Below are 144,179 nucleotides of genomic sequence, written 5' to 3'. Positions count from 1 at the left end.
TCACTGCCCAAACAATAGCGAGGAACTCCAGCTTGAAGGAACTGTAGTTTTCTGGATTCCTTTCTGTGGGCCGAAGCTTCCTACTGGCGTACGCTATCACCTTCTCTCTGCCTCCCTGCACCTGGGACAACACGGCTCCCAGGCCCACGTTGCTGGCGTCTGTATACAGTACAAACGGCTGGCTGTAGTCAGGGTAGGCCAGAATTTCTTCTCCCGTGAGAGCCCCTTTCAGCTGGACAAAGGATGTTTCTAGTTGGCTGCTCCATTCAAAGGGAGGGCTCTGCTTCTTAGCCTGCTTTGGCTGGCCCACCAGGAGATCTTGAAGGGGCGCTGCTATCTTGGTGAAACCATCAATGAACCTTCGGTAGTAGCCCACCAGCCCAAGGAACTGCCGCACCTCCTTTACCGTGGTGGGTCTTGGCCAGTCCTTGATTACGGTGACTTTCTCCGGATCAGGTGCCACACCTTCTGCGCTGACCACATGACCCAGGTACTGTACCTTTGGCTTCAAGAGGTGACATTTGGACGGCTTGATCTTCAGGCCATATTTTGACAAAGACTCAAACACTTCTGCTAAGTGCTTCAGGTGGTCTTCATAAGTCTTGGAGTAGACTATGACGTCATCCAGGTACAACAGCACGGTTTCGAAGTTGTGGTGGCCCAAGCAGCATTCCATCAACCGTTGGAATGTCCCTGGGGCGTTGCAGAGCCCGAATGGCATACAGTTGAACTCGCAGAGGCCCATTGGCGTCGTGAATGCAGTCTTCTCCTTGTCCGCCTCTGCCACGGGAACCTGCCAATACCCACTGGTGAGATCCAAGGTGGAGAAATAGTTAGCTGACTTTAAGGCTGTTAGTGACTCCTCTATTCTGGGTAGTGGATAAGCATCTTTATGTGTAATGCGGTTAATTTGCCTGTAATCTACACACATTCTCATTGTACCATCTTTTTTCTTTACGAGCACTAGTGGAGCTGCCCAGGGGCTACAACTATCTCTGATAACCCCAGCCTCCTTCATTTCCCGTAGCATTTCTTTGGCACGCTGATACTGTGCGGGGGGTACAGGGCGGTATCTCTCTTTAACGGGAGGATGATCACCCGTGGGGATTTGATGTTTAACCCCTTTCACCTGCCCAAAATCTAGGGGGTGTTTGCTGAAGACCCGCTCGTACTCCTGTACCACCCGGTAAACCCCATGCTTTTGGTGTGAGGGGGTGGAGTCGGTGCCCACATGTAAGTTTTGGCACCAGTCTTCCAGCTGCCCCTTGGAGCCATTGTCTTCCGCCTGGTCGGACGGGATCAAGGGTTCCACTGCTTTGATGGTGTTGTTGCTGACAGTGTACAGTTTTGCTACAGTGGCGTACCGGGGCAATTTGGCTTCCTCCTCCCCACAATTCAGGACACGGATGGGCACTCTCCCCTTGCGGACGTCTGCTACCCCTCTGGCTATCAGGACTCCAGGCCTGCTGTCTGAATACACCGGTTCTACCAAGGCATGGTAATCCTGACCCTTGAGGCCTATTGCTGCCCGACACCATATCAACATTTCACTTCTTGGGGGTATTGCAATGGGGAGGGGGTCACTTACCCTCACACTGCCAATTTCTCCTCCGGCCAGCTCTACCTGCTGCCTCCTCATCAGGGCTCTGATCTCCCTCTGTAGGGCACGCTGCTGCCCGGAGCTGGCAGTTTCAGACGCCTGTTGCAACAAAATTATCACTTCGGCAACACAATTTTCTATCACATTTGTACCAATGGTTACCAATGGGTCAGATTCTTTGCGATCAATATCTACAATTATCATCCCCTGACACGGCAATTCTACCCGCCCCACTTTAATGGTTACTTCTTTGTACCCAATTTGAGGTAAGGGCTGACCATTACTGGCCACAATTGTTAAATCATCATCTGGGCCATGGTCAATGTCTGAATCAGCCCAATATCTTTTGTACAGTTTGTAGGGGATGGTTGTTACCTGGGACCCCGTATCCAGGAGGGCATTCAAAGGGATCCCATCCAGCACAATAGGAAGGACCGGTCGTCCTCCCACATACTTGCTGCGGCTGGGTGTTGAGCCGGGCTTCCTTACACCTGGGGGTCGGCTCCTGGCCCCAGGCTCGGCCCATTTAAAGGACAGTATCGTGCAATGTGGCCCGCCTGGCTGCAGCGGCGGCAGATCGGTTGTCCCGTTGAATCATACCGGTCTGTGTCTCTGCCTCGGGTCGGCGGAACCCTCCTCTGTCGCATCCATGGGACGTCATCTGGGCTGGAGGCCAACTCGATACTTGCAGGCGATGGGGTCACTTGTAGAGACTGCACGGTCTTGGCAAGGGCAGCCACAGTCTTGGTCAGCTCCTGGACCTGCTGTCTGAGCTCTGCAGTGGGATCCTTATCCAGGGACTGCGCCTCAGCCCCTGCAGTGGCTCGTGTTGCAGGCACCACCCCGGGGTACGTGATAGCAAGAGGCCGGAGGGGTACTGGGTCATTCGGTGTAGATTCTCTCAGTACCCGGATGGCCTGGTCCTTAAACTTTGCAAAGTCCAGAGCAGGGTTCTGCAGGACCATGATACGCAGCTGGGTCCTGTGGGCATCTGACAGGAGCCCCTCTATGAACTGCTCGGTTAGGAGTTTGTGTTCCTCACGTACACTCTCTGGGTCCACTTGTTTAACCGCTTTCAGGGCCTCCTGCAGGTTTAAGGCATAGTCCCTTATGCTGTCTGTGGCCCGCTGCTTGCACCCAAAGAATCTCATCTTTATCTCTGCTGCGGTGCGGGTGTCAAAAGTACTCTTTAGCTTGGCTAGTATCTGGGTTACTGTCCCTTTATCTGTATCAGGCCAGGACTTCACTTCACGCTGGGCTGCGCCGGCTAGCTGTCCCATTAATATGCCCACCTTCTGGCTCTCAGTCAGCGGATACACCCGGAACAAGCTGTGCAGGCTTTCTCTGAAGTCGCTCAAGGTATGGGACTCCCCGGAGTACTGCGGCAGCCATTCTGCTCCCGGTATGTACGGCATGGTGATCGGCATTACCGGCGCTACAGCGGGGGCTGGGGCGACGGCGACAGGGATCGCTTCGGCTGGTGCTGCGGCGTCTCGGGCTATGGCAGCCACCTGCCCTCCCTCTGCGTCGGACATCTTCCTCCCCCTTAGTGAACCTTACCAGGCTCCGTTCACTTTTCAAATTTCCTTCTGGGTCGCGCGGGGTTAACAGCGCTCTGCTCTGATGGCGCGCTCCCTTCGCGCTCTTTGTCAGGCACGCCCCCCTTCTTCCTGCGCTCAGTGAGGCTAATGGCGGCGGCAGTTTTCAAACAGTGAAACACGCAGTAATACAGTCTTTAAAGCGCAATTCTTCAGGCGCACAGTACCCGGTGTGACCGGGCACGAAATCCTGTTCGTGACGCCAAAAGTTGACTCGCCCACCCCAGGGCTATGGGACACCCGGTGCCGGGCCGGACTAGTCCGGTGGTAGTCAGTGGTGGCTGGGCCCGGCTCCGTGGCCCTGGTGGGTGTCAGTTGAATATGTGGCTGATGAGTTAGAGTTAATGTTCGTGACGCCACCTGTGGTATGCGGCTATTAAGCCGCCGCTGTTATGGGAGAACTCCGGGGTGATGTTATGACAGCTATGATGGTACTGCTCCCCACAGGTGGAGCGATGCCCCGGGATACCGTTGATGCCCGTGAAAGTCTATGGTGTTGTGTGGCTAACACGGTGCAGGGCCGACAGGCGAGGAAAGAACCAGGCACAAACAACAGTCTCTTTACCTTTTCCTCTTTTACTCTGGGAACAGTCCAGTCCTGGGAGACCGTTACAGGTGGTGATGGGGATCCGGTCGGCCTGGAAGTACTTGGGATGATCTTTCTGGCCAGCTGAGTATGAGGCCTACTCCTGTACTTTGCTTTGTGATGATAGGACCCTGCTTCTCTGAATCCAGCAATGGCCCTCTTTGCTGCTGGGACCGATGGCACGTCCCTTCTTTCTGTAGGTGGCTGCGCAGACCCTCTCTCTGGTGCTTCTCCGCTGGAGTCCACACCGGGCCCTGATGCTGCAGCTGTACCTTGGATCTTTCTGGGCCAGGGGCTTGCAGCTCTCCTGCCCTTCGGACTCGGCTACCAGGGACGGATTTTATACCCTGGCAACCACAGACTCCGATGTCTGAGTCTCTCTGCTGCCTCTCAGCTATTCCTGCTTCTCTGGGCCAAGCTGCTCCAGCTCTAGGCCCCAGATTCACAGGACAGCTCACTCTGCGTCTGTTCACTTTCACTACTCCCTTCAGACTCACTCCACTTCCTCCCTCTGGTCAGGTAGAGGAAGGCTCCCTGGAATTCCAGGTTCAGAGCTCCCCCTGCTGGCCGGAGGGAGAACTGTGTTGGGTGTTAAACCTGCTGGCCAATGGATCTCCCAATTACCTCCAGGCTCAGCATTAACCCTTTGGGAGGGCAATGCTGTTGTGGCGACCAGGTCCTAGGGCGCCACACAAGCTTCCATTTTGAGAGAGAGGTTTCTGGAAAAGAAATATCCCTTGGCCACAATTAAGAGAGCTTATCGGGCTAATAAGGATCTTAGACAGACTGATCTGATTAGGAATATAGGTTCCCTGCAAAAAAGGGATGACCAGTACAATGACAGATTTAATGCAAATTTTCTCACTACTTTTAGTTGTGATGGTGAGTTGATTAGGAGGATCCTAAAGAAACACTGGTCCGTATTACTTAATGATCCCTATCTTAAAGAAGTATTGCCTTTACACCCAGGGATTACGTTCCGCAGAGCTTCTAATCTGAGGAATCAATTGGCCCCCAGTAGACTTAAAAATCAGTTCTGTCCAGTTATTAACAACAAGAATATAGGAGCTTATAGATGTTGTACTAAGAATTGTATGTGTTGCAGCAATATTCAGCATGGAAGGGTTTTTTTTGGCCCTACCCCGGACGACACAGACTGTATGATAAAGGGGCGCCTCACCTGCCAGTCTGACTTTGTTATTTATTTAATCGAATGTGATTGTGGAAAACGCTATATAGGGAGGACGATACAATCATTACACAATCGTATAAACTCCCACAGACACAATATTAAGGTGGGTTTTATGCTCCATGGTCTGTCACGGCACACTACCCTAGTACATGGGAAGAAAATAAGACTCAAAGTGACCCCCATTGAACAAATACCTCCACACGTTCCTGACAGATTAAGGGTACTGAATAAAAAAGAGACATTCTGGATATATAGACTTAACACTCTCAAACCTCGGGGGCTCAATGAGATTACAGATTTGTTTCATTGATTGGGGTGTATTAGGTTTTTAGAATTATATGTTTTTTATAGTAAATAATAATTCCCCCCCCCCTTTTTTATGGTATATATATCTTTTATGATATATTTATATATATATATATATATATTGTTTTTATATTCTCTTATATATTCCCCATCGGGTTTTAGGCATTTATGATTGACAATGCATAGGCTATTTTTTACTTCTAATATATATACATTTTTTATTTTCTATGTCCTCGTATTTATATTTTTATGACCTGTGTCATTGAATACTTTTCTATATATGTATGGTTTTAGTCCTCGTGGACGGTATGGGTATGTTTATTTTAAGTTCTGGCCCCTTGGACTAGCGGTGTCGTCCGCGGTCGGGTCCAGCATAGTAGCTGCAAACACTCAATTTTTTCGAGCCTATTGGTTCTTGCCCACCAATACAGTCTTAATGTGGGACTTCATGGTTTGTTAGTATATATATAATTTTTGCTTTTCACTTTATTCCACACCTTTCTTAGCCGTACGTGGGCTTCTATATAATAGCACCAACACTGGGTTCTTGATTTGGAAGGGGCGCATGCGCTCTGGGTTTTTTTCCCACGGTTCTGAACTTCTTTGACCTGCCAGCTTCTTGGCGCAGGCGCAGTGCCATTTTTTCCCACGCTACTGAACTTTTGTGAACTGCAGTCAGTAGGGGAATATCTGCAGTGTTTTCACTTATCACTCCCTCTGCTGCTATCATAGTATACATGCACCGGCTTTTCTCACTGCCCTTCAAGGGTTATCTTAGCCCCGTCCACATATTTTTACCCGCTGATAGCAGCTTCTCACTTGGTCTATAATAAATTTCTCACACATGCCGCGGTGGCTACAATGGATCTCTGTGGTGACTTTAATGCTCTGCTTTTTGCTAAGGTGAGGGGGTTCTAGCCCCTAGATTCATGAGTGGTGAGGACCATCAATAAATTTAGCACACATTTATTTGATTTATACATCGTATTTTTGTTTTATTTGGTTTATACCTGGGGATTTTTTGCTCGATCTCTTAATACATTTTTTGTACATGTATTCTGGATCTGCAAGTGTTTGCAGATGTTTTAATCATTTGTTCACATGTTTTTTGTCAGTAGATATGATTCATGCTTCTCATATGTTTTTGCACACAGTGTTCATTAATTTGTATATGCAAATGTTTATATGATGTCATGGTTTTAATGCAACGTGTTCTTCCCGCTCGTTTTTTTCATGAGGGACGGTCCTTATGACGTCAATGGGGCTATTTAATGTATGTCAGTAGACACCATTTTAGATTTGATGTCTCTTGGTTCTTCACGGTCCTGAGGAAGGGAGCGGAGCTCCTGAAACGCGTAGACCTATGCCAATAAAGATACGTTAATCTTACGGTTCCAGAAGTGATCTGTGGCGCGGCATTATCACCTATCTCTATTATTCTCTGTTATCTGCCATCGGGTGGCTGCAGCCTGGATCAATACATTACATGCGATTAAAGGGGTTGTGACTTGCACAACTCCATCTGGTGAGTATTCACTCCCCCTTCCTCACCCCATATTATTGGGGTAATACCCTATTTGCGCTTCTTTTTCCACAGCTTTGTACAGTGGTTTATTGGATCTGGCTGGACCTGATTCCTTTATCGGTGGATTTAGCTGCAAGGGGTGATTTCCTTCAGGACATGGACTATTTTAATAATCGGCTCTCATCGAGGGAGAAACTTATTCTACAAACTGTAGGTACTCCTGATATTCAGGACTTTGACTATGATTTACCTAATATCTACTCGGAGGAGGACACCAGCACCATGAAAAAACTTTTCTTACGGTTGGAAGATCTGTTGAAAGAGGAACTACGATTTGGGCTTGATGCCCGGTTCCTACAGATCTATATGGAAGAAAAACTTTGCCCTAGAGGTCTTAGGATCAAGCATGATTCTCCTTTCCCTGCAGATCCCATTTTCTCTAGTGAATGGAATGACATTTTATCCAGATGCATGCAGGGGTTGTTGCAATGTTTATATAAAAAACGGAACACTATTGCTACGATTGCTTCCAATAATATTACTGAACTTTATAAGGAACTGAACAAGTTTGATCTACACCCAGAATTTAAAATCCTGAACTCAGACGTTAATACGAAATTAATCCAGTTGGAGCAGGATATGATTTTTCGTAAATCAAAGAAACTCCAAAGGGATAGATCGGATATGATCCCTAATAAGATTCTGGAGCCAGTTGTTACTGATCCGCCCAGAAACCCTCGCAATCAGCGACCTAGATCTCGTGGTAGTTACAGGAGTTTTGTGAACACTAAGTTTCACAAAAAGCACATTGGCCCCTCATTAAGAGGTGATGATACGAGGGATCCTCCCAAGGATACTCCTACTATCCAGCCACAGGTGATCTCTCCATCCCTACCCCCATCTGCGGTGAACACTACAGATGAGGTGTTTAGTGAAATCCCAGCTCCGTCTACGGCTTGTCTGATGGAGATTGTGCCCAGTGAACAGATCCCTCTACCTCTGGTCTCCAAGAAACCCTCATTGGATTTTGAGGAAACCAGGAAGCAATTAGAGGCTCTGAAATCTCAGATTGAGAGGATACGCAAAAATAGAGATTCTCAGTTGACACTTGAAACATACGACACTCCCACTACCACTAATGATCTTCCTGATGATGATTTTATCGATCTCATGGGTATTTCAGTACATGAGGAATACATACCTCTTCCTGGTTCATCAGATTCTGAGGAACCTAATGATTTCGTACCCCCTTTGGCCACACCTACGGTTTTTTCTAATTTAGGGACGATCACTATTGACAATACCCTTGAGAATAATTCCTGTGTTCCTTTTTTGCCCCTGGCAAGGAATGTCCAGGTACCCATAACGAATTTCCTCACCCCCAGGGGGGGGAAAAGAAAAAGCGCTAAAGGGGTAATAGAGCTGGACAACAGCTCAAACAAAAAAGGGAAAAGAAGCATTTAGATACTGAGGATACCAGTGGCATTTTTAATCTATCCAGCTACACCCTCTCTAAGAACGAGATCAGGCTATTGAAGAAGGGGCTCTCGTTTTGCCCAGCAAAATCCTCTAATGATTTCGAGTTATTCCTTGATTTTCAGAAATTTGTTAGAAAATTGACTCTTACCAGACATTTTCAAGTAAACAAATTTATCCCTGCCAATATAGATGTAGCATCGGATAATTTCTTTCATACAGAGTATAAATTAAAATCTAACTTTTACCCTACACATAGCACTGGACACCATGTGCGGACCTTCAGTGACTTAGTCCTGGAGGATTTCAAGCTGCTTATTAAAAATAAAAATACAAATCCACTCAGGAATAATATGACTAGGGAAGGGAAAGAGGCACTCCTTTCCCTAAAGAATAATTGTAACCTCATAATTCGCAGTGCTGATAAAGGCGGGGGGATCGTAATACAAGATAGAGACAGCTATATTAAGGAAGCAATGAGAATGCTTTCCAACACTGTACACTATAAAATTGTTGATATTAATGAGTACCATAACTCCATCACAGAATACCATACACTTATTAAAATGGCATCAGATAACGGGATTCTCAACAAAAATGAGTACAAATTTCTGGAAAGAAAGAATCCTACGATGGCATTTTATTATCACCTCCCGAAAATTCACAAATGTTTATCCAACCCCCCAGGCAGACCCATTATTTCGGGAATAGGATCCCTTACGGAGAATTTATCAGCATATGTCGATTATACGATGAGGTTACATGTTACCAATCTAAGGAGTTACCTCAGGGACTCCCCCCACCTCATAGAGATCCTGAAAGATGTTGTTTGGAAAGATTCTTTCCTTTTTATCACTTTAGATATCGCATCATTATACACCAATATCTCACATCGTTTAGGATTGGAATGCTTTAAGCAATTTTTAGAGATTGATGAACGTCTGCCATCAATGCAGAAGGATTTTCTATTTGACAGTATGTCGTTTATTTTAGAAAACAACTTCTTTACTTTCCAAGATCTTATATACCGCCAGTGTTGTGGAGTAGCGATGGGCTCTAAAGCTGCACCCACCTTTGCAAATCTGGTGATGGGGCTTTTTGAGTTGCATTATATATATTCTTCAAAATTCTACAAGCATGTGATCATCTACAAAAGATACATAGATGATCTATTCATCATTTGGGATGACGTGGATAATAATTATTCACTGTTTTTGGAGGATATAGGAAATAATTCCTGGGGCTTGAATTTTTCACCCACGGTAGATCGTAATTCTATTGATTTTCTTGACTTGTCCATTACGCATAATAATGATGCCATCTTCACCAAGACTTTTTTAAAAAAAGTTGATAGCAATGGTTATATCAATTTTACTAGCAATCACTATGAGAAATGGCTACGGAATATACCCTATAATCAGTATCAAAGGATTAGAAGAAATTGCACTTTGGATAAGGATTTTAAGAGTCAAGCTTCCATTTTGAGAGAGAGGTTTCTGGAAAAGAAATATCCCTTGGCCACAATTAAGAGAGCTTATCGGGCTAATAAGGATCTTAGACAGACTGATCTGATTAGGAATATAGGTTCCCTGCAAAAAAGGGATGACCAGTACAATGACAGATTTAATGCAAATTTTCTCACTACTTTTAGTTGTGATGGTGAGTTGATTAGGAGGATCCTAAAGAAACACTGGTCCGTATTACTTAATGATCCCTATCTTAAAGAAGTATTGCCTTTACACCCAGGGATTACGTTCCGCAGAGCTTCTAATCTGAGGAATCAATTGGCCCCCAGTAGACTTAAAAATCAGTTCTGTCCAGTTATTAACAACAAGAATATAGGAGCTTATAGATGTTGTACTAAGAATTGTATGTGTTGCAGCAATATTCAGCATGGAAGGGTTTTTTTTGGCCCTACCCCGGACGACACAGACTGTATGATAAAGGGGCGCCTCACCTGCCAGTCTGACTTTGTTATTTATTTAATCGAATGTGATTGTGGAAAACGCTATATAGGGAGGACGATACAATCATTACACAATCGTATAAACTCCCACAGACACAATATTAAGGTGGGTTTTATGCTCCATGGTCTGTCACGGCACACTACCCTAGTACATGGGAAGAAAATAAGACTCAAAGTGACCCCCATTGAACAAATACCTCCACACGTTCCTGACAGATTAAGGGTACTGAATAAAAAAGAGACATTCTGGATATATAGACTTAACACTCTCAAACCTCGGGGGCTCAATGAGATTACAGATTTGTTTCATTGATTGGGGTGTATTAGGTTTTTAGAATTATATGTTTTTTATAGTAAATAATAATTTCCCCCCCCCCCCTTTTTTATGGTATATATATTTTTTATGATATATTTATATATATATATATATATATTGTTTTTATATTCTCTTATATATTCCCCATCGGGTTTTAGGCATTTATGATTGACAATGCATAGGCTATTTTTTACTTCTAATATATATACATTTTTTATTTTCTATGTCCTCGTATTTATATTTTTATGACCTGTGTCATTGAATACTTTTCTATATATGTATGGTTTTAGTCCTCGTGGACGGTATGGGTATGTTTATTTTAAGTTCTGGCCCCTTGGACTAGCGGTGTCGTCCGCGGTCGGGTCCAGCATAGTAGCCGCAAACACTCAATTTTTTTGAGCCTATTGGTTCTTGCCCACCAATACAGTCTTAATGTGGGACTTCATGGTTTGTTAGTATATATATAATTTTTGCTTTTCACTTTATTCCACACCCTTCTTAGCCATACGTGGGCTTCTATATAATAGCACCAACACTGGGTTCTTGATTTGGAAGGGGCGCATGCGCTCTGGGTTTTTTTCCCACGGTTCTGAACTTCTTTGACCTGCCAGCTTCTTGGCGCAGGCGCAGTGCCATTTTTTCCCACGCTACTGAACTTTTGTGAACTGCAGTCAGTAGGGGAATATCTGCAGTGTTTTCACTTATCACTCCCTCTGCTGCTATCATAGTATACATGCACCGGCTTTTCTCACTGCCCTTCAAGGGTTATCTTAGCCCCGTCCACATATTTTTACCCGCTGATAGCAGCTTCTCACTTGGTCTATAATAAATTTCTCTCACATGCCGCGGTGGCTACAATGGATCTCTGTGGTGACTTTAATGCTCTGCTTTTTGCTAAGGTGAGGGGGTTCTAGCCCCTAGATTCATGAGTGGTGAGGACCATCAATAAATTTAGCACACATTTATTTGATTTATACATCGTATTTTTGTTTTATTTGGTTTATACCTGGGGATTTTTTGCTCGATCTCTTAATACATTTTTTGTACATGTATTCTGGATCTGCAAGTGTTTGCAGATGTTTTAATCATTTGTTCACATGTTTTTTGTCAGTAGATATGATTCATGCTTCTCATATGTTTTTGCACACAGTGTTCATTAATTTGTATATGCAAATGTTTATATGATGTCATGGTTTTAATGCAACGTGTTCTTCCCGCTCGTTTTTTTCATGAGGGACGGTCCTTATGACGTCAATGGGGCTATTTAATGTATGTCAGTAGACACCATTTTAGATTTGATGTCTCTTGGTTCTTCACGGTCCTGAGGAAGGGAGCGGAGCTCCTGAAACGCGTAGACCTATGCCAATAAAGATACGTTAATCTTACGGTTCCAGAAGTGATCTGTGGCGCGGCATTATCACCTATCTCTATTATTCTCTGTTATCTGCCATCGGGTGGCTGCAGCCTGGATCAATACATTACATGCGATTAAAGGGGTTGTGACTTGCACAACTCCATCTGGTGAGTATTCACTCCCCCTTCCTCACCCCATATTATTGGGGTAATACCCTATTTGCGCTTCTTTTTCCACAGCTTTGTACAGTGGTTTATTGGATCTGGCTGGACCTGATTCCTTTATCGGTGGATTTAGCTGCAAGGGGTGATTTCCTTCAGGACATGGACTATTTTAATAATCGGCTCTCATCGAGGGAGAAACTTATTCTACAAACTGTAGGTACTCCTGATATTCAGGACTTTGACTATGATTTACCTAATATCTACTCGGAGGAGGACACCAGCACCATGAAAAAACTTTTCTTACGGTTGGAAGATCTGTTGAAAGAGGAACTACGATTTGGGCTTGATGCCCGGTTCCTACAGATCTATATGGAAGAAAAACTTTGCCCTAGAGGTCTTAGGATCAAGCATAATTCTCCTTTCCCTGCAGATCCCATTTTCTCTAGTGAATGGAATGACATTTTATCCAGATGCATGCAGGGGTTGTTGCAATGTTTATATAAAAAACGGAACACTATTGCTACGATTGCTTCCAATAATATTACTGAACTTTATAAGGAACTGAACAAGTTTGATCTACACCCAGAATTTAAAATCCTGAACTCAGACGTTAATACGAAATTAATCCAGTTGGAGCAGGATATGATTTTTCGTAAATCAAAGAAACTCCAAAGGGATAGATCGGATATGATCCCTAATAAGATTCTGGAGCCAGTTGTTACTGATCCGCCCAGAAACCCTCGCAATCAGCGACCTAGATCTCGTGGTAGTTACAGGAGTTTTGTGAACACTAAGTTTCACAAAAAGCACATTGGCCCCTCATTAAGAGGTGATGATACGAGGGATCCTCCCAAGGATACTCCTACTATCCAGCCACAGGTGATCTCTCCATCCCTACCCCCATCTGCGGTGAACACTACAGATGAGGTGTTTAGTGAAATCCCAGCTCCGTCTACGGCTTGTCTGATGGAGATTGTGCCCAGTGAACAGATCCCTCTACCTCTGGTCTCCAAGAAACCCTCATTGGATTTTGAGGAAACCAGGAAGCAATTAGAGGCTCTGAAATCTCAGATTGAGAGGATACGCAAAAATAGAGATTCTCAGTTGACACTTGAAACATACGACACTCCCACTACCACTAATGATCTTCCTGATGATGATTTTATCGATCTCATGGGTATTTCAGTACATGAGGAATACATACCTCTTCCTGGTTCATCAGATTCTGAGGAACCTAATGATTTCGTACCCCCTTTGGCCACACCTACGTTTTTTTCTAATTTAGGGACGATCACTATTGACAATACCCTTGAGAATAATTCCTGTGTTCCTTTTTTGCCCCTGGCAAGGAATGTCCAGGTACCCATAACGAATTTCCTCACCCCCAGGGGGGGGAAAAGAAAAAGCGCTAAAGGGGTAATAGAGCTGGACAACAGCTCAAACAAAAAAGGGAAAAGAAGCATTTAGATACTGAGGATACCAGTGGCATTTTTAATCTATCCAGCTACACCCTCTCAAAGAACGAGATCAGGCTATTGAAGAAGGGGCTCTCGTTTTGCCCAGCAAAATCCTCTAATGATTTCGAGTTATTCCTTGATTTTCAGAAATTTGTTAGAAAATTGACTCTTACCAGACATTTTCAAGTAAACAAATTTATCCCTGCCAATATAGATGTAGCATCGGATAATTTCTTTCATACAGAGTATAAATTAAAATCTAACTTTTACCCTACACATAGCACTGGACACCATGTGCGGACCTTCAGTGACTTAGTCCTGGAGGATTTCAAGCTGCTTATTAAAAATAAAAATACAAATCCACTCAGGAATAATATGACTAGGGAAGGGAAAGAGGCACTCCTTTCCCTAAAGAATAATTGTAACCTCATAATTCGCAGTGCTGATAAAGGCGGGGGGATCGTAATACAAGATAGAGACAGCTATATTAAGGAAGCAATGAGAATGCTTTCCAACACTGTACACTATAAAATTGTTGATATTAATGAGTACCATAACTCCATCACAGAATACCATACACTTATTAAAATGGCATCAGATAACGGGATTCTCAACAAAAATGAGTACAAATTTCTGGAAAGAAAGAATCCTACGATGGCATTTTATTATCACCTCCCGAAAATTCACAAATGTTTATCCAACCCCCCAGGCAGACCCATTATTTCGGGAATAGGATCCCTTACGGAGAATTTATCAGCATATGTCGATTATACGATGAGGTTACATGTTACCAATCTAAGGAGTTACCTCAGGGACTCCCCCCACCTCATAGAGATCCTGAAAGATGTTGTTTGGAAAGATTCTTTCCTTTTTATCACTTTAGATATCGCATCATTATACACCAATATCTCACATCGTTTAGGATTGGAATGCTTTAAGCAATTTTTAGAGATTGATGAACGTCTGCCATCAATGCAGAAGGATTTTCTATTTGACAGTATGTCGTTTATTTTAGAAAACAACTTCTTTACTTTCCAAGATCTTATATACCGCCAGTGTTGTGGAGTAGCGATGGGCTCTAAAGCTGCACCCACCTTTGCAAATCTGGTGATGGGGCTTTTTGAGTTGCATTATATATATTCTTCAAAATTCTACAAGCATGTGATCATCTACAAAAGATACATAGATGATCTATTCATCATTTGGGATGACGTGGATAATAATTATTCACTGTTTTTGGAGGATATAGGAAATAATTCCTGGGGCTTGAATTTTTCACCCACGGTAGATCGTAATTCTATTGATTTTCTTGACTTGTCCATTACGCATAATAATGATGCCATCTTCACCAAGACTTTTTTAAAAAAAGTTGATAGCAATGGTTATATCAATTTTACTAGCAATCACTATGAGAAATGGCTACGGAATATACCCTATAATCAGTATCAAAGGATTAGAAGAAATTGCACTTTGGATAAGGATTTTAAGAGTCAAGCTTCCATTTTGAGAGAGAGGTTTCTGGAAAAGAAATATCCCTTGGCCACAATTAAGAGAGCTTATCGGGCTAATAAGGATCTTAAACAGACTGATCTGATTAGGAATATAGGTTCCCTGCAAAAAAGGGATGACCAGTACAATGACAGATTTAATGCAAATTTTCTCACTACTTTTAGTTGTGATGGTGAGTTGATTAGGAGGATCCTAAAGAAACACTGGTCCGTATTACTTAATGATCCCTATCTTAAAGAAGTATTGCCTTTACACCCAGGGATTACGTTCCGCAGAGCTTCTAATCTGAGGAATCAATTGGCCCCCAGTAGACTTAAAAATCAGTTCTGTCCAGTTATTAACAACAAGAATATAGGAGCTTATAGATGTTGTACTAAGAATTGTATGTGTTGCAGCAATATTCAGCATGGAAGGGTTTTTTTTGGCCCTACCCCGGACGACACAGACTGTATGATAAAGGGGCGCCTCACCTGCCAGTCTGACTTTGTTATTTATTTAATCGAATGTGATTGTGGAAAACGCTATATAGGGAGGACGATACAATCATTACACAATCGTATAAACTCCCACAGACACAATATTAAGGTGGGTTTTATGCTCCATGGTCTGTCACGGCACACTACCCTAGTACATGGGAAGAAAATAAGACTCAAAGTGACCCCCATTGAACAAATACCTCCACACGTTCCTGACAGATTAAGGGTACTGAATAAAAAAGAGACATTCTGGATATATAGACTTAACACTCTCAAACCTCGGGGGCTCAATGAGATTACAGATTTGTTTCATTGATTGGGGTGTATTAGGTTTTTAGAATTATATGTTTTTTTATAGTAAATAATAATTTTCCCCCCCTTTCCCCCCCCCTTTTTTATGGTATATATATTTTTTATGATATATTTATATATATATATATATATTGTTTTTATATTCTCTTATATATTCCCCATCGGGTTTTAGGCATTTATGATTGACAATGCATAGGCTATTTTTTACTTCTAATATATATACATTTTTTATTTTCTATGTCCTCGTATTTATATTTTTATGACCTGTGTCATTGAATACTTTTCTATATATGTATGGTTTTAGTCCTCGTGGACGGTATGGGTATGTTTATTTTAAGTTCTGGCCCCCTGGACTAGCGGTGTCGTCCGCGGTCGGGTCCAGCATAGTAGCCGCAAACACTCAATTTTTTCGAGCCTATTGGTTCTTGCCCACCAATACAGTCTTAATGTGGGACTTCATGGTTTGTTAGTATATATATAATTTTTGCTTTTCACTTTATTCCACACCCTTCTTAGCCGTACGTGGGCTTCTATATAATAGCACCAACACTGGGTTCTTGATTTGGAAGGGGCGCATGCGCTCTGGGTTTTTTTCCCACGGTTCTGAACTTCTTTGACCTGCCAGCTTCTTGGCGCAGGCGCAGTGCCATTTTTTCCCACGCTACTGAACTTTTGTGAACTGCAGTCAGTAGGGGAATATCTGCAGTGTTTTCACTTATCACTCCCTCTGCTGCTATCATAGTATACATGCACCGGCTTTTCTCACTGCCCTTCAAGGGTTATCTTAGCCCCGTCCACATATTTTTACCCGCTGATAGCAGCTTCTCACTTGGTCTATAATAAATTTCTCACACATGCCGCGGTGGCTACAATGGATCTCTGTGGTGACTTTAATGCTCTGCTTTTTGCTACGGTGAGGGGGTTCTAGCCCCTAGATTCATGAGTGGTGAGGACCATCAATAAATTTAGCACACATTTATTTGATTTATACATCGTATTTTTGTTTTATTTGGTTTATACCTGGGGATTTTTTGCTCGATCTCTTAATACATTTTTTGTACATGTATTCTGGATCTGCAAGTGTTTGCAGATGTTTTAATCATTTGTTCACATGTTTTTTGTCAGTAGATATGATTCATGCTTCTCATATGTTTTTGCACACAGTGTTCATTAATTTGTATATGCAAATGTTTATATGATGTCATGGTTTTAATGCAACGTGTTCTTCCCGCTCGTTTTTTTCATGAGGGACGGTCCTTATGACGTCAATGGGGCTATTTAATGTATGTCAGTAGACACCATTTTAGATTTGATGTCTCTTGGTTCTTCACTGTCCTGAGGAAGGGAGCGGAGCTCCTGAAACGCGTAGACCTATGCCAATAAAGATACGTTAATCTTACGGTTCCAGAAGTGATCTGTGGCGCGGCATTATCACCTATCTCTATTATTCTCTGTAATAAATTGCTCAATAGCACAGATGAACCATCAGAGCACGCTAGGGTTGTAAATCCAAAAGTTAGGAAAGAAAAATTAAAAGAGGTAGTTGATGGAGGATTGGTAAATTTACTTACCAAAGAAAAATTTACATTCTTTGACCGATTTAATATAAAAACAGATTTCCTAAGACAAAATCCAAACACCTGGCCTCAAAATAATGACTTCCAAGAAGGATTGAAAATTGTCAAAACATTAAAAGTAGTTAATGATATGGCTGAGCGTGGTGTTAAATTAATAACCGACTTTAACGACCTTCTGACAAAAGATGAAGAACAAAAGCAATATGTCCTGCAAGTTGTAAGCAAATGCCGAGCATTATATTCTGACGTTTCAATAACTACTTTAACAAAAGCTCTTGAATAGATTAGATAACTATGTAAAATTATCAACTCATGTAGGTACTACGTCTGTATCTTTTCTGTCTGTTTTGTATGTATTATATATCTCATTTTTATATTTTAAAATAAAAAATGTCATGAGACTTATCAGTATTACTTGTTTTTTTGTTATCTTTCTACTTTAAACTCAAAAATATACAAAAAAAACCCCAAAATGTATCACTTAATAACAAAATATATGAAGTATGCTCCTAGTGGTACCAGGTCACGTTCTTGGGGCTAAAAGCTGTTGTAACTCAGTTTGACTTAAAATAACAATTATGTATAACATATAAATTTTGAAGAACAACATTAGCTTTCTTTTGAGATATTAAGCATGTTTTTATTATTTACCGTTCTGGAGTAATGGCTCCATATGTCAGCTTTTTGGCCAAAAATTTGGATTTTTTTCAAACTTTGAGTGACGAGCGGCACGGGTTAACGTCGTTTGATCGAGCTCAAATTTTGGCTATCTCAATATCTGGAAAGGGGAATTGTTTTGAGGGGTCCAGACGGACAAAATTCCGACATCGATTTTTTGCGGTCACCCAGTGGGTACGCACGCTAGCGATCTCGCTAGGAGATCACAGCGTGTAAAGCGGCCTTAAGTCCACTGGGAGTCTTCCAGTCTTCCAGGTCTGGCCCTCATCAGGTAAGTGGGGGTGCACTTGGGGGATCCCACGGGGATGTTATTGTAGATGTCAACAACATCTGGCAGTTTTTCAGGCCCATGGTTCCGCTCCTCAAGTGGAAGAGTCTTCAGCAGGTTGATCACCAAGTGGTTCATCTTCTCGCACATCCCATTCGTCTGCGCATGGTAGGGTGTAGTGGGTATCTCTTTGCACCCGTACAGACTGCAGAATTCCTGGAAGATCTCAGCCTCAAACGCCGGACCTTGATCGGTGAGAACTCGATCAGGATACCCATGCGGCCTGCAGAAGTGCGTTTGGAATGCCTTCGCCGCTGTGCTGGCAGTTAAATCTTTAACAGGTACCACCACCAGGAATCGGGAGTAGTGGTCCACCATCATGAGTGCATAAAGGGCCATTTACACGCTGCGACATTGCTAACGATATATCGTCGGGGTCACGTCGTTAGTGGCTGCGAGGAAAATCCTGGGATATGAAGAGGAATTATGATTTCCAGTCATAATCGCTCTCATCACTCCATGGCAGTGCCCCCTCCCTTCTTGTTCTCAGATGTCCAACATCTGGGAAGGTGTCACATCCTAGCAACACATCCCATGGCCATCTCCTGTGATATGGAGATTAGATGAGCTGGGAACAGTGGACACAGGATGACTCCCTGCCGTGACCCTGTAGTAGGGGCTGCTATCTACTTAGCAAGCTTGGAAGTACCCAGACAGAATGACTCCAGTAAAATATGGTTAATATCTCATGAGCCATATTTCCGATAAATATGGCAACCATAAAAATGGTGTTTCCGCATGCGGACGATGCTGGCACACCCTTTTTATGGGAGTTCGACCTGGGGAAATACCCCAGGCGTGATATCAGCCAATGGGGAACTAATAGACAAGTCATGAGTCCTCTCGTTCTGCATCTAAATTCATAACTGTCACAATGAGAGCATTGGCGTCTGCCTACGATGTTCCCAGGCCAAGTTATGGCCCATATCCCCTGTTGTGGATATTATCCATAACTCCAGCCACGGGTGGAGCAGTGCTCCCTCTGAGGTCACAAAGGTAGGAGGGGACCTGGATTTGCCCAGGTTGATAACCCCAATTTGGCCATTTTCCAGTGTTCTTTTGCTCGGGAGTCTGGTCAGGGAAGACCTGTGAGGGAGATCCTGGAAACCTGGTCCACGGTGCCCCCCTGTGGCCAGACGCACAAGGTAACTGCTGGAACTGTGTATGCCTGTTTGCAAACCATGCTTTAATTGTAACTGTACTCTGACCTATGCACTGTATATATTCTGTAGAACCCGTAATGTATATATTGTAGTTCTAGTGTGGCTTAGGCCGATTAAATTATATAATTAATCTTGGGCTGTTCTGTTATCTCGATCTTGAATTCCACGTCTGTGTGTTCGGCTAATAGTTACCGTGAATCGGTTGGTGGCAGCGAGTGTGTGCCAAGGATCATTGTGGGGCGGCCAGTGAGAGGCGAGGAGGTTCTTATATATTCCGTCCGCGGAGGTCGGAGGAATATATACCCTACTCTCACCGGGAACCCTTCAATCATCGGCACAGGAGAATAGCGGCCTCCTTGCTTATTTTCGGGCAATTCCATAATTGGCCTGACTATAAGAGGGGCGCTAGAGAGCGCGTCACGTGCTCTGTCTGTCGGTCGGGAGGTATAAAGGAGGGGTGACTCCTGCTTGTTACCCCCCGATCGTGACATTGGTGGCCAGCACGGGGGAGTTCTGAGTGACCCCCCGGTGGTTCGTGACAGTGACGCACATCAGGCGCCGTTAGCGACATCGCAGCATGTGACACCAAGGAGCGACGTTCAACGTTCGCAAAAACGTCAAAAATCGTGGATCGTTGAAACGTCGCTCCTTTACCAAATATCGTTGGTGGGGCTTGCCGCTGGTTGTTTCTCGTTTCTGCGGCATCACACATCGCTATGTGTGACACCGCAGGAGCGACGAACATCTCCTTACCTGCCGTTCACCGGCAATGAGGAAGGAAGGAGGTGGGCAGCATGTTCCGGCCGCTCATCTCCTCCCCTCCTCTGCTATTGGGCGGCCGCTTAGTGACACCGCAGTAACATCACTATGACGCCGAACGCACCTCCCCCTTGAAGGAGGGATTGTTCGGTGTCTCCAGCGACGTCGCTGAAAAGGTATGTGTGTGTGACGCTGCCATAGCGATAATGTTCGCTACTGCAGCGATCACCAAATGTCGCACGAACAACGGGGGCGGGTGCTATCGCTCGCAACACCACTAGCAATCGCTATCGATGTCGCAGTATGTAAAGCACCCTTAAGTGCAACCACTTCTGCTTGGGGCTAGCTTGACGTGATCCAAAGCCACAATCTCCAGGGGCTGTTTGGTGACTATCGGTTGGAGTGGTGCTCGCTGACTGGTGCCATCTTGCCTCCTCAAGGTGCAGGGACCACAGTTCCTACATCAGGCTTCTATGGAATCTCTCATCCCTATCCAGTAGAAGCGACTTCTCAACAACATCTCCAACTTCTTCCATCCAAAGTGCCCTGCTCTATCATGATACGCTTCCAGGACCACTGGGACATACGCTTTGGGTATCACGATCTGGCAGATTCTTTCATGCGTCTTGGGATTGGTCAGACTCCTGCATAATTTGCCTCAGTGAAGATATAGCCAACTCCTGTCCAGCCACAACTTCTTAGCTTCTGCTGGGGCGCCCGGCTTGAGGCGGGAACCAGCCCGGGCTAACAATGCTTTAACTAGCCTGATCGCGGGGGTCACCATCCTGGGCCTCTTGCCAACCGTGATGGGGCAATGGATCAAAGGTTGCTTCTTGCTGATGGCTATAGGGCCGAGACCGTTCTATGTTAGTGGGCCGGTGAAAAGCAGGTAATTCAATCTCCTCCAGGTCATCCTCATCCCTCCGATCGTCACACAAATGGGGCATCCTGGACAGTGCATCTGCATTAGTGTTCTTGCGGCCAGCCCTGTACTTTATGATAAAATCATAGTTTTCCAATCTTGCAACCTGGCGTTGTTCCAGTGTTCCAAGCTTCGCCGTGTCCAGATGGGTCAGTGGGTTATTATCCGTGTACACGGTAAACTTTGTGGAAGCAAGGTAGTGCTTGAATCTCTCAGTCACGGCCCATACAAGTGCCAAGAACTCCAGCTTGAAAGAACTATAGTTCTCTGGGTTTCTTTCTGTAGGCCTCAGCTTCCTGCTAGCATAGGCGATTACCTTCTCTTTGCCGTTCTGCACTTGTGACAGGACTGCTCCCAGTCCCACATTGCTGGCATCCGTATACAGTATAAACGGGAGACCGTAGTCAGGATATGCAAGGATCTCATCCTCTGTCAGAACTGACTTCATTTGCTCAAAGGAATCTTCCTGTTCCTTACCCCACTTGAACGGAGAGCCAGACGGCTTGCCATGCGTGGTTTGTCCCACCAAGAGGTCTTGCAAGGGGGCCACCATCTTAGTGTAGCCCTTAACAAACCTTCGGTAGTACCCCATCAGGCCCAAGAACCGCCGTACTTCCCTGATATTGTTGGGCCTTTGCCAGTTCTGGATGGCAGTGATCTTCTCAGGATCCAGTGCCACACCCTCAGCGCTGACCACATGTCCCAGGTACTGCACCTTAGGCTTCAGTAGGTGACACTTGGATGGTTTTAGCTTCATCCCGTACCTGGATAGTGCTTTGAATACTTCCGCCAGGTGTTACAGATGCGCCTCATACGTTTTAGAGTACACGATGACGTCATCAAGGTATAGCAGGACAGTTTCGAAGTTACAGTGGCTCAAGCACCACTCCATAAGTCTGTGGAACGTCCCCTGTGCATTGCACAGCCCGAATGGCATGCTATTGAATTCACACAATCCCATCGGGGTAGCAAATGCAGTCTTCTCACGGTCCTCCTCAGCAACAGCCACTTGCCAGTATCCGCTAGTGAGATCAAGAGTAGACAAATAAGTAGCAGACTTCAGGGTAGCCAACGATTCCTCAATGCGGGACAAGGGGTAGGCATCCTTATGTGTGATCTTGTTGATTTGTCTGTAATCTGCACACATCCTCATAGTGCCATCTTTCTTCTTCACAAGTATCAGGGTGACTGCCCAGGGGCTGCAACTATCACGGATCACCACGGCTTCCTTCATGTTCCTGAGCAGGTCCTTAGCACACTGATAATGGGCAGGTGGTATGGGCCTATACCTCTCTTTGATGGGTGGGTGAGTGCCTGTGGGTATGTGATGTTGTACCCCCCTTATCCGTCCAAAATCCAGTGGATGCTTACTAAAGACTTGCTCGTACTCCTGTACAACCCTGTAGACCTCTTGTTTGTGATGTGCAGGTGTAGAGTCGGTGCCCACATGTAACTCCTGGCACCACTTTTCTAATTGTCCCTGGGGACTGTCACTGGGGAACTGATCTGGCGGGTTTGGAGAACTCACTGCATGGATGGAACCTGTGTTTACTGTAAACAGCTTGGCAATTGTGGCATACCTGGGCAATGTAATCTCCTCTTCCCCGCAATTCAACACTCGCATGGGCTCCCTCCCCTTCCGGACATCGACTACCCCTCTGGCCGTTAACACTGTGGGCCAATGCTCTGAAGGCAGGGGCTCAACCACCGCCTGGTAATCATGTCCATGGGAGCCTACAGCTGCCCTGCACCATATCATCATCTCGCTTCGCGAGGGCACTACAAGAGGGGCCACATCCATTACACGTACACCACCAATTTCACCTCCGGAAAGATTTACTTGTTGCTGCTGCAGGAGGGCTCGGATTTCACGTTGCAGGACCCTCTGTCGCCCTGCCCCTGCAGTCTCAGATACCTGTTGAAGCAAAAACAACACTTTCCCCATACAGTTCTCAATAACATTTGTTCCTAAAATGATCTTAGGGTTCCGATCACTAGGGTCATTCTGTACGACTATGAGCCCTTGTCACGCCAACTCTACCTGGCCCACCTTAATGGTCACCTCCTTGAACCCAATATGAGTCACTGGTAACCCGTTGACGGCGTAGATGGTAATGCTGTCATCTGGCGGGGTAAGTTCATCATCAAGCCAAAACGTCTTATACAGTACATAGGGAATAGTTGTTACCTGGGAGCCGGTATCAAGGAGTGCAGAATCATGATCCCATCCAGGGTGATAGAACGATGGGCCGTCCCCCCACATCCTGCTCTCACCAGTCTGCTGGGCCTTGGGAGTTTATTCCTGGGGATTGGCCCATGGCCCCAGGGGTTGCCCGTTTAAAGGACAGATACGCGCGTAATGGCCAGTCTTATTACACTTACAACAAACAAGCTGTCCATACAGGTCGTTGTTCCATCCTTTGTAAGCCAGGGTCCTTTCCTCATCCAGGGAACGTCCTCCGGGCAGTCGGCCAGTTGAATCTCTCCTGCCGGCTTAACCTTTGGCTGGTGTTGCATTGCCTCTAGGATTCTTGCGACGTCACTACTCAGCTGCTGCACCTGTGAAGACAAATCACTGATTCTGCCCACGGGCACTACCTGCAAGGTTGGTTACGGCAATGCTAAGGCAGGGGGCTTCACATGCAAGAGAGAGGAGCCAGCTTGCCACAATGGGAGTGGAGAGTCAGGAGCCTCCGGGGGCTGCAGGGCCTTGATTGTCCATTCCTTTAGGACAGTAAAGTCTAAGGTAGGATGCTCCAGGGCCCACAGCCGTAGCTGCTTACCGTCTTCCACTGATCCCAGACCTTGCAGGAGCTGCTCCACAAGCATCTTGTTCCCCTCTGGCTCACCAATGTCGTTGATCAGTTTCAGGGTCCGTAGCGCCACTTGTAGTCTCAGGGCATAATCTCTAATGCTGTCGTGGGAGCGCTGTTTACAGCTGTAGAATCTCATCCTCAGCTCAGCTTCGGTCTCAAGCGCAGCTCCCAGCCGTTTAAAGATGGCAGGGACCGAGACTTCTAGCTCAGCGGCGCCTGTCAATTGACCGAGTACTACAGACGCTCGCTGCCGACCGGTCAGGGCGTACATATCAAGAACGTTTCAGATCTTCCGCTTGAACCCCTATAACGCATCGGGTCGGCCATCATACTGTGGGAGCCAGGCAGCGCCAGGCACGTAGGGTAAGGTGATCGGCATGATGGGTGCGACCGCCTCAGCCCCAGGTGCCGCCGCTCCTGCGGCCAGAGCAGCGCCCGCATGACCCTGGTCTGGTGGAGGTAGTGCTGCAACGCTTCCATCGTCTGGCGTGGACATCCTTGCTTTCCCCCTTGGTTTTTGCCCATCACTCTCTGCTGCGCTTGGGCCCTCTGGGAACTTCCGGTTCCGGGCAGACTCTCAGGACGAAGGGCGGGGCTTCTGCTTCGCGCGCTTTTGTTCGAGAAAATGGTGTTTTTGTGTCAACGATGGTGGAAATGGCGGGAAATGGGACTTTTGACACGCAGTTTGGACTTTAAAGGCGCACGTCACCCAGGTAAGTGGGTCCTGTTCGGATCCTGTTCGTGACGCCAAGTTTTCGAGGGTTTGCCGTCCCTGCAGTGGTCGAACCGCTCGGATCCGGGGGTGATTATTCATGGCTCGAGGGTCTCCGGACCCGGGGACTAGGGGCCACACTCGAAAGAAGAGGGGGGTATTTACAGGGGAGATATAGTTCGTGACGCTACCCGTGGTGTACGGTAATTGGGAGTACCGCCGCTGCCGTTAGGAGCACCCGTGGTCATAGAGTGGGGCAGCTAGATTTCGTCACCCTCCACGGGTAGGGGAAGGCCCCGGGACTCGGTGGGATGCCGTGGGATTCAGGGGTCACTCAGGTACTCACTCAGTCAATAAGCAGACGCTGACAACCGGGTAAACCAAATCTCAGGGTATCGCTGCCGCTTGAGGGGAGCACGTCCGGGTCCCGTCACATATAGTGTTGCCTGGTTATCCGTGACCTACCTCCTGGCACTAAGTTTAACTTCAACGTGGTGGCCCAGTAGTCTGAAACTTGCCGGGCCCCGCTCCCCACTGTGACTAACTGTTCTCAGGGCTGGCTCACGCTTGGGATTTTCTGAACCGTTTATTTGGAAGGCCCTATCCCCCTCGTTGCGCTAGTGCCCCGATTCTGGAGCGGGTGAAAACAGATCATAAAGTCTCCGTTCTCCTCAGGTTAATTGCCGGGTTACCTGATGCTTCTCCCCGACCTAGGGTCTGTGTACCCCGCCGTGCCTTTGGTCCAGGACCGGTGATAGTGCCAGGCTGCTGACCATCCTCCTTGACAGGTCCAGGCACCTAGCTGCAATCCCCTGCGACCGGGGGTCCGACTCCTCTAGGTCCAGACCACTGTCTGCAACCTAGACAGCTTCTCTTGGGAGCCACCACTCCCAACCTCCTCTGAGCTCCTCACAGCTCGAGGGCTACTAACAGATTACTCACTGACTACACTACTCACCTCCCCTTCCGGACCCCCCAAGTGGGCGACTCTATTCCACTCATGCCGTCCACTGGTGTGCCTGGTGAGTGTGGTGCAGTGTGCATCTAGGATTTGATTTGCTGTTGTAGACAACACCATAAGACAGGGACCCAGAAATATGAGGGACTTGCAATACTGCAAGGAAGGGCAGTTTGTGCAGTACCCTATGACGACCTGATAGTCCAGGGGCGTTACATATACACACATAGCAGACAAACATGTATACACTGAGCACATATACACACATATGCAAGCCCGGACTGGCTATAGGGCAATTCTGGCAAATGCCTGATGAGCCGGTCCCTGTAGTGGGCCGGTGCCTGTGTCGCGGGCGGGGAGGAGGGTGTCAGCACACCGCGCTCACCCCTTCTGCTCGGGTCCGGCTGCTCAGTGGTGGCTCGAGCCGTAGGCCGGATCCCGGGGGTTTCCTCGAGCGGCACTCCTCGCCCGTGAGTGAAAGGGGGGTTGTTTGGGGTGTTGGGATAATGTCCGTGACGCCACCCACGGTTGTGGTGATGTGTAGCACCACCGCTGCTCAATGCGGGGATCCCGGGGATGGTGATGGGGAGCAGCCAGGTGTTGTGTTGCCCCTCCGTGGGTAGGGGTTGGTGATCCCGGGGCCCGGTGATGGCTTGGGAGGTGCAGGGCTTGGTGGGCGCAGGGACGCGGGGGCAGCACTGTGCCTTGCGGCACTGTGGTACTCACTCAGCCTGAGACTCGGACACAGTTTGTACGGTAAACCAAACGGCTGGTAGGACGGTCCCACAGACGGCTGCTTTGCTTTCCCGGTAGGTGACGGTGATGTCCCTCTTCCTTGCACCTGTATGTACGGATGGTTGCGATGGGTCCCCACCGGTAACCCGCTCCCCGGCTTCAAGCTGGGCCGGAGGAGCACTACACTTTGCCCGCAGGCGCTGGCCCTCAGAGACTGGTGCCCTGGCGGTGGCGGTGCCTCTGTTGTACGGGTTGGGCTGTTGCCTTCAATCGGGACTTGGTTGTTGGGGGAATCTACGTCCCCTTCACTGACGGATTCGGCAAATTTGGCGACTCCTAGCCTTGCCGGGGTCCGAGAGGCCCCTGCCCTGGTGCTGACTGTCTTTCGGAACACTGCTCCAGACCACCGGGCACACAGCCAACGGGGTCCTTCCAGGAACTTCCAAACGGTCCCCCTCCAGACAGTCACCGCCGTCGCTGACCTTGCTGTTCTGGCCCTACACCAAGCTGGGCTCTCAGGCTTGCACACTCTCTGCTCTGTCACCACTTCTTGCTTTCCTCCTTTTTTCACTTTGCTTTCCTTCACTTTCACTTCTCTGTTGTTTACTCTAGCCCTTCACTGGACTTCACTCTTCCCCTGCCCGGGGCTATCTGCCTGACACTTCCTGCCTCCAGAGCTGTGAGCTCCTTGGTGGGCGGAGCCAACCGCCTGGCCCACCCCCTGGTGTGCATCATCAGACTCCTGGAGGAAGGCAACAAGGATTTTTGGTTCAGCTTAGGTGTGCCTACCTGGGATGTGGGGTGTCGTGGTGTGTGACCTGTGTCCCCTGGCTTGCCCAGGGCGACACACCTGTAGTGGGCTGCTCTATCTGCAGTCACCGCCGCTCTGCTCAGCAGTGTGCAGACCGGGCAGCATTATCTGCTGTACGCACACCAGCTGCAACAGGACCACGAGGCAGTGAGCTGCGCTGTGCCGGCCCTGCTGTGTGACAGTGTGCCCGGCATGCACACACTGCTGAGGAGCACGGCGGTGGCGGTACTGGCGACCGCAGCTTCCTCCTTCCTATTCAAATGTTTTTGCATCTCTGAAACGTAAATCCATTTGAACAGTGTAACGCCTGGACTGGGCCCCGCCCCCGACGTGCAGCAACGTGATGAGATCAGCACCTTGCTGACGTCATCACAGTGCTGCGGGCGCCACACAGGATACATCAGGCAGTGGTAAGTGCTCCATGGAGGAGCCGCAGATGAAAAGTTTAATTAATGGGGATGAGTGGGGAGAAGCTGAGGGCATATAATGGGGGAACATTTGTGAAGGAGCACAGCTTTGTGACAGGCAGAGGGGGAGTACTGTATTCCGTTGAAGGGGGGAAGGGGGGGTCAGGTGTGTGTGGGTGGTGATGGGGTAGTGTATTTTGTGTGTGTGTGTGTGTGTGTTTGTGATGGGATGTGCACTTTATTATGTCTGGGGAGGGGGTAATGGGGGGTGGATTGTATTGTGTGTGAGTGTGGGTGTAGGGGGTAATGGGGGTGCATTCTGTTGTGTGTGTGTGTGTGTGTGTGTGTCTGTATGGGAGGGGGTGATGGGTGGTGTATTGTATTGTGTGTGGGGAGGGGGTAATGGGGATGGATTGAATTGTGTGTGAGTGTAGGGGGTGATGGGGGGGTGCATTGTATTGTGTGTGTGTGGGGGGGAGTAATGGTGGATGCATTGCATTGTGTGTGTGGGGAGGGGGTAATGGGGGTGCATTGTATTGTGTGTGTGTGTGTGTTAGAAGGGGTGATGGTGTTATATTGTGTGTGGGGAGTGGGTAATGGGGGGTGCATTGTATTGTGTTTGGGTGGGTGGGGAGGGGTAATGGGGGGTGCACTGTAGTGTACGTGTGTGCGTGTGTGTGTGTGTGTGTGTGTGTGTGCGCGCATGTGTGCATGTGTGTGGAGGGGTAATGGGGGGTGCATTGTATTGTGTGTGTGCGGGGGAGAATGGACGGTGCATTGTATTGTATGTGTGTGTTGAGGGGTAATGGGGGTTGCATTGTATTGTGTGTGGGGGGGGTAATGGATGGTGCATTGTATTGTGTGTGTGTGTGTGTGTGTGTGTGTGTGTGAGGAGGGATATTGGGTGCATTGTATTGTGTGTGTGGGGGGAGGGGTAATGGAGGGTGCATCGTATTGTGTGTGTGTGTGTGTGTGTGTGTGTGTGTGTGTGTGTGTGTGTGTGTGTGTGTGTGTGTATGATAACAACAACTCCCAGCATCTCCTTACCATTGTTAGGGACAAGCTGGGAGTTGTAGATTCTGGGCATCTTCCGAGCCTTCCCATTGATTTGCATTGTAAAGTACAGAACGTTTTCCAAGTTGAAAACACCAGAAGAATGGAGGGGTCACTTCTTTTAATCACTTGGTGGTTTTAGAAACCAGAAGTTGGTAAAAGATGCTCAAAATCCTAAACCTGTGCACAGCGAGTAGATGCAGATGGTCATTCGAGGATTTTTCAACGTAGTTTCCATGGTGGGATCTGCCCCCCAAAAATGTTATTGGTTATTGGTTATAGGTTTGATGTTCACACCAGGGGGGCGGAGCCAGGCGGTTGGCTCCGCCCACCGAGGAGTTCACAGGCCCTGAGGTGGGAAAAACAGTGTAGTTCCCGGTGGGGAGCAGTGTGTTAGCAAGCCGAAGTTGAGCTTTGACAGTGGAGTGGAGTGAAGTTCAAGGGCAGACCTGTGCGTAGGTCTGCCATAGTCTACACCAGCTGTCTGGGTTGGAGCCCAGTCACCTCTGGCAAGGAGGCAGATGGTGGTGGCCGCCTGCAGGAGCTGGGATTACAGCTGGTGGAACCGTAGGGACCGGGGACGGGCGGTGGCCCGCCGGTACCGAACCGGGGAACCGATTGTAAACCGGAGCACCAGGAGGGGTACTCAGACCCAGTACGAGGCCCAGAAAAAACCGGGCTGAGTCAAATCAACTGATTGAGGACTGGACTTTAGGAAATTAGGACCTTTCCCACCTAAGACCCGACTGAAGACAACAGCCCAACCATTAGGGTAAAGCCACCGCCCAGGCATAGAGACACGATGGGCTAAAAAGGGCTCTCCCGGCACATACCAAGCTGGGGAGCGGACTACCGTTGCTCAGGCATAGGAGTCGACATTTCTACATAAGTGAGGTGCAGGAGAAAGGCGGAAACCACCAACCTGTTAAGGGGAAAACCGCAGCCGGTTGCGGGCACCGTTCACCATCTTGTTTGGTTTACCAGAGACTCCAGCGTGTTTGTAATAGTGAGTACAATAGTGCCTTCGGGCCGCGCACCGCGCCGCACCGCATCGACACGCCAGCACGCATCCATTCCCCCGCCTCAGCACCTCCCTCGGGCCCCCGGGACCATCATCCCCCTACCCACGGAGGGGTCAACACCAAGCTGCGCAACACCGTCCCCGAGAATCTAGTCAACGGGAGCGGTGGTGTCCATCCATTCACCACAACCCGTGGGTGGGGTCACGAACTCAAATCCCCTACAAACTATCGCGGCTCCGGCCGTGGCCCTCCCTGCCGAAGTCCCTACGTGTAGTGCCAACCCCCCTTTCAGAACGACGTGACTCCCGGGTTCGTGAGGAGCTCGAGGCACCCACCGACGAGCATGGATCCGAGCGGCTCGGCAACCGGCCGAGCCCCGGGGCGGTACACGGGCATCGGGTCTCACTGATCAATTGTACTGGCGTCTATAACCGTAGACGCCAGTACAACTGAAGCGGTGACCGCCGGCACTTCCAGGTCAGAGCGACATCAACCATGTGATCAGGTCAGCTGATCACACTGCTGACGTCAATCGTCGGCGCCGTAGCCGCCCAGGCGGCAAACAATGTTGGCTCCAGTCAGTGTGAGCTGATGAAGACACCGGAAGAAGAGGAAGAATAACCGGTGAGAGGAAAAGTAGATAGGCTGGCAGGAAAAAGGAAAAGCTTGTGCCCAAAACGAGGGCTCACCATATAAGTAGTGCATATAACATCTTACTACAGCAGTCAAAAAATACAAAAACTGTAGGAGAATCAATTTAAAAACATTAAAAAAAATGTATAGACTGCTAATGTTTATATATATATATATGTGTGTGTGTGTGTGTGTGTGTGTATAGTGTATATATATGGAGAGAGAGAGAGATAGATGACGAAGACATGCTGTGGAAATAGCAGAAGCTGATGGTGAATTAGGGGCAGAAGCAGCCCCAGCGCCACGCATATCGCCACAAAACTGTCTTTCTCGAGGGTTAAAATACGCAAATCTTGATCATTGCGCAGGTTATTGTTTGTTTTATTGCTTTTTTTCTAGTTCCTTTGGCTCTATCTTCAGTTACAGCCATGTGTGCCCAGTGCTATTCTATTTTACACACTACGTATTTGTCATCTATGGTTTGAACCTTACTATAGCGCGGTTTAGGTTTTATTTTAGCCTTCACTGCTAATTGGGGAGTATGGCAGGGTTTACCTGATCCAGCGTAGCGATATCTAGGGTTTGGTGTGTTCTCATATTACATATACTGTCACTGTTCTGCATTGTAGGTTTTTTCTATTTTCTATTATGTATCATGCTGGAAGTTTATTAATTTTTCCAGCTGTTATTCTGGTGATGTCATTGTTGCATTTTTATAGAGTGTTCAGAACATTAGCAGAATATACATGTGTTATGTCAATGTTTTTAAATTGTCTGGTACAATATTTGTATTTTTTGACTGTTGTAATAAAATTTGTTATACGCACTACTTATATGGTGAGCTCTCATTTTTGGCACAACCTTTCCTGCCAGCCTCATTGTTAATGTGACGAGGTGATCCCTGGGGTGAAATGGGTGCCCTCCATCATTTTCTAGTGTGGGAAGTATATAGGGACACAATATGGGGAGAGAGGGTGAGAGGAGGAAGGTATAAGTGGCCACTGTATACAGAAAGAGGATGGGAAAGGAAAATGTATATATGGCAACACAGTATGGCGAGAGAGGATGGGAAGAGGGAATGTATATATGGCAACGCAGTATGGGGATAGGTGAGGATGGGGAAGGGAGATGTATATATTTCAGCACAATGTGAGGAGAGTGGGTGTGGAAGGGGTATGCATTTAGACACAGTATGGGAAGCAAGAAGGAATGTATACAGACATCATGGGGAAAGGGTGAAAGGGAATATATACAGACATAGTATGAGAAGCGGGGTGGGGAGTGCATATGAATACAGTATGGGGAGTAAACGGGGGAAAGAAATTTTGGGGACACATTATGGGGAATTTCAGGACTGTATGTGAGCGAGCGAGTAATTTTGAGAACACAGCATGGGGTGCAAAGAGGCAGAATGGGCGCAGACACAGTATGGGGAATGAGGGGGAATGAATGTGGAGGTAGTGAGGAGACAGTATTGGATGAAAAAAATGTGAGGGGCACAAAATAGAGACTGGGTAGTGGGGAGGTTTGGATGAGACCATAGTGAGAAGGGGTGTGTGATGAGGGGATACAGTATAAAGACTGGGCAGTATATTGGGGACATAGTGTAGAGGACAGTGTGAAGAGGGGTCTCAGTATAGAAAGGAGAGGGCAGTGTGGAGGGCATGCACTATTAGAGGGACACTGTGTGCGCCTCATATTTTGTGCAGAGACCAAAGTGAGGGATAATTACTGTATTTACTCAGGCACACAGTGAAAAGCAGATATTTTTATATAGGAGTACTACAATAATTCTGATATTTGTAAGGGTATCGTGCCAAGATGTGCTGCTGAAAAGTGGAGAAGATGGAATTCTGCAGAGATGAGCTGTGAATGTGAAAAGTCATCATGGCGTCTGTACAAGATAAAGAAAACAAAAAGAATGACTCGGATCAGAGACAACGTCATCTATAAGGTACCTGGATGTAAATGATTTATGATGTTGACTATTTCTCATCAGTACTGTGGTTCCTGTTTAGTCCACAGTCTGATAACTGATAACTCCCAGTATTTCCTTAACATTGTTAAGCATGTACTGGAGGTTGTAGGAACATGCAATACAAATGTATATGGGACTGACCTGACATTACAATTGATGTACCATATACTGATGGTATTTCTGCTGATGTATTTCTGTATTGATAAGGGTTTTAATGCTGTGTATCTGTACTAATCGGGTTATATGGATGTATTTCTGTACTGCTGGTGGTTCTGGTGATGAATTTCTGTATTGCTGGTGGTTATGATGTGGAGTTTCTGTACTGCTGGTTGTTTTGATAATTAATTTCTGTACTGCATGTGGCACTTGGTGGGGAATTTCTGTACTGCTGGTGGTTCTGGTGGGGAGTTTCTGTACTGCTGATGGTTCTGATGATACATTTCTTTTCTGCTGGTAGTTGTGCTGCTTTGTTTCTGAACTGCTGGTGGTTCTTGTCATGAATTTCTGTACTGCTGGTGGTTCTGGTGGGGCATTTCTGTACTGCTGAGGGATCTGATGATGAATTTCTTTTCTGATCGTGGTTGTGCTTCTTTGTTTCTGTACTGCTGGGGTTCTAACTATGTATTTCTGAACCTCTGATAGTTCTGGTGATTATATACCTGTGCTGTTATTAGTTTTGATCTTGTACACAAGTAAGAATTCATAACTTGTAAGATTGTGTTATACGTTTCTATATTAAAGAGGTTGTTCATTACTTTAACATTGATGACCTATCCTCATGACAGTTACTTACCCCGCCCCCGCCGGAAGTCACGTGACATGATCAAGTCACTTTCGGTGGTTGCCATCGTAGCACAGGGTCTTGTGATGACGCCTGCAGCTACGAAGTTTCACTTTCGTTTTCACCCGGCTCCGAGCAGGGTGAAAAAGGAAGTGACTGTATCTGCTGTTTACAGCTGTATAGCTGTGATCAGCAGATAGATAAGAGCGATCGGATTGCTGATCGCTATAGCCCCCTAGGGAGACTAGTAAAATAAAAAAAAAGTAAAAAAAAAGTTTTAAAAAATAAAAAAAAATAAAAAAACCTAAAAGTTCAAATCAACCCCCTTTCACCCCATTGCAATTAAAGGGTTAAAAAATAAATAAATATACACATATTTGGTATCGCCGCGTTCAGAAATGCCCGATCTATCAAAATATAAAATCAATTCATCTGATCAGTAAATGGCGTAGCGGCAAAAAAATTCCAAACGCCAAAATTACGTTTTTTGGTTGCTGCAAATTTTGCACAAAATGCAATAACAGGCGATCAAAACGTAGCATCTGCGCAAAAATGGTACCGTTAAAAACGTCAGGTTGAGACGCAAAAAATAAGCCGTCACTGAGTCTCAGATCCCGAAAAATGAGAACGCTACGGGTTTTAGAAAATGGCGCAAAATGTGCGCCACTTTTTTTGGCCAAGCTTGTGAATTTTTTTTTAACCCCTTAGATGCAAGTAAACCTATACATGTTTGGTGTCTACAAACTCGCACTGACCTCAGGCATCACACAGATACATCAGTTTTACCATCTAGTGAACACAGTGAATAAAATATCCCAAAAACTATTGTACGATCACACTTTTTTTGCAATTTTTCCGCACTTGGAATTTTTTTGCCGTTTTCCAGTACACTATATGGTAAAACTTATGGTTTCATTTAAAAGTACAACTCGTCCCACAAAAAACAAGCCCTTATATGGCAAGATTGATGGAAAAATAAAAAAGTTACGGCTCTCGGAAGAAGGGGAGCAAAAAACAAAAACGCATAAACGGAAAGTCCCCGGGGGCGGAAGGGGATAAAATTAAGCCCTGTAGCCCAATCCTAACAGCATGTAATGTACTCACTGTCAGAATTCAGCTCTTCATTCTGGCTCTAGCAATCATCACATGTCTGCTCCACTCACATGCAATTTTCATATTTAGTCATGTGACAATTTGCTTCTCTTTCTACTTCTCTGTTTTTTTATTGAACACTAGCTGTACTACCTGGCTTCGCCCGAGTAAATAACTGCTGTTAACAAAATAGAATGTATTAACAAAAATGTATTCTGCACACAAAAAACACAAAACAAATAGAAATGTAATTATTGAAAAGGCAAAAACTAAGCTAATAGAAGCATTTCACAACATATATTTCAACACCCCAGATATTCCTCACAGATTTAACTAAATTGGCCAAGTAATGTGCTCCGTCTGTCTCTTTCCAGGTCTGTCTCTTTCCAGGTCTGTCTCTTTCCCCGTCTGTCTCTGTCTGTCTCTTTCCCCGTCTGTCTCTTTCCAGGTCTGCCTCTTTCCAGGTCTGCCTCTTTCCAGGTCTGCCTCTTTCCAGGTCTTCCTCTTTCCTCATCTGTCTCTTTCCAGGTCTGTCTCTTTCTCTGTCTGTCTCTTTCCTCGTCTGTCTCTTTCCCCGTCTGTCTCTTTCCCCATCTGTCTCTTTCCCTGTCTGTCTCTTTCTCCGTCTTTCTCTTTTTCCGTCTGTCTCTGTCTGTCTCTTTCCCCGTATGTCTCTGTCTGTCTCTTTCCCCATCTGTCTCTGTCTGTCTCTTTCCCCGTCTGTCTCTTTCCCCATCTGTCTCTTTCTCCATCTGTCTCTTTCTCCGTTTGTCTCTTTCCCCATCTGCCTGTCTCTGTCTGTCTCTTTCTTTGTCTGTCTCTATCTCTCTGTTTCTTTCCCCATCTGTCTCTTTCCAGGTCTGTCTCTTTCCCAGTCTGTCTCCCCGTCTCTTTGTCTGTGTCTTTTCCTGTCTGTCTCTTTCCCTGTCTGCCTGTCTCTGTCTGTCTCTTTCCTTGTCTGTCTCTATTTCTCTGTCTCTTTCCCCGTCTTTCTCTATCAAGGTCTGTGTCTTTCCCCATCTATCTTTGTCTGTCTCTCTGGCTTTCTCCTCCTTCCCTGTCTGCCTGTCTCTGTCCCTTTCTGCATGTCTGTCTGTCTCTTTCCCCATCTGTCTCTTTTCCCATCTGTCTCTTTCCAGATCTGTCTCTTTCTTGGTCTGTCTCTGTCTGTCTCTTTCACCGTCTATCTCTGTCTGTCTCTTTCACCGTCTGTCTCTGTCTGTCCCTTTCACCGTCTGTCTCTGTCTCTTTCACCATTTGTCTCTGTCTGTCTCTTTCCCTATATGTCTCTATCTCTCTGTCTCTTTCCTGTCTGTCTCTCTCCCTGTCTGTCTCTTTCTGTCTCTCTCTATTCGTCTCCCCACCGACATCTTATTACCTCACATACAAGCTTCTTATACTATGAATGTATTTTGCTCCTATAGCAACCAATCACAGCTCCTACTAATAACCTATAGTTCCAGGCTCCATTTACTTTAATGGAGGCATGTTTTTTTGGAGCGTAACTGTAAAACGCGGGGTTACATTTTCCTGTCAAAACATAGTCTACGATGTTCCCTGGGTCACATGAGGTGTCTGTACAAAATTTCGTGATTGTAAATGCGACGGTGCAGATACACTTTTCGTTTCACTTTTTCCCCACTATGTAAATAGGGGCAAAATTGATTGGTAAATTGGAACGCGCGGGGTTAAAATTTCACCTCACAACATAGCCTATGACGCTCTCAGGGTCCAGACGTGTGAGTGTGCAAAATTTTGTGGCTGTAGCTACGACGGTGCAGATGCCAATCCCGGACATACATACATACATACTGTACATACATACACACACACACACACATTCAGCTTTATATATTAGACTAGCTGTACTACCCACCTTCGCCCGGGTTAATAACTGTTGTTAACAAAATAGAATGTATTAACAAAAATTTATTCTGCACACAATATTTGCTGACCGGGATAGTAACTGTCTCTGTTTATCTCCCATTCTCTGTCTGTCTCCCCCTCTGTATATATCTCTCTGTCTCTCTCTCTATCTTTGTCTGTCTGTCTCTTTCCCCGTCTGTCTCTGTCTCTTTCTCCGTCTGTCTCAATCTCTTTTCCTGTCTGTCTATCTATCTCTGTCACTTTCGCTGTCTGTTTCTTTCCCTGTCTGTCTCTGTCCCTCTCTTTCCCTGTCTGTCTCTTTCCCTGTCTGTCTCTTTCCCTCTGTCTCTTTCCCTGTGTCTGTCTCTTTGTCTGTCTCTTTACCTGTCTTTGTCTGTCTCTTACCCTGTCTGTCTCTTTCCCTCTCTTTCCCTGTCTGTCTGTTTCCCTGTGTCTGTCTCTGTCTCTGTGTCTGTCTCTTTACCTGTCTGTGTCTGTCTCTTAACCTGTCTCTCTCTTTCCCTCTCTCTCCCTGTCTGTCTCTTTCCCTCTCTTTCCCTGTCTGTTTCACTGTGTCTGTCTCTGTCTCTTAGTCTGTGTCTGTCTCTTTACCTGTCTGTGTCTGTCTCTTAACATGTCTCTCTCTTTCCCTCTCTTTCCCTGTCTGTCTCTTTCCCTGTCAGTTTGTCTCTTTGTCTGTCTCTTTGTGTCTGCCTCTTTCCCTGTCTGTGTCTGTCTCTTTCCCTGGCTGCATTGTGACATGCCAACATTCCATATAAGGGCGTGGCGGCGCAGTCTTCTGAAGTTCTGGCTCCACTGTGGCTCCCAGCTCCATTCGCTTTAATGGAGGCAGGTTTTTTGGCGAATAACTGTAAAGCGCGGGGTTAAACTTTCCCCTCAAAACATAGCCTATGACGCTCTCGGGGTCCAGACGTGTGAGTGTGCAAAATTTTGTGGCTGTAGCTGCGACGGTGCAGATGCCAATACCGGACATACACACATACACACACACACACACACATATTCAGCTTTATATATTAGACTAGCTGTACTACCCGGCTTTGCCTGGGTTAATAACTGTTGTTAACAAAATAGAATCTATTAACATTCCCAGGATAGAATGTATAAATAGAATGTATTAACGCCCGGGATAGTAACTGTCTCTCGGTTTCTCTCCCATTCTCTGTCTGTCTCCCCCTTTGTATACAGTTAGGTCCAGAAATATTTGGACAGTGACACAAGTTTTGTTATTTTAGCTGTTCACAAAAACATGTTCAGAAATACAATTATATATATAATATGGGCTGAAAGTGCACACTCCCAGCTGCAATATGAGAGTTTTCACATCCAAATCGGAGAAAGGGTTTAGGAATCATAGCTCTGTAATGCATAGCCTCCTCTTTTTCAAGGGACCAAAAGTAATTGGACAAGGGACTCTAAGGGCTGCAATTAACTCTGAAGGCGTCTCCCTCGTTAACCTGTAATCAATGAAGTAGTTAAAAGGTCTGGGGTTGATTACAGGTGTGTGGTTTTGCATTTGGAAGCTGTTGCTGTGACCAGACAACATGCGGTCTAAGGAACTCTCAATTGAGGTGAAGCAGAACATCCTGAGGCTGAAAAAAAAGAAAAAATCCATCAGAGAGATAGCAGACATGCTTAGAGTAGCAAAATCAACAGTCGGGTACATTCTGAGAAAAAAGGAATTGACTGGTGAGCTTGGGAACTCAAAAAGGCCTGGGCGTCCACGGATGACAACAGTGGTGGATGATCGCCGCATACTTTCTTTGGTGAAGAAGAACCCGTTTACAACATCAACTGAAGTCCAGAACACTCTCAGTGAAGTAGGTGTATCTGTCTCTAAGTCAACAGAAAAGAGAAGACTCCATGAAAGTAAATACAAAGGGTTCACATCTAGATGCAAACCATTCATCAATTCCAAAAATAGACAGGCCAGAGTTAAATTTGCTGAAAAACACCTCATGAAGCCAGCTCAGTTCTGGAAAAGTATTCTATGGACAGGTGAGACAAAGATCAACCTGTACCAGAATGATGGGAAGAAAAAAGATTGGAGAAGAAAGGGAACGGCACATGATCCAAGGCACACCACATCCTCTGTAAAACATGGTGGAGGCAACGTGATGGCATGGGCATGCATGGCTTTCAATGGCACTGGGTCACTTGTGTTTATTGATGACATAACAGCAGACAAGAGTAGCCGGATGAATTCTGAAGTGTACCGGGATATACTTTCAGCCCAGATTCAGCCAAATGCCGCAAAGTTGATCGAACGGCGCTTCATAGTACAGATGGACAATGACTCCAAGCATACAGCCAAAGCTACCCAGGAGTTCATGAGTGCAAAAAAGTGGAACATTCTGCAATGGCCAAGTCAATCACCAGATCTTAACCCAATTGAGCATGCATTTCACTTGCTCAAATCCAGACTTAAGACGGAAAGACCCACAAACAAGCAAGACCTGAAGGCTGCGGCTGTAAAGGCCTGGCAAAGCATTAAGAAGGAGGAAACCCAGTGTTTGGTGATGTCCATGGGTTCCAGACTTAAGGCAGTGATTGCCTCCAAAGGATTCGCAACAAAATATTGAAAATAAAAATATTTTGTTTGGGTTTGGTTTATTTGTCCAATTACTTTTGACCTCCTAAAATGTGGAGTGTTTGTAAAGAAATGTGTACAATTCCTACAATTTCTATCAGATATTTTTGTTCAAACCTTCAAATTAAACGTTACAATCTGCACTTGAATTCTGTTGTAGAGGTTTCATTTCAAATCCAATGTGGTGGCATGCAGAGCCCAACTCGCGAAAATTGTGTCACTGTCCAAATATTTCTGGACCTAACTGTATATCTCTCTCTCTCTCTATCTCTTTCTCTGTCTCTCTCTTTCCCTGTCTGTCTCTGACTGTCTCTGTCTCTTTCTCCGTCTGTCTCAATCTCTTTCCCTGTCTGTCTATCTATCACTTTCCCTGTCTGTCTCTTTCCCTGTCTGTCTCTTTCCCTCTCTTTCCCTGTCTGTCTCTTTCCCTGTGTCTGTCTCTTTGTCTGTCTCTTTACCTGTCTTTGTCTGTCTCTTACCCTGTCTGTTTCTTTCCCTTTCTTTCCCTGTCTGTCTGTTTCCCTGTGTCTGTCTCTGTCTCTTTGTCTGTGTCTGTCTCTTTCCCTGTCAGTCTTTCTCTTTGTCTGTGTCTGTCTCTTTGTGTCTGTCTCTTACCCTGTCTATGTCTGTTTCTTACCCTGTCTGTGTCTGTCTCTTTCCCTGGCTGCATTGTGACACGCCAACATTCCATATAAGGGCGTGGCTGCGCATTCTTCTGAAGTTCTGGCTCCACTGTGGCTCCCAGCTCCATTCGCTTTAATGGAGGCAGGTTTTTTGGCGAATAACTGTAAAGCGCGGGGTTAAACTTTCCCCTCAAAACATAGCCTATGACGCTCTCGGGGTCCAGACGTGTGAGTGTGCAAAATTTTGTGGCTGTAGCTGCGACGGTGCAGATGCCAATACCGGACATACACACATACACACACACACACATATTCAGCTTTATATATTAGACTAGCTGTACTACCCGGCTTTGCCTGGGTTAATAACTGTTGTTAACAAAATAGAATCTATTAACATTCCCAGGATAGAATGTATAAATAGAATGTATTAACGCCCGGGATAGTAACTGTCTCTCGGTTTCTCTCCCATTCTCTGTCTGTCTCCCCCTTTGTATACAGTTAGGTCCAGAAATATTTGGACAGTGACACAAGTTTTGTTATTTTAGCTGTTTACAAAAACATGTTCAGAAATACAATTATATATATAATATGGGCTGAAAGTGCACACTCCCAGCTGCAATATGAGAGTTTTCACATCCAAATCGGAGAAAGGGTTTAGGAATCATAGCTCTGTAATGCATAGCCTCCTCTTTTTCAAGGGACCAAAAGTAATTGGACAAGGGACTCTAAGGGCTGCAATTAACTCTGAAGGCGTCTCCCTCGTTAACCTGTAATCAATGAAGTAGTTAAAAGGTCTGGGGTTGATTACAGGTGTGTGGTTTTGCATTTGGAAGCTGTTGCTGTGACCAGACAACATGCGGTCTAAGGAACTCTCAATTGAGGTGAAGCAGAACATCCTGAGGCTGAAAAAAAAGAAAAAATCCATCAGAGAGATAGCAGACATGCTGTCTCTTTCCCTGTCAGTCTTTCTCTTTGTCTGTGTCTGTCTCTTTGTGTCTGTCTCTTACCCTGTCTATGTCTGTTTCTTACCCTGTCTGTGTCTGTCTCTTTCCCTGGCTGCATTGTGACATGCCAACATTCCATATAAGGGCGTGGCTGCGCATTCTTCTGAAGTTTTGGCTGCCCTGTGCTCCCAGCTCCATTTGCTTTAATGGAGGCAGGTTTTTTGGCGAATAACTATAAAGCACCGGCTTAAAATTTCCCCTCGAAACATAGCCTATGACGCTCTCGGGGTCCAGACGTGTGAGTGTGCAAAATTTTGTTGCTGTAGCTGCGACGATGCAGATGCCAATCCCGGACATACACACACACACACAGACACACACATACATACACACACACATACATACACACATTCAGCTTTATATATCAGACTAGCTGTACTACCCGGCTTCGCCCGGGTTAATAACTGTTGTTAACAAAATAGAATGTATTAACAAAAATGTATTGTGCACACAAAAACCACAAAACAAATAGATATAAATGTAATTACAATGTCTGTCTCCCCCTCTGTATATATCTCTCTGTCTCTCTCTATCTCTTTGTCTGTTTGTCTCTTTCCCTGTCTGTCTCTGACTGTCTCTGTCTCTTTCTCCATATATGGAGATAAGGTATGCACACCAGTGACTATGCAAGGGGAATACATGTAATAGCAGAAACTGCTGTGTGAATACTGACATGAAAAATTCAATAGCTATATGTAAGAAGTTAAGTTTTTGCACCCAGTTCAGACATAGAATGGTGTTCCAAACGTTATTCCTTATTTGTAAGTAGTTTTTCGTTTGTGAACCCACCCCACTCACACCTATTGCCAATCCACATGATACGTATATATAGCTTGGGTCTCAGCTTCCTATACAAGTTTTTTAACTGCATGAGAGGACACACACAAGCTAGGGACCCCAACGTAGAGAAATACTTTGGCGTAGTGTTGGGGCTCTATTGCATTGATCAATTCAGTAGCTAAATTTCTCTTTATTCATATATACATGGCAGATTCCATTTTTCCCATTTCATTCTTACATATAGCTATTGAATTTTTCATGTCAGTATTCACACAGCAGTTTCTTCTATTACATGTATTCCCCTTGCATAGTCACTGGTGTGCATACCTTATCTCCATATAGTGATGTTTTTTTAGCTTTTTGCACCCAGTTCAGACATAGAATGGAGTTCCAAACGTTATTCCTTATCTGTCTCTTTCTCCGTCTGTCTCAATCTCTTTCCCTGTCTGTCTATCTATCTCTTTCCCTGTCTGTCTATCTATCTCTGTCACTTTCCCTGTTTGTCTCTTTCCCTCTCTTTCCCTGTCTCTTTCCCTCTGTCTCTTTCCCTGTGTCTGTCTCTTTGTCTGTCTCTTACCCTGTCTGTCTCTTTCCCCGTCTGTCTGTTTCCCTGTGTCTGTCTCTGTCTCTTTGGCTATGTCTGTCTCTTTACCTGTCTGTGTCTGTCTCCTAACCTGTCTCTCTCTTTCCCTCTCTTTCCCTGTCTGTCTCTTTCCCTGTCAGTCTGTCTCTTTGTCTGTGTCTATCTCTTTGTCTGTCTCTTTGTGTCTGTCTCTTTGTCTGTCTATGTCTGTTTCTTACCCTGTCTGTGTCTGCCTCTTTCCCTGTCTGTGTCTGTCTCTTTCCCTGGCTGCATTATGACACGCCAACATTCCATATAAGGGCGTGACTGCGCATTCTTCTGAAGTTCTGGCTGCACTGTGGCTCCCAGCTCCATTCGCTTTAATGGAGGCAGGTTTTTTGGCGAATAACTGTAAAGCGCGGGGTTAAAATATCCCCTAAAAACATAGCCTATGACGCTCTCGGGGTCCAAACGTGTGAGTGTGCAAAATTTTGTGGCTGTAGCTGCGACGGTGCAGATGCCAATCCCAGACATACACATACATACACACACACATACAGTACATACACACATTCAGCTTTATATATTAGATTGAGAGAATTAGGAAGAGCAGCTCGTCTGTATATAAGTAATCGTGCAAATCATCAACAGTCACAAGACGACTAACCAAACTGCGGGTGGGGGGGGGCCAAACAGAATTCTTGCCTCAGGTGCCAGAAAGCCTAGATACACCCCTGCGGTGACCTGTTCTCTGGAGGTGCCTGCCGACCTGTTCACTAGCAGCAGGCATCGGTGGCACACTATGCGAAAGGGGGGGATTGTAATTTTCTGTAAGGTGGGGGGGACAAGGGTGTCTTCTATCAGTGTTCTGGGGCATCTGATCTATGCAGTTTCAATCCTCCATTCCCAATCCTTAAACTGTGTATGTATAGATGGGTGAAACGCCCCAGCACACTGTGTATGTATAGATTGAGAATTGAGGACTTAAACTCCATTGGGGAAATTCCCCAGAAGTTTTGCACTATATTCTATGTAGCACTTTCTATATGAAAAACTTGTGAAACTTGGCAATAGTCTTGTTTACAGATTAAAGTTTGACTGCTTAAAACTATGACTTAGGCTCCTTTCAGATTGCGTTATTTCCCTACGTCCACAGGTCCTGTTGGAGCATCCATAGTGGACTACGTTCGGGTGTCCGTCTGCAGAAAACATATATGTGCAAAAATGGCACAAAACAGAGCACACGCTAACGCCGTGTGCTCCATTACAGTGAATGGCCCAGCCGGCGCATGCGTCCGAAACACGCTTTGCAGGGTGGGGGAGGGGCGGTTCGGACAGATGCTCCGACGGGACCTGTGGACGTAGGGAAAAATGCAATTTGAAAGGAGCCTTAGTGTTTTGTTTTTAAACTGAAGGGTATATTTATTAAATTAGTGGATGTTTTTAAGGTTATAGTTTCGGCAACTATTTTTTAGAAATTATCTGTTTCAAGTGTATGATGATGGACCCATCACATGACCCATGTGATGGGAAGGGGGGGCCCAGAGATCCTGAACAGCCCGGGGCCCTGGTTACCCTTAATCCGCCCCTGCATGCATGTATACACTTAACACAGACACACATATCCACACACACACTACTGGATACTCCTCACCTTCCCCAGCGAGGCGGTCCCGGGCACTGAAGTCTCTGCTGCTGCTTCCAGGTCCTCAGTGCAGTGAATAATCAATAATGAGTGGGGGTCAGGAGCGGGAGGCAGCAGAGCCAAAGACAGCATCACTGGATAGAGGTAAATACAGAAAATCTTTTTATTTAAAAGACCCGTGTTTTCTCCGGTACGTGTCACACTGATGTCACACGGATCACATTAGTATGCGATCTGTGTGACACCCATGCTGCCGGAGAAAAAACGGACATGTCTCCGTGTGTGCCTGTGGGGCCACAAGGGGTCACACGGTCCGTGTGAAAACACGACAATTTGAGTACAGCATAGAATAACATGGGTACGTGTGTCATCTGTGTTAAAAACAGATGTCACACGTACCTGAAACACGGACGTCTGAAACCGGCCTAAGGACGGCGTCACACATGCGATTGAAAAATCTGTCCGATTCTCAGGCCTGAGAGTAGGATGAGCGTTGTCCGAGTGTTGATCCGTGTGCAATGCGACTCTGTGATTTTTCTCATGATAGTAGTCCGTGAGCAATCCGTATTCAATCCATATGTGATCCATTTTATTCCTCAGCAGCTATTAGTCATTACAATCATGTACAGGAGCATTTACAGTGTTCTCTGCTACATGATAGAATTGTATTTAGAAAATCGGATGTCAGTAGGATGGTGTGTGTGCCGTCCGTGTGACATCCATTTTTTTCTTTCACCCATAGACTTGCATTGGAGTGACTCGCACGAGAAACTCTACAAATCGCAGCATGCTGCGTTCATTTTTTCTCAGTTCGATTTGGACTGAGAAAAAAAGCAGATAATAGCTGCCTCATTGATTAACATTGGTCCGAGTGCAATGCGAGATTTTCTCACATTGCACTCGTGCCAGTCAATCGCAAGTGTGACTCTGGCCTAATAGTAATGCTTCAGACTTTAGACCATCGTCTTACATGTATGTAGCCTGGGATGCCTGGACACGTGGGAAAGACAGGCGCTCATAGGTAACACAACAAGGTCGCTCCGGAGGAGTGCGCTGTCTTTCATATATCCGAGCACCAAAACGTTCAGTCAGGAGTGCCATATTTCCTCTCTGAGACTATCTAATGGATAATTATATATGAGTCACTGAATTAAAGGAAGTGTGTCAGCAGGATTCCTCCCCTCCCCCAAAAAAGATTTATTTGCACATAAAGGTCTTTCAAAGACAAGTTCAGCAAAGCTTTTACATGGGCAGTCCATTACTCCGAGATTGGTGCTTGAATTAGTATGTAAATGAGGCTATAGAGCTATTTGTAGATATGAAGCCTCTGTCACTCCAACTCTATCTCTCGGTCACTCCAGCTCTATTCCCCGCCCAGCACTGCCTCCTCTTGCTTGACTGACAGCCTCTATATTGTGTGAATTTGGGCAATGGAGCCATCAGGAAGCAGAAGAAGGTGGCACTGGGTGGTGTTTAGAGCTGGAGTGACCGAGGAATAGAGATGGAGTGACTTTTCAGCCTTATTTGCACTTCAATCCAAACACTGTTTTCTCAGTAGTAGAGGAGCCAACTAGCAATGTAAAAATACCGTATTGCCGGATTTGTCTTTGAAAGATCTACATATAAAATAAAGAGTTTAGAGTGTGAAATCCTACCGACAGATTCCATTTAAGAAAGGTTGTTCAGATGTGGAAAATCCCTTTAAGGAAACCAGGCTGGAGAGAATTTGTATGAAACTGAAAGTAATCAAACGGATCTAAAGCTTCTATTTATGACTGTGGATGAGCCAGGCAGCACTGTGAGGAATAACATGTAAATAGATATATAATATTTATTTATTTTATAATATAATATTTTACAGCGATGTACTTCTGGATCGCTGCCTGTAAAAATTTCCCTGAATTAAAATGGCCGCCAGGGCTTCTGACAGTTGGACCTGACGGCGCTGCTTCCGGTCTTGCCAGGTTTACACTACGTTGCCATTGCCCGGATGTCCCTGTGTCCCGGCCGGGCCTCCGTACAGCCGTTACGTGGCACTAGCTGCGAGCTCCCCGGCAGCCTACAGCGGTGACGCCTCTTTCCCAGTGAGGCCCACACTCCGCCGCGCGGTTCCCGGCCTGTGCTCGCCTGTTCCCCACACTGTTCGCCATGTTTACGGTATCCGAGCTCGTAGCCCTGGTCGCCTTCTTCTCCGCCACGGCCTCGGGTTACTTCGTGAGCATCGATGCACACGCTGAGGAGTGTTACTTCGAGCATGTGACGTCCGGCACCAAGATGGGCCTGATCTTCGAGGTGGCGGAGGGGGGGTTCCTGGACATCGATGTGGAGGTGAGTGTGGCCCAGACGCCATGTCCCAGGGTGTCCGAGACGGCAGACACTCGTCATGGCCGTGAGACAGTGCCAGAGCCGCCCTGCTGCAGTGTGTACATAGCCATATACAGGAGACCAGGCTGCAGGGTGTATACATAGCCATATACAGGAGACCAGGCTGCAGTGTGTACATAGCCATATACAGGAGACCAGGCTGCAGTGTGTACATAGCCATATACAGGAGACCAGGCTGCAGTGTGTACATAGACATATACAGGAGAGCAGGCTGCTGTGTGTACATAGCCATATACAAGAGACCAGGCTGCAGGGTGTGTACATAGCCATATACAGGAGACCAGGCTGCAGTGTGTACATAGACATATACAGGAGAGCAGGCTGCTGTGTGTACATAGCCATATACAGGAGAGCAGGCTGCAGTGTGTACATAGACATATACAGGAGAGCAGGCTGCTGTGTGTACATAGCCATATACAGGAGACCAGGCTGCAGTGTGTGTACATAGCCATATACAGGAGACCAGGCTGCAGTGTGTGTACATAGCCATATACAGGAGACCAGGCTGCAGTGTGTACATAGCCATATACAGGAGACCAGGCTGCAGAGTGTGTACATAGCCATATACAGGAGACCAGGCTGCAGTGTGTACATAGCCATATACAGGAGACCAGGCTGCAGTGTGTACATAGCCATATACAGGAGACCAGGCTGCAGTGTGTACATAGCCATATACAGGAGACCAGGCTGCAGAGTGTGTACATAGCCATATACAGGAGACCAGGCTGCAGTGTGTACATAGCCATATACAGGAGACCAGGCTGCAGTGTGTACATAGACATATACAGGAGACCAGGCTGCAGTGTGTACATAGCCATATACAGGAGACCAGGCTGCAGGGTGTGTACATAGACATATACAGGAGACCAGGCTGCAGGGTGTATACATAGCCATATACAGGAGACCAGGCTGCAGGGTGTGTACATAGCCATATACAGGAGTCCAGGCTGCAGTGTGTACATAGCCATATACAGGAGACCAGGCTGCAGTGTGTACATAGCCATATACAGGAGACCAGGCTGCAGTGTGTACATAGCCATATACAGGAGACCAGGCTGCAGTGTGTACATAGCCATACACAGGAGACCAGGCTGCAGGGTGTGTACATATACAGGAGACCAGGCTGCAGTGTGTACATAGCCATATACAGGAGACCAGGCTGCAGGGTGTACATAGCCATATACAGGAGACCAGGCTGCAGGGTGTACATAGCCATATACAGGAGACCAGGCTGCAGTGTGTACATAGCCATATACAGGAGTCCAGGCTGCAGTGTGTACATAGCCATATACAGGAGACCAGGCTGCAGGGTGTGTACATAGCCATATACAGGAGTCCAGGCTGCAGTGTGTACATAGCCATATACAGGAGACCAGGCTGCAGGGTGTGTACATAGCCATATACAGGAGACCAGGCTGCAGGGTGTGTACATAGCCATATACAGGAGACCAGGCTGCAGTGTGTACATAGCCATATACAGGAGACCAGGCTGCAGTGTGTACATAGCCATATACAGGAGACCAGGCTGCAGTGTGTACATAGCCATATACAGGAGACCAGGCTGCAGTGTGTACATAGCCATATACAGGAGACCAGGCTGCAGTGTGTACATAGCCATATACAGGAGACCAGGCTGCAGTGTGTACATAGCCATATACAGGAGACCAGGCTGCAGTGTGTACATAGCCATATACAGGAGACCAGGCTGCAGTGTGTACATAGCCATATACAGGAGACCAGGCTGCAGTGTGTACATAGCCATATACAGGAGACCAGGCTGCAGTGTGTACATAGCCATATACAGGAGACCAGGCTGCAGTGTGTACATAGCCATATACAGGAGACCAGGCTGCAGTGTGTACATAGCCATATACAGGAGACCAGGCTGCAGTGTGTACATAGCCATATACAGGAGACCAGGCTGCAGTGTGTACATAGCCATATACAGGAGACCAGGCTGCAGTGTGTACATAGCCATATACAGGAGACCAGGCTGCAGTGTGTACATAGCCATATACAGGAGACCAGGCTGCAGGGTGTATACATAGCCATATACAGGAGACCAGGCTGCAGGGTGTGTACATAGCCATATACAGGAGTCCAGGCTGCAGGGTGTACATAGCCATATACAGGAGACCAGGCTGCAGTGTGTACATAGCCATATACAGGAGACCAGGCTGCAGTGTGTACATAGCCATATACAGGAGACCAGGCTGCAGGGTGTATACATAGCCATATACAGGAGACCAGGCTGCTGTGTGTACATAGCCATATACAGGAGACCAGGCTGCAGGGTGTATACATAGCCATATACAGGAGACCAGGCTGCAGGGTGTGTACATAGCCATATACAGGAGACCAGGCTGCAGTGTGTACATAGCCATATACAGGAGACCAGGCTGCAGTGTGTACATAGCCATATACAGGAGACCAGGCTGCAGTGTGTACATAGCCATATACAGGAGACCAGGCTGCAGTGTGTACATAGCCATATACAGGAGACCAGGCTGCAGTGTGTACATAGCCATATACAGGAGACCAGGCTGCAGTGTGTACATAGCCATATACAGGAGACCAGGCTGCTGTGTGTACATAGCCATATACAGGAGACCAGGCTGCTGTGTGTACATAGCCATATACAGGAGACCAGGCTGCAGTGTGTACATAGCCATATACAGGAGACCAGGCTGCAGTGTGTACATAGCCATATACAGGAGACCAGGCTGCAGTGTGTACATAGCCATATACAGGAGACCAGGCTGCAGTGTGTACATAGCCATATACAGGAGACCAGGCTGCAGTGTGTACATAGCCATACACAGGAGACCAGGCTGCAGGGTGTGTACATATACAGGAGACCAGGCTGCAGTGTGTACATAGCCATATACAGGAGACCAGGCTGCAGGGTGTACATAGCCATATACAGGAGACCAGGCTGCAGGATGTACATAGCCATATACAGGAGACCAGGCTGCAGTGTGTACATAGCCATATACAAGAGTCCAGGCTGCAGTGTGTACATAGCCATATACAGGAGACCAGGCTGCAGGGTGTGTACATAGCCATATACAGGAGACCAGGCTGCAGTGTGTACATAGCCATATACAGGAGACCAGGCTGCAGTGTGTACATAGCCATATACAGGAGACCAGGCTGCAGTGTGTACATAGCCATATACAGGAGACCAGGCTGCAGTGTGTACATAGCCATATACAGGAGACCAGGCTGCAGTGTGTACATAGCCATATACAGGAGACCAGGCTGCAGTGTGTACATAGCCATATACAGGAGACCAGGCTGCAGTGTGTACATAGCCATATACAGGAGACCAGGCTGCAGTGTGTACATAGCCATATACAGGAGACCAGGCTGCAGTGTGTACATAGCCATATACAGGAGACCAGGCTGCAGAGTGTACATAGCCATATACAGGAGTCCAGGCTGCAGTGTGTACATAGCCATATACAGGAGTCCAGGCTGCAGTGTGTACATAGCCATATACAGGAGTCCAGGCTGCAGTGTGTACATAGCCATATACAGGAGTCCAGGCTGCAGTGTGTACATAGCCATATACAGGAGACCAGGCTGCAGGGTGTGTACATAGCCATATACAGGAGACCAGGCTGCAGGGTGTGTACATAGCCATATACAGGAGACCAGGCTGCAGGGTGTGTACATAGCCATATACAGGAGACCAGGCTGCAGGGTGTGTACATATACAGGAGACCAGGCTGCAGGGTGTGTACATATACAGGAGACCAGGCTGCAGGGTGTGTACATATACAGGAGACCAGGCTGCAGGGTGTGTACATAGCCATATACAGGAGACCAGGCTGCAGGGTGTGTACATAGCCATATACAGGAGACCAGGCTGCAGGGTGTGTACATAGCCATATACAGGAGACCAGGCTGCAGGGTGTGTACATAGCCATATACAGGAGACCAGGCTGCAGGGTGTGTACATATACAGGAGACCAGGCTGCAGGGTGTGTACATAGCCATATACAGGAGACCAGGCTGCAGAGTGTGTACATAGCCATATACAGGAGACCAGGCTGCAGTGTGTGTACATATACAGGAGACCAGGCTGCAGTGTGTGTACATAACCATATACAGGAGACCAGGCTGCAGTGTGTGTACATAACCATATACAGGAGACCAGGCTGCAGGGTGCGTACATATACAGGAGACCAGGCTGCGTACATATACAGGAGACCAGGCTGCAGGCTGCGTACATATACAGGAGACCAGGCTGCAGGGTGCGTACATATACAGGAGACCAGGCTGCAGGGTGCGTACATATTCAGGAGACCAGGCTGCAGTGTGTGTACATATACAGGAGACCAGGCTGCAGGGTGCGTACATATACAGGAGTCCAGGCTGCAGGGTGCGTACATATACAGGAGTCCAGGCTGCAGGGTGCGTACATATACAGGAGACCAGGCTGCAGGGTGCGTACATATACAGGAGACCAGGCTGCAGGGTGCGTACATATACAGGAGACCAGGCTGCAGGGTGCGTACATATACAGGAGACCAGGCTGCAGGGTGCGTACATATACAGGAGACCAGGCTGCAGGGTGCGTACATATACAGGAGACCAGGCTGCAGGGTGCGTACATATACAGGAGACCAGGCTGCAGGGTGCGTACATATACAGGAGACCAGGCTGCAGGGTGCGTACATATACAGGAGACCAGGCTGCAGGGTGCGTACATAGCCATATACACAGGATGATAGGATTCAGTGTGTGTACAATATGTGTGTATTATACACACTTACACACAGTAATGAGCCGATCTCCGTTGCACAGTCTACCCTATACCCTCTGCTGTGTACAGGCCATGTTTGCTCAGTTATGGCTCTGAACGCAGCAGAATTGTCTTCTGTGTAGAATGTAAGACACTGCACTTAGTGATCTTAGTGCCTAGGTGTGTGCAGGACATGGCAGCGCTGGCCGTGCCCGGGTGACGCCCCACACTTGTGCTCCTGTGCTTTCTGCTCCAGCCTTCCATGTAGCAGACTTATTTTTGTGATTGTCACTGGCGTTGGTTACAGAGGACCTCATGTATTCCATTAATGTCAGCCGGACTGGGCGACTTACCAGTGTGTCGGGTGAAAAGAAGGGTCAGGCTATCAACGTTACTCTTCTTAGTATAGATCAGCCGCCACCTGGCAGTGACGTATCCCGGGCAGCCCATGACCTGTCCAGACGGCTGAGGTGACATTTACACTGAGCACTGTGTTGGGGTTCCATCTAAAATCCCATCATGGCGCACACGTGTGGTGGACTGCGCTTTTCTGTCCACCTAAAAAGACGCCAACTGAAACGCAGGCAAAATCCTGCCCAGAAGTCCGCCCCATTGTCCTAAATGGTTCCTGTTTCACTACTCAAAAAGAGGGCTGTTTTCTCTTTTTATTTTTGCGTCATCTGTTGTAGATATTTTTATTACCATTTTAGGGTCTATTTCTGATCTTTTCATACCGTTTTTGGGAGGGAGACGAAACAACCCACAATCAGGGATTCCGCTGCTGATTTTTTTTATTTTTTTCCAGTGTTCAGCCCAGGGCTGTGGAGTCGATAAGCCAAACCTTCGACTCCGACTCCTCAATTTCTCTTACTCCGACTCCTACATATATTGCTTTATAGTTAGGTGAAAAATGTATTGTAATACATGAACATGTGTATGTGAACATCAGACATTTAATAACTTTTATGATACAATAATCAAGATATTTAGAACATAAAATATATTTATTGGAATACAACTTTAGAACACAAAAAACTGTAATAAATTGTAAATGTGTAATACAGTATGTAATATACAGTAGATTACATGTGTATCTTGTGTGTGTGTGTGTGTGTGTGTGTGTTTGTGTGTGTATATATATATATATATATCTATTTCTCTGACGCCTCATTGGGGGACACAGGACAATGGGTGTTATGCTGCCTATCCATAGGAGGACACTAAGTAGATGCAAAAGCATAGCTCCTCCTCTGCAGTATACACCCCCTGGCCGGGCCAGGCAAGCTCAGTTTTAGCCTAGTGTCTGTAGGAGGCACTTCCTTTAAAGGTTTGTTATTTTTTGAGGGCGACGGTTTCCTTTTGGGACCGATCTCCCACTACCATCAACGGGTGGGAACGTGAAGCATTGCCTACACGTACCCCCTCCCGCGACGCTGGATCCTGGGCTGGACGACGGGTTCCACAGACACGGATTTTCCAAAGCCCAGGGTAGAGGCCTGTGCCCTATAGCCCAATTCCTCAGCCCCTCTCTGCAGGCTCTGAGATGAAGATGGCACTGATTCCTCAGCCCCTCTCTGCAGGCTCTGAGATGAAGATGGCACTAATTCCTCAGCCCCTCTCTGCAGGCTCTGAGTTGAATATGACAACGACACAACAAGCTGGCTCTGCTATTTTCACTGCCTGGAAAGCAGGTGAGATCCCCCCTGACTGGTTTCCCAGACAAAGGGAGAAAGGACGCTGCAGAAGGCTCCCAGGCCATTTACAGTATTTATGTGCAAGGAGCAAGGATCCTGCACACACAGTGTTAACTTTCTCTAGCTTGCTGGCTTGGGGGAAGTTCTCCTGTTTGCAGAAAGTCTTGCAGATATGGCTAAGTTCACACATCCTGTGTTTTCAATCCGTCAGGTCCGTCAGCAACGGATCAGTCATTTTCAAGATGTCAACTGATGCAACTGATGTGTTTTTCACAGGATTCCTTTCACAGGAATCCTGTGAAAAAACGGATCAGTTGCGTCCGTTACATCCGCTGTGCGTCCGTTTTTTGACTGATCAGTCATGATCCGTCTGTGTTTGGGACAGCCCAGTGGGCGTGCCAAGCATGCTGGGCATGCTCAGTAGAGCATGACGGAATCCTGCGCTGGATTCCGTTGTAAGACGGATTACGACGGAATCCAGCACTATAGACATGCATTACAAGCGTGACGGATGGCGACGGATTCCTGCGCGGCGCGTTAATTTTGACGGCCCGAAAAACGTTACATTCTGCGTTGCTCCCCGCTCGGCGGTCAGTCAAAAACGACGGACCGCGACGCAGCGGATGCAACGCAGGGTCATCAGTCGCAATCCGTCGCTAATAGAAGTCTATGGGGAAATACAGGATTCCTGCAAAATATTTTGCAGGTTACCGTAATTCCCCAAGGCGACGGATTGTGACTGATGCAAAACACAGGATGTGTGAACTTAGCCTAACTTCCCAGGGCAGGGGGAGGACCCAGGGCTCAGGGACTGCTGTGTATTATCTGCTCTGTTTATTTGCTCCAGCAAAAGCCGGCTGATAACCACCACCGACAAGCTGTGTGCTGACTGTAGAGAGAGGGAGGAAAACTCAGAAGCTCCCTTCCTGCCGTTTTTTACTACCCACAGCAGGGGGGGGCACACTGACTTAATCTTCCTGCTCTTTTAGCGCTAAGCCCCGCCCCCCACGGCCACAATAAGGCGCCCCCCCCCAGGGATGCGTGCGAGATCTTCATAGAGCTTAAGCCTTCCTGAGGACAGGGTCATCGGCTGATTCTGGTGAGGTGCTTGCTATCAATTGTAGCTCTGCTGAGCATTGCTCCCCCTCCTGGCATACTCCTATTAGGAACATGCAGAATTCAAAAGGCACTAAGAGGGCTAAGGCTCACATAGTCTATTATTCAGCCTGCACTGCCTGCCACGCTGAGCTACCACGTAAACACACCTCTTCTCTCTGTGAGTCCTGTGCCCCTATAGCCCCCCAAGACCCCCCTGCCACCACCGCCGCAACCGGCAACCTAGAGCCTAGGGCCCCCAGCCCACCGGAATGGGCACAGTTTCTGTCCCAATCCATGGAAAAACTGTCACAGAACCAGGTTCTGGCTATGCAATGTCGTCCTTCACACCCTTCTGGGTCCCTGGACGGAACGCAGCCTGAGGATACCCCTATGGAGGATTCTTCAGAGGTAATCCGGGCACATGCTTCACCGATTGCAGGGATCAGGAAAAGGGCACACGGCCGGGTGTCTCCAGCGGGCTCTCCCTCGGGAGCACACAGGGCACGCTCTCCCACACGCTCCACGGCTTCTGAAGAGCTGGAGGAGGGAGATTGCTGTTTGTACCAGGAGGATTCCTTGGTTTCATCACCCCCAGATGATCAAACTGCAATAGACTCCCTTATAGCAGTAATCAACCAAACTCTGCATGTGGAGGATCCCCCATCCACTACCACTGACCATGCGGTCTCCTTTAATAGGGCAAGGAAACCCCAAAAGGTTTTCGCTGATCACCCAGAGTTTCAGCATATCCTCACAAGGCAAAGGGAGAAGCCTGACAGGCGCTTCGGTAACCGAAAACTCATGAAGTCCCGGTACCCTTTTGCCTCACCTGCCCCTAAGGGCTGGGCCGATCCACCCTTGGTCGACCCCTCAGTCTCCCGCCTTACCACAAAGACACTCCTGTCTTTACCCGATGGTTCTTCCATCAAGGACCCGACAGACAGGTGGAGCACCTCGCCCGCTCTGCTTTTGAGGCTGCGGGTTCCTCCCTCTCGCCCTCCTTTGCCTCTGTGTGGGTCGCAAAGGCGATCTCGGTCTGGGAAGAATCCCTTAACACTTCGCTTGAGGAATCCCAGTTCACTCAGACCTTCACAGAGGTAACAGCTCAAATTGCCGCTGCGGCGGAGTACCTCATCCAGGCCTCCATGGACGCTGCTACCTGCGCAGCGTTTGCCGCCTCAAATACCATAGCCATCCATAGAGCTCTCTGGCTCCGACAATGGCGAGCGGACTCTGCCTCCAAGAAATCTCTCACGGGCCTTCCTTTTTTTCCAGACCGATTGTTTGGCGAACGTCTGGACAAGCTCATTTCTGATGCCACGGGAGGAAAGAGTACCTCCCTCCCCCAGCTGAAGTCCAGGACGTCCTTCACCAGACGTTCACAGTCCTCGTTCCGCTCCTTTCGGAACTCATTTAGTTGGTCGACATCCCGTACTGTCCCCGCCACCAGCCGTGGACTACGCAGGGACCAACCTTCTCAGCTCTCCCCGAAACCCACTTCGTCATGGCGGCCTAGACCGAAACAGTCCAGGACTAGGGAGACTCGGCCAAACCCCCCAAAGACTCGAAAACGACGCAAAGCTTTTTTTCTCAGCAATCCACTCGCTCCAAACAGCAGGAGTGATACCTGTCCCAGTCGACAAGAAGTTCGGGGTTTTTGTATTCCAACCTCTTTGTGGTCCCCAAAAAGGATGGGTCAGTTCGACCCATCCTGGACCTCAAACACCTAAACAAATATGTGCACGTATGGAGATTCAGAATGGAGTCCCTAAGGTCCATTATTGCATCCATGGTCGAAGGGGATTTCCTCGCCTCCATAGACATCAAGGTCGCGTACCTGCACATACCCATCGCCCCAGATCACCAAAAGTTCCTACGCTTCGCAATTCAGGACTCCCACTTTCAATTCGTAGCTCTACCCTTCGGCCTTGCCACCGCACCAAGGGTCTTCACCAAAGTCATGGCGGCCGCCATGAGCGTCCTTCACGCCAGGGGAGTGGTCGTTCTCCCTTACTTGGACTACCTCCTCATCAAGGCCCCCTCCTTCCGCGACTGCTCAACCAGCGTACAAATCACTGTGGACACCCTATCCCGCTTAGGGTGGCTAGTGAATCTGGACAAATCATCCTCGATCCCATCACGATCCATCACCTTCCTGGGCATGTCCTTGGACACCCGTCGGGGCTTGATCCTTCTCCCTCAGGACAAGGCGTTCGCTCTTCAACGAGCGGTACGCTGCCTTCTACGTCCTCCGTCTTGCTCCATTCGATTCAGCATGAACGTGCTCGGCAGGATGGTGGCGGCTATGGAAGCAGTACCCTTTGCTCAACTGCACCTCCGCCCACTGCAGCTAGCCCTTCTAGCGGCCTGGGACAAGAGCCCCTTCTCCCTGGACAGACATCTTCACCTGACGCCTTCAGTCAGGTACGCACTCCGCTGGTGGCTTCGGTCCTCATCCCTATCGAAGGGGAGATCTTTTCTCCCAGTGAACTGGCTGGTCCTGACCACGGACGCCAGCATGCTAGGCTGGGGAGCAGTGTACCTGCACCACACTGCTCAAAGACGTTGGACTCCCCAGGAGTCTTTCCTCCCCATCAACATCCTGGAACTCCGCGCGATTTTCCTCACGCTCAGAGCATTCTGCCCTCTGCTAGCGGGTCGTCAGATTCGAGTCCAATCGGACAATGCGACAGCTGTAGCCTATATCAATCGGCAGGGGGGCACCCGCAGCAAAGCGGCTTATCTCGAGGCCCACAAGATCCTCAGCTGGGCCGAATCGACGGGATCAGTGATATCAGCGGTACACATACCGGGGGTAGAGAACTGGGCAGCAGACTTTCTAAGTCGCCAATGCCTGGCCGCCGGAGAATGGTCTCTCCACCCAGATGTGTTTCTACACATCTGCACTCGCTGGGGCACACCAGACGTGAACCTAATGGCCTCAAGGTTGAATGTAAAGGTACCCGCGTTCATAGCCAGGTCACGCGACCCGCAGTCCATCGGCGCGGATGCTATAGTCTGCTTCTGTCACCACTTCCGCCTGCCTTACATATTTCCACCTCTACCCCTGCTGCCGCGGGTAATCAGGAAGATCAAGGCAGAGGGTGTCCCGGTGATACTGATAGCACCGGACTGGCCCAGGCGCGCCTGGTACGCCGAATTAGTACAAATGCTCACAGACGCACCGTAGCGCCTTCCAGACATCCCAGACTTGCTGACCCAAGGGCCCATTTTCCATCAGAGCTCCAGAGCCCTGAAGCTGACGGCATGACCATTGAGACCTGGATATTAACAAGAGCGGGATTCTCCCCTGCGGTTATTGCCACCATGCTCAGCGCCCGAAAGCCTGCTTCATCCCGCATTTACCACCGTATGTGGAAAATCTTCCTTTCATGGTGCAGGGAAACTAACGTCCAGCCTATGCCTCTGGCCATCCCCAGAATTCTCGATTTTCTACAGTCTGGCTTGCAAGCGGGGTTGCCTCTCAGTTCCCTTAAAGGGCAGGTCTCAGCGCTCTCAATCTTCTACCAATACCGCCTGGCTCAAAAACCGCAAGTCAAGACCTTCCTCCAGGGCATTTCCCATCTAGTTCCCCCGTACAAACGGCCGCTGGAACCATGGGACCTCAACCTCGTTCTGGACGGTCTCCAGAGGTCTCCCTTTGAACCTCTCAAGGAATCCTCCCTTGCTCTTCTGTCCTGGAAGGTAACATTCTTAATGGCAATTAAGTCCATCAGATGGGTTTCGGAGCTGGCAGCACTCTCTTGCTGCGAGCCTTTTCTGATCTTTCACCAAGACAAGGTGGTTCTGCGCCCCCTTCCGGATTTCCTTCCAAAGGTTCGTACCCCGTTTCATTTGAATGAGGACATTGTTCTGCCTTCCTTTTGTCCACACCCAGTTCATAGGGTGGAAAGGTCTCTGCATTCGTTAGACCTCGTCAGAGCTCTCAGATATTACATATCCAGGACAGCCCCCTTTAGGAAAACGGACTCTTTGTTCGTCATTCCTGAGGGGCCTAAGAAGGGACAGGCAGCTTCAAAGGCGACGCTGGCTCAATGGATTCGCTCTGCGATCCAGGAAGTGTACCGCTTGCAACTCAAGCCCATTCCTAGTGGGCTGCGGGCTCATTCCACTCGAGCAGTTGGCGCTTCGTGAACCATTCGGCATCAGGCTTCAGTGGAACAGGTGTGTAAGGCTGCGACCTGGTCTAGCCTACATACGTTTTCAAAGCATTACAGAGTCCATACCCAGGTTTCAGCTGAGGCAAATCTGGGTAGGAAAATTCTGCAAACGGCAGTAGAGCACCTCTCTCAGTAGGCGCTCCAGGCTGTCCGGGCCTGGTTCCTAGTCCTTGGGTTGTGTTGTCCTCTTTTATGTTTCCCACCCATGGACTGCTTTAGGACGTCCCATGGTCCTGTGTCCCCCAATGAGGCGTCAGAGAAAAACGGATTTTTGTGTACTCACCGTAAAATCGTTTTCTCTTAGCCATCATTGTGGGACACAGCACCCACCCTGTTGCCCTGTTGGGCCTTGGTTCTCTCAGTACCTTATTTGGTTATGACTCTTTTTTTTTTTTCTCATGTTCCTCTGTTGAGAAGTTTTTACTGTTGTTTGTTTGTTTTTTTTTGTTTTTTTTCTCCTACTGCTTGTGTACTAAAACTGAGCTTGCCTGGCCCGGCCAGGGGGTGTATACTGCAGAGGAGGAGCTATGCTTTTGCATCTACTTAGTGTCCTCCTATGGATAGACAGCATAACACCCATGGTCCTGTGTCCCCCAATGATGGCTAAGAGAAAACGATTTTATGGTGAGTACACAAAAATCCGTTTTTAACATATTTACAATTAGTTTTTTGTGTTCTAAAGTTGTATTCCAATAAATATATTTATGTTCTATCTAAATATCTTGATTATTTTATCATAAAAATAATTAAATGTCTGATGTTCACATTGTACTTCAATAAATTTTTCACTTAAATATAAGCATTATACTAAATGTTATTATTTAGTAAAATATTCAGCACATTCTGCTTTGCACTACTGTCCCCAATTTATTATATATCTTAGGAGTTGGAGTCGGTGCATTTTATACCGACTCAGACTCCGACTCCACCAAAATGAGCTCTGACTCCACGACTCCGACTCCACAGCCCTGCTTCAGCCTATGTGATAAATACAGTACAGTGGAACCTTGGTTATCGAGAACAATCCGTTCTGGGAGTGTGCTTGTTAACCAAGTTACTCGTCTAGCAAAGCAAGATTTCCCATAGGAAATCATTTCAATGCAGACAATTCATTCCACAACTTGATAAATGTCCTATCCTGGTCCCCTATTGTGCCATTACACACACATACAAACACACACAAACACACACAAGCATGCACACACATATTATGCTCACCTTACCTTCCGTTCCTGCACCGGTCTCCTGGGACTTGCTGTTCACTAGTACAGGCTGTGTATCGGGTAACCATCACGACGAGGGAGAAACTTCCGCTGCCAGAGCGCTGATGTCAAAGGCAGGAGCCGCTTGCCTCTGATTGGCCAGTGCGCTGCATTTGAGTAGCGGTGACAGAGGAAGTTCCTGCTTCGTCGCTATGGTTGCCTATACACACCCTATACCGGCGAACTACAGGACCCAGGAGGCCGGCGATGGAACGGAAGGTACACATATTATGCTCACCTTACCTTCCGTTCCATCGCCAGCCTCCTGGATCTTGTAGTTCACCGCGAGGATTCCTCCCTCGTCGCGATGTACCGGGGTAACTACAAGAACCAGGAGGCCAGCGGTGGAACGGAACGGAAGGTAAGGTGAGCATAATACTGTATGTGTGTGTGTTTGTGTGGACTGCAAGAGTGGGTTAGAGCACGGTGGATGTACGGAACCGGAAGTGTGTGCGGTGAGTATTTCTTCGGCGCTCCATTGGGAGACCCAGACGATTGGGTGTATAGTACTGCCTCCGGAGGCCACACAAAGCATTACACTAAAAAGTGTAAGGCCCCTCCCCTTCTGGCTATACACCCCCAGTGGGATCACTGGCTCACCAGTTTTCTGCTTTGTGCGAAGGAGGTCAGACATCCACGCATAGCTCCACTGTTTAGTCAGCAGCAGCTGCTGACTATGTCGGATGGAAGAAAAGAGGGCCCATACTAGGGCCCCCAGCATGCTCCCTTCTCACCCCACTTTATGTCGGCGGTGTTTGTTAAGGTTGAGGTACCCATTGTGGGTACGGAGGCTGGAGCCCACATGCTGTTTTCCTTCCCCATCCCCCTGAGGGGCTCTGAGGAAGTGGGATCTTACCGGCCCCCAAGCCCTGAGGCCGGGCTCCATCCACAGACCCATGGAACCTGCTGGATACGGAGCTGGGTACCGTTCAGGGACAAGGCCCTGCGACATTCAGGTACTCTGTGTCCCAAACAGGCCGCGCACTTTCCAGACTTGCTGGGTGTGCTAGTGCGCCGGGGACAGTAGCGCTGCGCGCTGGGGTTACAGTCACTACAGTTTTTCTGAGTGACTTTATGTGTTGGGGACTGCCGCGCCGGCCGCCCCTGGAGCGGCGGCGCGGCTGCGACTTGTAGTGCGCCGGGGACTTAGCGCCGACCGTGCTTTTACGACGGCGTCGCTTATAAATTTAGTCCCCGGCTTCTGCGGCCTAGCTCCGCTTCGTTCCCGCCCCCACCCTGTCAATCAGGGCAAGGGAGAGACGCTGTACGATTAATCAGCGCCGAGGGCTGGAGTCTTATTTACATACTCCAGCCCTCTCACTGAGCACAGTGGGGCGCAGGTTTCCCGCTCTTTGTCTGCACACGCCCAGGGCCCGCCCCTCTCCATAGGACGCCGGCAGCCATTCCTACATGCAGTCTGGCTGGAGAACGGACACAGGCTCTGGGAGACCCAGACAAGGGATTTCTGGCGACCACACACCCGCGTTAAGCGGGCGGTAAGCAGCACTTTAGTGCTGGCCCCACTAGTGCCACAGTGTTATTTTGGTGTACCTTTTTTTCTCTATACCATATATATATGCATATATATATTGCACTGTAAGGTCGCTTCTTGGCTGTATACCCTATCTTGCTCTGAGGAGACGACAACATGTCATCCGCAAAACGCAAGGGTGCCAAGACACAGGCTGTAAGCGCTGCTTGTGCCGCTTGTGGGGCTGATCTACCGGCAGGTTACAATGACCCCCATTGTGTGCAATGTTCGGTCCCTGTGCCACTTCGTCAGCCGGAGTCTATGGTGGTAGTGGCCCAGGCAGAGTCGCCGGTGAACCCGGTCCCGGTGACGGGGACAGAGTTTGCAGTTTTTGCTGACAAGATGTCTGTCACTATGACAAAGATACTAGAGACCTTTCAGGCCAGGCCAGTTACTCAGACCATGGACACTGCTGCGGCAACGTTCCCCGGTCCCCCTCAGTTGGAGTTAATCCGTGATTCAAGGGGGTCCCAGGCATCTCAGCCTGACGGCTCTGACTCAGATGACAGTCCCAGGCAGCCTAAGCGTGCTCGCTGGGAGAGACCCTCCACGTCATCACGAGGATCAGGGTCTCAGCGAGAAGAGTCTCTGCATGATGAGACAGAGGAGGGTGATCAGGAGTCTAATCCTGAGACCGCTCTCAATCTGGATACTCCTGATGGTGACGCCATGGTAAATGACCTTATAGCGGCCATCAATAGTCTATTGGAAATTTCTCCCCCTGCCCCTTCTGCAGAGGAGGCAGCTGCACAGCAGGAGAAGTTCCATTTCAGGTATCCCAAGCGTAAACTGAGTACTTTTCTGGACCACGCTGACTTCAGAGAATCAGTCCAGAAACACCATGCTTACCCAGACAAGCGTTTCTCCAAACGTCTTAAGGATACACGTTATCCCTTTTCCCCTGACGTGGTCAAACGCTGGACCCAGTGTCCAAAGGTGGACCCCCCAATCTCCAGGCTTGCGGCTAGATCCATAGTTGCAGTGGAAGATGGGGCTTCACTTAAAGATGCCAATGACAGACAGATGGACCTTTTGGTTGAAATCTGTCTATGAAGCTATCGGCGCGTCGTTTGCTCCAGCATTTGCGGCCGTGTGGGCACTCCAAGCTATTTCAGCTGGTCTGGCACAGGTGGACTCTATCATACGTCCAGCAGTGCCGCGAGTAGCGTTCCTAACCTCGCAAATGTCTGCGTTTGCGACTTACGCTATCAACGCTGTCCTGGACTCTACAAGCCGTACCTCAGTGGCGTCTGCCAACTCTGTGGTTTTGCGCAGAGCCTTGTGGTTAAAGGAATGGAAAGCGGATTCTGCTTCCAAAAAATGTTTAACCAGCTTGCCACTATCTGTAGATAGACTGTTTGGTGCACAATTGGCTGAAATCATTAACCCCTTCACCCCCGGCCACTAAAACACCCTAATGACCGGGCCATTTTTTGCAATTCTGACCAGTGTCACTTTGACAGGTTATAACTCTGGAACGCTTCAACGGATCCTGGCGATTCTGACATTGTTTTTTCGTGACATATTGTACTTCATGTCAGTGGTAAATTTAGGCCGATATTTTTTGCGTTTATTTGTGAAAATTTAGGAAATTTGGCGAAAATTTTGAAAATTTCGCAAATTTCAAACTTTGAAAATTTATGCCCATAAATCTGAGAGATATGTCACACAAAATAGTTACTAAATAACATTTCCCACATGTCTACTTTACATCAGCGCAATTTTCGAAACAAATTTTTTTTCCGTTAGGAAGTTAGAAGGGGTCAAAGGTCATCAGCAAATTCTCATTTTTCCAACAAAATTTACAAAATAATTTTTTTAGGGACCACATCACATTTGAAGTGACTTTGAGAGACCGAGGTGACAGAAAATACCCAAAAGTGACCCCATTCTAAAAACTACACCCCTCACACTGCTCAAAACCACATCCAATAAGATTATTAACCCTTTAGGTGCTTCACAGGAACCAAAGCAATGTGGAAGGAAAAAATGAAAATTTTACTTTTTAACACAAAAATGTTACTTTAGCCATAAAATTTTCATTTTTACAAGGGAGAAAAGAGAAAGTACACAATACAATTTATTGTGCATGTTCTCCTGAGTACGCTGATACCCCATATGTGGTAAAAATCAATTGTTTGGGCGCACGGCAGAGCTCGGAAGGGAAGGAGCGCCATTTGAATTTTTGAACGCAAAATTAGCTGCACTCATTAGCGGACGCCATGTCGGGTTTGAAGACCCCCTGAGGTGCCTAAACAATGGAGCTCCCCCATAAGTGACCCCATTTTGGAAACTAGAGGCCTCAAATAATTTTTCTAGATGTTTGGTGAGCACTTTGAACCCCTGGGGGCTTCACAAAAGTTTATAGCGTTGAGCCGTGAAAAGAAAAAAAAATTTTTTACCACAAAACGGTTGCTTCAACTAGGTAGCTTTTTTTTTCACAAGGGTAACAGGAAAAAATGCACCATAAAATGTATTGTGCATTTTCTCCTGAGTACGCAGATACCTCATATGTGGTGGAAATCAAATGTTTGGACACACAGCAGTGCTCGGAAGGCAAGGAGCGCCATTTGAATTTTTGAGTGCAAAATTAGCTGCACCTGTTAGCGGACGCCATGTCGGGTTTGAAGACCCCCTGAGGTGCCTAAACAATGGAGCTCCCCCACAAGTGACCCCATTTTGGAAACTAGAGGCCTCAAATAATTTTTCTAGATGTTTGGTGAGCACTTTGAACCCCTGGGGGCTTCACAAAAGTTTATAGCGTTGAGCCGTGAAAAGAAAAAAAATTTTTTTTACCACAAAACGGTTGCTTCAACTAGGTAGCTTTTTTTTTCACAAGGGTAACAGGAAAAAATGCACCATAAAATGTATTGTGCATTTTCTCCTGAGTACGCAGATACCTCATATGTGGTGGAAATCAAATGTTTGGACACACAGCAGTGCTCGGAAGGCAAGGAGCGCCATTTGAATTTTTGAGTGCAAAATTAGCTGCACCTGTTAGCGGACGCCATGTCGGGTTTGAAGACCCCCTGAGGTGCCTAAACAATGGAGCTCCCCCACAAGTGACCCCATTTTGGAAACTAGAGGCCTCAAATAATTTTTCTAGATGTTTGGTGAGCACTTTGAACCCCTGGGGGCTTCACAAAAGTTTATAGCGTTGAGCCGTGAAAAGAAAAAAAATTTTTTTTACCACAAAACGGTTGCTTCAACTAGGTAGCTTTTTTTTTCACAAGGGTAACAGGAAAAAATGCACCATAAAATGTATTGTGCATTTTCTCCTGAGTACGCAGATACCTCATATGTGGTGGAAAGTAATTGTTTGGGCGCATGGCGGGGCTCAGAAGAGAAGGAGCGCCATTTGACAGCAAAATTGGTTGGAATCATTAGCGGACACCATGTCACGTTTGGAGACCCCCTATGGTGCCTAAACAGTGGAGCTCCCCCACAAGTGACACCATTTTGGAAACTAGAGCCCTCAAATAATTTTTCTAGATGTTTGGTGAGCACTTTGAACACCTGGGGGCTTCACAGAAGTTTATAGCGTTGAGCCGTGAAAAGAAAAAAAAAATTTTTTACCACAAAACGGTTGCTTCAACTAGGTAGCTTTTTTTTTCACAAGGCTATCAGGAAAAAATGCACCATAAAATGTATTGTGCATTTTCTCCTGAGTACGCAGATACCTCATATGTGGTGGAAAGTAATTGTTTGGGCGCATGGCGGGGCTCAGAAGAGAAGGAGCGCCATTTGACAGCAAAATTGGTTGGAATCATTAGCGGACGCCATGTCACGTTTGGAGACCCCCTATGGTGCCTAAACAGTGGAGCTCCCCCACAAGTGACACCATTTTGGAAACTAGAGCCCTCAAATATTTTTTCTAGATGTTTGGTGAGCACTTTGAACACCTGGGGGCTTCACAGAAGTTTATAGCGTTGAGCCGTGAAAAGAATTTTTTTTTTTTTTTACCACAAAATGGTTGCTTCAACTAGGTAGCTTTTTTTTTCACAAGGGTAACAGGAAAAAATGCACCATAAAATGTATTGTGCATTTTCTCCTGAGTACGCAGATACCTCATATGTGGTGGAAAGTAATTGTTTGAGCGCATGGCGGGGCTCAGAAGAGAAGGAGCGCCATTTGACTTTTCAAACGCAGTGCACTGATCGGCCGCTGCAGGACGCACGGTCGGATGCGATAAAAAAAAGCGTCGGGGATACGTAAAAAAAAAAAGTCACGCCAAAAATTGACCATGGATGCAGATACGTTATGTGCATCCCTGATCAGCGCTTGGCGGGACGCACGGACGGATGCGATACAAAAAGCGTCGCAAATACGGAAAAAAGTCACGCCAAAAATTGAGCAGGGATGCCGATCCGTTATCTGCATCCCTAATCAGCGCTCGGCGGGACGCACGGACGGATGCGATACAAAAAGCGTCGGGGATACGGAAAAAAAAGTCACGCCAAAAATTGAGCAGGGATGCCGATCCGTTATCTGCATCCCTGATCTGCGCTCGGCGGGACGCACGGACGGATGCGATACAAAAAGCGTCGCGAATACGGAAAAAAGTCACGCCAAAAATTGAGCAGGGATGCCGATCCGTTATCTGCATCCCTGATCAGCGCTCGGCGGGACGCACGGACGGACGCGATACAAAAAGCGTCGGGGATACGGAAAAAAGTCACGCCAAAAATTGAGCAGGGATGCCGATCCGTTATCTGCATCCCTAATCAGCGCTCGGCGGGACGCACGGACGGATGCGATACAAAAAGCGTCGTGAATACGGAAAAAAAAGTCACGCCAAAAATTGACCATGGATGCCGATCCGTTATCTGCATCCCTGATCAGCGCTTGGCGGGACGCACGGACGGATGCGATACAAAAAGCGTCGGGGATACGGAAAAAAAAGTCACGCCAAAAATTGAGCAGGGATGCCGATCCGTTATCTGCATCCCTGATCAGCGCTTGGCGGGACGCACGGACGGATGAGGTGTAAAAATGGACAGGGGATACGGAAAAAAAAAAAAAAGTTATACTCACAGTACCCAGAGGACTAGCAGGAGGATCACTGACCAGAAGAGCTGCAGAGGAACAGATGGCAGAGAGATGGACAGCTTTACAGGAGCAGCAGGCAGATCAGCAGAATGCCCAGGAAGGACCCAGCGATGGACGCAGATGTGATCAGGCCGGTGAAGACAGGTAAGAGGACGTCGGGGGAGAGCAGAGGGGGAGAGGGGGGGGTGAGAGCAGAGGGGGAGGGGGGAGAGCAGAGGGGGAGAGCAGAGGGGGAGGGGGGGAGAGCAGAGGGAGAGGGGGGGAGAGCAGAGGGGGAGACCGGAGAGGGAGCTGCAGAAGCAGAATAGAAATAATGGGGGAGGCAGTCAGATCGCAGGGGGAGCGGATCGGGATGTCGGGGGGGGGGGGGGGTGGTTGGGGGGAGCAGATCGCGGGGGGGGCACGGCAGGGGCTATCACGGCAGCGCGCAGGGGCACCACGGGAGCGCGCACGGGCTGCAAAGTGAGCACAGTACTCACTTTGCAGCAGCAGCGGTGGTAGCAGATCGGGATGCCGGGGGGGGCAGATCGGGGCGTAGGGGGGCAGATCGGGGGGGGGCACGGGCAGGGGCCTTCACGGGAGCGCGCAGGGGCCTTCACGGGAGCGCGCAGGGGCCATCGCCGGAGCGCAATACTTACCTTTGGAGCTGGCGCGGTGACAGCAGAGGCGGCGTCTGCGGCGGCAGCAGCGGTGGCGTGGTACCAAAAGTACCAGCCACTCCACGCTGCAGCCATGTTGGGGGAGGGTCCCCAGAGCAGCACAGGCCTGGGGAGGGCGGCCACCGGCAGATCAGACCGCCCCACTGCACACTGATTGGAGCGATTGCGCGTCATAGCACGATCGCTCCAATCAGTGCTGCAGGGGCTGGGGGCGGCATGTTTGAGGTCCACCTATGATATGCTGCAGCAGCTGCGGCATCTCATAGCTGGATCTCACAGGATCGCACTAATTCGGGCATTATTTTTGCCGAAATTAGTGCGATCGATGTGGTTGGCGGTTCAGATTTGAACAGCCAATCACATCGATCGTCGATAGGGGGTGGCGATGCCACCCCCCCTGGGGTCAAGCAAAGGTCCCCTGCTGTAAGAAACAGCAGGGGACATCATTTGAAAGCCGTTGCTATGGCCACGGCAATCAAATGAAGTTTAGGCCGTAAAATTACGTCCCTGGTCGTTAAGTCACGTTAAAATAGGACGTAATTTTACGGCCCGCGGTCGTGAAGGGGTTAAACAATCCAAGGGTAAAGACTCCTCCTTACCCCAGCCCAGATCAAGCAAACCTCAACAGAGGAAGTGGCAGTCGAGGTTTCGGTCCTTTCGAGGCTCCGGCAAGACCCCATTCTCCTCGTCCAAAGGGACTCAGAAGGAGCAAAGGAGCTCAGATTCCTGGCGGGCTCACTCACGCCCCAAGAAAGCAACCGGAGGAACCGCTTCCAAGGCGGCTGCCTCATGACTTTCGGCCTCATCCCTCCGCATCCTCGGTCGGTGGCAGGCTCTCCCGCTTTTGCGACATTTGGCTGCCACAGGTCAAGGACCGGTGGGTAACAGACATTTTGTCTCACGGGTACAGGATAGAGTTCAGTTCTCGTCCTCCGCCTCGGTTCTTCAGAACTTCCCCACATCCCGACCGAGCAGATGCTCTTCTGCAGGCGGTGGGCTCACTAAGAGCAGAAGGAGTAGTGATCCCTGTTCCTCTTCAGGAACAAGGGCAAGGTTTTTACTCCAATCTCTTCGTGGTTCCAAAAAAGGACGGCTCGTTCCGTCCTGTTCTGGACCTAAAGCTGCTCAACAAGCATGTGAACGCCAGGCGGTTCCGGATGGAATCCCTCCGCTCCGTCATTGCCTCAATGTCTCAAGGAGATTTTCTTGCATCAATAGACATCAAAGATGCTTATCTCCACGTGCCGATTGCTACAGAGCACCAACGTTTTCTACGTTTCGTGATAGGAGACGACCATCTCCAGTTCGTAGCTCTGCCATTTGGTCTGGCGACAGCCCCACGGGTTTTCACCAAGGTCATGGCGGCAGTGGTAGCAGTCTTGCATTCTCAGGGACATTCCGTGATCCCTTATTTAGACGATCTACTTGTCAAAGCACCCTCTCAAGAGGCATGCCAACACAGCCTGAATGTTGCGCTGGAGACTCTCCAGACTTTCGGGTGGATCATCAACTTTTCAAAGTCAAACCTGGCACCGACTCGATCACTAACGTATCTTGGCATGGAGTTCCATACTCTCTCAGCGATAGTGAAGCTTCCGCTGGACAAGCAGCGGTCACTACAGACAGGGGTACAGTCTCTCCTTCAGGGTCAGTCGCACCCCTTAAGGCGCCTCATGCACTTCCTAGGGAAGATGGTGGCAGCAATGGAGGCAGTCCCGTTCGCGCAGTTTCATCTGCGCCCACTTCAATGGGACATTCTCCGCCAATGGGACGGGAAGACAACTTCCCTAGACAGGAAAGTCTCCCTTTCTCAGACGGCCAAGGACTCTCTGCAATGGTGGCTTTTTCCCACCTCATTATCACAGGGAAGATCATTCCTGCCCCCATCCTGGGCAGTGGTCACGACAGACGCGAGTCTGTCGGGGTGGGGAGCAGTTTTTCTCCACCACAGGGCTCAAGGGACGTGGACTCAGCAGGAGTCCACCCTTCAGATCAATGTTCTGGAAATCAGGGCAGTGTATCTTGCCCTATTAGCCTTCCAGCAGTGGCTGGAAGGAAAGCAGATCCGAATTCAGTCGGACAACTCCACAGCGGTGGCATACATCAACCACCAAGGAGGGACACGCAGTCGGCAAGCCTTCCAGGAGGTCAGGCGGATTCTGATGTGGGTGGAGGAAAGAGCATCCACCATATCAGCAGTTCACATCCCGGGCGTAGAAAACTGGGAAGCAGACTTCCTCAGTCGCCAGGGCATGGACGCAGGGGAATGGTCCCTTCACCCGGACGTGTTTCAGGAAATCTGCCGCCGCTGGGGGGTGCCGGACGTCGACCTAATGGCGTCTCGGCACAACAACAAGGTCCCGACCTTCATAGCGCGGTCTCGCGATCAAAGAGCTCTGGCGGCAGACGCCTTAGTGCAAGATTGGTCGCAGTTCCGGCTCCCTTATGTGTTTCCACCTCTGGCACTCTTGCCCAGAGTGTTACGCAAGATCAGATCCGATTGCGGCCGCATCATACTCGTCGCCCCAGACTGGCCGAGGAGGTCGTGGTACCCGGATCTGTGGCATCTCACGGTCGGCCAACCGTGGGCACTACCAGACCGTCCAGACTTGCTGTCCCAAGGGCCGTTTTTCCATCGGAATTCTGCGGCCCTGAACCTGACTGTGTGGCCATTGAATCCTGGATCCTAGCGTCTTCAGGAGTACCCCAAGGGGTCGTGGCCACCATGAGACAGGCTAGGAAGTCCACTTCTGCTAAGATCTACCACAGAACGTGGAAGATTTTCTTATCCTGGTGCTCTGCACAAGGAGTATCCCCCTGGCCATTCGCGTTACCTGTCGTTCTTTCCTTCCTGCAATCTGGGTTGGAAAAGGGCTTGTCGCTCGGCTCCCTTAAAGGGCAAGTCTCGGCACTATCCGTGTTTTTTCAGAAGCGTCTAGCACAACTTTCTCAGGTGCGCACGTTCCTGCAGGGGGTTTGTCATATCGTACCTCCGTACAGGCGGCCGTTAGATCCGTGGGATCTAAACAAGGTCCTTGTTGCTCTCCAGAAGCCGCCCTTCGAGCCTCTGAGGGATGTGTCACTTTCTCGACTCTCACAGAAAGTGGCCTTTCTGGTAGCGGTCACGTCTCTTCGGAGAGTGTCTGAACTAGCAGCGTTGTCATCCAAAGCTCCTTTCCTGGTGTTCCACCAGGACAAGGTTGTGCTGCGCCCCATTCAGGAGTTTCTCCCTAAGGTGGTATCCTCTTTTCATCTTAATCAGGATATCTCCTTGCCTTCCTTTTATCCGCATGCAGTTCATCGGTATGAAAAGGATTTACATTTGTTGGATCTGGTGAGAGCACTCAGAATCTACATTTCCCGCACGGCGCCCCTGCGCCGCTCGGATGCACTCTTTGTCCTTGTCGCTGGTAAGTGCAAAGGGTCGCAGGCTTCCAAAGCCACCCTGGCTCGATGGATCAAAGAACCAATTCTTGAAGCCTACCGTTCTGCTGGGCTTCCGGTTCCTTCAGGGCTGAAGGCCCATTCTACCAGAGCCGTGGGTGCGTCCTGGGCATTACGACACCAGGCTACGGCTCAACAGGTGTGCCAGGCAGCTACCTGGTCGAGTCTGCACACTTTCACCAAACATTATCAGGTGCATACCTATGCTTCGGCGGACGCCAGCCTAGGTAGAAGAGTCCTGCAGGCGGCAGTTACCTCCCCGTAGGGGAAGGCTGTCTTTGCAGCTCTAACATGAGGTATTTCTTTACCCACCCAGGGACTGCTTTTGGACGTCCCAATCGTCTGGGTCTCCCAATGGAGCGCCGAAGAAGAAGGGAATTTTGTTACTTACCGTAAATTCCTTTTCTTCTAGCTCCTATTGGGAGACCCAGCACCCGCCCTGTTGTCCTTCGGGATTTTTGGTTGTTTTTCGGGTACACATGTTGTTCATGTTGAATGGTTTTCAGTTCTCCGATGTTACTTCGGAGTGAATTTGTTTAAACCAGTTATTGGCTTTCCTCCTTCTTGCTTTTGCACTAAAACTGGTGAGCCAGTGATCCCACTGGGGGTGTATAGCCAGAAGGGGAGGGGCCTTACACTTTTTAGTGTAATGCTTTGTGTGGCCTCCGGAGGCAGTACTATACACCCAATCGTCTGGGTCTCCCAATAGGAGCTAGAAGAAAAGGAATTTACGGTAAGTAACAAAATTCCCTTCTTTGCTCATACAGCAAAGCTTTCTCGTAAACCGAGTTACAAATTTACAGAAAGCTTTGCTTGTTAAGCAAAATTCTCGTTAACTGGGTTACTCGTTAAGTGAGGCTCCACTGTATTTTGAAATTATATTAGTTCTTAGTTCAGGGAGTTACTCAGGTATACACAACCTTATTTTGCTGTTTATATTTGAGGAGAAGGGAACTCTTTAAAATAAAGAAAAAATAAATGTATATGTATAAATATGTATATTTAAATTTACATCTGTTTTCTCATTTTTGATTAATCCACTTGGAGCACTTGAGCTTGCCATAGCTTGATTGCCTTTCAACTACTAAAGTATTACAGTTTGTTGTAATATTTGCACGCTCCTATACGTATTACATGGCAGAGCCCTAGGTCTTTCATATGACACCCGGCTACCATTGCAAGCCATTGGCTCCTTGTGATATGCGGAAAGCTAATGGTGATAAGACTAATTGCCTCCATGTTGGAAACCTTGTAAATGCACAAAAAGACTGACGGCACTCCCGAGCATGCAGTGTGAACAGGTGCATAACTGAATATGACATACAATGATAAAAAAAGACAGTTGCATTCTGAAATGCTGAAGCATGCAAACCATGAATATAAGGCCGGGGCCACATGGGGGACTACTGCGATCCTCGCAATTACACTCTGCTCACACTGGCAGCACAGCGAGAGCAGTGTCATGCGAGTGTCCCTGCGACTGAGGTCTGATCGTGCGATCAGACCAAAGCTGCGGGGGGAGGGCTGCCACTGTTGAGAGGAGGGAGGGATTTATCTCACTCTCTCCGTAAAATTCTCCCATCTAGTGTAAAAAAATCACCTGTGGCTAATGGGGAGAGAGGGGTGCACAGTCAGGAGGCATGACCCCATAATCTACACAAAGACTTGGATTTCCTTTAGCTGTAATGCATGTTTATATTACATTCATGATTTGCGTGCTGTAGTATTAGAGTGCAGCTGTCTTTTTTTTTTTTTTTTTTTTTTTTTTGTTTTTTTTGTCATTAGAAACCTTGTAAATGCCGCTGTCACACTTGTCCACGGTATTTAAAACCTTTGCGACAATCACAGCATTTTCACTCAGGTGGGAGCCTGCTGTCCGCCTACACTGACACCAAATTTGTTGCTTGAATCCAAACACGACAAAAATAGCAAAGCGCCATTTATCTTTTTATGGAAATCTGAATTCCGAGCAAAAGTATCTGTCTTCACAGGTGATTTGAATAATAGCCTAATTCGCTAATACATTTTTCTATGTGCCCACGTGAGATGAAATCTGCGGAAAATCCGCGGATTTTCCAGGTAAATCCGCAGGTTTCAGCATGCACAGACACTCCCCATGTTATCTTATGGGACATGGGAAGTGCTGTGTCCACGCTGCGGATAAGTGCAGCTGCGGAACATGGTGCGGATGTCCCGCAGCCGCACGTAATTGCATGTCAATTCTTTCTGCGGAAATCTGCCTTGGTCCCATACTTACCTGCCTTGATAGCAGACACCCGGTCACTTTCCCTCACTGCAGAGGACGGCAGTGGAGCCAGGAGCAGGAAGGAGGAGGTGGGCGTGGCCTGCGTGAGCTCCGGTCATGTGACAGCCAAAGCTAGTGCAGGCCCGCCCACCTTCTCCTGTACAGGGCAGACAGACATGGCCGCCGGAAAGTGAAGTGCTGCGTGATGGAGGTAAGTATGAACGCCCCGATCACTCAGCACTTGTTCTGCATTGAGGATGCAGTGCCCAAGCCATGGTACTGTGTCCTCAATGCAGAATGACCGCAGCATATCCGCAGAACATTCCATAAGAAAACCGCAGCATTGAAACAAAGTTTTGCTGCGGTTTTCCGGGAGCTCCTGTTGAATGTCTTGCAAATATAACCCCAGGACACTTTCCCCCGTGGGCACATAGCCTTACACTCCTATGCCATTAGAACTCCAAATTAACAAGAATTATTTTATAAGCGCTTTGGAAAGTAAAACCGCACACACGCTCTGTGGTGTACTGAACGTTTGTGCTTTATTACATCATGTGACCAGCTTATATAGTATCCCAAATAAAGAACTAAGTATGCAACAATTAGAGCCGCAGGGGTATGTGTAGAAATGTGAAACTTCCCCGCCCATTAGTGTTAGCTGAGCTTTGTGACATCATTCAGTTATAAAGACAAGATGGTTTCTATAAGAAAATGGATTATATTCTCTCACAGCATTTAGAATAAAAATTACTTTTAATTGAAGTCTCTGCACATGCTCAGAAACAATGCAAGTGGACAGAGACAATTATTAGTTCTCAAGGATAATTCTGGCGCAGAAAACCTCCTGACGCCTGCTTTCTGCGAGTACATCTGGTCTATGAAGCAGCGTCTTCAATATTCCTTCAAGATCTTCAGGTCAACCATGTTATTTTTTACTGAAACAAAACGTGATTTTATAAAGCTGTTGTATGGCTGTGATATAACAATTAATATGGCATACAGTTTTGGCAAATTATGGATTATAATGTCATTATTATTCTCTTTATCAATCTCAGGGCAATAAATAGTATTTTATTTATGCATCTGTATAATCCTCTGATGCTGCATTATGCCTCATTTAGGCCAGAGTCACACTTGCTAGTAACTCGCGCGAGTCTGGCATCGCATCACCAGGCACGGCCGCACACTCTCCGGAAGGGAGCATCTCAGCTGCATAGAGATAAATGCAACCGACCTGCTCCTGTCAGGAGAATGTGTGGCCGTGCCGGGTGATGCGATGCCAGACTCGCGCGAGTTACTAGCAAGTGTGACTCTGGCCTAAGACTGGCCTATTTCCATCAATGTTTCGGGTCAGATGTTCATCACTATTTGATCAGTTAGTTTTTACCATCAGTTTCTTTATTGATTTTCTTTTACACTTCAAAAACAATATATAAATTGCAAAGCTTTTCTTAGTCGTTGGGTTACATTCGCACAAATGTATTTTCACTGTAGTGCTGTCTGTGAAAACCACCTGACCTCACGTGGTCAGCTCTTGGACCGATGTTATTCAGTTAGACCTCATTCACACATTAGTTTTTCACATACCGGTGCTATCCGTTTTCTTTAGCATTGGCACCTATGACACTCTATGGGACTGTTCATATGTTAAATTATTGTTCTCTGACCGAGTGATCCATGCAGAATAATGGAGTCACGTGGGATATTGATCCAAGTGTCAGATAAAATCGGCAATGCAAGTCTGTGGGTCAGTGAAAAAATCTGTCAGCGTTCGGATGCCATCCGTGGAAAGTCTCTTCACTTTATTTTATTTTTACTAATCAGTGAAAAAACTGATGAAACTCTGACCAATCCTGGATCGCAAGGCATGGACTGACTATGGCTCACACGAGCGTGACAGCCTCCTAGATATACATGACTATGCCACGCTATAGTTGGGAGACCCGTGTCAGTCCGTGAATTGGGATCAGAGATCGGACCGACATGCACGGACATGTGAACAAGCCCAAATTCTGATGAAAATCACTGATGAATCTTGGTCTGATTTTTTTTTTTTATTTTATTTTCCTTTTTCTCTTTCATTTAAAAAATTAAAAAACTGACATCTGCATGAGGCTTTTGGCTTCTGAGATGATGAATTGGTTTCACTCTTAACCCTTTAATGACTGTGGGCTCTACTGGTACGTCATAAGCCATATAGATGTAATCACCTGTGGCTGCCTGGCGATGATTCCTGCACATTAGCTGATTTGAACAGCTGACGTGTGCCTCGCAGGCACAGGTGGATCCGCGATTCACTCACACCTTATAACCCCTTAAATCATGCTGTCAAAATGTAACAGCACAATTGAAATGCCCGCCACAATAACTGTTCACTCACCCGGCTCCATTGGCGGCGCTGTGACGTGATCACTGTGAGCTGATGGTTGCCATGGTAGCACAGTCATGTGAGTACTCCTGTAGCGCACATGACTCACTTCCTGTTTTAGCCGACCGAGTGCTGCCTGTTACATGACATGAGCATTTCTGATGATCTCAGTTGTGTAGCTGTATCTGTGATCAACAGAAATTAAAAAGCGATCAGAGTGCTGATCCTTATAGTCCCATTGGGGGACTAGTAAAATAGAAAGAAAAAAATTTTGAAGATTAAATAAAAAAATTAATAACCTAAAAGTTCAAATCACCCCCCATTCGCCCCATTGAAAATTAAAGAGTTAAAAATTATAGAAATTTGGTATCGCCACATTCAGAAATGCCCAATCTGTCAAAATATTGCGTAGCAGCAAAACAATTCCAAACGCCAAAATTACGTTTTTGGGGGTTTTTTTGTCGCCGCAAATTTTGCGCAAAGTAAAATGTCAGCTCGAGACACAAAAAATAAGCCATCACTGAGCCAAAGATCCCAAAAAAGAGAGTGCTACAGGTCACGGAACATGGCGTCAAAAGTGCCTGATTTTTTTTTTAGGTCATGTAGATGGTATTTCTCCTTACAAAACTGCCTTTTCTCTTTTAGATCACCGGTCCTGACAATAAAGGTATTTATAAAGGAGACCGAGAGTCCAGTGGGAAGTACACCTTTGCGGCACACATGGATGGAACTTACAAATTCTGCTTCAGTAACAGAATGTCAACTATGACTCCCAAGATAGTGATGTTCACTATTGACATAGGAGAAGCTCCAAAGGGCCAGGACATGGAGACAGAAGGTGAGTTACCTTAGAGATAAAAATAAAGGCAATGTGTCACCAGGTTTTTATTATGTAATCTAAGAGCACCATGACATACGGGCTGAGACCTGCTTCCAGTGATGTCACATAAGATGCTATCACATCAGCGGTATTTCGCCGCACTGCCGAATCCGTCACAACTCCATACAGTGCAATACAGTTCAATGGCATCGCGGCAAACTCCGGTCACATGCTGTCATGTGACCGGAGCTTGCCGCGATGCCATTGAACTGTATTGCACTGTACTGGAGTGTGACGGATCCGGCAGTGCGGCGAAATACCGCTGATGTGAAAGCACCTTTATTGGGCTATGTTTTCAATGCAATCAGTATTTTATTAGCAGGAGATTCACTAGATGACTGTGCCTCTTGGTGTGGTGTCACACATAGCGACGTCGACAACGACGTCGCTGCTACGTCACCATTTTCTGTGACGTTGAAGCGACGTCCCGTCGCTGTCGCTGTGTGTGACATCCAGCAACGAGCTGGCCCCTGCTGTGAGGGCGCCAGTCGTTGCTGAGTGTCCAAGCACACATCGCTGTGTGTGACAGCGAGAGAGCGACGAAATGAAGCGAGCAGAGAGCAGGAGCCGGCATCTGGCAGCTGCGGTAAGCTGTAACCACGTTAAACATCGGGTAACCAAGGAAAGACCTTTCCCTGGTTACCCGATATTTACCTTCGTTACCAGCCTCTGCCGCTCTCGCTGCCAGCGCCGGCTCCCTGCTCTCTGCACATGTAGCTGCAGTACACATCGGGTAATTAACCCGATGTGTACTGTAGCTAGGAGAGCAGGGAGCCAGCGCTAAGCAGTGTGCGCGGCTCCCTGCTCTCTGCACATGTAGCACAGCGACGCGTGTCGTTATGATTACTGCTGCATCTGCTGTGCTTGACAGCTAAGCAGCAATCATAACAGCGACTTACAAGGTCGCTGGTGCGTCACAGAAAATGGTGACGTAACAGCGACGTCGCTGTTGCTATGTGTGAACCCAGCTTTGGTCTAGCCATGCCCCCACCACAGATAAGCAGCTTTATGACAGTGTACATAGAAAGCTGCCAATTAGCAGTATGGGTGGGGTTATTCACCGCTCAGCATTCAGAGAACTGGTAGTTCTGCAACAAATAAAACTGATTCTCACACAGCTGCTGCTCCCAGTAAAGTAACTGATATATCACTGGAATCTGGGTCTCTGTCCCTACACCATGCTGCTGTCAGATTACATAGCACAAACCTGCTGACAGATTCAGTTGTTTATCATAGACATAAGATTTTGTATTTGTGATTCCTGAAAGAAGCGTCGAGGAATTCGATCTATTATATCCTATTTTTGGCAGACCGGTTTTCTCCATAAATATGATCACTGAGGATTTCACTGCTTTGGACTGTCACTAATCTCATATTTATAGAGTCATCAGAACGACTCATGGGGAAAACCTCCGGTCTTAAAGGGAACCGATCAGGATTTTCATATATAAGGTAAAGCCAGTGCTTTACTGGCACTATCAGGCTGATTCTCTACATACCTGCAGTGGTCAGCTCTGATATTTAGCCTTTCAAATCCAAGAAAGTGAAGTTTAAAAATTTGTCAGCTTTTTGATTGACAATTGAATCGGAGCAGATAATAACCGGGCGGGTATTCATCTGGATTCCCGCCCTCCGCCGCCTGTTCCTCCCTCTCTCTGGCTCTATGCTAATTTTACTATTCAGTAAGATGGCGTCGGAGTTGGTACCTGCGCATAGCGCTCATCTCCGGCGCCATCTTAGCAAAATTAGCATAGGGCCAGAGAGAGGGAGGAACAGGCGGTGGGGGGCGGGAATCATGTGCATAACCCACCCTGCTATTATCTGCTACGGTGAAACTGTCACTCAAAATGCTGATGAATTTTTAAACTTCACTTTCTTGGATTTGAGAGGCTAAACATCCGAGCTGACCACTAATGGTATGTACAGCCTGTGCCTGATAGTGCCAGTATAGGACTGGCTTTACCTTATATACCAAAATCCTGGTGATTGGTTCCCTTTAAAGAAGACATGTCACTTGCTAAGAAAAAACTGAGATTACTAGCTTAGAAAATCCCGAGATTCCCTGATTCTGAAGACATGTGAATATCTGTAATGTAGCCACACAAAGTGGAAGAAAGCAGCAGTGGAGCTCAGGGAATTCTAGGAATCATTGAACACAGGTATTTTGAGTAAGTGACAGGAACTGTGTAAGAACTAGTCCATCAAGAAAGATGTCTGCTCTAATAGTCACACGGCTGTGTACGTCAGACGAGGATCACAGCGCAATGCTTGGACCGGACGTCGGCTCTAGTGGCCTGAGAGTGACGGCTGCATACAAATAAATGCCGGGAGAGCCGACGGCTGATCCGACCATTGCGTTGCTATCCTCGTCATCGTTATACGACCATGTGACTCTTCCCTAAGAGGTAGTAGTTGCTTAAAAATAAACCCATCATTAACTCAGCTCCCTTCATGTGTTCTCATCTTTATAATTCCTAGGTGGTGGAGATACATGGGATGGTATGTCTTCTGCTGTCTGGTCATAGTCGCCTGACAATGCATATTAACATTACTATGTGACCATGTCTTTTTGTAATATAAACCTAATACCTATGTTGCCCTGGCAGTGGTGTTGGTTGGTGCAGATACTGATGGTATTGGTTTGGCTGGCACCCGCCTAACAAGCATTGTGTTGATCTGGGTTGGCATGCTGTTTGCTGTGTTTTCTTTCAGCGTTTTGTTGGGTTTTTTTTTTTAAAGCTGAAGCTCCAGCTAATCATTGCTTTTAGTTGAGTGAAATTTTTTTTTTTTTTACGGTTTCATCGAGTCTGTTAGGGTTGTGTTCACATGAGATCTCAGAAACTGCAGCGATACCACCAACAGAAGATCCGCTCCAAATGGTGCAGATTAAGGGCCTGATTTGTCTGAAAATGTACTGCTACAGATAAAATCAAAGAGAGAAAATTACACTCCACTCAGCTCACACATCTATATTCATGTTTTGCCTCTGTACAACCCAGCCTCCTCCATGGGACCGCTGCTGCCTGTGATTAGCTGCAGTGGTCACTTAAAATAAAACATTATCATAGGAGGCAGGATACAACTTTATGGTATAGGCTAGTCAGGCCCCAACCAGTCAGGAAATAATGGCCTATCTTGGCTATTTGTGCATTCCTACAACAGTCGATAAATCCCTATAGTAGAGATCCTTATACGCTAATCACATTAGTGGTGGTTTCTGGTATTTCTCTTTGAGTTGAAGTTTCTCAGAAGGGAAATAGAGAATTTGTAACATTGTATCAGAAAAATAAACCTCGCATGTAGGAGTTCCCCACTGCATTTACGTTCATAACCTTTCCTCAGGATGGTCAGAACCGATCGGTGGTGACCTGACACTCGGCAGCCCCAAGAATCCTGTTATTTTAATAGGTGCTGATCTGCAGTATCCTGGGAGCGATAACTGAACAGTGTGAACGGTAGAGTTCCGCTCCATACACATCTGTCCGCTGGAGGTGATAAGACCTGATTGGTGGGATATTGGCTGTCACCCCCACCTTCCATCTGATATTTATGACCTATCCTGATAATCGGCCATCATTATCAATGTAGTGGAAAACCCCTTTAAGATGGGATATGACATTATTCAAAACAGAAGCACAATGCCCTGTACACTCCTCCCTCAGGACATGGTCATCCTTTATGGGAAGGGACAGAAGATAAAGCACCGATTTGTGTCGCCACAAGGAGATATGCACAATTAAACAAAGTTAATAGATAATAAATGAATAATCTCCAAAATGGAGTCGAGCTACTGCACCAACAAAACCAATAGAAAATGTAGCCAAAGACAATACAATAGTAAAATATGACATTTTATTAAAGATCATAATAAAACCAATAAACTGCAAGGGATAGTAATGAAAAAAAGTGCCGAGGCACCACAAGACTCAAACAGTGAATTGCAAACAGACAATAGATAGATTACATAAAGATATAAATACAGTATGTATCACATTCCAATTATCTGTCCCCATCAAGGGTATAGCAGTAATTGAAATAATGTAAAACTTCAAAAAACGTATACTCTAACTGTTTGCATATCGCTAAAGGGCATGTATGCAGGCAAAAGGAGCCAAGGACAAATACCCAGGAGATCCCATCATAGGGGTTAATACCTGTCGCCATTAGCCACTGCTGAGCCACAATGTGCTGAGGGACAGAAGATGTATTATCTTGAAAACTCATTAAGGCTATGTGCGCACGCTGCCTCTTTTCTGACCACGAAGATGCAGCGTTTTTGTGTGTTTTTGGCCGCAAAAAAACCCACCTGAGGTAAAACCGCATCCAAAAAATGCATGCGTTTTGCTGTTGCATTTATTCCAATGCATTGCATGAGTGAAAAACACTGGCAAAAACGCCCCTCAACAAAACTGCACTGTGCGGACAGCAAAAATGAAATCCCATAGACTTTGCTGGGGAAGGAAGTGCATGCAGTTTTGAGGCCAAAAACGCACTCGAAAAACGCAGCGTGCGCACATGCCCTTATGGTTTTAAAATGAATCCATTTTAGTCTAAACCATAAACTTAGTGAATTGCGCTACATTATTAGCAATATATTCTTATTACAAGCTTTATCTTTAGTGGCACATCAAAGCGTGTGCTTGACCATCGTTTTATTTTCACTCCTAACCGCGGTTTTGTGGCTGTTGTGCATTTGGGGACCAGGGCCTCCCGGGCTGGTGTTCGGTGGGGGCCTACAAGCTTTGATTCCACTGTTGGACAGTAAGCAGTGGGATGATTCTCGGGATATGTTATGTGTAACCACTAATTACCTGTGTGCTTTGTTATATTAGTGTTGAGCGTGTTGTTGAATTACTAGGTGTTTCTCGTTTGTTCTTTTGGTTGAGTTTTTTTTTTTCCTTGAATAAGTTACGATAACAGTTGTCTATCAGTACATTCCTCCTTTGCCATGTGCTCACTGTCTGATTTTCTCATGATATATGATGACCTGTTTGCTCATGTGTTATGCAGCACACCAGAACAAGCTGGAGGAGATGATCAATGAACTGGCAGTGGCCATGACGGCTGTGAAGCATGAGCAAGAATACATGGAAGTGCGGGAAAGAATACACAGAGCAAGTGAGTCCTCATTCTCCCTTCTAAAATTACGTGTGTGTGTGTGTATATGTATGTATATATATATATGTATGTATATATATATATATATATCACACATACACACATACATACATACATACATACACATATGTGTGTATATATATATATATATATATATGTATATATAATATATTTCTTCATCGTTCCTATGGGAGACCCAGACCATGGGTGTATAGCTTCTGCCTCCGGAGGACACACAAAGTACTACACTAAAAAGTGTAGCTCCTCCCTCCGAGCATATACACCCCCTGGATAACCAAATATAGCCAGTTCAATGCTTTGTGTTCAGGAGGCATACATCCACACATGCATTCTCATCTGATTTTTGGAAAAGAGTTTGAAGAAAAGCGGGTCCAAGCCTGGACCCCCGGCATGTCCCTTCTCACCCCACTGTGTCGGCGGTGTTGTTAAGGTTGATTTCAGGGCTGGAGCCTTACATGCCGCGCTCCTTCACCATCCCTCGGGCTCTGGCTTGAAGTGGGAGCCAGCACGGTTCTCACTGCCTTGCAGGAGACCGGTCTCCATCCGCAGCCCTTTCAGGATCCTCCTGGACGGAGCACTCATCCCTCAGGGACCTGGCCCTGCGTCTCACAAGCTAAGTATCTGAGACCTTATTGTCGGGGGGTCCCTTGTACTTTATTGTTGGGGAGAGTGTGCTGTGTAACTTTTGTGACATTTCCGGCCGGTTCTCTGGTTTTCACCTGAGAACCGCGCCGATGGTGCCTGCGCGCCGGCCGCATCGTTAAATTTAGGCCCCGGCTTCGCCTGAGGCCTAGTTTCGATTTCACTGCCCCTGCATGTCAGTCATGCAGAGGGACAGTGCGGCTCCGCCCAGCGGCCGTTCGGCACAGGGGAGGGACACTCCTCTCTCAGTACATGTCCCCTCCCCTGTATATCTCCTTGACCCTCCGGATCCTGCTCTTAGAGTAGGCCCCGCCCCCTCTCCTCGCTCCGGCGCCATTTTATCGGCGTTCTTATGCCATTTCTGCACAGCGATCGGCGCTGGCTGCAGCATCTCTCAGGGGGTCCGGGCTGTGGGATCTGGAGGGCACAGAGACGTCCCAATGTCAAACGGTCTGGCAAGCCAGAACCTCCGGTTGTGGACCTGCTTATATACTCTGCTGCGGGTCATTCCGGCTCAGAGCCCCCACTTCAGCAGCATGTCTCACAAAAAGAGGAGCAAGGCTGCAAGGCTGTACTCAATATGTACTGCATGTAGGCTCGTAGCACATAACCACATTGTGATGCCTGCTCTAACATGGTGGTGCCTCAGCCTGGAGGCTCATCCCCAGTGGTCCTTCCGGCTGCTCCGGCTCCGGTGGCTGAACCCCCGGTTTGGGTAGAATCCTTCTCTCCATGGGACAGCTGTCCCGGACTCCGCTGAGCATGCATCAGCCCCCTCCTCAGGGCACTTCTGCTGCTACGGCTCGCTCAGCAAAGCTCACAGAGGATTCTTCATCCGGTCTCAGACCCCGTCCTCCTAAAAGGAGACGCAGGGTCCCCTCTCCTTCCTCGTCCCGCGGCTCTGATTCACGAGCTGACTCGCAGGACGAGGAGGATGCCTTCACTGGGGGCTCGGACGCTACCTCCATGTACCCCATTGATCTGTCCGAAAGTGACGCAGATGCTAGTGTTTTGATTGCGTCCATTAATTTTGTACTGGACCTCAATCCGCCTGTATCAGGGGAGCAACCCTCTCTGGCAGAAAAGCACCAGTTTACCTTGCCTAAGAGAACAAGGAGTGTGTTCCTTAACCACTCCAGTTTTCAGGCCACTGTGACCAAGCCTAGGGCCTGTCCTGACCAAACCAAAGCGTGGTTCTGATGACCGTTTTCCGTTTCCACCAGAGGTGGTCAAGGAGTGGGCTCATTCACAGCCCGGACAGTTGTATCAGTGGCTGATGGCACCTCTCTTAAGGATTCCACTGACCGCCATCTGTATATGAGGCGGCAGGGGCCTCGTTCTCCCCACCTTTTGCAGCAGTGTGGGCTCTCAAAGCCATCTCTGCTTCTCTAGGGAGATGCATTCCCTCACCAGGGACTCTATGCCCGAAATGGTTGCCTTAACTTCCAGGCTTCAGCCTTTTCATCCTATGCCATGTCTGCCATGCTGGAGGCTTCTCACCGCACTGCGGTGACTTCGGCTAATTCCCTCGCTTTCCGCAGGATCTTGTGGCTTCGAGAGTGGAAGGCAGACGCTTATTCAAAGAAGTACCTTGCTGGGCTCCCATTTGCTGGGCCCAGGCTGTTCGGTGAACAACTGGATGAAATTATTCAGGAAGCTACTGGCGGGACGAGTACTTCCATGCCACAAACCAAAACCAGGAAACCTGTCCAGGGCAGGAACCAGTCGAGGTTTCGTTCCTTTCGTTCCTCCAACTGGTCGTCCTCTAAGCCCTCGGCCTCGTCCTCTAGCTCAGCCAAGGACCAAAAACCCAACTGGCGCACAAAGCCGCGTCCTAGACCGCAGGAGCTGCTGCCACTAAGGCAGCCTCCTCTTGACTATCTGGCCCCACCAGCAACGTCCTTAGTCGGTGGCAGGCTCTCCCACTTTGGCGACATGTGGTTTCAACACGTCTCCGATCAGTGGGTGCGGGATATCATCTCCCACGGCTACAGGATAGACTTCTCTCCAGCCCGCCAAACAGTTTTTTTTTTTTCTTTTTTTGTCAACTCCCCCCTGCTCCAAGGCTGCCGCCTTCTCACAGGCCGTGGCATCCTTGCAGGCCAACGGAGTAATGGTACCGGTTCCCGCATGGGAACGGTTCAGAGGTTTCTACTTAAACCTCTTCCTAGTCCCCGAAAAGGACGGTTCCTTCCGGCCCATCCTGGATCTCAAGCTTCTCAACAAGCATGTTCAGGTGCGGCATTTTCACATGGAGTCTCTGCGATCAGTCATTGCCTCAATGACCCAAGGAGATTTCCTAGCATCCATCGACATCAGAGATGCCTATCTGCATGTACCAATTGCAGTTTCACACCAGCGTTGGCTACGTTTTGCAATCGGAGAGGAACATTTCCAATTCGTGGCTCTTCCCTTCGGGTTAGCCACGGCCCCTCGAGTATTCACCAAGGTCATGGCAGCAGTGGTTGCGGTTCTGCACCTCCAGGGGTTGGCAGTGATCCCTTTTCCTGGTCGGCCTTCTAGTCAGGGCTTCATCCAGTGTAGACTGTCAGCGGAGTGCCTCGCTCACTCTCGCCACTCTAGTCCAATTCGGGTGGCTTGTCATTCTGCAAGTCCACTCGGACTCCGAACCAGAAGCTCACGTACCTAGGGATGCAATTCGAGACTCTGCCGGCACTTGTGAAGCTGCCCTTAGTCAAACAGCAGTCCCTCCACTGGCGGTGCGCTCTTTGCTGAGGCCCCGCCGTCATTCCATCAGGCACCTGATGCAGGTGCTGGGTCAGATGGTGTCAATGGAAGCGGTTCCCTTTGCCCAGTTCCATCTGCGTCCTCTGCAGCTGGACATTCTCCGCTGTTGGGACAAGCTGACTTCCTCCTTGCACAGATTAGTGGCTTAGTCGCCACAGACCAGGGGCTCCCTTCAGTGGTGGCTTCGGCCCCTCTCTCTTCAGGGACGCTCCTTCCTGGCCCCGTCCTGGGTGATCCTCGCCACGGATGCCAGTCTATCCGGCTGGGGAGCAGTATATCTCCACCACAGAGCGCAGGGCACTTGGACTCCGTCCGAATCAGCCCTCTCGATCAATGTGCTGGAAATCAGAGCTGTCCTTCTAGCTCTCTTAGCCTTTCACCACCTGTTGGCGGCAAGCACATTCGAGTCCAGTCAGACAACGTGACAGCGGTTGCCTACATCAACCACCAGGGCGGGACACTCACCGCCTGGCAATGTTGGAGGTTCAACGCATCCTTCAGTGGACGGAGGACTCCAAGTCCACCATATCCGCAGTCCACAGCCCAGGCGTGGAAAGCTGGGAGGCAGATTATCTCAGCCGTCATATCGTGGACAGCGGCAAGTGGACTCTGCATTCAGCAGTGTTTCGGTCACTCTGCCGCAAGTGGGGCACTCCGGAAGTGGATCTTCGCTCCCACGATCCTCAGGCCTTTGCAGCGGACGCGCTGGTTCAAGATTGGTCCCAGTTTCGTCTGTCTTACGTGTTTCCCCCTCTAGTTCTTGCCCAGAGTCCTGCGCAAGATCATAATGGAGGGCCGTCGGGTCATTCTCATTGCTCCAGACTGGCCCAGGCGAGCTTGGTACCCAGACCTGCTCCATCTTTCCGTAGAGGCGCCGTGGCATCTCCTGGACCGTCCAGACCTTCTCTCACAAGGTCCGTTTTTCCGCCAGAATTCTGCGGCTTTCAGATTGACGGCGTGGTTCTTGAGTCCTGGATCTTGACGACTTCTGGTATCCCTCCTGAAGTCATCTCCACTATGACTCAGGCTCGGAAGTATTCCTTGGCCAAGATCTATCACAGGACCTGGAGAATTTTCCTGTCCTGGTGTCGCTCTTCCGGCCATGCTTCTTGGCCTTTTTCCTTGCCGACCCTCCTGTCCTTTTTACAGTCCGGTCTACAGCTAGGACTATCCCTCAAGGGACAGGTCTCTGCTCTGTCAGTGTTGTTCCAGCGGCGCATCGCCCGGCTGGCTCAGGTGCGCTCCTTCATGCAGGGCGCATTCCGCCTTACCGGCGGCCTTTGGATCCCTGGGACCTTAATCTGGTCCTCACGGCTTTCCAGAAAACCCCCTTTGAGCCTCTTAGGGAGGTTTCTTTGTCTTGTCTTTCACAGAAAGTGGTCTTTCTAGTGGCCATAGCTTCCCTCAGAGTCTCTGATTTGGCTGCGCTCTCTTCGGAATCACCTTTTTTGGTTTTTCATCAAGACAAGGTGGTTCTCCGTCCGACTCCGGACTTTCTCCCTAAGGTGGTTTCTCCTTTCCACCTTAACCAGGACATTTCCCTGCCTTCCTTTTGTCCGGCTCCTCTTCATCGCTTTGAAAAAGCGTTGCATACTCTGGATCTGGTGCGGGCGCTCCGGATCTATGTGTCTCGCACCGCTGTTCTTAGGCGGTGCACCTCTCTTTTTGTGCTGACCACAGGTCGGCGTAAGGGCCTCTCGGTTTCTAAGCCGACCCTAGCTCGTTGGATTAGGTCGGCCATTTCTGATGCCTACCAGTGTACTCAGGTGCCTCCCCCGCCGGGGATCAAGGCACACTCGACCAGAGCTGTCGGTGCCTCTTGGGTTTTCAGGCACCAGGCTACGGCTCAGCAGGTCGGTCAGGCTGCCACTTGGACTACTCTGCATACCTTTTCGAAGCACTACCAAGTGCATGCTCATGCTTCGGCAGATGCGAGCTTGGGCAGACGCACCCTTCAGGCGGCTGTCGCCCATTTGTGAAGTTAGGTTTTGCCTACTTCTCAGTTTTCTGTTTATTCCCACCCATGGACTGCTTTGAGACGTCCCATGGTCTGGGTCTCCCATAGGAACGATGAAGAAAAAGAGAATTTTGTTTACTTACCGTAAATTCTTTTTCTTATAGTTCCGTAGTGGGAGACCCAGCACCCTCCCTGTTGCCTGTTGGCAGTTTCTTGTTCCGCGTGTTATCACCGGCTGTTGTTGTAGACAGAGGCTCCGGTTGTTCCGGTTCTTGCTCTATCTCTGCTTGTGGGTGGCTACTCTCCTTCAGCTTTTGCACTAAACTGGCTATATTTGGTTATCCAGGGGGTGTATATGCTCGGAGGGAGGAGCTACACTTTTTAGTGTAGTACTTTGTGTGTCCTCCGGAGGCAGAAGCTATACACCCATGGTCTGGGTCTCCCATTACGGAACTATAAGAAAAAGAATTTATGGTAAGTAAACAAAATTCTCTTTTTTAATGTGTATATATAATATATATATATGTGTATATATATTTTAATGTGTGTGTGTGTGTGTGTGTGTGTGTGTATATATATATATGTGTGTATATATATATATATATATATATATATATATATATATATATATATATATATATATATATATATATATATATATATATAATTATATTATATAAATTATGTATGTATGTGTATATACCTCAGAGAGAGAGAGCATAATATACACATACATACATTCTAAGGTTATCAGTACAGCCTCTCCGTCACACATTCTGCCTATTTCACTGTTTGGAGTTACGTTTAAGCAGTGCTGCAAATATATTAAAAGGGCTTTTCCACTCATGGACAACCCTAAATATTAATATAGAAGAAGGATAGATCCAGCGAGCCAGACTTGTGATGAATAAAAAAATCATCCCATCATGGCAATGATAAAGGTTTAGCCGAAACGCGTCTTGCCGTGCGCTCTACAGCAGTAATTTTTCATCTCTGCCTGTATATGTTTTGTGCTCCTATTGAAAAGATTTTTAATCTACATTTGAAATAAAGAAAAAGACTTTTTATTCATCACAAGTCTGGCTTGCTGGATCTATCCTTCTTCTATATCAGTTGCTGGCAAGAGCTCCTGCCATTTATCCGTTGCTGAGCGTCTATATGGAATAGCAGCCTATTCATTGAATCAACTTGGTAAGCTGGCATTTTTCTTCTTTTTTTCTAAATATTAATAGGTCCACTGTGCAGCATGAAACATAGAGCTGTACATTTACCTTCCAGGAGATTTCTGTTCCTCCAATGTCTGCGCTGTGTCCCCGGTGGTCAATTAAATTACCAATATGTTGTGACTGCTGCAGTCAGCTAGCGGCCGCTGGTCGTCTGCAGCCTTCACATTCTGTCAGAGCAGAAGAACATGTTTACTCCAGTCGGCCAGAAGAGTGACCCCCAGGGACTAGCGTTGGCATCGGAGAAACTGGTCTGGTATATAAGTATACAGTTCTTTTATCCTGCATAGTATAGTAGGGCTGCTGATAAGGGGTTGGCCTGTAACTGACTCCCTCTTCACTATGTGCTTAATGTGTGTCTTTGTACGACTTGCACTCATTTTTCTATCTTCTCTCCACAGTCAATGACAACACGAACAGCAGGGTGGTGCTTTGGTCCTTTTTTGAAGCCCTTGTACTCGTTGCTATGACTTTGGGACAAATCTACTATCTGAAGAGATTTTTTGAAGTGCGACGAGTTGTTTAGGAAGCTGCACCTGTACTTTTTTTTTTTTGTTTTTTTATTTTCCTTTTGCCCCCCAAAATGATCCCAATTTTTGCCCCAGATCCTCCCTTCCAAGTTATCTTGGCCAGACCAACTTTAAAATTTTAATTTTCCAATTTTTTTTTGTTGGGGAAATGCTCGTTGTAGCACAAACATCATGCTGCATTTGTTACCTTCAGGAAAGTCCCCTCGAAATAAAACTGAAGTGACGTTTTGGAAGATCCCAGGTCACGATCTGTGCTGTGTTACCGTCCGGATTGGAAGTACATCTAGTTACATTGTTCTTTTTTACCACTTTAGCATTTTTTTTTTAATGAAGACTAAGAGCCAAAGAGGTTCATGAATACGATGGCTCAAAATAAGCCACAAAATGAAATCTGTAATATCTGTTCTGAGCAAATGCCATTCTCCTGAATTCCTAATAATTGTCGTGCTCTGTCCGATGTGTTTTCTAATAATTCATTAGCAAGTTCTGTCTGCAAGAGAGTCGTACACTGGTAAAAGCTTTGTTTCTAGATGCTCAGTTGTCCATTGCACCCATTGAAAGAGTTTTCCAGGTTTAGAAACACAGGACAGCTTTGTTCCGAAAACATCGCCCACCTATCTACAGGTTTTCTTCCTTAGGCCAGGGCTACACGGCAATATGTATTGAACCACAGGAAAGCTCAGACACGTTGGAATTTACAGTTGTGATTTTTCTATGGAAAAGAAATCAATAAAATGGCCAAATTCCACATAAATTGCATGCGTCTTGCATTGAAGTCTATGGCAAGTGAGTTTTGTGCAACTTGCAACAAAAAAATCCAACACATTTGTGTCGCAGTGTGATACCATTAGATCCAACACGTGTCGCAGTGTGATACCATTAGATCCAACACGTGTGGCAGTGTGATACCATTAGATCCAACACGTGTGGCAGTGTGATACCATTAGATCCAACACGTGTCGCAGTGTGATACCAGTAGATCCAACACGTGTCGCAGTGTGATACCAGTAGATCCAACATGTGTCGCAGTGTGATACCATTAGATCCAACACATTTGTGTCGCAGTGTGATACCATTAGATCCAACACATTTGTGTCGCAGTGTGATACCATTAGATCCAACACATTTGTGTCGCAGTGTGATACCATTAGATCCAACACATTTGTGTCGCAGTGTGATACCATTAGATCCAACACATTTGTGTCGCAGTGTGATACCATTAGATCCGACACTTCGATTTCTGTGTCATGTGAAACATGTTGCCGTGTAGCCTTAACCTTAAAGGGTTTTATCCACTATTTTGACAATTTTTTCTCATTCCCCATGTGTGCCCCCATAAAAATAAAAGCCTTTTCTCTCCCTTGGTGCTCTTGCGATTCCAGCGGTATCAAAACTCATGATCTCCGTGTCCATGTGACATTATGACACACGAGTCACATATCCAATCATCGCCAGCTTCTCTATAGTGAAAGGCCGATTGTTCCAATAAAAAAACAATCTTCTATTTATTTAAATTCCAATAAAAGGGTCATTGCATCGGGAACAAACGTTGACACATTTTGAGTTTAAAAGTCTTAATCGTAGCATGTGTTCTGGATGCTGCCCAACATATAAGACCACTAAAAACTGGTTTAGATGTTGGGGCAGCATGCAGGATACATGTGTTGTAATGTGGCGGTGGTGAATACTTTTCAGCGGTGAATGTGTCGGCTTCTGTCTCCTCGCCTTCGGACACAGGAGCAATCAGCAGGAGGTGGAGAGAGAAGCCAGCGGTGATTAGACGCAGGGCTCTCATGTCATGTCACATGAGCCCCGATAATGTGAGCTCTGACACTGCTGGAACCGCGCCAACATCGAAGGTGAGTATAAGCGGTTTCATTTTTTTTTCAGACGGGGGGGGGGGGGTCGCAGGGAATGAGAAGGGGTTGTCCTAGATAGGCTAGTTTCACACATCCGGCTCTTCGCCGGTTTGCCGCATTCGGCGCACACCAGTATAGTGCATACAGTATAGTGCATACAGTATAGTGTATACAGTACAGTGGCAGCGCTGTAACTTCCGGGTCACATGCTCCGGTTGACAGCATGTGACCAGCGCTTGTCGCGCTGCCACTGTACTGTATACATTGTACTGGCGTGCGCTGAATCCGGCAAACCGCCGAAAAGCCGGATGTGTGAAACTAGCCTAACTCCTTTAATCCGAGCTGCAATACTGGACACAACCCATGAACATGTGTGCCACTAAATTAGGCAGAAAGCAGCCATGTTTTCTAGTTCTGGACGACCCCTTTAGCTTCATTTTTTTTTTTTTTTTTTTTTTCTAGCCTCTCTTAGATCTTTCATAACTTGTGCTGCTTTTTATTACTTTTGTGCTGCTTTAAAGCAGCAGCCTATAGTTGTGAAAATGTGCTTTCTTGTCATTACCTACTATGCAAAGAAGGCAATTTTACGTTTTTAGGGGTTTTTTTGCCTAATGGATAGGAAATCTGACTTTTGACACATGAAGTTTTTTCCGGTATGAAAACATTTTAGTAATAAAGCAAAACTTTTTAATGGTCTTCATCCATCAATAAATTGTCTGTGGTGGCCGGACTCGTGTGGTAAGTTATGTTTCTTCTTCTTTGCGGATGTTGGTGTATTCCATTTGATCCATTCTTCGTGATTACCCAACATTACAGCAATCATGGGCAAGTCTGCCTGAGAGTGAGAAGTCCCGATGATATCATTAATGTATACGTTGGCTGAACGCCATCTTATTTCTATAGATGGGAAGATATCAGATTATCTGTCACAATCCTACCACAATCAACCAACCAGCACGCAATCACTACACCATACTATTGTGTGGCAGCACGACCATCTTCTAAACCACTATCAGAGAGTATAGTGATCATTAAGTATCTGGGAAGACGATGATAAGGAACTAAGAAATGTAAAAGAACACTTGAATTTAGCAGATCCCACCTTTATCCGGCAATCTACGGGTTGTATATTTGACCTCATAAAAGCCTAACTGGGGATGTGAGCATGGATGAATGTGTCGCCATGTTCTATACTTATTTGTCTAATGGGTATATCGCCATACTGGTAACTTCTGTGTTCTTTTTGGGAAGCATTATATTACAAGTAATGTCTCGGCGGAAGTAAAACTACTATACTAGGAAGTTTGAGGTCATACCTGGACCTCATTTTATTGCTCCCCCTACTTTTTTGTTTAGTTTGTCACACTTTTTTTTTTTTTTTTTAGGCTTCTTTTCAATGTAGTTAAACTTAGAAACCTACACCATTGTTTGTTTTGCAAAGAAAAGAAAGAAAACAAGCTGTCAACTGTTTATTGGTTTGATAATGGGATAATTAATATGGCTTTTGGTGTTGGTGCAGAAATATGTAAATTACTTGCTTGTTTTGTTTTTTTTTTTGTCTTTCTTTCTCTGGACGCAGAAGGAATCTTTACAAGCAACAAAACTGTTTTGTATAAATAAGTTAAGTTTTCTTATGGGTTTCCATGTTTCAAGAATATTTTCAACCTTGGGCTAAACGTCTCGCACAGCAGGTTTATAAGGATGGTCTAGTTCTTATGTTAGGACTTGCTTGCCAACTGGTTTTGAATTTCACCTACAAATTGACTTCAAAGATGTACATTTAAGAAAAGAATGCTTGTCTGAATATTACCCAGGTTCAGTGAAGAATAAAACATTGTTTAACAAAAATTGTGTTTTTGTTTTTTTTGTTTGTAAATACAGTGGAACCTCGCTTAACGAGTAACCCAGTTAGCGAGTATTTCGCTTAACGAGCAAAGCTTGCTGTAAATTTGAAACTCTGTTTACGAGCAAGCTTTGCTGAACGAGCAAAATACTCACTGCACACACTTCCGGTTCCGTACATCCACCGCGTTCTAACCCGCCCTTACAGTCCGCACAAACACGCAGAAACACGCACAAACATACACAAACAAACACACACACATTATGCTCACCTTACCTTCCGTTCCATCGCCGGCCTCATGGTTCTTGTAGTTCGCCGGTACAGGATGTGTATCAGCAACCCTAGCGACGAGGGAGGAACTTCCGCTGTCAGCCGCTACTCAAAGGCAGCACGCTGACCAATCAGAGGCAAGTGGCTCCTGCCTTTGACGTCAGCACTCTGGCAGCGGACGTTCCTCCCTCGTCGTGATGGTTACCCGATACACATCTTGTACCGGCGAACTACAAGTACCATGAGGCCGGCGATGGAACGGAAGGTAAGGTGAGCATAATATGTGTTTGTGCGTGCGTGTGGGGAATGGCACAATAGGGGACCAGGATGGGACATTTAACAAGTTGTGGAACGAATTGTCTGCATTTCAATGATTTCCTATGGGAAATTTTGCTTTGCTGAACAAGTAACTTGGTTAACAAGCACAGTCCCAGAACGGATTGTTCTCATTAACCAAGGTTCCACTGTGTGCCTCATTTATAAGATAAAGAAAATAATAATCTTTATTCCAGTATCTTTCCAGTTCTATCATATGCAGTAGATTTGTGCCTTCCAGGTCACATATAGGATACTTTGCATCTCCTCTTGCCCCAATCTTATACAAGAATTCCGGGGTCCTGTACACATTGTGAATTGGGTATAGTTGAGAAAGTATATGTGCTTCACTACGAAGGTGTAGGGGGATTCTTTCCGATATTTCCAACCACCGCCCAATCTCTATTGGCCCAATCTCCGTTTCCCACCCTTCCTTGCTGCGCTGATCATCATCTTTCAAAATTGACATTAGGGATTTGTACAGTATGGCAGTGGTAGGTATTAGTGTAGCATGTGTCCACCTCTACAAAATGGTGTCCACCTCTACAAACAAAATGTATCCACCTCTATAAATTGAATTTCTGGTAATTTTCCGACTGACTGAGGTTCTATGCGTTTTTACAGTTTATTTACTTTGACACAAATACGTGGACTGACTGAGGTCCTATGTATTTTTACTGTTTACTTTGTTTCATTTGGTAGAGATGGACACATGCTACACTAATACCGTAGTGATATTACAACATGGAGTGGGGGAGCCAGCACTGCCTGACAATGGCATGCAAAAAAAAATTTTAAGTGTAAATTCACAAAAATTCCAACTGTACTATAATGCAAATTGTAAGAAAAAGGAAGGGTTTCCAGCGCTGGAAGTTTATATTAAAAGTCCATTTTACTGAAAATTATTATTTAAAATCCAGCAAGTATAGCATATAATGTCGGATGACCAGGAAGAACGCGTTTCGACGCTCAGGTCTTAATCATGTTCTGATAATTGAATAATGCAAATTGAGATTTTTAGCAGATGATTGATCAATAATTTGAGCCGCCCCTGCCAACGTCAAGGCAAATCTCTTTAGGACCCCCCCCCCATTCTATATTGATATTTTCAATGTGCCATACGGCTAACTAAATTAAAAGCAGAACCATATTAAAGCACACACATACCTGATACATGTCAGAACCGCTCCCATCCTGCAAAGACAGGCTAACCTGCAAATAAAGGCAGTCTACGTCCCAGCACGTGCAGCTGTGTGCCGCACACACTGGGACAATGTCAAAACTAGCCCTCACAGTGCCCACCCCGCAGCTATGAATGAAGGCGGAACAGGCCCAAGCATATGGTGCTTGAATAACAATGCCTGTGGAAAAGGGCGTGGTAGCTGTGTGTGAACAGACACCAAATTATATATATGTAGATAGAAACAGAAGGAATATGCAAAGCAAAGTCAGGCGTGCACGTCATGGCGGGGGTCAGCCACCAAACCAAAGTACAACAGAGAGAGGGGGGGGAGCCAGCACTGCCTGAGAATGGCATGCAAAAAAACTGGGTCTGTATTGCTAGTCCCTGCCTAACAGTCCCAGTATCTAGTAGCCTAGAAAAAGTATTTCAAAAAGATCTTTTATGATATGATGAGGCCAGGGACTAGTCGCAAGTGCGTTAGTTCCCTTGGCTAGTCGGCCATTTTAGCATGTTAGCACGTCCTTGTACGTGTGCTAATATGCTAATGAATGCGCAGCGTCAGAGGCATGGTCGCTCTAACCTCTGCTGCCACTGCTGTTTTTTTTGGCTCAGTGCACACCATCAGAACGTCCTCGACACTTCCAGTTATGCGCTCTACACCAGTTTGAAGCCGGGACACGTACACCCAGCTTCAATGTACGCATGACTAAAAGTCCGGGACTTCTAATCATGCGCACTGAGCCGAAATCCAGCGTTGGGTGTGGTGGCAGCAGAGAGCGGTGAGATCAACCATGCCTCGGATGTTGCGCATTCACTAGAATGTTATCACGCCCACAGGCTGACTAGCCAAGGGAAGTAATGCCCTTGCGACTAGTCGCTGGCCTCAAAGGATCTTTACAAATACTTTTTCTACAGATCTCTTTATGCTAGTGTATACAGGGACGGTTAGGCAGGGATTAGCAATATCCACCCAGAACTGCTCGTGGTTCTAAGTATATTGCACCTGACAGGTTCCCTTTTTAAGGGTATAAATAGTCAATGTTTGAAAATTGTGAAACTTTCAAAAATTTTTGCCAAATTTTCTATATTTAATATTTTTATAAATAAATGCAGATAATATCAAGCAAGATTTACTGCTAACATGAAGTACAATATGTCATGAAAGAAGGGAATTTTGTTTACTTACCGTAAATTCCTTTTCTTCTAGCTCCAATTGGGAGACCCAGACAATTGGGTGTATAGCTACTGCCTCCGGAGGCCACACAAAGTATTACACTTAAAAGTGTAAGGCCCCTCCCCTTCTGGCTATACACCCTCCCGTGGGATCACGGGCTCCTCAGTTTTAGTGCAAAAGCAAGAAGGAGGAAAGCCAATAACAGGTTTAAAGACAAATTCAATCCGAAGAAACATCGGAGAACTGAAACCATTCAACATGAACAACATGTGTACTCGAAAAAACCAAAAATCCCTAAGAAAACAGGGCGGGTGCTGGGTCTCCCAATTGGAGCTAGAAGAAAAGGAATTTACGGTAAGTAAACAAAATTCCCTTCTTCTTTGTCGCTCCTAATTGGGAGACCCAGACAATTGGGACGTCCAAAAGCAGTCCCTGGGTGGGTAAAAGAATACCTCGTGATAGGGCCGTCAAACAGCCCTGTCCTACAGGTGGGCAACCGCCGCCTGAAGGACTTGTCTACCTAGGCTGGCGTCCGCCGAAGCGTAGGTATGCACCTGATAATGCTTGGTAAAGGTGTGCAGACTCGACCAGGTAGCCGCCTGGCACACCTGCTGAGCCGTAGCCTGGTGCCGTAATGCCCAGGACGCACCCACGGCTCTGGTAGAATGGGCCTTCAGCCCTGAAGGAACCGGAAGCCCCGCAGAACGGTAGGTTTCAAGAATTGGTTCCTTGATCCACCGAGCCAGGGTGGATTTGGAAGCTTGCGACCCTTTACGCTGACCAGCGACAAGGACAAAGAGTGCATCCGAGCGGCGTAAGGGCGCCGTGCGGGAAATGTAGATCCTGAGTGCTCTGACCAGATCCAACAAATGCAAACCTTTCTCAAATTGATGAACTGGATGAGGACACAAGGAAGGTAATGTGACATCCTGATTGAGATGAAAGGGGGATACCAATCTTAGGGAGAAACTCAGGAACCGGACGTAGAACCACCTTGTCCTGGTGAAACACCAGGAAGGGAGATTTGCATGAGAGCGCCGCTAGCTCGGACACTCTCCGAAGAGACGTGACCGCCACTAGAAAAGCCACTTTCTGTGAAAGACGAGAAAGGGAAACATCCTTCATAGGCTCGAAAGGCGGCTTCTGGAGAGCAATTAGAACCTTGTTCAGATCCCAGGGCTCTAACGGCCGCTTGTAAGGAGGGACGATATGACCAACTCCTTGCAGGAACGTGCGCACCTGAGTAAGTCGTGCTAGGCGTTTCTGAAAAAAATACAGATAGCGCTGAGACTTGTCCTTTAAGGGAGCTGAGCGACAAACCTTTTTCCAACCCGGATTGCAGGAAGGAAAGAAAAGTAGGCAATGCAAAAGGCCAGGGAGGAACTCCCTGAGCCGCGCACCAAGATAAGAATATCTTCCACGTCCTGTGGTAAATCTTGGCGGAGGATGGTTTTCTAGCCTGCCTCATGGTGGTAATAACATTTCCAGATAATCCTGAAGACGCTAGGATCCAGGACTCAATGGCCACACAGTCAGGTTCAGGGCCGCAGAATTCAGGTGGAAAAACGGCCCTTGAGATAGCAAGTCTGGTCGTTCTGGTAGTGCCCATGGTTGGCCTACCGTGAGGTGCCACAGATCTGGGTACCACGATCTCCTCGGCCAGTCTGGAGCGACGAGGATGGCGCGACGGCAGTCGGCCCTGATCTTGCGCAGCACTCTGGGTAACAATGTCAGAGGTGGGAACACATAAGGTAGTCGGAATTGCGACCAATCTTGAACTAAGGCGTCTGCCGCCAGAGCTCGGTGATCGTGAGACCGTGCCATGAAAACCGGGACCTTGTTGTTGTACCGTGACGCCATCAGGTCGACGTCCGGCATCCCCCAGCGGCGACAGATCTCCTGAAACACGTCCGGGTGAAGGGACCATTCCCCTGCGTCCATACCCTGGCGACTGAGGAAGTCTGCTTCCCAGTTTTCCACGCCTGGGATGTGAACTGCGGAAATGGTGGAAGCCGTGTCTTCCACCCACGTTAGAATCCGTCGGACTTCCTGGAAGGCTTGCCGACTACGTGTGCCACCTTGGTGGTTGATGTATGCTACCGCTGTGGAGTTGTCCGACTGAATTCGGATCTGCTTGCCTTCCAGCCACTGCTGGAAGGCTTGTAGGGCAAGATACACTGCTCTGATTTCTAGAACATTGATCTGAAGGGTGGACTCTTGCTGAGTCCACGTACCCTGAGCCCTGTGGTGGAGAAAAACCGCTCCCCACCCTGACAGGCTCGCGTCCGTCGTGACCACCGCCCAGGATGGGGGTAGGAAGGACTTTCCCTTTGACAATGAGGTGGGAAGAAGCCACCACTGAAGAGATTCCTTGGCCGCCTGAGAAAGGGAGACGTTCCTGTCGAGGGACGTCGACTTCCCGTCCCATTGACGGAGAATGTCCCATTGTAGTGGACGCAGATGAAACTGCGCGAAAGGGACTGCCTCCATTGCTGCAACCATCTTCCCTAGGAAGTGCATGAGGCGTCTCAAGGGGTGTGACTGGCCTTGAAGGAGAGATTGCACCCCTGTCTGTAGTGAACGCTGTTTGTCCAGCGGAAGCATCACTGTCGCTGAGAGAGTATGAAACTCCATGCCAAGGTATGTTATCGATTGGGTCGGGGTGAGATTTGACTTTGAAAAGTTGATGATCCACCCGAAACTCTGGAGAGTCTCCAGCGCAACGTTCAGGCTGTGTTGGCATGCCTCTTGAGAGGGTGCCTTGACAAGTAGATCGTCCAAATAAGGGATCACCGAGTGACCCTGAGAGTGCAGGACTGCTACTACTGCTGCCATGACCTTGGTGAAGACCCTTGGAGCTGTCGCCAAACCGAAAGGCAGGGCTACGAACTGAAGGTGTTCGTCTCCTATAACGAAGCGTAGAAAACGCTGGTGCTCTGGAGCAATCGGCACGTGGAGATAAGCATCTTTGATGTCTATTGATGCTAGGAAATCTCCTTGAGACATTGAGGCGATGACGGAACGGAGGGATTCCATCCGGAACCGCCTGGTTTTCACATGCTTGTTGAGCAGTTTTAGGTCCAGAACAGGACGGAAAGACCCGTCCTTTTTTGGCACCACAAACAAATTGGAGTAAAAACCGTGACCTTGTTCCAGAAGAGGAACGGGGGTCACCACTCCTTCCGCTTTTAGAGTGGACACCGCTAGCCGCAGAGCATCGGCTCGGTCGGGAGGTGGAGAAGTTCTGAAAAAGCGAGTTGGAGGATGAGAGCTGAACTCTATCCTGTACCCGTGAGACAGAATGTCTCTCACCCAACGGTCTGTGACCTGTGGCAGCCAAATGTCGCCAAAGCGGGAGAGCCTGCCACCGACCGAGGATGCGGAGAGAGGAGGCCGAAAGTCATGTGGAAGCCGCCTTGGTAGCGGGTCTTCCGGCTGTCTTTTTTGGCCGTGACTGAGTTCGCCAAGAATCTGAGCTCCTCTGATCCTTTTGAGTCCTTTTGGACGAGGAGAATTGGGACCTGCCTGAGCCTCGAAAGGACCGAAACCCCGACTGTCCTCTCCTCTGTTGGGGTTTATTTTGTCTGGGCTGAGGTAAAGATGAATCTTTACCCTTGGAGTGTTTAATGATTTCATCTAAGCGCTCCCCAAACAGTCGGTCACGAGAAAATGGCAAACTGGTTAAACACTTCTTGGAAGCAGAATCTGCCTTCCATTCTCTTAACCACAAGGCTCTGCGTAAAACTACGGAGTTGGCGGACGCCACTGCCGTACGGCTCGTAGAGTCTAGGACAGCATTGATCGCGTAAGACGCAAATGCAGACATTTGAGAGGTTAAGGGTGCCACCTGCGGAGCAGATGTACGTGTGACCGTGTCCATCTGTGTAAGACCAGCTGAAATAGCTTGGAGTGCCCATACGGCTGCGAATGCTGGAGCAAACGATGCGCCGATAGCTTCATAGATGGATTTCAACCAGAGCTCCATCTGTCTGTCAGTGGCATCTTTAAGTGCCGCCCCATCTTCCACTGCAACTAAGGATCTAGCTGCGAGCCTGGAGATTGGAGGATCCACCTTGGGACACTGGGTCCAGCCCTTGACCACGTCTGGGGGAAAAGGATAACGTGTATCCTTAAGCCGCTTGGAAAAACGCTTATCCGGATAAGCGTGGTGTTTCTGGATTGCTTCTCTAAAGTCAGAGTGGTCCAGAAAACACTTAATTTACGCTTGGGATACCTGAAATGGAATTTCTCCTGCTGTGAAGCTGTCTCCTCCACAGGAGGAGCAGGGGGAGAAATGTCCAACATTTTATTGATGGACGCTATAAGATCATTCACTATGGCGTCACCATCTGGTGTATCCAAATTGAGAGCGGTCTCAGGATCAGAATCCTGATCAGCCATCTCCACCTCATCATACAGAGAGTCCTCCTGCTGGGACCCTGACCAGTGTGATGAAGTCGAGGGCCGCTCATAGCGAGCTCGTTTAGGCTGTCTGGGACTGTCGTCCGTGTCAGAGCCATCACCCTGTGATGCAAGAGACACCCCCGGATCCCGGAGCTGTTCCGACTGAGGGGGACCAGGGAGCAATGAGTTAACAGTGTCCATGGCCTGAGGTACTGGTCTAGACTGCAATGTTTCAAGAATTTTAGTCATAGTCACAGACAATCTGTCAGCAAAGACTGCAAACTCCGTCCCTGTCACCTGGACAGTATTTACAGGAGGTTCTGCCTGTGTCACCTCCAGCAGAGGCCCCGGCCGAGCAAGTGCCACAGGGGCCGAGCACTGCACACAGTGGGGGTCAGTGGAACCTGCCGGTAGAACAGCCCCACAAGCGGTACAAGCAGCATAGAAAGCCTGTGCCTTGGCACCTTTGCTTTTTGCGGTCGACATGCTGTTGTGTCCTCTGAGAATCTAGGAGGGTATATAGCAGAGGATCCCCAGCGACCGTACAGTGCAATGTAAAGCTGCAAGCATAAAATACAATATACACTTCGGCACCAGTGGGGTCAGCCCTTGAGGGCAGCTTACCGCCCGCTGAAAGCGGGTGTGTGGGCACCAGAATCCCGTGTCTGGGTCTTCCAGTCTCCTCTCTCCAGCTCAGACTGCACACAGGAATGGCTGCCGGCGTCCTGTGAAGAGAGGGATCGTGGGCGTGCCTCAAACAAAGTGCGGGAAACTGGCGTCCCACTGTGCCCAGTGTGAGGGCTGGAGTCTGCAAAGCAGACTCCAGCCCTCTGCGCTGACATTCTATACAGCGTCCCGCCCTTCCCCTGACTGGCAGGCCTGGGGGCGGGAACGAAACGAAACTAGGCCGCAGAAAGCCGGGGACTCGAGTAATAAGCGTGGCCGTGATATATGCACGGCCAGCGCAAAAGTCCCTGGCGCACCACAAGTCCCAGCCGCGCCGCAGTGCTGACAACAGTGGCCGCGCGGCAGTTTCAAATACATGTCCCCTCTCAGCAAAGCTGTAGATAGGAATGGCACCAGCGCGCAGTGCTGTTGTCCCCGGCGCACTAACACACCCAGCAATGCTGCAGTGTGCGCGCGGACTGTACGGGGACACAGAGTACCTTGTCGTAGCAGGGCCCTGTCCCTGACGATACTCCGCTCCATATCCAGCAGATTCCCCAGGGGCTGTGGACGGAGCACGGTCTCTGTGCCTGGAGACCGGTAAATCCCACTTCACCCAGAGCCCTAAGGGGGCTGGGGAAGGATGCAGCATGTGGGCTCCAGCCTCTGTACCCGCAATGGGTACCTCAACCTTAACAAACACCGCCGACAAAAGTGGGGTGAGAAGGGAGCATGCTGGGGGCCCCATATGGGCCCTCTTTTCTTCCATCCGACATAGTCAGCAGCTGCTGCTGACTAAACAGTGGAGCTATGCGTGTATGTGTGCCTCCTTCGCACAAAGCATGAAAACTGAGGAGCCCGTGATCCCACGGGAAGGTGTATAGCCAGAAGGGGAGGGGCCTTACACTTTTAAGTGTAATACTTTGTGTGGCCTCCGGAGGCAGTAGCTATACACCCAATTGTCTGGGTCTCCCAATTAGGAGCGACAAAGAAAAAAAAATCTCAGAATCACCGGGATCCCTTGAAGCATTAACCTCCATAAAATGACACTGATCAGAATTGTAAAATAAGGTTCAGACATTACCATACAAAGTGGCTCGAGCCAGTTAAATGTGATTGGCTAATTCTATACATAAACACAATCCCCATTATAGGTATGTGTGCATACTTGTGCAATCTTATTTTCGTTTTGTTTTACCTCTAAAAATAATTTCAGTTGGTTTTCAAATAGATTTGTACAGAGTGAGTGACAGTAAAGGTGGAAAAAGTTCTCAAATTACTGTTGTTTTTTTTAATTTTTATTTTAACAGGGGTGTGTAGACTTTTTATATCCACTGTGTGCAACGAACAGAAGCATTGGCAGGTGCATTAATTGGACCTGGTGATGAAATGATTGTTGGATGTCTGGAGGATATAGCTGAGCTGCAGGGTGTCCACAGACCAAGATCAGCCTTGACCATTACTTCTATCACTGTCAGAAGCTGTTCTGATTTATGGATGCCCCAGTTACAGTGAAAGTGTACAAAGTAAAAATATTTACAGTTGACACCAGAAGTTTACATCCACTATCTAAAAAGACACATCTGCATGTTTTTCTCACTGACATGAAATCAGAATAAACCTTTCCTGCTTTGGGTCAATTAGGAACCAAAATTATTTATATTTGCCAAATGCCAGAATAATGAGAGAAAATGTTTAAGGCATTTTGTATTACTTTCTACAAAGTAAAAAGTTTACGTATAATAAAGGCCCCGTCACACGCTACGATATATCGTCGGGGTCACGGAGTTTGTGACCCACATCCAGCATCGTTAGAGATATTGTAGCGTGTGACACCTCCGAACGACTGTTAACGAGCAAAAATACTCACATTATCGTTGCTCGTTGACACGTCATTCATTTTCATAATGTCGTTCCTCCTTCTGTGCTCCGGTTGTTCATCGTTCCCGAGGCAGCACACATCGCTGCGTGTGACACCTCGGGAACGACGAACAACAGCTTACCTGCGTTCCGCCGGCAATGCGGAAGGAAGGAGGTGGGCGGGATGTTACGTCCCGCTTATCTCCGCCCCTCCACTTCTATTGGGCGGCCGCTGTGTGACGTCGCTGTGACGCTGAGCGTCCCTTCCCCTTCAGGAAGAGGATGTTCGCCGCCCACAGTGACGTCATTAGGGAGGTAAGTACGTGTGACGGGGGCAACAAATTGCCCGTGACGCACAAACGACGGGGGAGGGTGCAATCGTACGATATATCATTGCGTGTGACGCCTCCTTAAGAGTACTTCGAAACATGAAAAATGCCAGATTGTTTGCAAATGCACACATGAATAAAGACCTTAATTTTTGGAGACCTGTCTTTGTGGCCTCATGAAACTAAAATTGAACGCTTTGGCCATAGTGATCATCATTACGTTTGGAGGAAAAAGGGAGAAGCTTTGAAGCCTAAGAACATTATCCCAACTGTGAAACACAAGGGTGGCAGTATCATGTTGTAGGGTTGTTTTGCTGCATGAGAGACTGATGCATCATGAGGAAAGAAGATTATGTGGCAATACTGAAGCAACATCTCAAGGCTTCAGTCAGGCACTTGAGGCTATGTAACCATGGGACAATGTACCCATGGACTTTGCCGCAGGTTTACCGCAGCTGCTCCCCGGAATCTGCAGCTATGCATTGCTGTGGGATTCAAGCATTTTTGTTGCGGTAAACCTGCAGGACAAGTGCGGAAATACCTGTGGAAGTCCTGCCCTCTATCTCCATAGTGGAAAGGCGTGACATCTGCAGATATTTATGCATGAATAATTGACTTGCAGTTACGTGCGGCTGTGGGAAATCCGCAGCCGCATATACCGCAGCATTGATACAGCACTCCCCAAATCCCATAGGATAACATGGGGAGTGTCTGTACTTGCGTAAAGCTGCGGTTTTATCTGGAAAATCCAGATAAATCCGCTGGTTTTCTGTGGCAAAATCCGTGGGTACATTGTTCCAAGGGCACATAGCTTAAAGCTTGGGTGGAAAGGGGTCTTCCAAATGGACAATGACTTGAAGCATACTGTCAAACTGGCTACCAAGTGGCTTAAGGATAACAAAATCAATGTTTTGGAGTGGCCATCATAAAGCCCTGATCGCAATCTATTGAAAATTTATGGGCAACGCTGAAAAGTCAGGTGCGAGCAAGGCAACCTATAAATATGGCTCAGTTAACACCAGATCTGTCAGGAGGAATGGGCCCAAATTCCTACCAACTATTGTGAGAAGCTTGTGGAATGTTTGAGCTAAGTCATACAGTTTAAGGGCAATGGTACCAAATACTAATGAACTGTATGTAAACTTTTGACTTTACAGAAAGTAATAAAAATGCCTTACAACATTCTCTCTCTCATTATTCTGGTATTTGGCAAATATAAATAACTAGCTGTAGTACCCGTGGTGTTGCCGGGGATAATAACTGTCTCTCTCCCAGTCTATGTCTGTCTCTGTCTATTTGTCTGTGTCTGTCTCTCTATATCTGTCTCTATCCTCATCTGTCTCTTTCAAGGTTGTCTCTTTCCCTATCTTTCTCTTTCTTTGTCTGTCTAAATCTCTGTTTCTTTCCCCATCTGTCTCTTTCCCGGTTTGTCTCTTTCCAGGTTTGTCTCTTTCCCCATCTGTCTTTTTCCGCATCTGTCTGTTTCTTTCACCATCTGTCTCTCTGTCTGTCGCTATCTCTCTGTCTCTCTCTATCCGTCTCCCCACTGACATCATATTACTTCATACATAAGCTTCTTATACTAACACTGTCCTTTGTTCCTATAGAAACCAATCACAGCTGCTATTAAAAAAAACTGTAGTTCCAGGCTCCATTCACTGTAATGGAGGCATGTTTTTAGGAGAGTAACTGTAAAGCGCGGGATTAAATTTTCCTGTCAAAACATAGTGTACGACGTTCCCTGGGTCACATGAGGCTTCTGTGCAAAATGTTAAGATTGTAAATGCGATGGTATGGATTCCTTTAGCACACACACACACACACACACACACACACACACACACACACACACACACACACACAGCTTTATATATTAGATTTTCGTTCCTAATTGACCTAAAACGGGAAAGGTTTATTCTGATTTCATGTCATAGTGAGAAAAGCCTGCCGATGTGTCTTATTAGATAGTGTATGTAAACTACTGGTTTCAACTATATATAAGGACATTACTACATAATGGGGGAGAGAAACTCGTATGTTTTATAGGAATTAGAATGCTATATGTATGTATATATACATTTAATCCACATGTGAGGCACGAGGCCCACCGAACTCTAGTTACGCCACTGTGCGTGCGTATATATAGATACGCATTTATATCATCTATATATAATACATACTATCTGTATTATGAATACATTAACATGAACTCCACTGTATCTATAATACAAATGCATATATGTGTTATATACAATTATGTGTATAATATATATATATATATATATATATATATATATATATATATATAAAAACACACACACACACACACACACACACACACACACACACACACACACACACTCTCTGTATATAGTTCTGTGATGTAGACTGTAAGACTCTACACAGAATATATAATTTCTGTGATATTCCCCGTCTTATATCTCAGGCACAGCGGACCGTCTGTGCCCGGTTCCTATCTGCAGCCGGACAGGTTGCTGGCCGTACCCCGCTCCACCTGTCCCTCCGTCTTGTCTTTCCCCCACATCCGGTACTTTGCTCTCGCACACAAGTTGCTGTCGGACTCTTTAGCCGGGTGCACGTCACCCACGTGTGACCAGGTGCAGGAAGATGGAGAGTGTGACAGAAGGGTCCTGGGATTCTTTACCGGAGACGCTGACTGCTGGGATCCGCCAGACGCTGAGGGAGCTGCGCTTCTCTCACATGACTCCGGTGCAGGTATATTGTTGTGTGTGGTCTGTACAGCCGGGGACGGCTCCTCTCTCCTCCACTATCCGGCAGTGCAGGGGTTACCACTGTACATTATAGAGCAAAATACAGGAAGTGCCGGAATCATCATGTCCCGCACTGGCCCCTAATAACCACTGAGCCCAGAGAGTCTCTAACTCCCCCTCCCCTATAAATGGCGTTAGTGTCCCACCTTGGTATACACTAGTGTCTCGGTGTTGCCACTGCCCTCTCCCCTATAAACACTGTTATCAGAGGGTCACCATTCTAGATGCCTAATAAACATTGTCATCAGAATGTCCTCACTGCCTCCAATAAACATTGTAGTCAAGTTTATCCCCTCCCAGTGAATGTTGTCATCGGAGTACTCACTCCTGCTATAATGAGAGAGTGTGTGTGTGTGTGTGTGTGTGTGTGTGTGTGTGTGTGTGTGTGTGTCCCCTCCCAATCACCAATAACACTGTCCTAAAAGTGTACCCAAACCACTCTTTCAATAAACATTCTAGTCAAAGCCCACCCCCCACCCCCAATAAACATTGTTGTTGGAGTTCCCAATGGAGTCATTAATGCCCCTCTCACCTTCCACGATAAACATTGTAGTCGGAGCCCCCTCCCCCACACCTGATAAAGGCTGTTTGCAGAGTGGCCCCCTCTTTAACACTTCCAGCAGTTATAACTGTACCCCAGCAAAGTGCCCCATAAAATCACTACTCGCTGAGTACCCATTACTAAATAGTACCACCAACAGGGCCCTACATAAATATAATGCCCACTATATGACAAGTGCTGCCAAAGGATCCAACATAAAAAATGTATAAAATGGCGTGCACACATATATTAAACGAGGTGTGTGCAACACGGGGGTGCCAAACAATATGAATACTAAAAATAATAATTGCAGCACACTTATAGAATGCAAAAGTGATATTTAATGGATTTATAACACACACTATGTACAATTTCAACAGGCAACCTGTGACTTAACTGTGACGTTTCGACCCACTATGGTCTTAATCATACAGTCGCTCTAAAGAAAAACAACACCTAACTTTGCAATATGTACAAAAAACATAATATAGTGACACAATACATAAATGTTTACGTATATACAGTATAAATGTCCACTAGCTAGGATGAATGATGACTAGGACAATGTAATAGTAAAGCTCCCACTGAACATGAATCTGTATCATATGTACAAAAAAGCGACTATGATTAAGGCCATATTGGGTCGAAAACGTCACAGTTAAGTCGCAGTTTGCCTGTTGAAATTGTACATAGTGTGTGTTATAGAATGCAAAAGTGATATTAAGAGGATTTATAAGTGTGCTGACATTAAAAGGGTCCAACATAAACCGCTAAAAAAAATATATATATACAGTCATATGAAAAAGTTTGGGCAACCCTATTAATGTTAACCTTTTTTCTTCATAACAATTTGGGTTTTTGCAACAGCTATTTCAGTTTCATATATCTAATAACTGATGGACTGAGTAATATTTCTGGATTGAAATGAGGTTTATTGTACTAACCAAAAATGTGCAGTCCGCATTTAAACAAAATTTGACAGGTGCAAAAGTATGGGCACCTCAACATAAAAGTGACATTAATATTTTGTAGATCCTCCTTTTGCAAAAATAACCTCCTCTAGTCACTTCCTGTAGCTTTTAATGAGTTCCTGGATCCTGGATGAAGGTATATTTGACCATTCCTGTTTACAAAACAATTCCAGTTCAGTTAAGTTTGATGGTCGCCGAGCATGGACAGCCCGCTTCAAATCATCCCACAGATTTTCAATGATATTCAGGTCTGGGGACTGGGATGGCCATTCCAGAACATTGTAATTGTTCCTCTGCATGAATGCCTGAGTAGATTTGGAGCGGTGTTTTGGATCATTGTCTTGCTGAAATAATCAATCCCTTGCATAACTTCAACTTCGTCACTGATTCTTGCACATTATTGTGAAGAATCTGCTGATACTGAGTTAAATCCATGCGACCCTCAATATTAACAAGATTCCCGGTGCTGGCATTGGCCACACAGCCCCAAAGCATGATGGAACCTCCACCAAATTTTACTTTGGGTAGCAAGTGCTTTTCTTGGAATGGCGTGTTTTTTTGCCTCCATGCATAATGCCTTTTTGTATGACCAAACAACTCAATCTTTATTTCATCAGTCCACAGGACCTTCTTTCAAAATGTAACTGGCTTGTCCAAATGTGCTTTTGTATACCTCAGGTGACTCTGTTTGTGGCGTGCTTGCAGAAACTGCTTCTTTCGCATCACTCTCCCATACAGCGTCTCCTTGTGCAAAGTGCGCTGTATTGTTGACCCATGCACATTGACACCATCTGCAGCAAGATGAAGCTGCAGGTCTTTGGAGGTGGTCTGTGGATTGACATTCTTCTTCTCTGCCTTTCTGATATTTTTCTTAGCCTGCCACTTCTGGGCTTAACAAGAACTGTACCTGTGTTCTTCCATTTCCTTACTATGTTCCTCACAGTGGAAACTGACAGTTTAAATCTCTGAGACAACTTTTTGTATCCTTCCCCTGAACAACTATGTTGAATAATCTTTGTTTTCAGATCATTTCTGAGTTGTTTTGAGGAGCCCATGATGCTACTCTTCATAGGAGATTCAAATAGGAGAACAACTTGCAAGTGGCCACCTTAAATATATTTTCTCATGATTGGATACACCTGCCTATGAAGTTCAAAGCTCAATGAGGTTACAAAACCAATTTAGTGCTTTAGTAAGTCAGTAAAAAGTAGTTAGGAGTGTTCAAATCAAGAAATTGATAAGGGGGCCCATACTTTTGCACCGGTCAAATTTTGTTTAAATGCGGATTGCACATTTTCTGTTAGTACAATAAACCTCATTTCAATCCAGAAATACTACTAAGTCCATCAGTTATTAGATATGTGAAACTGAAATTGCTGTTGCAAAAACCCAAATTTTTATAAAGAAAAAAGGTTAACATTAATAGGGGTGCCCAAACTTTTTCATATGACTGTATATATACCGTCCTTATGCACTGTGATAATTTTGCACTTAAAAAGAATGGTTGAAAGAAAGATAAAAATAATAACCTTTAAATAATTTTTAACTCCGATTTGGCCAACCTTCTCTGATACTACTGTGTTTGGCTTTATACAGGCTGCAACAATTCCGTTATTTATGAGCAATAAAGATATCGCTGCTGAAGCTGTGAGTATCACGACGTCCCTTCCATCCTAGGCACAGGTCACTGTTTCTTGCGTCCGTCAGAGAGATTTGTCCAGAGTATTCTCCCAAATTGTACTTTTGAAGTAAGGCCCGTTTCATACACCCGGCATTTCGCTGGATCCGGCACACATGCAGTACAGTACATTCATTTACAGTGGAAGCGCGACACCATGTGGTTGTGTGCTTCATGCACAACCGCATTTGTACACATGGTGTCGCACTTCCACTGTAAATGAATCTACTGAACTGCATGTGTGCCGCATCCAGCTAAATGGGCCTAAGCCATGTTTGCTGACGCAGGGCCATACAGTGGTGTGTATTAGCTATTGACTCGCACTGTAAAAGAAAAAGTAAACAGCACAGTATGAGATTGACTGTATAGGTAAGTTCAGCAGCTTACACTTTCCCATATTGTGAAAAAAACAAAACTTGGTACACATTGGTCACATTGATTACATCTCACCTATTCATCTGGGGTTTTCTCCTCCACATGTGCTCAATGTGTACATGAAATGGTGTGAATGGCGCCTTACAGCTGAGCCGTGGTCACTTCTGTTTAATTACAGCTGGGTTTCATGTAATTTGTATATTGGTCACAGATAACTGGAAGTGGCAAGACGCTGGCCTTTGTCATCCCATTGTTAGAAATACTTTTGAGAAGAGAAGGGAAACTGAAGAAACATCAGGTAACGTCATTTTCAGATCTACAATTTAGTTGGCGATAAAAAGTTGTATGTTTCTGGCAACTAAACTGACTGTGGCCAGAATCACTGGCATGTCCCTGAGACCTGGCTATAAGCACTCTATGGGGGATTATAACTGACTGTAGCCAGAATCACTGGCATGTCCCTGAGACCTGGCTATAAGAAATCTATGGGGGATTATAACTGACTGTAGCCAGAATCACTGCAATGTCCCTGAGACCTGGCTATAAGCAATCTATAGGGAATTCTAAGGGGTGCTTCACCCATAGCGAGATCGCTGCTGAGATCGCTGCTGAGTCACGTTTTTTGTGACCTCATTAGCGATCTCGCTGTGTGTGACACTGAGCAGTGATCTGGCCCCTGCTGTGAGATCGCTGCTCGTTACACACAGCCCTGGTTCGTTTTTTTTATTGTTGCTCTCCCGCTGATAAGCACACATCGCTGTGTGTGACAGCGAGAGAGCAACAATCCTGAATGTGCAGGGAGCAGGAGCCGGCGTCTGACAGCCTGCGGTAAGCTGTAACCAAGGTAAACATCGGGTAACCAAGGTGGTTACCCGATATTTGCCTTCGTTACCAGCCTCTGCCGCTCTCACGCTGCCAGCGCCGGCTCCCAGCTCTCTGCACATGTAGCTGCAGTACACATCGGGTAATTAACCCGATGTGTACTGTAGCTAGGAGAGCAGGGAGCCAGCGCTCAGTGTGCGCGGCTCCCTGCTCTCTGCACATGTTGCAGCACAGCGACGTATGTCGTTATGATCGCTGCTTCGGCTGCTGTGTTTGACAGCTAAGCAGCGATCATAACAGCGACTTACAAGGTCGCTGTTACCTCACAGAAAATGGTGACGTAACAGCGACGTCGTTGTCGTTGTCGCTTGGTGTGAACCCAGCTTAACTGACTGTAGCCAGAATCACTGGCATGTCCCTGAGACCTGGCTATAAGCAATCTATGGGGATTATAACTGACTGTAGCCAGAATCACTGGCATGTCCCTGAGACCTGGCTATAAGCAATCTATGGGGGATTATAACAGAGTTTGACCGATGTACAATCCGAGTTTGATGCAGTACTGGACAGGTGGCTGTCAGGAGATGCTGACATAACATGACCCCAGAGACAAACCTCAGGGAAATCTCTGATCAAACCACAACTTTTTTTTATTTTAATTAGTGTTGTATAAGGGGTTAATGTCGTTGTATACTCTTTCACAATCTCTTAGGTTGGGGCAATAATTATTACGCCAACGCGGGAGCTTGCAGTACAGATTGATGAGGTGCTGTTATACTTCACAAAACATTTCCCACAGTTCTGGTATGTAGACATTCTTCATTCCACTATTTTTAGGTTTTTATTCTTGTTTCGCAGCCCTCAAGCAGTTTCCAGCTTACTTAAGATCGTTCTCCTGAATACATTGTGTTTCATGGCAATCTTCTCTCTATTAATATTAATAATAGTTTGGTTTTCTTTAAAAAGTTTGCTATTAGAGAAAAGCATGTTGTAAAGAGTTTTTTGCTTTACACGGATTTATCGTAACTTTGTATCAGATATTTCATTTGGGTAGGCTCCACATAAAACTACATTCCCCTGCAGAGTCAGCAGTGATGAAAATGTGTAGTCACAGAGACAGCTGATCGTTGGTACTGTTTCGGATTTGTCTACTTAGGTAATATTTGGTGGTGGTGGAGCTCTGTACTGCAGAGAAAGATATTTCTCTATTGCTTCATAGGCTACAGAAGAAACCATGGGGTGTATGCTGCTGCAAGTAGAAGGCTTACCCTAGGCAAGAAAAAAGTAAACTCCTCCTCACTAGGTACACCCACCAAATGGAGCCAAGGTGATCTGTTTAGCTTAGTGTCCTTATGAGGCAGACATGGTTCCTTTTGGATGCGTTTCTAGCTTAGATTTTTTTTGTTTTTTCATCGTCGTGGTGGCTCATGTCATATCAGTTCTGCATGTAGAGGATCCATTGTTACTTCTTTTCAGGACTGTTGCTCCTCTGGGACCGAGACGGACAAGAACCACCCCAGAAGTCGCAAATATTTGATTCAATTGATTGTGTGAGAAACCCTCCTTGAGATAGTTCCATTCTTCTTTCCTGATGACTTGGCAGTAGTTTCCTTCTCATCTCCTGCCATTCTGGTGAGATCTTCCTCCTATCACAGCAGCGGCACCACGATGGCTCAGTGCTTATTATCACTGTTGCCTTGCTGCAGTTGAGTCTTGGGTTCAGATCTCACCTTAGACTACTCCACTGGGATTTGTATGTTTTTCTCCATTTTGATGTGGTCTTACTTGAGTTCCTCAGGTTTTTTTTCTTTAGACCTCTTCTAGGTCCAATCGTAGTACAGTTCTCATCTGGATTTCAAGCTCACGTGTGTTCCTCTGTGCCTTCTAGGATGGAATTTCCGCTACCGGGAATAACCTCCATGGAACCTATGGGTCTTGTTCCCTCAGTGGACTTGGAGTAGACTTGTTCATCTTCTTTTCCAGATTGTAAGACTCAGAAGTTTCCTCTCTTTCAGCTCACAGAGTTATTTGTCTTAGCAACTCCCCCAGTGTCCTTATGATGATTTAATAAGCAGCGTAGCCTTTACTTTTTTTTTTTTTTTGCACCAAAGGGTCTTTTTTTCTTCCTTTCCCTGATCTCATATGGTTCAAAACCCTTCTCTTTGCTCACACTGAGAGTTTTCCATGCCTCTCAGAGTATACTTGTCATTTGCGATTCATTTTCCAGAGGTCAAAGTGATCTTGTGTTCTGACCCAACGCTTAGTCGTCTGGAGCACGTTCGCTTGATGTACAAAATGAAGAGTCCCTCATCCCTGTTGAAAGGTTTGCTACTCTTAGAACTTGATCACTCTGACTCCATGCTCCACTTCATCCAAGACTTTCTTTTTATATAACAGTCTCTCCCCATACTCTTAATTTTGGCCTTGTGGCAGTGTTCTTCTGTAGGTCAGATTCCTTACATTACATTTCTTGTTCGTGATCTGGAGAATAATCTTAATGTTCTTCTGGTCTGGTTCCACTCTGCCATCAAGGACTAATATTGTGCAAGGGACAGAGCGCCTTTTCTGGCTCTCCTCACCTGTGACAGGGGCCCCCAGCACTATTTGTCGTCAGGTCTTTATTTGGCAATTTTTCCTAGTAATCTGTACTTACCCTTTCCAAGTTGTACAGAGTACACACCTTCTTATCTCTTTGTCTAGGCAGGTTCAGGCCTAGGCAGTAAGGTATTTCAAATTACAGTGGCCAGTTTCCGACCTGAGAATCTCACCTACGCTCTACCATTTTTTTAGTATTTTTCTTCCTACTCTTTAGGACTGCTTTGGGATGTCCCATATTTCTTATGTGCCCCAGTGAAGCAAAAGAGAGTGGATGATTTTGGGTACTCACTGTAAAATATAATTCTCGGAGCCTTCGTTGGGGGACACTGGAAAATAAAATCTACCTGTCGTGCTAGTTTGTGATTTCAGGTTACTTCTCCCACTGCTTTCACATTAACTGATCAGCTTGGCTGCTGTTGGTGTATAATACTGAGAAGGAGCGAACTTTATTTCTTTGTCGCTCCATTGGGAGACCCAGACAATTGGGTGTATAGCTATTGCCTCTGGAGGCCACACAAAGTATTACACTTAAAAGTGTAAGGCCCCTCCCCTTCTGGCTATACACCCCCAGTGGGATCACTGGCTCACCAGTTTTGTGCTTTGTGCGAAGGAGGCAACACATCCACGCATAGCTCCACTTTTTAGTCAGCAGCAGCTGCTGACTATGTCGGATGGAAGAAAAGAGGACACATATAGTGTCCCCAGCATGCTCCCTTCTCACCCCACTGTATGTCGGAGGTGTTTGTAAGGTTGAGGTACCCATTGCGGGTACGGCGGCAGGAGCCCACATGCTGATTCCTTCCCCATCCCTTTTTACAGGGCTCTGGGTGAAGTGGGATTTACCGGTCTCCAGGCACTGAGACCGTGCTCCATCTACAGCCCCTGGAGAAGATGCTGGATGGAGCGGAGTACATCAGGGACATGGCCCTGCTTCCTCAAGGTACTCTGTGTCCCCGTGCATTTGGCGCTCACACCGCAGCATGCTGGGTGTTGTAGTGCGCCGGGGGACATCAGCGCTGCGGCGCCTGTGCCATGGCCTCATTCAGCTTTGCTGAAGCAGGCTCACTTATCGGAATTGGTCGCGCCGGCCGCTGGGACTGCGGCGCGGCTGGCACTTGTAGTGCGCCGGGGACTTCAGCGCGGCCTGCGCTTTTACGGCGGCCGCGCTGATAACTAGAGTCCCCGGCTTTTGCGGCCTGCTTCCGTTCGTTCCCGCCCCCAGACCTGCCAGTCAGGAGAGGGGCGGGACGCTGGCCACTTCCAGGAATCGGTCGCGCCGGCCGCTGGCAGCGGCGCGGCTGGCACTTGTGGTGCGCCGGGGACTTCAGCGCGGCCCGCGCTTTTACGGCGGCCGCGCTGATAACTAGAGTCCCCGGCTTTTGCGGCCTGCTTCCGTTCGTTCCCGCCCCCAGACCTGCCAGTCAGGAGAGGGGCGGGACGCTGGCCACTTCTATGAATCGGTCGCGCCGGCCGCTGGAACTGCGGCGCGGCTGGCACTTGTGGTGCGCCGGGGACTTCAGCGCGGCCCGCGCTTTTACGGCGGCCGCGCTGTTAACTCGAGTCCCCGGCTTCTGGGCCTAGTCTCCCTTCGTTACCGCCCATCAGCCCTGACAGTCAGGGTAGGGGCGTGACGCTGCATAGAGCAGAGCTGAGAGCTGGAGTATGTTTTGCATACTCCACCCCTCTCACTGTGTGCACTGTGAATCCGGATTCCCGCACTTTCTCAGGCACGCCCACGGCTTCCTTCTCTACAAGGACACCGGCAGCCATTAGTGTCAGTTTCTGTACGATACAGAGACAAGTGTGGGAGACCCTGGCATTCTGATAGTCACACAATCGCTGTAACAGGCGTTAAGCAGCACCTGTGGTGCTAACCCCACTAGTGCAGAAGTGCACTTATAGATATGCTTGTACTATATACATTGCACTGTTTGGTCGCACGTTGTATATACCCTCCTGGATTATGCGGAGGAGTTATCAGCATATTCTCTGTGTAAAACAAAGGTGCAGAACCACATGTTTTTCTATACAGCTGGTACAGCATGTACGGCTATACGGCCCCCATTGTATGCACTAATGGCCAGGGGATGAGGACGGTGTCTGCAGTATTTACTGACAGTTTTTCTGAGACTATGGCTATGATACTAGAAGCCTAGCAGTCCGGACATGTCTCTCACAATATGGGCACTGTTGAATCATTGATCCATGGCCCCCCTCAGTGTGAATAACTAACAGCTCCGGGAATGTCACACGCATCACAGAGTCACGGCTCTGCACGGACGTCAGTCCCAGACAGCCTAAGTGGGCTCGCTATGAGCGGCCTCGGTTTCATCAGGGTCCTAACAGAAGGACTCGCTGTGTAATGAGGCGGAAGTAGCGGCTCAGGATTCTGATCCTGAGACCGCTCTCAATCTGGATACACCTGATTGTGACGCCATAGTAAATAATCTTATAGCGTCCATCTATAGAATGTGGGTTATTTCTCACAGCTCCTCTAGTGGAGGAGTCAGCTTCACGTATTTTTCTGGACCACTCTGCCTTCAGAGAGGCAGTCCAGGAACACCACGCTTATCCAGATATGCGCTTCTCCAAACGGCTTAGGATACACGTTATCCCTGTCCCCTGACTTGGTCAAGGACTGGACCCAATGTCCCGAGCGGCATCCTCCAATCTCCAGGCTTGTAGCTAGATCCATAGTTGCAGTGGGAGATGGAACTGCAAACTCAAAGATGCCACTGACAGACAGATGGATCTCTGGTCGAAAGCCATCTATGAGGCTGTCGGCGCACCGTTGGCTCCGGCATTCTCTCCCTTGGGGCACTCCAAGCTATTTCAGCTTGTCTTACACAGATTGACACGGTTACACGTACATCTGTGCCGCAGGTGGCATCCTTAACCTCTCAAATGTCTGCATTTGTTTCTTACGCGATTCAGGTTGTCCTGGACTCTGCGAACCGTGCGGCGGTAGCCTCCGCTACTCCGTGTTTTTAAGCAGAGCCTGGTCTGCTCGTTAAGTGAATGGAAGGCAGATTCTGCTTCCAAAAAAGGTTGCCTAACCAGTTGCCTTTTTCTGCTGACCGACTGTTTGGTGAGCGTTGGATGTAACCATCAAACAGTCCAGGGGTAAGGATTCATCCTTTCCTCAGCCCGGACACAACAAACCCCAACAGAGCAAGAGGCAGTCGGGGTTTCGGCCTTTTCGAGGCTCGGGCAGGTCCCATTTTTCCTCGTCCAATGTGGACTCAAAAGGATCAGAGGAGCTAAGATTCTTAGCGGGCTCAGTCTCGCCCAAACAAGCGACAGTCTGAAAACCCGCTTCCAAGGCGGCTTCCTCATGACTTGCGGCCTCGGTCGGTAGCAGGCTCTCCCGCCTTGGCGATATTTCGCTGCCATAGGTCAATGACCATTGAGTGTGAGACATTCTGTCTCACGGGTACAGGATAGAGCTCACTTCTCGTCCTCCAACTCGATTCTTCAGAATTTCTCCACCTCCCGGCCGGGCCGCTGCTCTTCTGCAAACAGGGTGCACTCTATAGGCAGAAAGAGTGATGACCCCCGTTCCTCTTCAGGAACAAGGTCACGGTTTTTACCCCAAATTCTTTGCGGTACCTATAACAACGGGCCGTTCCGTCCCGTTCTGGATCTAAAAATGCTCAGCAAGCTCGTGGACACCAGGCGGTTCCGGATGGAATCCCTCCGCCATGTCATCGCCTCAAGGTCCCAAGGATATTTCCTACCATCATTAGGCATCAAGGATGCTTATCCACACGTGCCGATTGATCCAGAGCACTAGCGTTTCTACGCTTCGTTATAGGAGACGAACACCCTCTGTTCGTAGCTCTACCTTCCGGCTAGCGACAGTCCAACTGGTCTTCGCCAAGGTCAGGGCAGCAGTAGTCACAGTCCTGCACTCTCAGGGTCACTCTGTGGTCCCGTATTTAGACGATCTACTTGTCAAGGCACTCTCTTAGGAAACATGCCAACACTGCCCGAACGTTGCGCTGGAGACTCTCTAGAGTTTTGGGTGGATCATCAACTTTTTAAAGTCAGATCCGACCCCGACCCTATCGATAACATATCTAGGCATAGAGTTTCTTACTCTCTCAGCGATAGTGAAGCTGCCGCTAGACAAACAGCATTCACTACGGGCTGCAAGCTCTTCTTTAAGAACCAGTCGCACACATTGAGACGCCTCATGCATTTCCTACGTAAGATGGTAGCAATGGAGGCAGTTCCTTTCGCGCAGTTTTACTGCGTCCACTACAATGGGACATTCTCCGCCAATGGGACGAGGAGTCGACGTCCCTCAACAGAGTCGTCGTTCTTTCTTAGGCGGCCAAGGAATCTCTACGGTGGTGGCTTCTTCTCACCTCTTGGTCAAAAAGAAGGTCCTTCCTATCCCCGTCCTGGGCGATAGTTACGACAGACGCGAGTCCATCAGGGTGGGGAGCAGTTTTTCTCCACTACAGCGCTCAGGGTACGTGGACTCAGCAAGAGTCCACTCTTCAGATCAATGTTCTTGAACACAGAGCAGTGTATCTTGCCCTACAATCCTTCCAACAGCGGCTGGAAAGCAAGCATATCCGACTTCAGTCGGACAGCTCCACAGCGGTGGCATACATCAACCACCAAGGAAGAACGCGCAACCGGCAAGCCTTCCAGGAAGTCCGGCAGGTTCTGATGTGGGTGGAAGACACGGCATCCACCATATCCACAATTCACATCCCAAGTGTGGAAACTAGGAGCTGACTTCCTAAGTCGCTGAGGTGTGGCCGAAAGAGTATGGTCTCCTCACCCGGACGGGTTTCAGGAGATCTGGCGCCGCTGACAGAGGCCGGACGTCGATCTAATGGCGTCACGGCACAACAACAATGTGCCAGCTTCATGGCACGGTTTCACAATCATCGAGCTCTGGCGGCAAACGCCTTAGTTCAGCATTGGTCGCAGTTCCAGCTACCTTAGGTGCCACCTCTGGCATTGTTGCCCAGAGTACTGCGCTAGATCAAGACCGACTGCGGCCGCGCCATCCTCGTCGCTACAAATTGGCCGAGGATGTTGTGGTACTCGGTTCTGTAGTGCCTCACGGTAGGCTAACCGGGGGCACTACCAGACCAATCAGACTGGCTGTCTCAAGGGCCATTCTTCCATTTGAATTCTACGGCCCTCAACCGGATGGTGTGGCATTGAGTCCTGGAACCTAGTGTCCTCAGGATTACCTCAGGACGTGGTTGCCACCATGAGACAGGCTAGCATACCAACGTCCGCCAAGATTGACCACAGGACGTGGAAGATGTTCTTATCTCGGTGCTCGGCGCAGGGTGTTTCTCCCTGGCCGGTTGCATCGTCTATGTTTTCCTTCCTTCCTGCAATCTAGGTAGGAAAATGGGTTGTCGCTCAGTTCCCTTTAGGGACAAGTCTCAGCGCTATCTGTATTTTTTCAGAAACGACGACTTCCTCAGGTACGCACGTTCCTACGGGGAGTTTGTCTTCTCAGCACTCCGTACAAGCGGCCGTTAGAGCCCTGAGATCTGAACAAGGTTCTAATTGCTCTCCAGATGCCGCCTTTCGAGCCTTTGAAAGATGTCTCCCTTCCCGTTTTTTCACGGGAAGTGGCCTTCTAGTAACGGTCTCGTCTCTTAGGACAGTTTCCGAGCTAGCAACGCTCTCATACAAACTCCCTTCCTGGTCCTTCACCAGGACAGGGTAGTTCTGCGTCCGGTTCCGGAATTTCTCCCTAAGGTGGTATCCCATTTTCATATCAATCAGGATACCACCTCACCTTCTTTGTGTCCTCGTCCAGTCCATCAATTTCAGAAAGATTTGCATCTGTTGGTTCTGGTGAGAGCACTCAGCGCATGGCGCTCCTGCGCCACCCGGATGCACTCTTTGTCCTTGTCGCTGGTCGGCGTAAACAGTCGCAAGCTTCCAGATCCACCCTTGCTCGGGGGCTCGAGGAACCAATTCTTGAAACCTACAGTTCTACTGGGCTTCTGGTTCTCTCAAGGCCGAAGGCCCATTCTACCAGAGCCGTGGGTGCATCCTGGGCATTACGGCACCAGGCTACGGCTCAGCAGGTGTGTCAGGCACCCACCTGGTCGAGTCTACTTACTTTTACCAAGCATTATCAGATGCATACCTACGCTTCGGCAGACGCCAGCCTAGGTAGATAAGTCATTCAGGCGGCGGTTGGCCACCTGTAGGAGAGGGCCGTTTGACGGCCCTATCATGAGGTATTCTTTTACCCACCCAGGGATTGCTTTTGGACATCCCAATTGTCTGGGTCTCCCAATGGAGCGACAAAGAAGAAGGGAATTTTGTTTACTTACCGTAAATTCCTTTTCTTCTAGCTCCAATTGGGAGACCCAGCACCCGCCCTGTTTTCTCGGGGTTTTTCTGTTTTTTCGGGTACACATGTTGTTCATGTGGTATGGTTCAGTTCTCCGATGTTTCCTCGGATTGAATTGGTCTTTAAACCAGTTATTGGCTTTCCTCCTTCTTGCTTTGGCACTAAAACTGGTGAGCCAGTGATCCCACTGGGGGTGTATAGCCAGAAGGGGAGGGGCCTTACACTTTTAAGTGTAATACTTTGTGTGGCCTCCAGAGGCAATAGCTATACACCCAATTGTCTGGGTCTCCCAATTGGAGCTAGAAGAAAAGGAATTTACGGTAAGTAAACAAAATTCCCTTCTTTCTTGCCTAGTGGCAGCAGCACACACCCATGATTTCCTATGTCCTCAATATGAAAGAGATTTTACGATGAGTGCCAAAATTCTTCATTTAGTTCACTGACCGATTTGGTAGCTTGATACATATGTTTAGTTTTATTTCTGAATTATAGGCTTGGAAATTTAGAGAATGTAATATTACTGGATGTATTGTGTAATTTATAGAATTTAAATTTTAACTTTTTTTTTTTTTGTGTGTGTTTTTGTTCAGTCAGATCCTTTTTATTGGAGGAAGTAATCCTGTTGAAGATGTGAAGAAATTTAAAGAGCATGGGTATGTGATATAATGAGGCTGTGATCTTTGTCTGGTCTTTCTGTACCTGTGCAGTGCTTCTACTCACATTAATGTTTCCTTGTCATCAATAGTGGAAACATAATTGTGGCTACACCAGGAAGGCTGGAAGACATGTTTCGGAGGCAGGCAGATGGGATGGATTTGGTCAGTGCTGTGAAGACCTTGGATGTCCTGATTTTGGATGAAGCAGACAGACTTCTGGACTTGGGGTTTGAAGCAAGGTGCTACAATTTCAATTTTCTATATATAAATTCTGACCTGTTTAATATAATAATAATAATAATAATAATAATAATAATAATAATAATAATAAAAAAAAGTGTGGGTATATATACCATGTGTGTGGGTATATATAATATACTATGTGTGTGGGGGTATATATATATATATATCTCTGTCTCATATTGTTGGAGCAGTTCTAATTGAAATGTTTTTCTGATTTAACTAACTTTACGGACGCTGGTGACAATGAAAGCAATGAAAGTACTACATATGAGTTCCAAAGCTGAAGATCTCGTTTATTTCTACCGTTGCTGAATATAGGCGTGCATCACATGATAGTAAATTGGCAGATTACATAGCTGCATAATAAGTTAAGACTTTCTGAATCTACCCAGCTCAGTCGCACCCATCAGTAAGTCTTTGTTTGGGCTCGCGCATACCACCATTTTTTTCATCTAAAGTGTTATCCGTTACAGCACTCAAATCTATCATATTTTATGGGGCTCTGCACATGTCTGATTTTTTTTATTTTTTTTTTTATTTTTTTTTATTTTAAATGTTGGACCGAGTGGTCATAAGGAAAAATTGGTGACTTCCAATCTTGATTCAAATGTTGGATCAAAATTGGCAATGCAAGTCTGTGGAAAACATCAGACAGACATCCGAGTACAATCATATTTTCACAGACTGAATGATATAATGGAGGAGGTGGAGAAACTGTTTTTTGGTTTGTTTTTTTTCTCCACCTCTGAGAAAAATTGATATCACTCTTATCACAGTCTGATTAGCATAATCTGACCATTTTCCTCAGATGCAGAGAAAATGGTCGTGTGAATCTCCCTTTGGCCGGTGTCACACTTGCGAGTGCGTCGCACTGCATCACCCGTCATGGCCGCACACTCTCCGGACAGGAGCGTCTCAGCAGCATAGAGATACATGCAACTGACCCGCTCCTGTGAGGAGAGTGTGAGTTCATGTCGTCTGATGCAAGGCGAGACTTGCGTGAGATACACGCGAAGCACTCACAAGTCTGACACCGGCCTTACACTGAGTTTTCAGTTTGTGGTAATTCTCATATCAACTCTGCAGACCTGAAGACATTAACCCCTTACTTACTTTGATGCACGCAGTGAGTTCTATATTTAAAGGGAACATTTCACGTCCAGAAATGCTATTTACCTGCACCTAGGTTAATCTGCAATTAATAGAGGTGAAATCGTGCCTGCTTTTCTGAGAGTGTGTACATGGAAGAATTGTATCGTACTTACATTCTCTGTATAGCCGCTCGCATTCAGCCATCAGGGAGATGCGGGAAGTAGTTAGTCACTGCTCACTATACTGCGTGCAGCGCTCCTGTAATCACTCCCGGGCACTTTTGATAGCCTGCTCTGAAGTGTGTGAGTGTGTGAGTACGCGCAGAGCAGGCTGTCAATCAAAGTGCGGAGCGTGAATACAGCTGCACTCATTATGTAGTAAGGGGCTACAGGGAGCATACAAGTTAATTTTCTCCTTGTAGATATGCGTCCAGTGATGCAGGCAGGAATTTAATGCCATTTACCAGCAGATTAATCCTATATCTGTTGGTAAAAATGTTTCTGGATATAACAAGCTCCCTTTAATGAAATTTGTCGTGGGTGTAAAAGCTATACTATCCAGTCTGAATGCGAGCCTGTCTGATGATTTCTGTGGTCCTATTGGAGAGTAGGATATGACCGCATGTGTGGGTGGGTTTGATGATAAATATTTGAACAGTTTCCAATATTTATATTGCCACGTAGAGATTGCTTGTTGGCACGTGCTTTACTCTCTTTAGCATTTTATGTTTACACAGAGTATACTTTCTCCATTTAGCATAAATACAATATTAGGCTTTCTGCCCAAGCAAAGGAGGACAGGTCTGTTCTCTGCCACCCAAACTCAGGAAGTGGAGAATCTGGTGCGAGCCGGGCTTCGGAATCCAGTGCGTATCACAGTGAAGGAGAAAGGGGTGGCAGCCACCAGCACCCAGAAAACGCCAGCACGACTTCAGAATTATTATATGGTAAATGATATTCAGTGGTATTCCTAATTGAAACAATAAACAGTCAGCCTGCTATAGCTTTGTGATGTGCTGGGCACTGTTTTAATCTGTAAACAAGGAGCGAGTGCATTTTGCAACTCCAAATTCCGAAATTTTCGTGAGATTCAGGAATTTCTTCCCTTAATTACACAGCAGATGTGGCAAAAACATTTCTATCCTTTATTTAGTACCTATTCTATGGATGGATAAATGTTCTCGGTGGGAAAAACCTTTCCAAAATTTATTTCCACGTGTTACATATTTGCAGCCTGTTTTTCTGCATCAAAAACAAAATGTTGGCAGGAAAAAAAGCTGTAAAAAATATGTGCTTTTCTCTGACGCCTCATTGGGGGACACAGGACCATGGGTGTTATGCTGCTTATCCATAGGAGGACACTAAGTAGATGCAAAGATGTTAGCTCCTCCCCTGCAGTATACACCCCCTGGCCCAGCCAGGCTACTTCAGTTTTAGCTTGGTGTCTATAGGAGGCACATCTCTGCAGACTACTGCAGCAAGAATTTTTTGTTTTTAGAGGGCGATGGTTTCCTTCGGGGACAGATTTCCCAAAACCATCAACAGGCGGGAACGCGGAGTGTCGCCTCCCTGTACCACCTCCTGCGACGCTGGATCCTGGGCTGTTACTCACTGGACGACTGGTCTCATGGCACCGATTTGCCAGAGCCCAGAGCAGATGAAAACTTCCTCAGTCCCTCTTGCAGGCTCTGAGTTGATACACTGCACCGGTGTGACCGGGCAGCAGACTGCCATCTCCACATGAGGTGAGATCCTTCCGATTTCCAGAGCAGATAAAAAACTTCCTCAGTTCCTCTGGCAGACTCTGAGTTGATAAAAGCTCTGTGACCGGGGGCTTAAGAAAGCAAAGGCAGCTTCACAGCAGGCGTCAGAATCTCCACACTGGCTCCCTGACAGGAATTGGAGCAAAGGTCAGATCCTCCCTGACTGTATTCACATGGACTGATTGCAGACTCCTGCATAGAATTCCACCTGTGGCGGGGGGAGGGGGAGAGCTCCCATACCCACAGCTGCGGTACACTTATAGAGTTTTTTTCTGTCCACCATTGTTGTGCAGGGCTGGAGGGGGAAGGGGAGTCCCTTCCCACCATTTTTTTTGTTTTATATTTTCTCATGCCTTCTTGTCGGAGCTAAGCCCCCCCCCCTCCAACACTCAATAAGCCACGCCCCCTCACGAAAGCGCTCGTAACCCTCCTCACACAGGAGCTCTGCAGAGCATTGCTCCCTCTTGTTGGGATCAGAGCCTGTGGGTGTCTCTCAGAGCTGGCTTCCTCCTTCCCACAGGAACTGGGACACAATAGCAGGGGGGAGGGGCCCATCAGGATTCTGGGTGAGTCATAGCCTCACTTGCACATTAGCTCTGCATTCAGCTCAGCTCAGTTCAGCATTGCTCCCTCATTACAATCAGAGTTTGTGGCTCATCAGCCTGAGGCTGCAGTCACATGTTTTATGCCCTGCACGACTACAGCGACCACTATAAGACTTTTAATGTATCCTGCCACGCTGAGCTACTAGGGGATGATGGCACCTCTTCCTTCTGTGAGTCCAGTGCCCCTGTAGCTCCCCCCCCCCCACCTGATGACGCCTCTATAGAGGTTCCTTCTGATAAGAATCAGCTCTCTGCTTCACCGGTTGCAGATCAGAAAAAGGGCATGACCCCCATGGTTCTCCCTCCAGGGTACACAGATGGGGTTCTCCCACATGTCCTGCGGTCTATGAGGAGCCGGAGGAAGGGGAATGATGTTTGTATCGGGATGATTCCTTGGTTTCAACCTCCCCGAGCGATCAAGCTGCGATAGACTCCCTTATTGCAGCAATCAACCAAACTCTGCATGTGGAAGATCTCCCATCCACTACTACTGACCCTGCGGTCTCCTTTAAAAGGGTGAAGAAACCTCAAAAAAAAAAAGTGTTTTGACGGCGCTTCGGTATCCGTAAACTCATGGAATCCCGGTACCCCTTTGGCTTAGCTGTCTCTAAGGGCTGAGCCGATCCGGCCTCAGTGGACCCTCACCCGGCTTCTCGCCTGCCTGAAGGACCCTCCTGTCTTTTACAGACAGACAAGTGGAGCAGCTCGATCGCTCCGCCTTGAGACTGCGGGTCCCTCTCCCCTTCTGTGTGGATCGCACAGGCACCAGGACTACCAGTTTCCCTCAGACCCTCACAGATGTAACAGTTCACATTGCTGCGGCGGTAGAGTACCTCATGCAGGCCTCCCTCGATGCTGCTACCTGCGCAGTTGTTGCCGCCTCAAATACCATAGCCATCCGTAAGGCCCTCTGGTTCCAATAATGGAGTGCGGACTCGGTCTCTAAGAAGCCTCTCACAGTACTCCTTTCCAGACCGATGGTTTGCCGATCGTCTGGACAGGCTCTTTTTTTTTTTTCTGACGCCACAGGAGGAAAAGGGTACCTCCTTCCCCCAACTCTAGCCCAGGATGTTTTTTACTAGACACGCAGGGCCCGACCTTCTCAGCCCTCCCCGTGTCCACCTCGTCCTGGCAGTCTAGACAAAGACTGAGGAGTCTCGTCCTCCTCCATCTGGGCCGCCGCCTCAGACCACAATTGGGTGCGATACCTTGTGTTTTCCGGTTACCACATTGAATTCCGGTCCCCTGGTCAGACTCTTCTCTCAAACCTCCCAAAGGCTCCAAAACACCGCGAGGCCTTCTCCTCAGCAATCCACTCCCTCCAAACGGCGGGGTTGATGGTACCTGTTCCGGACGGTGAGAGGTTCAAGTCCTTCTATTCCAACCTCTTGTGGTCCCCAAAAAAGGACTGGTCAGTTCGACCCATCCTGGACCTCTAACACCTGAGCAAACATGTGCACGTAAGGAGATTCAGAATGGAATTCCTAGGGTCCATTATTACCTTTATGGTTGAAGGAGAATTCCTTTCCTCCCTAGCTATCAGGGACGTGTACCTGCACATACCCATCGCTCCAGCTCACTAAAAGTTCCTCCGCTTCGCGATTCAGGACTTTGTTTTTTGTTTTTTTTTATCTTTTTCATTTGTGGCCCTACCCTCGGCTCTGCCACAGCACCAAGAGTCTTAACAAAGGTCGTGGCGGCCGCCATGAGTGCCCTTCACGCTAGGAGAGTGGCTGTTCTGCCTTGCTTGGATGACATCCTCATCAAGGGCTCAACCAGCGTGCAGATCTCTGTGGGCATCCTATCCCGCTTAGGGAGGCTTCTGACTCCAGTCAAATCATCCCCGGTCCCGTCAAAATCCGTCACCTCCCTGGGCATGTCCCTGGACAACCTTCGGGGCTTGATATTTCTCCCTCAAGACAAGGCGACCGCTCTACAACAAGCGGTACACTGCCCTCTACGTACTCCTCTCGCTCCAAACGATTCAGTATGAGAGTGCTAGGTAGGATAGCGGCGGCTATAGAGGCAGTGCTACTCGCTTAGCCACACCACCGCCCACTGCAGCTTGCGCTTCTAGCTGCCTGGGACAAGAGCCCCTTTTCCTTGGACGAACTTTTCACCTGACACCTTCAGTCAGGTATGCGCTTTGCTGGTGGCTTCAGTGCTCTTCCATATCGAGAAGGAGATTTTTTTTCTCCCAAGTGGACTGGCTACTCCTGACAACAGACGCCAGCCTCTTAGTCTGGGGAGCAGCGTACTGGCTCCACACTGCTTCGGGACGTTGGACGCCCCAGGAGTCTTCCCTTCCCAGAAATCATCCTGAAAATCAGCGCGATCTTCTCGCGCTCAGGTCATTCCTCCCCTTCTGCTAGCAGGTCGTTTGATTCGGGTCCAATTGGACAATGCAACAGCTGTGGCCTATGTAAATCGGCAGGGAGGTACCAGCAGCAAGACACCTTATCTCGAGGTCCTCAGGATCCTCACCTGGGCCGAATCGACGGGGAGGTCTGTGTTTTCAGCGTTACACATACCGGGAGTAGAGAACTGGGCGGCGGACCGTCTAAGTCGCCAAGGCCTGGCCGCTGGAGAGTGGTTTCTCCACCCTGAAGTGTTCCCACACATCTGCACTCGCTGTGATACACCAGACGTGGATCTAATGGCCTCAAGGTTGAATGCAAAGGTACCCACGTTATTAGCCAGGTCACGTGATCCACAGTCCATTGGCGCGGATGCTCTAGTCTCCTGAAGTCGTTTTCGTCTACCTTACATGTTTTTCGCCTCTGCCCCTGCTGCCGCGAGTAATCAGGAAGATCAAGGCAGAAGGAGTCCTGGTGATACTAATAGCACCGGACTAGCCCAAGTGCGCCTGGTATGCTGAATTAGTACAATTGCTCATGGTGCCTCGTAAGCATCCCAGACCTGCTGACCCAAGGGCCCATTTCCCATCAACTCCAGAGCCCTGAAGCTGACGGCCTGGTCATTGAGACCTGGATTTTTACAAGAGCGAGATTCTCTCCCGCGGTCATCTCCACCATGTACAGTGCCCGAAAGCTGTCCTTCATCCCGTATTTACCACCGTACGTGGAAAACTTTCCTTTCCCAGTGCAGGGAATCTAATGTCCAACCTATGCCTCTGGCGATCCCCAGAATTCTTGATTGATTGATTGATTGATTTTTTTTTTTTTTTTTTTTTTTTGCAGTCAGGTTGCAAAAGGGGTTGGCCCTCAGCTCCCTTAAGGGGTAGGTTTCATCTCTCTCAGTATTCTATCAATACCGCCTAGCTTGCAATCCGCAAGTCAAGACTTTCCTCAAGGGCGCTTCCCATCTAGTTTCCTCGTATAAACGGTCGCTGGACCCATGGGTCCTCAATCTAGTTTTGGACGGTTTCCAGAGGTCCCCCTTTGAACCTCTTAAGGAATCTTCTCTTGCTCTTCTCTCCTGGAAGGTAACATTCTTAGTGGCGATTACGTCCATCAGACAAGTTTCGGAACTGGCAGCACTCTTTTGCCGCGAACCCTTTCTGATCTTTCATCAGGACAAGGTGGTTCTACGCCCCCTTCCGGTTTTTCTTCCGAAGGTTACTTCCCCGTTTCATATGAACGAGGACATTGTTCTGCCTTCCTTTTCTCCACACCCAGTCCATAGGGTGGAAAGGTTTCTATATTCGCTAGACCTTGTGAGGGCTCTGAGATATTACGTATCCAGGATGGCCCCTTTAGGAACATAGACTCCTTGTTCATCATTCCTGAAAGGCTTAAGAAAGGAGAGGCAGCTTCATAGGCAACGCTGGCTCGCTGGATTCGCTCTGCAATCCAGGAGGTCTACCGCTTGCAACTCATTACACGCGAGCAGTTGGTGCCTCTTGGGCCATTAGGCATCAGGCTTCAGTGGAACAGAGGTGTAAGGCTGCGACCTGGTCTTGCCTACATACTGTTTCAAAGCATTACCGAGTCCATACCCAGGCTTCGGCTGAGGTGAACCCTGGTAGGAAAATTCTGCAAACGATAGCCAGGAGCGCCTACTGAGATAGGTGCTCCACTATCTGGGACTGGTTCCTAGTCCTTGGGTTGCGTTGTTTGTTTACCCACCCAGGGACTGCTTTAGGACGTCCCATGGTCCTGTGTCCCCCAATAAGGCGTCAGAGAAAAACGGATTTTTGTGTACTCGCCATAAAATCGTTTTCTCTTAGCCATCATTTGGGGGGGACAGCACCCTCCCTTTTGCCCTGTTGGGCCTTAGCTTTTTTTCTCTCTCAGTACTTTTTTGTTATGAGTATTCACTCACGTTTTTTGTTACTTGTTCTCCTACTGCTTGTGTACTAAAACTGAAGTAGCCTGGCTGGGCCAGGGGGGTGTATACTGCAGGGGAGGAGCTAACATCTTTGCATCTACATAGCGTCCTCCTATGGATAAGCAGCATAACACCCCATGGTCCTGTGTCCCCCAATGATGGCTAAGAGAAAACGATTTTACGGTGAGTACACACAAATCCGTTTTTTTACACACATTCTTTTTTTTCCCCATTCATTTGAATAGGTGAAAAATCTTGCAAAAATGCTGACATTAGTAACCTGCTGCAGATATAGTAAAAAAAGCTTTTATACTTCAAAACCACAAAGAACAATAGCCAGATGTACATGAGATTTTAGAAATCCCATTCAGTTTGCTAGTATTTGTAAAGTGCAACACTTTTTACCCTTGGGAGAAAAAAAAGCTTTAAAAATGCAGCGTGTGAATAAGCCATAAAGATACATTCAAGAAAAAACCTGGGACTAATTACTTGCTTTAGAGAAGGGTGTGGGTTCCAATAATGGTCCTCTAGATATTTCATAAATATTTATGATGGTAATACTTCTTTTAATGTTATCAAAGAGGTAATGGGGGCTCATGAATGTCATAAAATGACCCCGTCAATTAATTAAAACATCAGCCCGTCCTCGTGATTATCAGGACAGTATGAAGAAACACAGCTCCTGAGACCTGTGTTTCATTTGACAGAAGAGCGGTATCGCATGCACACTTACCTCTGAGCCGAAGAGAAGGGCTGTGATATCACAAGGAATAAATCTTCTCTTCGGTTGACTAAGTACGGGGGACTAAGGCTGGAAAAAATATCCTTTGTGCCCAGTCAGGCAAGGAGAAAATGTATTTCTTCTGATGTCACAGCCCTTCTTCTCGGCTCACGGAGATGTGTGCTGATAGTCGGTTGAGACACAGGTCTCAAGAGTTGTTTATTCATACTGTATCCCATTTTGACACGTAACTAGGATGGGCTGTCGTTTGAACTACCTGACAGGGGCTTTTTATTCTCAAATATTTGTTTTCAACAGATTTGTAAAACAGATGAAAAATTCAACTACCTTGTGAGTTTCTTACGTCAGCGCAAGCAGGAGAAGCATCTTGTGTTTTTCAGGTAAAGACTAGTTGTGGTTGAGGTCTTAACAGAGAGTCTGCTTTGTTGTTCTGTTATTAATATGCTATTTTCTGCTTGTGTACGTAGTACCTGTGCCTGTGTGGAATACTATGGGAAAGCATTAGAAACCTTTGTGAAAAATGTGAACGTAATGAGCATTCATGGAAAGATGAAACACAAGCGTAACAGGATTTTCACTGAATTTAGGAAGCTTGAAAGGTGAGAGAACTGGTCAGACCGCTTGTTGGCTTATAGAGCGGTCATAAATGGAAGAAGGTCCTTGTATCACCATGTAATATAAACGACTACGCACTGCATCATCTGTGTGCATCTGACATGATGTTCAAGATTTTGTAGTAGTTTATTGCCATATCTTGAATGTTAAAGGGATCTTCCAACTTTGATCATCCAACTTATCAATCTTAAATGAAATTAATGTATTTAGGGCTATAAATTATTTTTATAATTGTTTATTAAAAGCTTACAACTATTCGGCTTTTACAGTTACTGTTTCTGCAAAACAGTCAACTTGGATGTGGTCTGTAATAATAGATCAGTTAAAACGCGTACAGAAAAAGACAGATAAAAGATTTTCAACCTCTCCTGTATGACTGCCAGAATGAGCTCCCTGATGGATTTTCAGTCAACTCCTTCTATAGCCAGCAATAGACATTACAACACTATAGAGACTATAGAAGGCAACGGTGCAAAATTTTTTATGCAAACCAATTGGAAAAATACATGCGCGTATGTGTGTGTACATATGTGTGTGTGTATAAAATTATATAATTAGTGGAAAACCCCTATTGAGAATATTTTTCATTTGTTACAGTGGTATTTTGGTGTGTACTGATGTGATGGCAAGGGGTATTGACATACCAGAAGTTGACTGGGTTTTGCAGTATGATCCCCCCAGCAGTGCCAGGTAAGCAGGGTTTTTAGTATGAGGTTTCTACTTATATTTGTTTTCTTTTATTGAACAACATTGTCAATCTGCCTGAATAAATGTGTCCAAATAGTCTAATGACAGATGTCCTCTTCTCAAAGAGGTTACCCCGGCACACAGTAAAGAAAATGGAACAATCCAGGTGTATTAGTATGCTTGTGTTATTTTATTATTTCACATATAAACAATTCTGTCCGACGTTGCGGCTCATGCAAGAGCCTTCATCAGGGTAGATGAGTGCCATATGGTAAGACTTAGAAAGGTCCTAATAACACATTGGAAGCAAGAGGACTGAAGAAAAGTATCTGAATACTCAAGGAGGACACTTGGTATAGGAAAAATGTGTATGACAGTAGTATACTGTCGTGTAATGTGAATGGGGCTAACAGTGAAGGATGAGTAGTAAGATGATCACTACAATATGTGATGGCTTGAATAGAAGGATTTTTGTGTACTCACCGTAAAATCTCTTTCTTTGTCGCTCCATTGGGAGACCCAGACAATTGGGGTGTATAGCTTCTGCCTCCGGAGGCCACACAAAGTATTACACTTTAAAAAGTGTAACCCCTCCCCTCTGCCTATACACCCTCCCGTGCCTCACGGGCTCCTCAGTTTTTATGCTTTGTGTTGAAGGAGCACATTCACTCGAGCTCCCATTTTAGTCAGCAGCAGCTGCTGATTGTATCGGATGGAAGAAAAGAGGGCCCCCACAGGGCCCCCGGCATGCTCCCTTCTCACCCCACTAAGTCGGCGGTGCTGTTAAGGTTGAGGTACCCATTGCGGGTACAAAGGCTGGAGCCACATGCCGTTTTACTTCCCCATCCCTTAGAGGCTCTGGGAGAAGTGGGATCCTAACCGGTCATCCATTCACTGGGACCGGGCTCCCTCCGCAGCCCCTGAGGGAATCTGACGGACAGGAGACTTGGTATCATCAGGGACAGGGCCCTGCATCTAAAGGTACTCTGTGTCCCCTTGGGGACGGTGCATGGAGCGCTTGGTCTCAGACGCTGCAGCGGCTGCTGTATTTTTATGACGACCGGGACTACCGCGCCGACCGCGCCTGTTTGCCGGCCGCGGTATTAAATTTAGTCCCCGGCTTCATGCGGCCTAGTGCCATAACTCCCGCCCCCGGGCCTGCCAGTCAGGGGTAAGGGCGGGACGGTCGACCTGACGTCGACAGTGAGGGCTGGAGCACACTTAGGTGTCCTCCTTCCCCCTCACTAATCACTGTGGGGCACCAGATTCCCGCACTTTATTAGTCGCCGCCCACGGCTCCCTCCTCCCCTGAGAACGCCGGCAGCCATGTTTTAAACACATTCTGCCGGTGGAGGACTTCTGGCTGCAGCTCTGGGAGACCCAAGGCAGGGAATCTGGTGGACACACACCGCTTTGGGCGGTCGGTAAGCCACACCGGTCACCCGGTGCTGGTCCCCCTAGGGTGCAGAAGTGTGTGTGTATATATATATATATATATGCTATGCTACCTGCAGGTTCCACCTACCCTCACTGTGAGCAATGCTCGGGCCCTGTGGCACTCACTCAGCCGGAGCCTCGGGCACTGGTGGGCCCCTCGGCTCAGGTAGAACCGCCGGCTTCCCCTGTCCAGATGGCAGGGACAGAGTTTGCAGTTTTAGCTGAGAAACTCTGAGTCACTTTCACAATCCATGGCTCAGTCTATGGACAAATGGTCTGCTAAGATACTAGAAGCCTTGCAGTCCAGACCGGCCCTTACACAGGCCCCGGGCACTGCGGGATCATCGCCCCCAGGCCCCTCTCTGTCTGCGCTGCAGCGTGCTCCCGGGGTGGCCCCTAGGTATCACGTGGAGGACTCCGGCACGGACCGCAGTCCCAGACCGGCTAAGCGGGCTCGCTGGGAATCTTCCCCAACTTCATCACGCTGTTCGGGGTCTCAGCTTGAGGACTCTCTGGAGGATGAAGCGGAGGTCGCAGCCCAGGGCTCTGACCCTGACGTTGCTCTCAATCTTGATACACCTGAAGGGGACGCCATAGTAAATGACCTTATAGCGTCCATCAACCAGGTGCTAGATCTTTCTCCCCCAACTCCACCTGTGGAGGAGTCGGCTTCACAGCAGGAGAAACACCAGTTTAGGTTTCCCAAACGTACACGGAGTGCTTTTTTCGATCACTCTAACTTCAGAGATGCTGTCCAGAAGCACAGAGCTTTTCCGGACAAGCGCTTTACTAAGCGCCTTAATGACACACGTTACCCCTTCCCCTCTGACGTAGTTAAGGGTTGGGCTCAATGTCCCAAGGTGGATCCTCCAGTCTCTAGACTGGCGGCTAGATCGTAGTATCAGTGGCTGACGGTTCATCGCTCAAGGATGCCACTGACAGGCAGATAGAGCTCCTAATGAAATCCATCTATGAAGCCACAGGCGCGTCTTTTGCCCCGGCCTTTGCAGCCGTGTGGGCACTCCAAGCTATCTCAGCTTGTCTGTCTGATATTAATGCGGTCACACGTACCTCTGCTCCGCAAGTAGCGTCTTTGACTTCTCAGGCGTCGGTATTTTCATCCTACGCCATGAATGCCGTCCTAGACTCTGCTAGCCGTACAGCGGTAGCATCCGCCAATTCGGTGGCAGTCCGCAGGGCCATGTGGCTACGCGAATGGAAGGCAGACTCTGCTTCCAAGAAGTTCTTAACCGGTTTGCCATTTTCTGGCGACCGTTTGTTTGGCGAGCGATTGGATGAAATTATTAAGCAATCCAAGGGAAAGGACTCGTCCTTACCCCAGTCCAAACCAAACAGACCTCAGCAACGGAAAATTCAAGCGAGGTTTCGGTCCTTTTGGCCCTCAGCCAGATCCCAATCCTCCTCGTCCAACAGGGCACAGAAGAGCCAGAGGAACTCTTCTGCATGGCGGTCTAAGTCACGTCCTCCAAAGACCGCCGGAGGCACCGTCTCCAAGGCGGCCTCCTCATGACTTTCGGCCTCCCCAAACCGCATCCTCGGTCGGTGGCAGGCTCTCCCGCTTTGGCGACGCCTGGTGGCCACATGTCCAAGACCGATGGGTGAGAGACATTCTGTCTCACGGTTACAGGATAGAGTTCAGCTCTCGTCCTCCGACTCGTTTCTTCAGAACATCTCCGCCCCCCGAGCGAACCGATGCACTTCTTCAGGCGGTGAACACTCTGAAGACAGAAGGAGTTGTGATCCCTGTTCCCCTTCAGGAACGTGGTCGCGGTTTTTACTCCAACTTGTTCGTGGTGCCAAAAAAGGACGGATCATTCCGTCCCGTTTTGGACCTCAAACTGCTCAACAGACATGTGAGAACCAGACAGTTTCGCATGGAATCTCTCCGCTCTGTCATCGCTTCGATGTCCCAAGGAGACTTCCTAGCATCAATCGACATCAGGGATGCTTATCTCCATGTGCCGATCGCACCAGAGCATCAACGCTTCCTTTGCGCAGTTTCATCTGCGTCCACTCCAATGGGACATTCTCCGCAAATGGGACAGGAGGTCGACGTCCCTAGACAGGAACGTCTCTCTTTCTCTGGCAGCCAAAACCTCTCTTCAGTGGTGGCTTCTTCCCACTTCTCTGTCAAAGGGAAAATCCTTCCTGCCCCCATCCTGGGCTGTGGTCACGACGGACGCGAGTCTGTCAGGGTGGGGAGCGGTTTTTCTCCACCACAGGGCTCAGGGAACCTGGACTCCGACAGAGTCCTCCCTTCAGATCAATGTTCTGGGGATAAGGGCAGTGTATCTAGCCCTAAAGGCGTTCCATCGGTGGCTGGAGGGCAGGCAGATCCGCATACAGTCGGACAACGCCACGGCGGTCTCGTACATCAACCACCAGGGCGGCACGCGCAGCCGTCAAGCCTTCCAAGAAGTTCGGCGGATTCTGCTGTGGGCGGAGACCACAGCCTCCACCATCTCCGCAGTTCACATCCCGGGCGTAGAAAACTGGGAAGCAGACTTTCTCAGTCGCCAGGGCATGGACGCAGGGGAATGGTCTCTTCACCCGGACGTGTTTCAAGAGATCTGTTGCCGCTGGGGAACGCCGGACGTCGATCTCATGGCGTCTCGGCACAACAACAAAGTCCCGGCATTCATGGCACGGTCTCAGGATCACAGAGCTCTGGCGGCGGACGCATTAGTTCAGGATTGGTCACAGTTTCGACTGCCTTATATATTTCCTCCTCTGGCAATGCTGCCCAGAGTGTTACGCAAGATCAGGTCCGACTGCCGCCGCGCCATCCTCGTCGCTCCAGACTGGCCGAGGAGGTCGTGGTACCCGGATCTGTGGCACCTCACGGTGGGTCAACCGTGGGCACTCCCAGACCGACCAGACTTGCTGTCTCAAGGGCCATTTTTCCATCTGAATTCTGCGGCCCTCAACCTGACTGTGTGGCCATTGAGTCCTGGCTCCTAGCGTCCTCAGGGTTATCTCAAGATGTCATTGCCACTATGAGACAGGCCAGGAAACCAACGTCCGCCAAGATCTATCACAGGGCTTGGAGGATCTTCTTATCCTGGTGCTCTGATAAGGGTTTTACCCCCTGGCCGTTTGCCTTACCCACTTTTCTTTCCTTCCTTCAATCCGGAATGGACAAGGGTTTGTCTCTCGGCTCTCTCAAGGGACAAGTATCGGCGCTTTCCGTGTTTTTTCAAAAGCGTCTGGCCAGGCTTCCGCAGGTCCGCACGTTCCTGCAGGGAGTTTGCCACATAGTCCCACCTTACAAGCGGCCGCTGGAACCCTGGGATCTTAACAGGGTTCTAAGGGCGCTTCAGAAACCACCTTTCGAGCCGCTGCGGGATGTCTCTCTATCACGTCTTTCGCAGAAGGTGGCTTTTCTAGTGGCAGTTACATCGCTCCGTAGAGTGGCGGAGCTTGCAGCGCTGTCATGCAAAGCCCCCTTCCTGGTTTTTCACCAGGATAAGGTGGTTCTGCGTCCGGTCCCGGAATTCCTCCCTAAGGTGGTATCCCCTTTTCATCTCAATCAGGATATCTCCTTACCTTCATGTTGCCCTCATCCAGTTCACCAATGTGAAAAGGATTTGCACTTGCTAGATCTAGTGAGAGCACTCCGGATCTACGTGTCTCGCACGGCGCCACTGCGCCGTTCTGATGCGCTCTTTGTCCTTGTCGCTGGCCAGCGTAAGGGGTCGCAGGCTTCCAGGTCAACCTTGGCTCGGTGGATCAAGGAACCGATTTTTGAAGCCTACCGTTCTTCTGGGCTTCCGATTCTTTCAGGGCTGAAAGCCCATTCTACCAGAGCCGTGGGTGCGTCCTGGGCATTGCGGCGCCGGGCTACGGCTCAGCAGGTGTGTCAGGCGGCTACCTGGTCTAGCCTGCACACTTTCACGAAACACTATCAGGTGCATACCTATGCTTCGGCAGATGCCAGTCTAGGTAGGCGAGTCCTTCAGGCGGCGGTTGCCCACCTGTAAGAGGGGGCCGTTTTCGGCTCTTTTTATCAGGGTATTTTTTTACCCACCCAGGGACTGCTTTTGGACGTCCCAATTGTCTGGGTCTCCCAATTGAGCGACAAAGAAGGGAATTTTGTTTACTTACCGTAAATTCCTTTTCTTCTAGCTCCTATTGGGAGACCCAGCACCCGCCCCTGTTCCCTTCGGGCTGTTTGTTCTTTTGTGTACACATGTTGTTCATGTTGAATTGTTCCTTTGGTTCATGGTTTCAGTTCTCCGAACATCCTTCGGATTGAATGTACCTTAGACCAATTTACAAGTTTCCTCCTTCCTGCTTTTGCACCAAAACTGAGGAGCCCGTGAGGCACGGGAGGGTGTATAGGCAGAGGGGAGGGGTTACACTTTTTAAAGTGTAATACTTTGTGTGGCCTCCGGAGGCAGAAGCTATACACCCCAATTGTCTGGGTCTCCCAATAGGAGCTAGAAGAAAAGGAATTTACGGTAAGTAAACAAAATTCCCTTCTTCTCTGAGTCTTCATTGGGGGACACAGGACCATGGTGTATGCTGCTGTGACTAGGAGGCTCACACTAAGTAGACATAAAAAAGTTAGCTCCTCCCCTAGCAGTGTACACCCTGAGCCGGAGGCGGATCTATGCCAGTTTAGTGTACAAGCAGTAGTAGGAGAAACCTGAACAACCCTAAGTAATCAAGGTAATACCAAGAAAATACGTGTGAGGAAACAGTGACTTATATAGACCTCTAGATAAATATTATATTATATAGATATATACCCACACACACAGATATAAAAACCTATACAAGCCGGGTGCGAAAAAACACTGTCCTGTAAAGAACCGGGCTAGACCGGCAAACTATGACAACCCAATATCCAAACGGGGTGGGTGCTGTGTCCCCCAATGAAGACTCAGAGAAAGAGATTTTACGGTGAGTACACAAAAATCCTTCTTTCTCTATCGTTTCATTGGGGGACACAGGACCACGGGACGTCCAAAAGCAGTCCCTGGGTGGGTAAAGAATCAATCACACAGATCCAGAAAAACAATCTGTGAGAATGCTCTGTTCAAATGTGCACCGCCCTTTTCATAAGTGCGTGACAGCTGCCTGCCACACCCTTCTCCCAAGATAGGCCTCAGGTGACGTCTGGGTGTACACCTTGTAAAACCTGGCGAAGGTATAAAGGTTGGACCACGTGGCGGCTTTGCAGACTGTTTGGCTGGCGCCCGGCGTCTTGATTGCCCAAGACGCCCCAACTGCGCGGGTGGAATGGGCTTTTACTCCGTTCGATGAGACTTTACTCAAATCCTATAGGCCTCTGATATGGCCGATTTGATCCTTCTTGCAATGGTAGTCATGGATGCCGGCATGCCCATCTTGTGACCAGTAGGCAGGAGGAACATGCTGTCTGAATCACGGAAAAGCGCAGTTCTCGAGACGCAGGATTGAGGCCCCCTGGTTCTAGCGGGGAACAAACTGGCTGGACGAAACATCCTGACTTATGGCCGAGATGGTCGGAAAAAAGACCGACGGAGCCCACACACATGCCGCTTGAAAGGTGCCCGCGAGAGACTCGCCTGTAAACCTGACTGTAGGCAGGCCAGAAACACCGGGAGCAACAGAGTCAGCTGAGATAAATTGACATTGACCTCGCATCACTGAAGGAAGGCCTTCAAAGTGCGGTAGTAAATCTTTGAAGACGAAGGCTTCCGAGTCCCGACCAAAGACTGCACCACCCCTGGAGCAAAGACTGCCTGGGCTAGCAACCAGGATTCAAGAGCTATACCGTAAAATTGAGAAGCCCTGAAATTTGATGGAAGAGAGGACCCTGAGACAGCAGGTCCGGACGATCTGGGAGCCAGCATGTGGCGTCTGCGATGACCTGCGCGAGATCTGCGAACCACGCTCGACTGGGCCATTCTGGGCAATGAAAATCACTGGAATGCCCTCTGCCTTGATTTTCTTGAGAGCTCATGGGATCAGTGGCAGCGATGGGAAGATGAATGGAAGTCTGAACTGATTCCACAGAACGATGAGGGCGTCGACTCCTAGTGCTGAGGTAGTCGGCTGCCCAATTCTCCACGTCGGGGAAATGTACTGCGGAAAACCTGGAGTGGTGAGACCCTGCCCACTGTATGATCTCTTCCGCCTCTCTCGTCGCCATGGCGTTCCTTGTGCCGACCAGGTGATTGATGTATGCTACTGCAGTGGCGTTGACCGACCAGATCGGCCATCCCTGTATGAAGCGCAGAAAACTTCTGTAGTGCTCGGAGAACAGCTCTGATGTCTAAAAAACGTTGATAGGGAGCCGGCTCTCTTGGGGAGACAACCGACCAAGAGCCGTGTGATGGTGGAAACACTGCTCCCCAGCTTCGAAGACTGGCATCTGTGGTGACTGTGAGAGTGCACCGGTCAGCAAGACCTTCTTCTGGAAGGATCTATACCTCTGGTCCCCCATAGAAGCGAGTAGCGGGTTCCCGGAGGCAAATGGATCCCGCATGCCAAGGAAAATCTAGAATTGTCCCCCTCTGTTCAGCAGGGTGGACTGCAGGGGACGCAGGCAGAAGCGGGTAAGCGGAATGTCCTCTATTGTCGCCACCATCCGACCGAGGCCTCTCGTGTCAAAACGTATGGACACCGTCTTGGAATGGCGGAGGAACCTGAGGTCTCCTTGGAGGGACACAATCCTTTCCTGCGGGAGGGACACACGTCCTTGGGAAGTACCGAACTCTATGCCTAGGAAGGTAATCATGCGGACCGGGGCCAGAGAGGATGTCATCCAAATGGTGAGCCAGCCGAGTCAGGACAGAGCCGATGGTGACCTGAACACTTAGGAGACAGTCGTCGAAAGAAAACCTCTTGATCAGCTCAGCAAGTGGACCGGGTACGGAGTCACTAAAAATACCTCTGGGTTGCGAGATAAAACATGGCTGTCGCCATGACCCTTGTGAACACATATGATGCAGATGCAAGTCCGCAAGGTAGTAAACTGCTGATGAACTTCTGCCACTGTGAAGCGCAGGAATTTCCGGTGCTGTTGGGCAACCGGAAAGTGCGGGTATGCGTCCTTCATGACCAGCGAAGGGAGGAATTCTCCGAACTCCAAGGAGGCAATCACAGATCGGGGACAAGTCCATGCAAATCTTCCTGGGTCTGACGTATCTGTTGAAAAACTTGACGAGAGCAGGGCGCACAGTGCCCTCTTTCTTGGGGACAAAGAAAGGATATGAGTAGATTCCTCCGAATCGGTCCGAAGTTAGAGCTGGTAAAAAACGACTTGGTGAAATTGATGACATCTCTATCTTGTACCCAGAGTCTAGAAATTCTCTGACCCAGGCGTCCGTGATCAAAGGCAGCCAGACGTGTGGGAGAGAGACAGGCGCCCCTCCCTACCTGATCTGCGCAGGCGCGCGAAGACCACAAGTCATTTAGCGGGGTATCGCTGTGATCTGGACGTCGATCTGGATGGCTGGCGAGGCCTAGAATGGCAGGAAGGTTTTGTTTCGAAGGACGGATTCTTCCTGCTCCTCTGCGGGGATCTGGTTCTCTTAGGGATACGTTTTGGACTCAGCTGTGGAAGAGAGTTGCTCCTACCTCCTGTGGCCTCGGCGATAATCTGATCCAGCCTGACCTCAAACAGACGACCTCCTGCAAAGGGGAGGGCGGTAAGGGATTTCTTAGAAGCCATGTCCGCGCTCCCGGCTCTGAGCCAGGACGCCCGATGGATGGCCCGCGTGGTGCTAGCCGCTTGCACTACGCAGTCGGCTGCTGACAGAGATAGATTGATCATGTACTCACCCACTAGAGCAATCCGTGCTGCAATGTTGAGGAACTCAGGGTTGCTTGACCCAGAGCGAAGACCCCTGCGGGGAGTATCTGTCCCAGCCACCCTGGCCTCCGCGACCCAGACGGCGGCGAAAGCAGGTGAAGGGACCGCGCCCGCCACTTCAGGGCCGAATCTCTCTGTTTTCCGATCCGAATTCTCTCGGCGCGAGGCCCCCTTGTGTGATGACAGGCGGGAAAAAGGGAGGGCGACCCCAGGCGGGCCTGCCCATTCCTTCCTTAATACCTAAGGGAAGGGATAAAGTAAATCACTGGACTTACCATTGTTGAATAACTTATCCGGTTGTTGCCTGTGCCTGCGTAGAATTTCAGCAATTTCTGAGAGGTCACAGAGTTGCCTGTGGGCCGCTAAACCCGTTTGAAGGGGACAAGCTAGCTCTGGGTGGCAACGGAGTCCGTCTGGAGGATCAGCTTTTGATTTACCGCTTCAACCAGATTATGCCCCATACGTCTGATGCCGGCTGTAGATCTGGATCCGGCAGCGGGGCTGCCTCCGACTCTTTTCCTGAAAAGGTCGGACGGGCCCAGGGGCAGGAGGTACTCTGGCCCTGGAGGTGAGAGAGAGAGAGACCTCTGGGAGCAACTTGAGCGGGAACCCAGTGGGTCCGCTTCTGCACTCCAGTAGCATGGTCTGGATCAGCCTGACTGCCGTCCTGAGCCGGTTGAACCATGGGGTATGGCCGGACGAGGGGGTGCCTGCAACGCCTGCGCGATGGTCAGAGACGCTCCTAAAAGAGAGTCTACCAACTGGGACAGAGGGGTCAACCACTCCGGGGGGGGGGGGCACCTTGGTGCCCGGGGCGTCCTGTACTGCCGCAGTAGCGACAGGGACGTGGGTGCTGGTGGCGTCTGGGGCCAATCTGCGTGGGCTGTGGGTCAGGGACACCAGCCGAGCAGAAGGGTGTAGCCTGGCCTTGGAGAATTAGGCATGGCTGCTCAGAAGACTCACACTAGTGACACTAGGGACGAGACAGGAGATAGGAGAAGAAAAGAAAACAAAGGATAAGTAAGACGCAGTTGGTCCTAAGTAGCAGCAGCACTCACCCACGTCCTGTGTCCTTCCCAGCTCAGCAGAGGTCTCAGAGCTGTGGGGACAGCATCGGGGGTAATCAGGAAGCTGCTGCTCACAGGCCTGTTACTGGCTGAGGAGGTGAGCTGAGCAGGAAAACAAATGTTTTGTTTTTTTTTTTTTTTTATTGGAGAACATGCAGTGAGGCTGGCCGGCCTGTATCCGGGCAGAAGATGCAGGGGGCGTGCTGGAAAAAAGGGGGGGGGGAGGGGGAGTGCTCCGGCCTGAGGTGGGCCCAGACCAGGGAGGGAAGGCTGGAGGAGGCAGGGGGAGGGGCCACATTTGGGCGGGAAAAAACGGGGCGTTCCCTGCCCACACAGCCACGCCAGGAGGTTGAGTGGTGGGCGGAGTCGGGGGCGTGGCCAGGACGCAGGAGCGACTAGGCCGAGACCGGGGCCTAAATTTTTGCAGCTGCCCGGGGGAGAAGGTAGGAAAAAGTCGGTCCTACCTGAGTTCAGCGGCGCTGCTCCAGCGAAGGTAGAAGTGCAGGCAGGGCGCTCTGCACATGCCTGTGTGCAGCGCACACCGGCTGGAAGCTCCATGGAAGCGGAGAGGAGAGGCAGGGAGGTGAAGGCAGATGGGGGGGTAGGAGCCCCCTCGCAGAAGAAGGCAGCGGTGCGGGCCCCGTCAGATTCCAGACGCGCTGCGGAAGCCCAGTCCCTGCTGCATAGCCCTGTGCACCCTTTGGGGTAGTACCGCAGAGTGAATCAGGGGTGCCCATGAAGGTTCTGCCCCTTGTGCAAACCAGGGAGTGGTACCACGGGAATGGACGGGGGAGAGGGCCCGACATCTCAAGCCTCTGCGACCCTGGGGAGTGGTACCCACAGGGCTGCGAAAGGATGAGGGCTGAAGAGAAGAAGCCTGCAGTAAGAGAAAAAGACACAGGCATGAGAGCGACGAGCGGCTCTGAGAAAAAACATAAAAATAGACAAAAAATCAAATGGCTGAGGAGGACGAGCAGGCCCACATCAGCCTCCGACACTAAGCAAAAAACTGGCATAGATCCGCCTCCGGCTCAGGGTGTACACTGCTAGGGGAGGAGCCAACCTTTTTTATGTCTTAGTGTCAGCTTCCTAGTCACAGCAGCATACACCATGGTCCTGTGTCCCCCAATGAAACGATAGAGAAATATATAATATGACAGCCAGTCATGTATGGGAAAAGCCACATAGGATGTGGAGGATATACACTATTAATGATAGAGGAATGGTGGGAGCACCAGAGAAATGCCTATTGCAGCATGTTGTATATTGTGTCAAAAAGGGAGCCACATGTCCTCCTCTGTCATGTTCTAAAATAGTTATCCACTTTAGGCATCACTAGCTTGCACCTATTGTAGTTGCCATAACTACAGTCAGGGCCAGAAATATTTGGACAGTGACACAAGTTTTGTTATTTTAGCTGTTTACAAAAACATGTTCAGAAATACAATTATATATATATAATATGGGCTGAAAGTGCACACTCCCAGCTGCAATATGAGAGTTTTCACATCCAAATCGGAGAAAGGGTTTAGGAATCATAGCTGTGTAATGCATAGCCTCCTCTTTTTCAAGGGACCAAAAGTAATTGGACAAGGGACTCTAAGGGCTGCAATTAACTCTGAAGGCGTCTCCCTCGTTAACCTGTAATCAATGAAGTAGTTAAAAGGTCTGGGGTTGATTACAGGTGTGTGGTTTTGCATTTGGAAGTTGTTGCTGTGACCAGACAACATGTGGTCTAAGGAACTCTCAATTGAGGTGAAGCAGAACATCCTGAGGCTGAAAAAAAAGAAAAAATCCATCAGAGAGATAGCAGACATGCTTGGAGTAGCAAAATCAACAGTCGGGTACATTCTGAGAAAAAAGGAATTGACTGGTGAGCTTGGGAACTCAAAAAGGCCTGGGCGTCCACGGATGACAACAGTGGTGGATGATCGCCGCATACTTTCTTTGGTGAAGAAGAACCCGTTCACAACATCAACTGAAGTCCAGAACACTCTCAGTGAAGTAGGTGTATCTGTCTCTAAGTCAACAGTAAAAAGAAGACTCCATGAAAGTAAATACAAAGGGTTCACATCTAGATGCAAACCATTCATCAATTCCAAAAATAGACAGGCCAGAGTTAAATTTGCTGAAAAACACCTCATGAAGCCAGCTCAGTTCTGGAAAAGTATTCTATGGACAGATGAGACCAAGATCAACCTGTACCAGAATGATGGGAAGAAAAAAGTTTGGAGAAGAAAGGGAACGGCACATGATCCAAGGCACACCACATCCTCTGTAAAACATGGTGGAGGCAACGTGCTGGCATGGGCATGCATGGCTTTCAATGGCACTGGGTCACTTGTGTTTATTGATGACATAACAGCAGACAAGAGTAGCCGGATGAATTCTGAAGTGTACCGGGATATACTTTCAGCCCAGATTCAGCCAAATGCCGCAAAGTTGATCGGACGGCGCTTCATAGTACAGATGGACAATGACCCCAAGCATACAGCCAAAGCTACCCAGGAGTTCATGAGTGCAAAAAAGTGGAACATTCTGCAATGGCCAAGTCGATCACCAGATCTTAACCCAATTGAGCATGCATTTCACTTGCTCAAATCCAGACTTAAGACGGAAAGACCCACAAACAAGCAAGACCTGATGGCTGCGGCTGTAAAGGCCTGGCAAAGCATTAAGAAGGAGGAAACCCAGCGTTTGGTGATGTCCATGGGTTCCAGACTTAAGGCAGTGATTGCCTCCAAAGGATTCGCAACAAAATATTGAAAATAAAAATATTTTGTTTGGTTTATTTGTCCAATTACTTTTGACCTCCTAAAATGTGGAGTGTTTGTAAAGAAATGTGTACAATTCCTACAATTTCTATCAGATATTTTTGTTCAAACCTTCAAATTAAACGTTACATTCTGCACTTGAATTCTGTTGTAGAGATTTCATTTCAAATCCAATGTGGTGGCATGCAGAGCCCAACTCGCGAAAATTGTGTCACTGTCCAAATATTTCTGGACCTAACTGTATTTCTACCCAGTTTCCTAGGTACATTCCTGTTAAATGTTTGGTAATAGCATCTTCTGTATGTGTTTACATACTTTATTTAGACAGGGTCTCTTTAGATTTGGCCTCAATGTATAATTTTCTACTAGATTTCTGGCCATTTGTTCTCACATGTTTTTTTTTTCTTCCAGTGCTTTTGTGCATCGGTGTGGACGCACTGCAAGAATTGGTAATCATGGCAATGCACTTGTATTTTTGCTTCCTATGGAAGAATCATATGTCAACTTTCTCTCCATAAATCAGAAGGTGAATATTTTGTAATATATACGAGATATATATCTTTAGATTACATTATCTATGTTTAAATATATATAGGTGTGTGTGCGTGTATATAATAAATATATATTTGTGTGTAGTAAAATGTTTACTTGTGCTGGTGACATCTATTACTATGAGTTTGTGGATCTCAAAGCTGTGGCTCCCACTTATTTCAGTTCTTAATAGGGTGCATAATGCATTATGCAGATTTCAGTATCTTATTTCTGTATACTGTCAGTCAAATGCTTTTACTTTTGACAGTCACCAATTTTTGTAACTTCTTTATCATTAGTGTCCTTTGCAAGAAATGGATGACTTCAAATGTACAGTGGACCATCTGCCAAAATTGCGATCTATGGCAGAAAAAGATAGGGCAATGTTTGAAAAAGGCATGAAAGCTTTTGTGTCTTATGTACAAGCTTATGCCAAACATGAATGCAACTTAATCTTCAGAGTCAAAGGTATGTATACTCCTTATCCATCTAGGTTGTCGTCTGGTGGCTTTTCTTTTTTCCGTAGATTGTAAAGTGTTATGTAGTACAGAGTATTTCTGATACGGTAGTAGTGAGCACAGATGCGCTGATTCACCAAAGCAATTTTGCCAGAATTCTGGTAGAAATTGCTCTGACAAGTTGCAAAATTTTGGATTTCAAAAATGTTGCAACTCTTGGTGTTCTTACGCCATTTTCTCTCAAAATGGGTGCGAGATGTGACTTCACTGCTCGTCTAATTCTTGATGAGCTGTGTCGTTCTCCTCACCAGAAATCTTATTCCAGTCAGGGCACACCATTAATTAGATGCTCCCAATTCCGTAAGAGGCATACATCTCTTAATGAATCAGGAGCCCCCATCTCCATCAACACCGATGAAAAAATGGGTGGACTTGATGAATTTGGGGCCTTAGTGTTTTCTTTTCTGATTCTTTGATGTTTTATATACTTAGATTTGGATTTCTCCACCCTTGCTCGTGGCTTTGCTCTACTTAGAATGCCCCGAATGCCAGAACTGAGAGGAAAGGATTTTTCAGACTTTGTTTCCACTACTATCGATACAGACTCTCTTCCTTACAAAGATAAACATAGAGAAAAGCAAAGACAGAAGATGCTGCAGGAAAAAAAACAGAAACCAGAGGCGGAACATAGAAAAAACTTTGCAAAAAATAAGGCCTGGTCAAAGCAAAAAGTCAAAAAAGAAAAGAAGAAAAAAAATGCTCTGAAAAGAAAACACGAAGAGGTAAAACGGTTCTGTGAATAATGAAATGGTTCTGTCAATTAAATCAGCCAAGATATATGCAATTGACAATTTAATTCTGGAGTAGATCTCATTATATATTAAGGTTACATTGTATAGGGTTCAGTTTACAGCCTGTCCATAAACTGCATGGAAAAACACTGACTTTACAGCCAGGGTCCATGAGGTCTAGCTTTATAAAGTCGTGGCACGTTAACTCATAGCACCCATTTATGAGCTTATTCAGGAATTTTGCAAAATGTCTTTTTTCTTTTTTTTTCTTTTTGTTTTTTTATATAAGTGTTAACACAACTGTAAAAATTGCTGCAAAAACGTAATGGTAACATTGCTGATGTGTCCCTTAGGATTCTGACCTAGATGATGAAGATGTGAATGAGCTGCTTCGGGATACCAGGCTGTTGAAAAAGCTGAAAAGGGGTAAAATAACAAAGGAAGAATTTGACAAACAGCTGACAGTTGCTGGAAGATCTGAGGGTGGATCAGATGTATCAGACTGATCGTGATCTGGATACTCCTTGTTAAAAAAACAAACAAACAAATTAATCAAAATGGCCCAAAGAAGTACTTTTTATGCCTGGAAGACTGGCTATATGGGTAACCAATAAGAATAAGAGGATCCGCCTCCCAGAGTATGGCGGGGGCAGAGGCTTTGCCCATACATTTGTGAGAGTCTTGTTTTTTTCCATCCACTTTTCTGGAACAGTACTATTTAGTGTTAAACTCTTAAAAAGGATCCTGTGACCATGTTTTCCCAATATTAACTAACGCTATTAACACTAGAAGTCCCAGAGAGGGGTCATTTAACATTTCTACCTTTGGAACCCAGAGACGGGTCGAATGAGGTTGTTTTCCATTGAGTTAAGCCATTTAGTTTCTAGTTAGTCCTATTCTGTTTATTGTATGTCATTTGACTTTCTTTCGGGACTTCAGGGGGGAGCTCGAAATTTGTGACTTCTAGTGTTAAGGGGAACTAATCACCAGGATTTTCGTGTAAAGCCAGTGCTATACAGGCACTATCAGGCTGATTCTATACATACCTGTAGTGGTCAGCTCAGATGTTTAGGTATTGAAATCCAAGAAAGTAAAGTTTATAAAATGATCTGCTTGTTGAGTGACAGCAGCTGAATATCAGATCATATATTCATAGTTATCCCCTCCCCTGTTAGAATTAGCATAAGTATTATACAAACGATTCACTTTGCCTATTGCAGGACCTGTGTGAGGTCATACCCATGTGACTAGCAGGGGCGGGGCCTCATCCAACAAAGATCGATACCAGGTCACATGGGTATGACCTCACCACAGGTTCTCCAAGAGCTAAAGTGAATCGTTTGTATAATACTTATCCCCTCCCCCTGTTAGTTAGAATTAGCATAACTATGAATAGACTAGAAGGTGGACCGATTCTAATGCATCGGGTATTCTAGAATT

General features: G+C 47.6%; 2 protein-coding genes across 3 annotated transcripts; both read left to right on the top strand.

Moving 5' to 3' along the window:
* The first annotated feature begins 45,329 nt into the window (after positions 1 to 45,329).
* TMED2 (transmembrane p24 trafficking protein 2) lies at positions 45,330 to 90,845 on the top strand. Of its 2 annotated transcripts, XM_075322752.1 has the most exons (5): positions 45,330 to 45,681; positions 74,665 to 74,857; positions 77,378 to 77,398; positions 79,910 to 80,017; positions 87,010 to 90,845. In XM_075322752.1, the coding sequence occupies exons 1-5, from the start codon at positions 45,502 to 45,504 to the stop codon at positions 87,132 to 87,134; spliced, it is 627 nt and encodes a 208-aa protein (XP_075178867.1). In that variant the 5' UTR covers positions 45,330 to 45,501; the 3' UTR covers positions 87,135 to 90,845. The 2 variants fall into 2 exon arrangements, with proteins under 2 accessions (XP_075178867.1, XP_075178872.1); XM_075322757.1 differs by lacking the exon at positions 77,378 to 77,398 and having other exon boundaries at positions 45,334 to 45,681.
* A 12,800-nt stretch (positions 90,846 to 103,645) lies between these two features.
* DDX55 (DEAD-box helicase 55) lies at positions 103,646 to 143,760 on the top strand. Its single transcript, XM_075341814.1, has 14 exons — positions 103,646 to 103,777; positions 106,942 to 106,992; positions 107,610 to 107,696; positions 108,933 to 109,024; positions 117,755 to 117,817; positions 117,910 to 118,059; positions 119,912 to 120,101; positions 126,852 to 126,934; positions 127,022 to 127,153; positions 127,767 to 127,859; positions 141,371 to 141,485; positions 141,790 to 141,958; positions 142,441 to 142,730; positions 143,093 to 143,760. Exons 1-14 carry the CDS (start codon positions 103,670 to 103,672, stop codon positions 143,243 to 143,245), a joined length of 1,776 nt encoding a protein of 591 aa, XP_075197929.1. The 5' UTR covers positions 103,646 to 103,669; the 3' UTR covers positions 143,246 to 143,760.
* The last annotated feature ends 419 nt before the right edge of the window (positions 143,761 to 144,179 follow it).

Source organism: Anomaloglossus baeobatrachus, chromosome 1 (genome assembly GCF_048569485.1).
Source record: "Anomaloglossus baeobatrachus isolate aAnoBae1 chromosome 1, aAnoBae1.hap1, whole genome shotgun sequence".
Classification (NCBI taxonomy): domain Eukaryota; kingdom Metazoa; phylum Chordata; class Amphibia; order Anura; family Aromobatidae; genus Anomaloglossus; species Anomaloglossus baeobatrachus.
The sequence above is the reverse complement of the archived record's forward strand: the minus strand, read 5'-3'. Positions and strand labels throughout refer to the sequence as shown.

Bases quoted from the DNA above. Each gene is read 5' to 3' on its own strand.
- DDX55 (XM_075341814.1), top strand. From the start codon at position 103,670: ATGGAGAGTGTGACAGAAGGGTCCTGGGATTCTTTACCGGAGACGCTG. The intron at 118,060-119,911 runs GTGCTACAATTT...TTCTCCATTTAG, and splicing joins GACTTGGGGTTTGAAGCAAG to CATAAATACAATATTAGGCT. The intron at 127,154-127,766 runs GTGAGAGAACTG...CATTTGTTACAG, and splicing joins GAATTTAGGAAGCTTGAAAG to TGGTATTTTGGTGTGTACTG.
- TMED2 (XM_075322752.1), top strand. From the start codon at position 45,502: ATGTTTACGGTATCCGAGCTCGTAGCCCTGGTCGCCTTCTTCTCCGCC. The intron at 45,682-74,664 runs GTGAGTGTGGCC...TTTCTCTTTTAG, and splicing joins TCCTGGACATCGATGTGGAG to ATCACCGGTCCTGACAATAA. The intron at 74,858-77,377 runs GTGAGTTACCTT...TATAATTCCTAG, and splicing joins CCAGGACATGGAGACAGAAG to GTGGTGGAGATACATGGGAT.